The following is a 125,919-nucleotide window of genomic DNA, read 5'->3' as shown; positions in this document are numbered from 1 at the left end:
TACATTCTTCTGTACATATAAAGAAATTATCCACAACTCAGTGATAAAAAAAAAAACAAATTTGTCAGAGTTAAAACGATGATGTTTCTTATGGCTCATGAAGAGAATTTTTTTTTTTACCTGGCAACAACACAAAATCTTGTTAGATACAAACAACTGTCATTTATTCTGACATGTAGAGACAGGAAAGTCTCCCAAAAGGTAAAGATACAGTACTTAAACGTTTCTCTCCACCTATGGCTGCGAGCCAGAGCTGCTTTACTTCTGATCCTGTGCTTTATTTAACCACCTTAACATTTTACTGTTGAGTGAGAGCATGTGTGTGTGTGTGTGTGTGTGTGTGTGTGTGTGTGTGTATGTGTGTGTGTGTGTGTGTGTGCGCCTCAGTGTTTGGGTTGTTTCTCGGCCAGCGCTGTGTTCAGTTCAAGACCATTTAGCCGTTCCGAACACGCTAATTGAAGAACAGTCTGTAACAGCCTGTTCTCTGGTTCTGGTCCCTCCCTCGCACATTTTCATATTCTGGGAAAGTGAGGCCTTTTTTTTTTTTTCCTACAAAATGTGTTTTGATTTGAGGGTCCACAAATGTTTTGACTTACACACTGCTTTCTACATCTTTAAATGAAGTAAGGGATGAAAGTACATTTACTGGAGTATCTTACAGTTGTGATATACTGGTCCTACGAGCATTTTGAAAGACATCTAGGATACGATTGTTAGATGCAAAACACACAATTAGCTCCTGAAGTGTGAGGGGTGATTAAGAGTGAGACAGCTCTCTTTCCATGCAGGTGCAGTTAAATTATTTGCCTGATTATGCAGAGGGTTTGAAGATAATAACCTTTGTGATATTTCCATTTTGGGTAATTATGATAAATTTGGAAGTCAGCACTCTCCGAGACAACACTGCACATTAGTGAATGGCTGCCATCCAGGAATGCAGATTTGAACTCATCATCCCTCTCCACCTGATTTGGCAACCCTCAGTCCACTTCGTCTTCCCGAAAGATGAAGAATGAGCTCAGTGTTCGCTGCTGTGCACCATTTTCCTGAGGTGATAGTGTTGAAAATAGAGCTACGACTTCTTGAATTCATTCCTTCTACCATAGATCATGTACTGATAAATGAAGAGTTCCCGTCTGTAGGAGAGAGCTGTGTGCAGAGCCAGACTTTCAAGCCATATAAAATAATGTACAGTCCAGGTTTTAATCTCTTCGGTATCTAACAATCGGAGCCAACGGAAAACAGAAGCAATGCCAAGAAGTTCGTTTTTCCCCACATTATAAATGTTTACCATTGAAAGTGATTGAAAAGCAGTCTGGGCTGCTTCCCTGTCGCATGGAAAACATATTTCAAAGCTTTAACTCCACCTCCTTATTGTGCTGGATGTTTTTGTTTTGAATATGTGACGCACATCCTCTTTTCGATGTGGAAAAGACCAACAGGTTGGCACAAACAGGCCAAAAACTGGCACAGAAAGGAAGCAAAGATCAGGATAATTCACAGTTTAGGCTGCAACTTTACATTTCTTTAAGTTCTGTTGTGAATCTTACGTTGTGACAACACCGTTGATATTGGCACAGAAAACACTTCATTAGTTTGTCATGGTTTTGGGATTTATTTTAGCTGTTTTTGGTTTTATTCTGTAGGTTTTATCTTCATGCGTCTAGTTCTGATTTATACTTCCTGTCTTTGTCTTTTTCCCACCCTTCTTCTGCGTTCACCTGTTTCATCAATGAATCTCTCCCTGCGTAGATCACTCCGTGTTTTCCCTGAATTTCCCTATGTCGTGTTTTCTCCTTTTGTCTCCGCTTTGTTCCAACTTTTGTTTGGAAATCGTCCATCAAAATATCCAGTGGTTTCACACGTACAGATGTTGGACTGCAGTCTTGAAGTGTTATTATAGTGCAAACTTATTCATGGTTTTGCAGAAACGTTAAGTGGCACAGACTGTCTGCACACAGATAACTCACTGGAAATCAATGAAACAAAGTGAAAAATGTTTGACGCATGGCTGCACAAAAACTGATAAATAATGTGGAAGAGTCTGTGTTAGATATTTTGGGACTTGGAAACTTAATTTTCACTTATTTCCAGAGTAAGAACGTGCAGGTCAGAGGTGATCTGTTTGAGTGTTCATCAGAAAGTTTACAAGAAGTTTCAAACGAGAAATTATACGATGTTGCTGGTTGTATATTGCTTCACACTTCACAGTCAAGTTCAGTGTATTGTATTCTCCAAATCAGAGTTCATGTAAAGATGGAGAATAATAGAATAAACTGGATTCTAACGCTGAGAATGATGGGAAATCTGGGAAAAATGCTGGCAAAGGATGTAACAGTTTATAATCTGGTGCCAACAGATACTGACGGATCCTGCAGTCTGTTCATCGGCCAGAACACAAAAATAAAAACATTTGACTTTTTTTCAGGAGGGTGGGCGGGTTTGTGCTTCTTCCTTCCTGTGCAGGAAGACCGGATCCCAAACTTCATGGGCACAGCAAAAAAAAACCAAAACGTGACGATTCAGAGAGACATGTGGGTAAACATCGCTGAGACACATACACATCTTGAACCTCTTTGTTCCAGCTGACTCAGAGCCTTTTGTTCGCTTCAGGTGGGGAGTCAGGAAAAACACGGTGGAGGTAACAGAGGGAGTAACCGGCGTCTCAGCCGACCAGCTTCCTCTTGTTTCAAGTCTCCAAGGCGAGATTACATTCAGTGTCTGATGCAGAACAATTCACCAAAACCTTCTGACAACTCACAGTCTTCAGCCTCTGTGCTAACAACCACTGCGGATTGATCCATTTTTATTTTATTTCAATTATGAACCATAAATGAACACGTTTGCACCGTCCCCACTTTCCATTGTTGTTTATAGGTAACTACACTTTAGCTAAAAAATCCATAACTTTCAATACATTCCTGGTTAAATCATAAACCACCTGCTGTGTTATGCCTGAGATATACATACATACAGCCAAGAGGAGAGCTTTTCTCCGTCCACTTGTATGTCTGTCTGTCCTCGGGGACCTCAGCATGTCTCGGGACAACTGTCCTGTAAACTAATCCAGGGATAGTTTGTTTATGCTCCGGTCCAATCCCAGGACACCGAGCTGCTCCGCCCGGGACTGACCCCCACGACGCAGCTCAGATCTCACAGTAAACAAACATCCAGTTTTCCCATGTTAGAATCAGAGACTACTTGTGTTTGAGGGTTCAGACTTAGTCTGTAGTGTTCTGTGTCTCCTCTGATGGACATGAGGGCTTTGGGGTCATGCCTGCAGTCAGGACTGTCTTGAAATATTTCTCACAAAGACGCTAAAAGTGGACGAGAACAGTTTACCGACTCTGGTGTCCAGAGGTCGTCTGTTTCAGTGGGCGTGTTCACCTTTTCCCACCTCTGTCAGGTTGTGCTGCAGAGCGTCTGTAGGGTCGTCACAGGTGATGTGGCTCACCTGTATTTAAACTGGCTGCACACCAGGCTCTGGTTCTCTCTCCTCCTCCATGTCAGACCACATGGAAACTTCAGGCTCTTTACTTGTACGTTAGTTGCTGATTCTTACTTTTACACTCTCCTCATTACACACTCACCCGAACACTGCAGACATGACTAATCTGTAGTTTAACCAAATCTAAAAAACGTTCAATATGACAACTTTTAACAACAGTCATTTATGTGTTGTCTTTTTCTTGTATGGCCAAAAGCAAAACTGTAAAATGTGTTAAATGGGCAGAGGATATGAAGCCTCCTGCATTGAATCAAATGAAAATCCCATCATGGCAGACTTTGTAGTGTCTGCAAATAACACACTGTTGTCCAGAGAATAAATACAGTATATTGTGATGAAACTGGGTATTTATACATCCTTCAAAATGCCTGATAGAGTGCCCATAACTTGTGAAAACCACAGACACATCCGAGGTTAACGTTTGTCGGATCATCTCCATCCGTGATTGTGGAGACCTTAAACAGGTATTTTAAGACAGACCATGATGTTTTCTGAACCCTAACGAAGTGGCTTTTGTGCCTAAACCTAAGCAGAGCAGAAGCACAGTGTTGTGACAAGAGAGGAAGAGAAAACTGAAGCTAAACGACATTTATTCTGGTGATCGGGTTGTTAAAAACACTAAAAACAATGATGTGAAATCAGAGGGAAGAAACTGATTCAAAGTCATGAGACATGACAGAGTAAACAGAGGATTCAGCATAAAAGAAAACTGCTGCGAGGATAATTGTGCACATTCGCATGCGTGATGACAAAGAATCAGTAAGTTGTCTTCACTTCTGATGTAACATCTGATTAGTTCGTTTGTCTCTCCGTCTGGGAAAACCGCCATTCACAAGAACAATACGGGACATTTATGAATCAATCAACACAATTTGAGATGTCCCTAAAAACCAGAACCAGTCGACTCCGTGAAACAATAACACAATGGAAATCTTACATCATATAATTATTGACAAGCTGATTGTGTCGTGCGTCTTTGTTTTGTTTTCTGTGGGAATTCATCCAGAAACACAAATCTTTCCCTCTCCAGCCCAAGAACTGTGTTTTCAGACGATTGTTCTGTTTCGAGGAAGCATGAAGACAAAGAGCTTATGCAATGGCAACTCAAACCTCCTCACTGTTTGACCCTTACAGACCCCAGTTATGGTTTGATCAGGAAAGGAGCCAAAAATAAGTGTTTTGGTGGGACGAGGTGGAGAGAGAGGGTCAGTTATTATTCACTATTAATAGAAAAGAAACACTACATATAAAGAGGAGAGGACGTCCTTCACAGAGAGCTAATAAACACATTCTTTCCATTAATTTAATTACTGTCAGGGTTTATTTTTTCCTGCTCCTCCTCTTCTGACTTATGTACGTTGGCTGACTGAAGTGTCTCAGTTGTGATTTTACACACCATGAAGACGAAACTTTGCGATTCACGCGGTACAACGTGAAACTGAAGGATTCCGCAGAGAAATCAGGCGGGCGACCTTCTCTGATCTGACTTTAACCTCTCGACCTCGAGTCTGTCTGCCGCTTGCAACCTCTCACTGACCTCCAGAGCACTTCCTGTGTGGAGGGGAAGTCACAGACAGATGGCAGCGTCAGCGTTTCATCCTGCAGCGTGTGTGTGTGTGTGTGTGTGTGTGTGTGTGTGTGTGTGTGTGTGTGTGTGTGTTTAAGTGAAAGCCACAGACTGTATAGCTTCCGGAGGGTAAACATCAGCTTTCTCATGAGAATGTTTCACGCTCAACTCCTCAGACCTCTTCTGTGTCTGTGTGTGTGTGTGTGTGTGTGTGTGTGTGTGTGTGGTGCTGTATATAAAGCTCTAATGTCTCCCTTCATCCACTGGGTGGTGTTTGTTTACCTCCAACTTCAGTGTTCAAACCAGCAGACGCTGCAGTTGCAGCAGGGAGATGTGGTGCTTTACTGACATCTAGTGGTGACCAGTGTGAAATGCAACAATACAACACTGGTGCAACGCCACCTTACACTACCGCCTTAAAAACATGAGCAAGACTCAAATGATTTCTGCCCCCAAAAACCCAGACAGCTGCTGCCAGATGTGAGCAAGTAACCTGATAAACATCTGGTGGTCCGTTCACATCAGCCTCGTGTAAATTCATAGTTAGTCCATGAATCCTTCAGGTTGTTCTCTTCAGGTTTTCTCAGACATTTTCTCAAACCGATATTCTTCACATTACAGTGATTAAGACCACGATAAGCATTCAGACATTTCATCAGACATTACATCTAAGTGTGCTGCTAAAGGTCGAGTTATTTAACACCCAGCGTGACACAAAGCTCCTGCAGAGTTGTCCAGCGTGGAAATCTAGTTTGTTCATCGCAGATCCCTGCAGACCTCAGTCACCCCTAAAACCCTCCTGCTGTTGGTCTAATATCTGTTAGTCTTCAACATGTGCATCTGAATGTCAACATGCATAAATCACACTGTGTTCAGCTCTTGTTAATCAACATTCTGACAACGTTTTCTTGATTTTGAATTTATTAGCATTGAATTATAGAAAAAAGAATTATGTTTGATCTCACAAAGGCCAGTTTTTTTTAAAAAAAACAAACATTTTATATGTGAATGATGTAAAAATGTTTACACTTCCAAAAGGCAAAATTGATCAATGATTAGCCACCACTGATGGTAATTCAAGCAGGATTATTGCTGCCGAGAGAAGCAGACACACACATTCAAACATACACAACATGTTAGTGTTGTTCCCCTGGATAGTTTGAGTTGTTTTGGTTTTAGTCAAGGTCTTTAACATTTCTAACACGTTTGCTGTTGGATGTTTTTGGAAAATCTCTCTCTCACACACACACTCACACAATCACACGGATCATTTTAAGCCTTTCACCACGGCTGAACTTCTTTATCAGAGACAAACTTTCCGTGTGGATCTGTGGCACCGGCCGGCAGCAGGGCCAGGTACACCGGAGTGATGGCGCCCTCGTCTGGTGATTTGGGGGCTTTTGAACCAGCCATGTCGGTGCGCACCCACCCTGGACAGCAGGCGTTGCACAAGATCTGTAAAAATATATACATAAATACGATAAATGTGAAAATAAAACTTAAAAAAAACCTGCTTCAAATGGATTTGCGGTAAAACAGAACTAAAACAGAGTGACAAATATTAAACAGACACAGCAAAATATGACTTTGTGTTTGAGTTTTCCCCGGTGAACGAGAGGGTCGCCTCCCTTCGCCCTTCGGGTCGGGGAAAGGTCTCTCGCTGTTGTTTCGGCTTACGGGCTGAACAGCAGCGTAGAGTACCCGGTGTTCTTGGAGGCCCTGGGAGGGGTTCTGGAGAGTGCTCCAACTGGGGACGCCGTCATTCTACTGATGGACTTCAACGCCCACGTGTGCAGTGACAGTGTTACCTGGAGGGGTGTGATTGGGAGGAACGGCCTCTCCGATCTGCACCTGAGTGCTGTTCTGTTGCTGGACTTCTGTGCCAGTCACAGTTTGTCCATAACGAACACCATGTTCAAGCATAAGGGTGTCCATCAGTGCACGTGGAACCAGGACACCCTAGACCGGCCTGGCCTGGGAACACCTTGGGATCCTAGGAGCTAGAGGAAGTGTCCGGGGGGGAGGGAAGTCTCGGTGTCCCTGCTCAGACAGCTGCCCCCGTGACCCAGCCCCGGATAACACGGAAGAAAATGGATGGATGGATGCAAAATATGTCTAAAATGAATCATCTTTTAAGAAGTGTTTACCCCGTCCTTCGGTCTCTCCTTGGACAGACGTCGAGCTTGGATCATGGTCAGAGTCTAAAGACACAAATTTGCATAATCAATGAGAGGAAATATGACATCAGGGAGGAATTTCGATGAGAATTTCTATACATAGCACCAAATACAACACTGCTTTAAACATTTTAAGACCTGTGAACTGATCTGTGATCTCCACAGATGAGTTAACAGAATATAAATCAGCAGACAGGCTGATGGGTCGTACCGTCAGTCCGGTCTTGGACACTCCATACGCAGTTTCAGGCCAGCCGGCGTCCTTGTGTTCGCCCTTCTTGGCCTTCTCGACGAACTGCTCCATCAGCCCCACCAGCTCCTCCTCTGTGATGTCCTCACTGCGGAAACGCTGCTGCAGGGCCGGGCTGCACTGGTTCAGAGTGCGGGCGCTGACGAAGCTGGACACGTTCACGATACGGCCTGAAATACACACAATGCAACATGATATCTGAGGTCACTTCTGCCAATTAAAACACTTTTTTGTCTAAATAAGAGTCCAAACAAACTCGTGAGTTTGTCCAGCTGTGCGTTCTTACCTCCGGCTTTGATGAGCGGCAGGAAGTGAGTCAGCATGTCTCTGGTGGCGAAGAAGTTTGTCTTGAGGGTGACCTCCGCCTGGACTGAGAACGGAGCCGTGTCAGCCACTGACGAGAGAGACAGAGAGAGTTGTCATGATGTCATCGTCTCTTCTTTACAGATCATTTTGATTGATTCTGGTTCAAAATTATAGGTCCAAAAATCAACAATGATGCTATATATATATATATATATATATATATATATATTAAACTCATCTTACTACTACTAATACTACTGTGTGAGCCTTACCTTTGAATGCTATCCCGGCATTATTGATGAGGACGTCCACTCCTCCATACTTCTGTTTAAAGAAGCCAGCAGCGGTGGTGATGCTGTTCACGTCGTTGATGTCCAGCTGGTGGAATATCGGCTTCAGTCCCTCTGAGGACAGAAACTTCACCGCTTCCTCACCACGACCGCTGAAACAAACAAGCTTCTATTTATTTCCACTTTGTATTTATTCTTATAGCAAACAGATCTGCTGGCAGCAGTAAACTGAAAGGGGCTTTATTATGTATCTGTGATCGAGGTGGAGCTGTCGTCGTAAATAATAAAATCTCACATTTATAGTGCGGTATTTGTGTCAGTGGGTTCAAATAAACACACAGAGATAAAAATCCTTCTCTGTGACATTGTGTAATGATGTTGTAACGCTGAGTCATCATGAATCCCAGCAGGTACCTACACGTCTCTGGCGGTCAGGTAAACGTCTCCTTGGTACTGCTTGCAGAGCGCTCGGACGATGGCCAGACCGATGCCCTTGTTGCCGCCCGTTACTATGACAACCTTGGTGGCCATTTCTGTCTGGAGGAGAGAGAGAGATAATCATTGTTTGATATTAAATATTCACTAACAAAGGATAAACTATTAACACACACACACACACACACCCAGCTGTCGGTCATGAGATGCCTGGTGCTTTTACAAACTTGTCTTATTAAACTCTTACTAAGCTGAGTATGTTATCATTCCTGTGGGAGGACAATGAGAAGATAAGATCTGCTGAGTCATGGTTGGTTTTCAAAAAGACGCTGTTCACACCCTTGGCACCCACTTCAGACAGTGTGTGTGTGTGCAAACACTATTAGTTTAGTTGTTTTCAGCTTTAAAAAACACATTTTAAATTCAACTAGGGATCCTGGGGCTTCTTCTTCTACTTCCACATTAAGGAGGGTGAGCAGATAATGACTGAATTTTCCATTTTTTTTTAGGTGAACTGTTCCTTTAAGGTTGGTGAACTTGCATTTATCATAAAAAACAAATACATATTATCGTGATTTAAATGGGGAACATAACACGCCACTTTACTATACTTATGAAAACAGCTTTAAATTTGAAAATGTTACATAATTTAACTGAGAAGGATAAAAGTGCTGAGTCATGTAACCACCGGGACCTTTACCCCTGATCAGGGTCACATGCAAACCTGTTATACGAGGGAAACTAAACTTTTATAACTCACAATTAAAACCATACCTGTAGTGGTTATGAACGTGCCTGTGTGTGATCATGCTTTGCAGATTTCACTCAGGACCTTTCGCCTGGATTCAGATCATTGTTTGAATGTTACATAACGCCGACTGGCTGATACGAGCTGCATTTTTATTACTAAACACACAAATAATCCACGTTTTCACTGTTAGCATGTTGCTAACTGTCTAACCAGGAGGTGGAGGTGGAGGCTTCTTACCTTCAGCTGGTGGTGCAGAGGTGAGTGTTAACCTGCGGTGGTGAAGCTGCGCAGAGGAGTGAAGAGCTGCGCAGAAGAAACGAGGAGAAGAAAGGTGGAAGGCTACTGGAGGGTTTTTTGCTGCGCATCCTCAGTGCGCATACCCGGAAAAACAAGCAAAACACATGTGTCCGAGGAGCCGCCGCACAAGATGGACATTTGACACAGATGAGGTTAATATCAAGGTATTATATGGATGTAATTTATGTACATATAGTTTAACATCGTTGATAAATACACTTTGGCGTCATATTTCGTGTATTATGAGTGATGTTTAGTGTTACACAGTTATGTAGGCGAAACTGTGTTTGTTTTTGAGGTTTATAATGTTGTAGCTCATTACAAGATGTGGCTATACGCTGTTTGTTTACTTTGATTTTTAAAGATAGCTCCTTTACATGTGCTACTATGTCGTTTTGGAAAAGATATTCAGACTCAGAAATGTGATATGGTCATAATACTAACTCAGAAATTAGATTTAGATTTATTTTCGTAACTGAATAAACAAACTGTTTTCAGTGGGAATCAAAGTCCCTCGAGATGTGGCTAAATAGAAGGCTGCTGCAAAGTGTAGCTGTGATATTGTGCTGTCTCTTTTAGAAAAGTTTGTTAATTCTTTTTAAGATTTTTCCCCCAAACTGCACACTGCACCCTCAAATTTGAATCTCCGGGTGTTTATGTTGCCAGTTTATGAGGCACAGTTTGGCAAAACTAGTGCAGTCTAATGCAACATACATTAAATAAGTACTTCCTTCAAGAAGGTTGTTGTGTTCAGGCTTGTCAGTTGTTCTGACTTACTGAGAGGTTTTTCTATTATCAGGTCGAAATAAACACCTCAAAAACTTACTGTCATTACCAGAATGAAAGACGATATTTGTTGTTGAGGATCTTTCCTTTGTTGATAATTATAGGTACTATGTTGATCCTGATCACAAGTAATGAGGGAAATAATTTCATCTCAACAACCTCAGAAAGCCTCTACAAGAAGTAGAGAAGTTGTGAATACTGTGTGGCTGTTTTGAGTTTTAGCATCACGTACAGATTGAGAGAAAAGAAAGTTTGTTATTGGGTGTTTTCATCCATCACGAGGTGTCACAGGTCCAGGTGGGGTCATGAAGGGTCGCAGCCATCGGGCTGGACGAGCTGCGAGGAAGAGGAGGCGGAAACAGGAAAGCCTCGTCCAGTCAGGTATGAGCGAATTCACTGCAGAGTTGTTGCTTTATATAAATGTTTTTCAGTGCTGTTGGCTGCTTCAGCACAGACACACCTCTGTCTCTCGCTCTTCTGGTCCCTGTCATCACTAATCTGTTTCTCTGTGTGTTCAGTGTCTCTGTGTCACCAGCTGCAGTACATGAGACTGATGAAGTTTCTTCACAAACGAGGATTCACCTCAACGCTGCTGCAGCCCGCCCTCTTCACAGGTACGACTCAACACACTCATCCTCCCATGTGATATATTTGCCTTAATATGTCTGACCGCCCAACTCAACCGTAGTATGATAGTCCGATTGATGGATTGAAGCACAGACTTTCAAGTTTGTGTGTGTGTTTGTTGTTTCTCGTAATTCAGACACAGGCAGAGGACTGCAAGCTCTGAAGACCATCGAGGTGAGTCTGCGAACAGGCGTCAGTGCGTCTAATTGAATAAACTACAGCACAGCAATAACTTATGATTACAGTTTCTAAAGCTCTTTTTACTACAAGGCTCGCGTTGCTCTATATTTCTATATTTCTCCATACAAAAACTGAACATGCTAAGAACACCTGGAGTCCACTAGTAATAAGATAATACAGCAGTTTTTCTCTGAGTGTTAAAATGTTTTTCTCTCTGTCTGTTCCTGTTTCTTCTGTCAGCCTGGCCAGCTGATGATTTCCCTGCCAGAGTCCTGCCTCCTCACCACCTCGACTGTCCTGGACAGCTACCTGGGACGCTACATCAAGAGGTAAACACACACACACACACACGCATACACACACACACACACACACACACACACACACACATTTACACACTAGTTAAACTCTTTCAGATATCAAAATATGCAAACATCAAGGTTACCTTCACACAACATTTGGAAAGATGGGTGCATTTTGTCGTGCCTCACTGTAACTATAGCTGTCCCTTAAAAAATGTAAGGAAATAGACTGTGCATCAATTTAAATGAAAATGAGGCTGAGAGACTTTATTTCTGGCACACATTAATCTCTTAATCGTACCGTTTTCCACCTTATTGGATGTAATGTTAATGGACTTCTACATTTAAAATAAATTATGCACATATCGACTTTTCTATGAACATAATATTAAACTATAAAATCTTATTACAACAATTACTGCTTCTTGTTTCGACTCCTCAGCTGGAAGCCCCGCCTCTCTCCCCTGTTGGCTCTCTGTGTCTTCCTGGTGTGCGAGCGGCACAGAGGAGAAGCCTCTGATTGGTTCCCCTACATCGACGTGCTGCCCACCACCTACACCTGCCCCGCCTACTTCACCGATGATGTCGTGGCCGTTCTGCCTACAGGTGTTAGGAGGCGGGCTTCAGAGCAGAGGGAGGCGGTGCGAGAAATCCACTCCTCACATCAAGACTTCTTCAGGTGAGTCCAGGTAACTGAGGCCAGATGTTTAAGTTATGTGTGATGGGTGTGTGCAGATTAGAAGATTACAGATGGTGTGCAAATATTTGCAGAATGCAAGATCCTGTAATACACTGGGTCTTTCTTTCTTGATTTGAGTACGCAGGTGTAATTCTACAGACGACTCAAATAAAGAAGCAACACCATCAGTCTTTTTGTTAACGAGGTGAATAACATCCTAAGATTTAAGTTATTCTTAAAATCCAGATCCCTTCAGCCAATCCTGAGTCAGCCTGTGGAGGAGGTGCTGACATATGAAGCGTTAAGGTATGTACACCTTTACGCAAACACACACACACACACACACACACACACACACACACACACACACACACACACACATTAAAAATAAGTATCTTGACAGGTGTTACCATCCCCCTCTTCTTCAGGTGGGCTTGGTGTAGCGTCAACACGCGCTCTGTCTTCATGTCCCACCCGTCCAACAACTTCCTGTCTGGACAGGACGTTTACGCTTTAGCTCCGTTTCTGGACCTGCTCAATCACCGCCCTGACGTGCAGGTAAACTGTCGCTGTGATGTTTTGACTGATTTTACAGTGACGAGTTTTCAGAAATCTCAACAGAAAATCTGTTATTTTTTTTTCTTAGGTAAAAGCGAGTTTTAATGACGTGACGAGATGCTATGAAATCAGGAGCGTTTCCGGGACCCTCCGCTACCAGCAGGCCTTCATTAACTACGGTTCCCATGACAACCAGCGCCTGATGCTGGAGTATGGATTCGTCGCCACCTGCAACCCTCACAGCGTGGTCTATGTGCATACAGGTGAACTACATTAGGAAAAAGCCATCATCATCTCCAACTTTGCCCAGATTAATTTCTATGTAGTAAAATTAGTTTTTGTAGATATTGTATATTGTCTTGATAAAGTCCAGGCTATAAAACCAACCATACGTGGTGCATGTTGCCGGGGGCCGTGGCGGATGGAGGTGACTGTAGTTCTGACATCACAACCATATTAAAGACTCGATGGCTTGTTTCAAGGCACAAGTCCTGAATACAGGCTGCGTGTGTCTCTGTGGGCTGAGCATTGTCATACTTCCACAGTATTTATAAAGCACCAACGTCAGGGAAGTCTCACCTTCTACTATATGTGAACTTGAACTGTGTTGCTCGTGATTCGAAGTCTTTTGTCCTCCCTCAGATCTCCTCACTGATGTTTTGAGATGTGACAGGAGTTTGGATCAGAAGATCAAGTTTCTCAGAGAGAACGATTTCCTTCAGTAAGACTCACATGAGTATATTTGCTGTTCTTTTTAAGTATTACATGATTTGTCTGTAAACCGTTGTGATAACTGTGTGAGATTCTATTACAATATTGTTGTGTTAAAGGAACAGTCCTCCAGTTTTGAAAAAGTTTAAAACCTCTTTTTCTTTCTGTCAGAAATCTGACCGTGTCCAGTGAAGGCCCCAGTTGGAGGCTGATGACGGCTCTCAGACTGCTGTCACTGCCACAAACATTATAGTAAGAGCAAACACACACTCACACACACTCCGCTTCCTCATTCAGTGCAACTTAAAGAAGTTCTCACAAAGAAATGCCTCCAGAAAATGAAGAAACGCACTTCAGTCAGCAGATTAATGACATGTTCGTTCCTCAAAGACTTCAGTACGGTTGTCACCACAGTCTGGCCCCAAAGACACATTCAGATTCAGTAACGTGATGACCCTTCCTTCTTTTATTTATTTTTTTACATTCCTGGATTAGTGGATACTGATAGATGATTTATTAAATGTGTGTGCTCATTTCCAAAGTCACCACTGGAAGGCGGTGTTGCTCGGCCGGGCGGTGTGTGAGGAGAGGGAGCAGTGGAGCGTCCAGACAGCAAAGACTCTCTGTCAGAGGCTTCTGCAAGACACACACTCAGCCCTGGATCAGGTGTGTGTACCTGCACACACACACACTCCACTAAACTACTTCCACTGATTCAACACAAAATTATTCTTTTTTTTTAATGTGCTGTGTGTTTAGATCTCCCTCCTCCTGCAGCAGTGCGAGCAGTCAGTCCGGGAGCAGCTCCATGTGGTCCAGTCACTGCGACAGGAGGAGAGGTGCATCCTGGGAAAAAGTCTGGATGTACTGGAAGACATGCTGGGACAACCAGATGAACTGTTGTCATGCCAACCTGATGCTGAAAGCGCGAGCTGATGTCGCTCAAAGAACTGAGGTTACTGGATGAACGGGGATGACGGACAGTCCGGTTTGATTCCGGATGTGCTGAAAGAGCGTCTGCCCTGTTGTAATGGCCCCTGAGCAAGACAGAAAGGCAGCTCTCATCAACACCATCACAAGAGCCGGAGAAAGGTCAAAGACAGTGTACAGAAAATGTGCAGGACAAACTGGTCTTGTAACTATCTGCACTCAGGTAAAACAGAATTATAAGGAAACAGAGTAAAGAAGATAACCATCACAGGAGCAGAAGTGCCAATAAGGACGAACTAATCAGTCGTGTTGTCTGATTTATTTTCTGATTACAGAGACAAAAACTGAAACATTACACAGCTTTTGTCACAACAACATGATTCCAGTTCTTGTTTAGATTGTAATTTGATGCGAAAACGTAACATTTAACACTGCTGTGTTTTTTTTTTAGAAAATGAAATGAAGCCTTGTGGGTTATCAAGGAAACATCAGGTAAAAAAAAAAACTCCACAACTCCACAGGCTCTGATGGTTTTAGCCATATGAAACCTTACTCATTTAGAAGTGAGCTGTGAAATGTAAAGACTGTCTGAATGTGGTCAAAGGTGTCTGTATTTTTTAAATAAACGCAGTGACTCGTCCATCAGAAACAGATTCTTCCTGCAGCTTCAAGTCACGCAGGTCACTCTGCTTATGTTAGCTGGAGGTGTTAATGAGTGCGTTCTCGTTAATGTTGGAGTATTTTGGTCAGAGCTGAACGACCGCCTTCGTCTTCTGGTGTCGCTGGACGGTCTCCATGGCGACCGTGGCTTCGTACAGAGGGACGGCCTCCTCAGGCTGAGGTCTGCAGAGACAGATGGAAACCAGACAGACGGATGAAACGACAGATTATGTGTGCAGCTCGAGAAGAGTGGGCAGCCAATCCTCGCAGTTCTGGTGGATGACTTTTGGGTTTTCACTGGGTTTCTTTTGAATCACTGGGAGAAGAAGCTATAAATGTGTAACTAACTAACCTACACGAACCTTTACATGAGGCAACGTTTCAGCCATTAAATGCTGAATGTAAATCTATATTTAATGTCTTCATATTGAGTTTGATGCAGGCTGAACTGGAAAAACTGGGTTAACATACCTGAGGACTCCAGTTGACATCTTGTCCACGATGTCCTTCAGAATATCTGAAACAAGCAGTTAAGGACAGATAACGTATGTGTGCCTGATCATGTGCGTTTGTTTGAGGTGACACACTGTGAGTTGAGGATACGGAGGTATCTGCCCTGCTGCGATGATGAAGCTGTCCACACTTCAGGGTTGAGAAATGTCAGAGAGGCTGATTTTAAGTGAAGTAATCTGCAATCTGGAGGATCCAACTGTGGAAACACAAAAAAAGAAGAAAAAGACTGGTGAAAAAAATGCTGATTAAAGGTTAAACTTGTTTTTTTTTCTACCTCTGACTGACTCACCTGCAGGTCTTTGTGGGATGTGACCCAGTGCCCCCCCACTCCCAGCACACTGATGATGTCATGTTTGTGTGGGAGGAGCTTTGCCTCCTCTGACGCCTCCTCATGCAGACGCACTGCACAGAAATGGTGAAATGTACCAATGTTTAACTTAAGCCAACATGGATGAAATCCTAAAGAACCTGGGCTGATCTGAGGCCTCATTCAGACGCCTGAGGACATGTTAACATACTCATCTATATTTTAACAACCTCACACATGATCAAAGTGTTAATAATACAGAGAATCACACGTAATTGTGTTTACCTCCAGAGTCTATGACTATATCCACTCCCAGTCCTCCCGTCTCCTCCAGAACCACCGACAGCAGGTCCGGTGAGCCGTCGTACACTGGAATAACTTTAGCTTTGCACACAAAGACACAAAAACATGATATCATGAGTCAGTCTGTTTTATAATAACGTCTCATGGCAGGGGTTGCAATTTCAACATTATCCACATGGTGGCAGCAGCTTTTAGATTAAATTCATTCTCCCTTCATAACCAAGTTTTTTTTGGAGGTTGAATGTCTCATTTTGATGTTAACTCTGCAACTAAATGGGTAAAAATCATGGCTAAACTTATAGTTCTGATAGAATAAATAGTGATGTGCTGTACACAGGAATCAACCCGGCGTCAGACAGATAAATAACACGCAAAGCAATAAGCCTTAAGTTCATAGTGCTCGATCAACAGCTTTTTACTGCAGGTATGAGAAGCAAGGAAGCAAGCATGTAAGTGAGTTAGAAAGACAGGAAGAAAAGACCTCACCCACTAAAGGATCCTGAACTCCTGAGGAACATACAAAGGGGAGGGGAAAATAGGAAAATGACAGAAGGAGACAGAAACGGTGTACAGATTTATAAAAAGGGATGAAAGAGGAGCAGAAGGAATGATCAGAGGAAAAGGGATTCAAACTTTATGTGACAGATTTTTATAAAGCTTCTGAAAGCATCAGTACGTTGGCCTGTACGTACCTACGCTGGGCCGAAGCTGCTCCAGGAACGTGTGTTTTTGTGGCGAGTGTGACGTCGTCAGAACCTTCACACCGTGATAACACGCCAACTGGATGCACATGAGGCCAAAAGACTGAGGAGAGAGAGAGGAGACGGTCACTTAATTTATACAAATCTGAAATCTCTACAAACAAAGTAACATGGTGTGTGTGTTTCTGTGGTATCAGTACGTACACTGGCTCCATCCGTGACCAGGAGTGTGTGTCCGGCTGCCATGCGAGCGTGTGTGTGCAGAGCGGTGTAAGCACAGAGGCCGTCACGCAGCGCTGCCGCCACACACACCGAGCTGAGCTTCTCCGGCTTCTGAACTGGAGAGCGAGAGACAGAAACACACACATTTATCGGATCAGTTTCATTGTGATTTAATTGCCTCACTGCGTCTAAAAAAAATCAATGTAATACGATGCGATTCCAGTTTAAAGGAATTAACTCTGCCTTTATAAACTGCTTCGAATGATGTTCCAGCCACTGTGAAGGACTACATGTTCTCTCCTCACTTGTGCAACCCTTCAAACTGAAGTCAGACAGAAAATTCTGGGTGACAGAGGAGGGGCAGGCTCTGCACTTAAGCTGCTTTTACACTATCCTGCTTCTGTCAAACTGCCAGCACCAATTTATTTCAGTTTATGAGGTGCAGATGAAGGGCTGACCATCACGCCTCCTGTGGAGCAGCTGAGAATAGTTTGACCTTTTATATGAAGGAGATGTGACCTGGACTGTCTTTTACGTGAGCGGACTGATCACAGGGACTTTAGATTGGAACCATCACAGCAGTTTACGGGAAGGAAAAGCAATCAAGAGGAAGATGGAAAAAGTGACTTTTATTAGAAAATAATAATGTTTGTTGTTGTTGTGTGTGTGTTTGTGTGTGTGTGTGTGTGTGTGTGTGTGTGTGTGTGTGTGTGTACGTGTGTGTGTGTGCAGCATGATACCTAAATAATGTTCGTCTATGTCGATGACATCACAGAGTCCAGAGCAGGGAGAGTCCAGAGGCAGAATACCTGGAGAGGGACAGTTAGAGAGCGAAAGAAGATATTTAGTGAACTATATAAACACCATTAATAATGTTATCATACTTATGTTATAATTTTAAGCTTTCAGAATCAGCTGGTAGAAAGTTAAACTAATGTAAGTCCTGTTTCAAAGACTCTACATGGACTTTCACTAGAGTAGTTATCAGATATTTGCCTAATTCCAAAAATCACACACCCCTTTCTAACAACCCTGACCCCACAAATACCTGTAAAGCTCTCCAGAGTCGGCACATTAACATCACATGCTCCAGCTCTGCCAAACAACTAGTCATCAGAGTCAGATACATAAAATAAAATCCTACCTACAACCTCGTCCTCTGGCTGGAAGAAGGAGACCTTGTTGCCCACTGCAGGAAAAACACAAACAAACCAGTTAAACAGGTGCTGACAGTTTCTATCGAGGTGCTCACGACTTTTCACACAATTACTTTGGCTTGCGTGTTAACAACCTTGCTGGACGACCCCGGCCACCTCTCTGCCAACAGGGATTAAATCTCTCTGGATCCCCACGTCAGCAAGTAACTGGAGCACAGAAGAGATGAGCAGAGATGAGTCATGATGAGAGCAGTCGGGACAAGAAATGACATGTTTAACCAACTGATTCAGATTTAATTTAGAGACTTTTACTGGTGTCAAAGTTTAGAAACAAGGCTGGCACAATTAGAGCTTCAACGGTTAGTCACCCAAAAGAAAATTAGTAGCAAAAATGTTAAACATTTGCTGCTTTTCATTGTTATTTATGACAGTAACTGAAGTGCCTTTGGGTTTTTAACTGTTTGATAAAAGTAGCAATTTAAATACATCACTTTGGGAATTCACAATGGTGATGAGCATTTTATATCCTAAACATTATTTGATTTATTGTGAAACTAATCATCAGTCACAGCCCGAGATATCAAGATTAAAAAATATGAATTAAGTCCTGTATAAACTATAATTAACTGTGGTTGTAGATCTTCTAGAGTTACTAAGACGTTTACCCTCATTGTGTCCTTTAACTATTTATTGCTGGTTAGACGGCTACTTTAATCTATTTTACATTTATTCTATTTGTCTTTTATTACAGCTTTCTCCTCTACTGTCAGATTATCTTCTAATCAGTCGTGCTCACGCAGATGTTGACATCTTACCTTGAGGTCCAGCGGGCTGAGTCCACACGCCTTCACCTGAACTCTGACAAGATTGCTGCTTAAAACCTCTGGAAGATTCTGGAGGGAAACCAACAAACACACGGACACAGAGAAACAGATTTATACCTCTGAATGTCTCAACAAAGGACACACAGACAGTCACAGTGTCACAGAAGTCCACCACACACAGACTTACTGAATCGTTTTAATAAAAAGACAGACACACAGAGTCAGCGATCCAATATTCAGTTACTCCTTCCTCTGTACACTGTAATCACATTACACCATGACTACAAAACTAATTATTGCACTAATTCGTGAGTCATGATTTTTCAATTCAATCTGGGTTTTTGGAAAATTACACATTTCTAGTGTGGTGGGCTGAAAGTAGGTCTCTGAAGTTTAACGATATTTGCCAGTTTTTCTTTATTTTACTAGTTTGAGAGAACAAAGATACAAATGACCATCAAAAGATTACGGTTAAAGAGGAAAATAACCAAGTGTGCAGACACACAATAAAGGATTGATAAATACATGAACTAAGATATTATGACATAACTATGACACTCATATGAGAAAACAAAACACTGCAAAGCCTGTTAAAAACATTCAAATGGGAGCACAGTTTCTGTTTTAGGTATTGTCTTAATATTTGGCTCCATGTCCTTCTTGAGAGCTTTGCTTTATAATATTATTCTGGTTGTAGAACTGCAGAGGATATAATAAGATTTAAGCGTTTGACTCAATTCATCAGTGCTAACTCAGCTGCAGTGATGTCAGTCCATCAGAAACAACAGAAACAACACAAAACAACACAAAACAACATCATCCTGCAGAGACACAAACACACACTCACCGTTTCCTGGATCACGAACTTGGGCTCAGCATCACCGGCTCGGCAGTACAAACCTTTCATACTGCAACACCTTTATTTTACACAGAGAGGCGGTAACAACTATATAAAATCCTAAAATCTGCTTGACGATCCTCCTTTTTTTCATATAATCATTGTTTTTTCTCCTGTAGATGACACACTTCTGCTAGCTTCAGTCAGCTGACCGCCTCTTCTTCTTCTTCGCTGCTCGTCGAGCTAAACGTGTGACGTCAGCGCCCCCTACCGGACGCCAGGATGACCACACCTTAAAAGTGCCATGCAGCAGCTACTAGAGCGAAGAAAACGCCTTATTCAGTTAACATTTTAAAGAGTTATTTCTGCTTTTATCTTTCTAAATCATCATGTATATTAATCCCTTGTAGTTCAGTGTTAAACTGGATGTATAGTACACATATTTGTTTATATTTCATTATCACAAGGGCAGTCTCTAAATGTACAGGACATGTTTTACATATTTGCTTAATTAAATGTCTTATCTTTCTGGCTCTGTTTAAACTTCCTTTTTCATGACAGTTTTGTGTTAATTCTGATCCTCATTACTTTTGCATCAATTCGTCCAGAGAAAGATTATTAAATTCACTTTGAAATGGGGATTTTATTGTGATCTTTCCATTGCTGAATGTCTTATTTTGCTGTGAGAAAAAAATGTGATAATTAATCTGGCAGCTTCATTTTCATCATTCATTCCATCAAAGTTTTGTTTACAATTAAACCTTTATATATTTGTTATTGTTCTATGCGTATTTTCGTTCAATAAAGCGTGTTTTCCTTAATAAAAAGCGGGCGGCAGGAGCGCAACTAATCCCTTTTACTTCCCAGCGTCCCTGTGATCCATGCAAGCAAACGGCTTGTGAGTTCTCGCGAGGTTGCGACGAAAACCCTTATAGCCGCCGTGACATCTCGCGATATGTCAGAGACGTTACCCCATTTTCCAGCTGTCCCTCAGTCGGTCGGGATTTTGGAACCACAGGAGAATCGCCGGAAAGGGCTTTGGCGATAAAACGGCACATTTTTGGGAGAATATACCACGTCGTATGGGTACATAAATACGCAGCGGGCTACTTTATCCGGTATTTCACGATGGAAACTGAACTATGAGGTAAGGGCAGAGTGTAGTATGTGTGCTGTGAAAGAATGTCCCTGAGCGGGCTGACGAGCTGACGTTAGCTTCTCACTGGTTAGCCTGCTTGCTAGCTGCATTGATATATATTCGTTAGCGCGGCTAGTTGGTCATTCTTACCCGATGTAGCTTGCCAATGTCAGCCTTTTACTGTGATATGAACCTGTCTTGGAGGCGTTTGATATGTGTCTGTGTAATAAGACCAGGGCGACGTGAAACTGGAGGACGATGCAAACCAATGGCCACTAACAGTTAGCCTGTATGCTAATGTTAAATCACTGCATCTGTCCTGCCAGCCTGCGACCTAACGTTAACGTTGACTGGTGTTACTTGTGTTTAACCTTCGCCTCGCTGGTATTCAGGTTGGTAGATGTAAAGATGATCCATCAACAAGGGTGGTGACAGTGTTAGGGCGGCTTTCAGGGGTGGAGGTTTTCTCAGTAGCCTATCGGTCGCTCACCTTTAAACCTGATGTTACCCACAGCTGTAACATCTAAGCGAGGGTCCTCTGAGAGATGTTTCCCTGCCATCTGGCCGAAACCTAAAAAAAAAAAGCTCGTGATTGCCGAGTGTTGCAATTAGCAGGCGCGCCACATGAAATATATGATGCAGGAAGTGAGGATGGATTGTGAAATAGATCACGCTTGTTGCTGCAATCGCTCCTTCCAGCAGCAAAAGCTGGCTTAGATAGTGAGCACACTCATCCTGCACTAACCCAGGGGATGTGTAACTTCAGCATTTCGATTGACCGGGCTTAACAAGGCGCATCAGTGAGGCCTGGTTCCCATGGTAACGTGGATGCTGACAGGTCCTTTTAAAGGTGGGAGGACTGCAGATGAAAACGCCAAGTCTAGTGAGTTTGACTGCAACGTTTCCGTGATTCTTCAGTTCCTTTCCATGTTGTATTAACTACTTTGAAAACTCTCATTTGCATGCTGCGCATATTTTTAATTAGCGCCCCCTTAGTAGTACACGCCCACAAATAGATGGAGCTGTTCTTGCATGAAAATGGCAGAAAAAAAAGAGCTCACCAGATTGTTCGTTCTGCAAAAGGTGTATCAAGATTAGAGCTGAAACAACTTCTTGATTAAGCAATTTATTGGCATTAAGTTGTTGCACGTGTTTAATCAAGCAATGTGGCAGCTATTCAGTGATTGGAAATCAAAAATGTGAGTAAGACTGAGACTAAAGATTCAACAGTTTAAGATTTTCATGGTATGATAAATATCATCAGGGCTTCACAATATCATAAGAACAATTATTAGAAGTAGTTGTAGTAGGAATGATCCGTAAAGCAATTATACTATCACAATATAATGTGTCCTGACAGATGAAAGAAACGTGATGTATGTATATGTTTTGAATAACATTGATAGGGTAGACTTCAGTTCTTATATAAAAGTACACTGTATGATAACCAGGTTGGTCATGTTTCGTACCAAATTATACTGTAAAATTGGTGCTGGTATCACTACAGCCCTAAACAGGACATTAAAAATACTCCTCCAGGCTCTCAAAATTTGTGCCAAGCTGTTTTCCACATTATGAAAATAATCAATAGATGTAGCTCTAATCTTATGTTTGTGTTTTCTGTCTTTTTGTGTTTCTCACTCTAAAACACTGGCCTCGAGCCCACACAGGCTAGAAGTCTTGCTCAGGAAAGCTTCAACCACGGTCTCATTATCATGCATTGATCAATTATGATAATTTGCTCTGTTGTTATATCACTGTAAAAAATTGGACAGAATTATTCATAATGGGTTTGTTGTAGGTGCAGTGCTGTACCTACATTCCTCATTAAGTTATCCTCAGTGCTTTTAGAAAGCTCAAATGTTCACCTCTGCGCACTAAACTTCGTTTAGTTGGTCAAAGTTCAGCAGGTCAAGCTGGTTTCTGGAGAGGGGCTTTATGTTCCTGCTTCAAACAGGCTATAAATCAGAACCACATAATACAATGTGTGCCAACATATCCAAGGACTGCATTCAATATTCAACAATTCCACCTGCCTCAAAGGCCAGATTCATAATATGATCCATTAGCAACAACAAAAAAAACAAGCCTTGAAACATTTCGAACAGGGCACGGTCACCTAATCGACATCTGCAAATATTTGCCTCCTGTTTACCTCCAGTCTGTGTGAGCAAAGTGGCAAATAAAACAAATGCGTCTGGTAGTGAAACAAATTTGTATCTTGGATTTACATGGAGTTCAGCTTCGGTAAACACAACCATAACCAGAGGCAAAGAAAAGAAGAGAGTGGTTGACCCCTCAGTGGCCATGGTCATTTACTTACGTGCGACCGTGACCTGAAACGTGCCAGATGCATCAGGTAAACCAAGCTATTCTATTTAGCAAGCTAATATTGCATAAGCTTACATGACCTTAAAGCACCTACTCAGCCCCCTCACAGGTGTTTTCACCCACTGTGAATTGATAGACCAGATGTTTGTACTAGTGATGGAATTAAAAGCGGATAACTGTTAAGAATTTAGCCAGTTTACAGTGCATTTCATAAAAATGAAAGTCATTTTTAGGGCATTGTTTTGACACCTGAAAGAAGTTTTCTGACCTGCTTTGACCGTTTTGTTTCAGAGCCTTTTACGTTAATACTTGAATCATGACTGGACAGTTTTACCCCTGCAAACATGTTCAGTGTTAAAAAAAAAAAAAGAAGAAGTCAGATGGTGAACTTATGTTGCGTTGATGTTGTGAGCAGCTATGACCCTTAGAAGTCCCAGTGATTCAGTCAAGCTTGTCGCCATATGAGGCATGCTGGTCTTGCTATCAGTTTCTACATTGTGATATTGCTAACATTGGCTAGCTGTGGAGGCTATAGGAATGATGGGAGCCTGAGGGAAGGGTGGAGTGATACAGCAAGAGCTGATGGAGAGACTGCAGTAGTAACGCTGGTGAGTGTGTGCTGGATGGGTGGGTGTCCTGTCACCTCTCAGGCCTCACCCTTTTGACATCAGTGTGATAAGAATGTGTTTCGAGTGAGAGAGACAGAGCTTAGGTCAGCGTCAGGCAGTGTGTTGTCAGCCAGTGTTTCTTTTAGTGTGCGAGTGAGAAAGAGGGGGGAGCTGTGTGTGGAGGGTGTGTGTTAAATGCAGATGTATGTGTTGTGTATGTGCTCGTGAAGAGTGAGAATGCTGATGTGAAGAGGCTGCAGTTATTAATAACAACATGTAACTGTTAACCATCCACACAAGATGAAACAGTCAAAGAATAAAAGAAATATTCTGGTTATTTTTTCCTATTAATTTGCCACTGATGTATTCTGAAGCATGATAAGACTAATGAAGAGCACCCTGTAGAATGTCCCACTTACAATTCAAATCCTCACTTTTTTAAACCTATTGTTTAATGTGATATTAAACTGTGGAAGCACATTTTCACATTCAGTCAATAATGAATTCTGCCAATCAGTTTATTGATGAATTGGCTCGTCATTTCTGCTCTACTTCGAACTAAAACAATAGAGGATCAGGGGACTGAGGATTTAGCCAGCACAGTGAACTAAAAAGACTGTTATATTGTGATGTGTCCTGCATTTATGGGTCCATTTTGATGTTTGGTGTTGCCTTTTTCTTACGCCTGTAGCCAACTTGTCGAATAAATTGACATGATATCAGGTTGATATTTATAGTAAGTGCACAACACACTGGCAGCAGAAGAGGCTGAAATATGTTTCTCAATTTTGAAAGCAAAAATCACTGAAGGAGCAAGGTTGAAAAAACCCACAGAAAGCAAGCATTGTGGATTTAAATGAATTGGGATTTTATCCAAGCCTCTCATATTAACTTGAGCTTTTACATTTCCATTTTATCTTATTCCACCTTGAGAAATTATCTTTTACCTCACAAGAAATCTCTGTGATGTGATTCAGTTTTGGCCCAGTGTGGTATTAATTTGTTCTTTACAGGATGAATCTTACTGCAGGCTGTACAGTTAATCAAAATTTAATCAAAATCACAGTATGGCGATGTTTATAATGTGTGAACAAACAAATGTGGAGCTGCAGAGATAGTTTCTCTTTATATGGTCTCTTTCCTGGAGGACATCCGGCACCAACACGTTGTTTTTAACTCCAGTTGATAATGTGCAATATTTCAAGAAAGACTCACAATCATCTTGGAATCATTCTCGACATTTCCTTTCAGGGAAATTTCTAAATCTAATACAACATCAGGAATTCTTGCACGCTGCAGAGTTCTTAGATCCCCGGACAGAGTATTATTATCCTACTCCACAGTAACTGAGAGTAGGGTAGCATCAGTTTACGTGCAGTTCATCTATAGGAGAAGGAAACGATGGAGAGGGTCAGAAGAAACATGAGGGGAAGAGACAAAGAGAGAAGAGAGTCTGAACCATAATCTGTATCATGTTATGAAGCTGCCTTAAGAGTGTGTGTGTGTGTGTTTGTGCGCATGCATGTGTGTGGGGGGCTTAAACTGGCATCTGCCACGAGCCTTGATAACAGACCAACACTCCAGTAACATCCCGACGCTCTAATTATACAGACTAATCCCACAAATACAAAACATGTAAACAGGGAGAACAGAGAAAAAATCCTCAAGTCCTCACTGATGATGACAGAGAAAACAGATGCTCGATGACTCCAACAAACAAACACACAATCACAGGCAGTTGACTTCTCAATTGAAGTTTAAATGGCGTTCAGTGCTGGATTTATAATTGTTGTCATTGTCAGATATTTGCATGATTGTTTTCATTAGCGCTGAATCTGCTGATTATTTTCTTGATTGCATCGTGGCATCTTTGAATTGCTTCTTTTGTACCTCCAGCAGTCGAAAAACCCAAAGACTCTCGACTTACTGTCAGAAATGACAAAGAAAAACAGCAAATCATCACATTTAAGAAGCCAGAAACGGTTACTCGATTATTAGGGTAACTGGCAGTTAATTTTCTTTCGATTGACTAATTGAGTAATCATTGCAGTTGTCACAAATGAAAACCTAGTGAATCCAACAGCTCCACCAAAACAAGGTCACTCAGACTATGATTAATGCCAGAGAAATCATGGTAAAAATGGGGAGTGCTCCTGCCTTCTGTTAACAACAAAGGGTGTGATCTCTCTTGCAGTTAGTTTGCTTTGGTCTGAGGTGCCGGAGCTCATAAACAAAAGTCACTTTGACTCACAAGCAGCTTATTGGCTGGACAGAGGTTTAGCAGCCTGAAATCTGACTAGATTTTGGCCGCAGGAGATGTAAAAGTAAGTCTTGTTCCAATTCCTGTAACTTCACTTAAGGATAACACTGTGCTCTCTGCTGCACTTTACTTCCTCGGGGTTCGTTCCAGTCAAGAATACTTAGAACAAACAGCTACATTTTGTCAGTACTGTTTCTGTAGCCAGTTTGGATCCTATCCTTACTAAACTGACGTGCTTTTGAAGCAGTTTGAGTTCAGTAATTATCTGGGAAAATAAGATAAGCGAGAAGAGGTAATGCTTAGAATTTTATTGAATAATACAAATACAGTTTGACCTAGTTGACCAGCAGTTTGATTGCTCCTGTCCTGTTTTTGGAGCCAGTGAAAAATCTACTGTAGTTACCCGACTGCGTCAACGTTTCCTCAGTGGCAACGGCCGTGAAAGTGTGCGTCTGTGTGTGTGTTTGTGCAGGGTGGGCTTTGTTCGTCTGACCTAGTTAAGCTGGTTACTTTGTCCTCCTGCTCTGATGATAATGAGAGACACACACACACACACACACACACCCTTGAATAGAGCAAGGACAATCTACTGAAGAAACGGGCCCAGAGAAAACGTCCTCATCAGCTTGAGAAACTGTTTCTGTAAAGAGACATTTCAGTTGAGTTGTTTTGATGCTTTGAGCACGACGGACTAAATTCCCTCCACCTCCGTTATATTCCACTGTTGGCTCAAGTCTCAGAAGTGAATATGAAGACTGATACTGCGTGCCAAGATACCCACGTGATTTTGGATGAACTGACCCTAAACTAAGAACACCAAATTTCTGTTTACACCACACTGGGAGAAAAGTCAGCAACCCACACACACACACACTCGTACACCCACACCGAGTCCTCGTCTGTTTCAATGTGTGTCAGATTCTTGTTTTGTGTTGTCTGCCGGCCACACAGATACAGGGGAGGGAGGGTAGGCAGGTCTGGATCTGATTAACATACCTCCATGAGACCAGAGGTATGATACACACAGACACTTCTGTATGGAGCTTTTATTGTGACGGGGTAGGACAGTTTTATGCCATTATTTTTTAAACAGCTATTCAGACATGAAGCTTGAATATCACGATTTGAGCTTCTAAAGTAATTTTTTTTCAGTCTGTTTTAGTCCCACCAGTCCCTCATGGTATTTTTAAAAAAAAAAATTTTTAACGCAGCTGAATTTTTAGTAAAGTTTATAGTTCAAGCACAGTAATGTCATATTTCATTTATTGCCAAACTGTTAAATATCCTGCCTCTGTTGTGCATCTTTGTCTCAAATGTTTGTTAACCAAATTTGAGGGATCATTGCAAAAAAAATTAAATAAATAAATATATATATATATATATATATATATATATATATATATATATATATATATATATATATATATATATATATATATATATATATATATATACACACACACACACACACACACACACACACACACATTGGCAGATATTATATTGATATGTATGTTTTTTTACGTCAGGCTCTAACGTTTACCTTGAATATCATGTTTTTGGAAATCATTTTCATTTTTCTGTCACTTTATAAAATTTTGTCAAGCACAACAGTTAATTCTGTCCCGCCAGGAGCTCAGAGATGCACTGATTATTGCAGCTAAACTACAAAATACGCAGAAACATTTGCCTTATTTTCTCAGCTAAGTGGTTTTACAGTCTCAATAGATGTTTCTTCCAACAAACATTGCCTCTTTTTCAGACAAACCCATCATTCTTTAATTCCTTGTCTCTCGTGTCTCCTAGTCAGCAGCTTTGCAGTTTGTTTTGTTCGAAAGAAACACTCACTTTAATAAGACTCCAGTGGAGCTTTTTATCAGCCAACAGTAGAAAAATGGTGTTCACTGTGGTCAGCTCCCAAGTGAGAATGTGTGTAAATGAGTGACTGTGAGGCAGAGTGGTTTAGAAAACAAGCGAGTAAGCTCAGGCAGCCCGCCCTGCATAAATGAAGGTCTGCTGCCCTGTTGACATGCACAGTGCAGGCAAGGCTGACATGGTCCAGTCCCCTGAGGACCGGCACCAGGCTGAACAGCAGACTGATGCAGACTTCTTCAGCATCATTTTTTTTTCTCCATATAGACAAACTGGCTGTATATCTTATTACAAACTACTGCATTTATGTGCTTTATGTTTGTCTTCATGCATCGTATCACTGCATCTAAACAGACCTTGAAACTACAGGACCTGTAATGGCTGACTGGGCTGGAGACCAAACTGAAAAAATTCCCAACTTCAGCATCAAAAGACAGCAGAGTGGAAAATTAACTTCAGAAAATAATTTCCTCTGACTGAGTTGGTCTCCTGTCTCAGCAACTTTCGGCAGGTGACCAGACATTTTTTGGCACTTTTAACGTGCTGCTGGATCGCCGCCCTTTCACTATGAAAGAATTTTTATGGCTTACCAGTGAAATGCTTTAATGTTAATTTCTTATTAATGTTACTGCATTATTAAGCAGTTGAGTGAGGTGGGGTGAGATTGATCAGATAAACACTTAACCTGTTTGTTTTTTTTCTGCGTTGTTTCAGGTGTCGTCGTGTAGTGCAGAACAGTGAGTGAACCATGGCGCAGTTCCCCACCACATTCACAGGTCAGTACGCTTGTGTGTAACTGCAGTCCAAGATTTTTATGAAAGCTGATGTTTGTATTTTCCTCTCAGAGTTGAAGGCACACCACTCCATTAACCCGCCGTCATTTTCCATGAGTGCATCGGAAGACGAGCCACAGCCTCTCATTAATCCACTCTCAGTTTCCATAACCAGTTTTACATCGTAGAATTCCTCCATTATTATTTATTGATCCAATTGTCCAGCACAGTCCACTGAATTACGTCAGGGGAGAGGCAGAGAGAAGCCACATGACTGAGCTGCAAAAGTATGCCTCTAGATCAGAATCACGTTTAGCAGAGCAAGTTCTTTACTGACGTGGATACTTGTGTTAAAGAAGACTCTGATTCTTCTTTACTCAAGTGATGTGCACTGATGGGTGAAAATCAGCCGTATATTTGTGTTCAAAAGTAGGGAGGTAAGGTTGAAAGTTGTCATACCTGAAACATTTACTGAAGAACAGTAACAAAGTATTTGTACTTTGTTCCCAACTCTAATCATCAGGCAAAGACTAAGTCGCTGTATCCACAAAATACGATAACCATATAAAGCTCCTTATAAAGAACGTAGCAGGAAGATCAGAGCTGCGTTCATCAAAAGACAACTGAATAAGCAGCTTTTCCAACGGTAGTAAAACGATAATGCTTCCGTCAGCATCGACTGTTCTTTCTTTTAAAGGGGAGTCACTATGATTCAGTAAAACTATCAGTAAATTGTAAAGGAAGGATATGTAAACTGAAACTGACAACTGATCAAGAAAAATATAACCCAGTTGAAATTGGGAAGTAGAAAAGCAGAATGGCTGGTTAATTATTGAGACTGACCAGCGAGGGTGTAACTGGCTCTTGGTTCATGGAAGCATCGTATTGTCAAGCTAGAAACTCACAGACTGACGTGTCATGCACCGAGTTATCTAAGGACATCAGGCTCTCAGCACTTCACCCGTTCATCCTTTTTTCTTTGCTCATCAGTCTTCAGTTGACACACTTAATAGGAATCCTCTTGCCAGGAAGTGAAACTCATGACTCACACATTCTTCTCATTCCTCTTTTTTTTCCTCCGCTGCCTGTGTCTGGCTTCGTTCTTGACCTTTGTGTCCGGTTTCTCTTCTGTAACACTGTGTGTGTGTGTGTGTTTGTTTTGTGGGCTAGGTCCAGATGTGTTTCTGATCTCAGTGGATGAGAGAGCCAAACATGATCAGCAGTTTCACAGCCTCTCTCCCACCGCCGGGGGTTACATCACAGGTAACTATCACTCTCTCTTTCTCTGTCCTCTATCTCCACACTGCACACCCTTATATGGACAAGGTGACATGAGGACAGGAACAAGGACAGTGTCGCTGAAGGTCCTCAGTGCTCTGATGCGTGAATCCGAGCTCCCAGACTCAAATGATGACAGACATCATCAGAGTGGCTTTATGTTATTGTCTGCATGTCAGTCTTATTTGTCCTCTGTGTCACTTTGTTGTCCCACTATCTCACCAATATATAAAAGAAAGAAATCTACATTTGAATCAGACAAAGAACCCTTTATAAGTTAAGTTTAATGTGACAGTTCAATTTCAAATCACAATGTTCCTCTCAAATCCAATCAGCCGCTCAACAAATACATTACTGGGATTCCCCTCCAGCCCAGTAAGTGGTATTAGATACTCTTCAATAAGTAAAGATTAGATAAGTAGGGCTGCAACTAACATTTATTTTCATTACTGATTTAAATCTAACATTTATATTCTCAGTCAATCTAATGATCGTTTGGATTGGATTGGAAAGTCTCTTATTGTCCCCGAGGGGTCGATCTGGTTTCCAACAGCAGAAGACACGACCAGCACACGTCATCACAGAATAATACAACAAATGGAGAAATAATATGTATAACATACAGGAGATCATTAGAAAATGGGGATTGATACCTGTGGGGATTTTTGTTTAAAAGGCAAAGTGAATATATTTAATTTAACTCATCAATTCTCCAAAACCCAAACATATTCAGTTTTCTATCAGAGTGATAATTATCCACTGATTATATTTTTATTAATCTTCCAATCGTTTTAAGATTTGCATCATGGAACATGTTGGCATTATGTGATTTGTTGTATTGACTCAGAGATATTTTGTATTTCTGTCAGCATCCTAACAGTTACAGCTAAGATCCAATTATTATATTATTATATATGCATGATATATATGGGCTTTTGCGTGAGGTTTGTCTTTCCTCATGTGGTCTGAAGCATCTTTTTCTTTTTGCATCTGTCTTTGGATCTCACATAATGTTTCTGTTTGTCTGTCAAGGCGACCAAGCCAGGAATTTCTTCCTTCAATCAGGACTTCCCCCTCCCATCCTGGCCCAGATCTGGTGAGTGACATCGATAGGAAGTTATAACCAGCTCTGGGATATCGGATTAAAAATCACACAATGATGAAGTTTTACTCTGTGAAGTATTCACATCTATTTAAAGCTATTCTTCTTCTTCCTCTTCTTCCTTTGAAGGGCTCTGGCTGATATGAACAGTGATGGCCGTATGGACATCCACGAGTTCTCCATCGCCATGAAACTCATCAAACTGAAACTCCAGGGTCACCCTCTGCCCCCGTCGCTTCCTCCCAGTATGAAACAACCCCCACTGCCTTTACCACCCCCGGGAGGCTTTGGTAAGACTGAAAAAAAACACACAATGTGCTACGTGTGTTATGTAATTACATTATGTTTATGGCAGCTGACATCCTGTCTGCCGGCTTGCTGTGTTTGATAAGTCACACTGCATTAAATGCGATTGCAGGCCGTGACTGATTGTGAGACTAAATCATGACGGTGATCTTTTTAATTTGGTTTCCCTTCTGTGATGGTTGTGATGTCCACTGCTGATAAGCAGCAGAAGAAACACTGCCCACAGTTTAATGTAATAATCTAGATTTAATCTTTTAACCATCAGTTCATGTGACAACTGCTTTTCCTTGAGGTTTTTTGATGTCTTGTCGAGCCTGGAAGAAGGTGGCGATAAAACTGTGTGTGCTAGTAAAACACTGCGGGTGCATTAAGGATATGGATGATGTCACTTTTTTCAAAAGGTCATTTTTGGAAATGTTTGCTTAGTCACTCTCAGTCTGTTGCACCTTCAGGGCTGATCAATAAAGTTGTAATGCAAACACAGCACAGAGTCAGAGAGCAATGTGGCTCTCACACTGTTAACAGTATGAATATAAAATGGGGGACATGAGAAATATCGATTATATTCTCTCTTGGATCTCTTTCTCTCATCCCTCCTGCATGTGTCGGATAATCTCATCTGAACTGTATGTCTGTTCCCCAGGCATGCCTCCCATGGCTTCCATCGCAGCTCCTCTTTCAGGCGTGCCTCCACTCCCCCTGCCACCTCTGCCTGTCGGAGTGTCTCCGCCGCTCGTCTCGTCGGCCCCGCCTCCCCTCCCCCAGCCCATCGCCAACGGAGCTCCTCCCACAGGCATGATGCAGCCCATCTCAGGCTTCTCCCACCCAGGTGACAACGCAGGGGAAGTTGGTGTTTTTCGAAATGTTCTGAGCTTCTATTTACACATAATATTTACATTACAGAGAGCCAGATGCTGTTTTTTTTTTATGTCTTTATGAAAGCGGTACTCAAAGTAGCAGTTCACTGCTTTGAAATGAAGTCAGAACTTTTTAGAAAAGGTAACAGATCGAGCTGTGAGACAGTGTCACCAGCTTGAATTCAGTGTTAGAATTTATAAATGACTGACTGAATTTAATGTCACCTCATAAGACACTTGAAAGAATGACATAAAATTAAACGTTTTACAAAGTGTATGTGCTGTTAAAAGGTTTAGTGAAGAACCTCTGGCTTAAATTGACTCTTTCTGTCTTCTCAGCTCCCTCTGTCAACAAGTCCTCTTCATTTAATCGTTCCAGTACCAAGTTGCAGAAAGGGCCGTCCTTGGATGCTGCAAGGTAGGCCACATAATCAGAGATGTTTGCAACATTTTACCCCAATAGCACGTTCACTTAAATGGTAATGTGACATGATTTTAGCTCAGGGTGAAGAATAAAAGTGAAAGTAATCTGTACGCTTTGACCGCTCAAGGAGCATAGGAGCATTTTGAACATATTTGTCCTTTTCAACCTGCTCTGTTGTAATTTTTTGTTGTGTCTTTTTATTGTTTCTCTCGTCACATCACTCTCTTCTGTTCTTTATTTTCTTTCACTCGTGTCAGTGGCCTGCCTCCGCCTGATTGGGCCGTTCCTCAGTCCTCCAGGCTGAAGTACAGGCAGCTTTTTAACTCTCATGACAAGATGATGAGTGGACATCTCACAGGTATTTATTATTTGTGGTAACATCTCTTTCCTGTTTACCACAGCATTAAATGCATTTGGTGACATTTCCTCCTCTCCCTGTGATGTGTGTCTGCGTTCCAGGTCCTCAGGCTCGTACTATCCTGATGCAGTCCAGTCTTCCTCAGGGCCAGCTGGCCACAATATGGTGAGTACATTGAAATTCAACTGTTAAATCCAGACCTAAATGGGAGTGGACACTCAGAAGGCATCAATCTTTCTCCATTGTGTTTTTCCTTTAGGAGCCTCTCAGATATCGACCAGGATGGAAAGCTAACAGCTGAGGAGTTTATTTTAGCCATGCACCTCATAGATATGGCGATGTCAGGGTTACCGCTGCCCCCTGTGTTACCACCAGATTACCTCCCACCCACTTTCAGGTAAATACTTCAACCAATTACCCCTTTAACTGACAATCTTTATTGATTTAGCAATACTGAACGTGTGCACTGAAAATATTGATTGTTTTTATGATTGTGTCTTGAAGGCGGGTGCGAAGTGACAGTGTTCAGTCGGACCAGAAGAGTGTACAGGAGGAGGCAGAGGAGGAGGCAGAAGCCAGCCTGGATAAGAAACTACCAGGTGAGCATATCATGGGTCAAACTGGGACTAGATCTGCCCATGGCTATGTGGTTTCAACACATCGCTGTGATTTTGGATAAACAGAAATGTTTTAAAAAAAAAACTGTAAATAGCATTCAGAGTCTCGAAAACACTTGACATTTTTGTTTTGGTGTTCTGTGAGCTGCTTAGCTAACATGAACTTTCCATTCCTTCCTCCACTTTGCTTTTCTGTCTGTTTTCTAGCCAGTCCTCATTGACATTCATGTGAACACAAAGGTCCTTGCAGTTAAAAATAAAGTGTGTGTGTTTGCTGGTTTTAGTCCTGTGTCAGCCAGAAACACACAAGGCACACTCACCCTTTTCCCCCACTTATTACATCTTTAAAAATGTCTAATTGTAGCCTGTATGTAGTTTATTTTAACTTCCTTTGTCTCTCCACAGTGACGTTTGAGGACAAGAAGAGGGAGAACTTTGAGCGAGGAAACCTGGAATTGGAGAAGAGACGTCAGGCTCTGCAGGAGCAGCAGAGGAAAGAGCAGGAGAGGCTGGCAGCGCTGGAGAGAGAGGAGCAGGAAAGAAAGGTAAACTTACATAACTTTGCAACACTGTGTGCATTTGAATTAGTCATGGTTTATGGGTCATGTATAAGGCTGGAAAGTATTTGCATTTATAATAGCCACAGTACTTTCACCGTAACAGCCACAGTATGCTGTGTTTTTTTAATTTATCAGTAAGTAGATTACATTCATGGTGAGTCTTGAGACTAAGAGGAAATTGAAATATATTTGGTTGACCTATAACAAATGATAGAGTTGTTTTTTTCTGCATTAACAGTTTTTGCATGTTTTTGTTTCAGGAGCGTGAGCGTCTGGAGCAGGAGAGGAGACGACAACATGAGCTAGAAAAACAGCTGGAGAAACAGAGAGAGCTGGAGAGGCAGCGAGAAGAGGAGAGACGCAAAGAGATAGAGCGGAGAGAGGTATGAAGGACAGAAAGTGATAACCTGCTATCTGCGTTTTAATTGAAGAGTTGTGGTTGAGGTGCAGTTTACTGCTGCGAAGGTGTAATTACATCTGCTGCAGATAACTTGGAGGCCTTTCACTGCTCACCACCGCCCTCTTTATCTAAAGAGCCCAATTTACATTCCTACTGCAGACTGCTGTTTGTGTATAATGAAGTGTGTAATGTATGAATATAAAATGTTGTTATGTAATATGCAATCTTCTGTAAGTTTTGAATGCAGTTCTTTGTGCTGTATGTGTCCAGGCCGCTAAGCGTGAATTAGAGCGTCAGCGTCAGCTGGAGTGGGAGCGCCAACGTCGCCAGGAGCTCCTGACTCAAAGAAACAGAGAGCAGGAGAGTATAGTGCTGCTCAAAGCCAGGAAGAAGACCCTGGAGTTTGAACTGGAAGCCCTGGTAACCAAACACGTACCAACACCTAGTCACATCATCAAACATTGACAACAAGCCAAATGCATGGCAGTTATTTAGAGTCAAAGCGGATTGGAATAAGCTGCTGAGGAAATTCTGCAAAGAGGCACAAGCTCAGTACATCACCTGGCACCGAGCTGACTGTTGAGTTGGCAAATGGAGCACAAGTACCAACAAAGTCACTGTATTGTAGAGAGCTGAGCCAAAAGCAATCAACTAATACCAACAGGAAGCTGTCAACTAATTGTTTCTGCAACCTAATACTTTGTACATAAGGAGATATGTAATATTATATTCCTTTCCATCTCTCTTTCCCTATCTTTAGAATGATAAGAAGAGCCAGTTGGAGGGCAAACTGAAGGATGTTCGGTTTCGTCTGTCAGCTCAGCGGAGGGAGGTGGAGCAGACCAATCAGACCAGAGAAACACGCATTGCTGAAATCACCCTGCTACAACAGCAGCTGCAGGTACACAAACAAATCAGCAAATAAACACAAATTCATTTCTGCTACATCTTTAATGACCCGAGCCATTTATGGAAGAAACACACACATTCTTTGCCTATTCATTTAGTAAAATTGTTGTGAAAATAGTGATTTAACAAAAGGAATATTAGTTCTGTGCCTTCTCTTGATGTGATTTTCTGGTCCTCTGCAGGACTCCCAGCAGTGGTTGGGGAGGTTAATACCCGATAAACAGAGTCTAAACGACCAGCTGAAACAGGTTCAACAGAACAGTCTGCATCGTGAGTACCATATAATCTAAACATACGCTCAGATGTATCTATCAAAAATACATATGCTTGCCATGATATTAGAAAACATTCTTGATTGGTGATAATGAAATGGTTCTGGTTAATTGATTCTCTGAATAATGAACTCTATCACTGATGTAATACTAAGAGTGTGTCTGTAACTAATAAACCTCACCTGATCCAACAACATGTCTGTGTTTGTGTCGTCAGGTGACAGCCTGTCGTCCCTGCAGAAGGCTGTGGAGCAGAAGGAGACCAGCAGACAGCAGCTCAGGGAACAGCTGGATGCTGTGGAGAGAGAAACGAGGGCCAAACTGCTGGAAATAGACGCTTTCAACACCCAGCTGAAGGTAAACAGCCAGTTAACTAACACATTAATACAAGACACGAGGGAAGGGTCACGTGTGTACCTCTGTAATAACTTTGACTGACTACGTAAACACCTTAACGAACTAACTTAGAAGAGTACACCAGAGATACATTCATGGTGTAATTACTCAGCACGTTAATGGTTTGTGTCCACAGGATCCGGCATTTGCGCATTTCCCATCAGTAATCTATGTACGCAGCTTTGCAGTGCATTCTGGTAGTCTCGCCTTGCCTTCTCCTCATATGCATACATGTTAGGTCCAGGTCATTATGCAAATCAGAGGTGTCCAGTGCTCCTCGCAGCTTCTGTAATCTCCTGATGACTATAAAACAATTGTCGAGGTAAAATGTAAACAGATTTGGCTGCAGCATGGTTTATATCCCACTTAAACTGTCTTCACAGACACATTTCGCTGAATTCAAGAGAACGTTTCTAAACGAGCCGCCATGTTTGTCTGATTTGAAATCACAGAGCAGACATGAGCCATGAGTGGCGTTTGTCAAGGAGTGTTTGTGCAGTTGTAGGAGGGAGCTGGTCTAGAGTCCAGTGACAAAAACACCCCTGTGGACACGTACCATAAGTGTTTTAAAATGAATAAAAACATTTCTTTAATTCAACATAAATTTACCCAACTATCAATCACAAAGTGAAAGTAAATAAATTCAAGAATGCTACAACACGGGTACAACTTTTTATGTTCATGTAACATAAAAAAAATTAGTGGCACGTGCTAATACATGTAATCATACACATAATATATTGCTAAAGCTTTATTGATTCAAAAAGTCTGTTTAACTACGTCTTATTAATGAGCCTGCTAACCCAGTAAATGTTTTGCTGAATGAAATATTGTCCACATTCAAAACATTGGATTGTTTGTTGTGACTGTCGCTTCAAATCCTGTCCTGTCCTCACACTAGTTTAATATACTCTCAATATTCATGTTTACTGATGTGTTTAAAGTTTTCATATTTTAATCTGACTACTCTAACTGTGCTTGGTTATGTTGGTGTCATATTAATGTGGCTTTGCTGTGTTTTTGGAGAGAACTAGCTGTGCACAGGAACACTGAGTGCTTTCACAGACAGCTGCTTCAGTTTACTAGTGAAAGAAAAAGATGGAGGGATTATTTTCCTCAGGGTTGAAGCACAGCAGTCTGTTTATGTTTCCTAGACTACCTTTTGTCCTGTTTCTGGTTCTCTCTCTTAATCTCCCCCAGAACACTGAGTCAGGTCAGAGAGAGGAGGATAAATCTGTGGTCTGTTCCAGTGAAGAGGAGAGGAGAGGAGAAAGAGAAGGAAGGGAGGGAAGTGAGGGAAGCAGGGACGACACAGACCACAATAAATAGATTGTCTAATGGCTAATCTAATGAAGTTCTCAGTCTGATTCAGTAGAGTCAACATAATGCTGTTATTTGAGAAAATGGCACAAAGCCTTTGAACAACAGACACAACCAGCAGCAGTGCTGGATGTGAGTTTTCTCCAGAGTGAGATGCCGTCATGTCTCAGTGGTGTAACTCTTTGCTCAACTGAGGCGTAAACCACTGAGATGTGACCGATAATTGACTATACTGCCGTCCACCTTCCTTTCTACACCACTTCTTCTCCCCAAAATCTGCTGTTCTTCTGTCCGCTACACCTGCTGGGACTCTTCGTCTTCTTCCTACTCGCTGCCCTCCTCCTGCTGTGTTTCCTTCCCTGCTTCTTCATCCTGTATTTCTTCATTTTCTTTGTTCAATCCACATAATAAACCCTTCCTTCTATATTTTCTACCCCTTTTATTTATCTCCTACACTGGCCTTTTGCTCCCTTGCCCATGCCAGTCTCTGTGTGAGTTCTATGCCAACCACTGTGCCAGGATAGAAGCCCTGCGACGCCAGCTTCAGGAGGAACAGAGAGGGAGACAGGTAGAGCACACTGCCACTGCTGGACTGGGGTGGTACTGCAGCTGGGAAATACTCTTACCAAATCCATATGATGAACACACTGCCTCTTATGGTGGACCTGGAGCATAGAGCAGTTTTTTTGCATTTGGATTGGACTATTTGAGAAGTAAAACATAGAACACCCTCTTATCAGCCTACTAACTCACACTCTTTAAGTGTTTTAGTCACTTTAGAAGGCTTTAACACCTGCAAACCAGACGTTAAATGGCTGGTTTGTGCATATTTTCCTGATTAACATGTGTAGTACACTGTGATGCCCCCACCAGGCAGCTAGATGTGTTGCATCCAGTTGGTGCTTGACTGTAACGGTCAAGCTGCGCGTGGTTTGAAGAGCACTGACATTCACACACTCGTGTACTGAATCTGGTTTGCTGTTTTTGTCTAATTTCACAAGTCGGGGTCAGTAACACCTCTGATGAGGAGGCATTCAATACTTAATACACACTAATCCAGAGCAAATACATACATTAGGAGAAAGTTGTGAAAACAGGAGGGCAGGAAATATGAATGAAAAAATAAGTAAATGCCTAAAAACACTCAAACCTAACTATTATTTACTATTCAGCACAGACAGGTCAGTTAGAGAATCTGTTAGCACTCTGCTGAAAACCTGGCTGTTGCTCCTGTCAGCCTGTTTTTGTAACGCCGGCTACATTTACAGTTGCACATTACTCATCACAGTGAGTCACAGGAGCCTCTCCAAGCATGAGTCAAGGCCTCACTGTGCTCTCTCTCTCTCTTTGTTTACTGAAAGAAATTAGCCAAACTCGATTCAGAGATTAAAGTGTTTGTTCAGGTGCTCAAAAAGCAGTTTGAAATGAATCGGGACACTAAAAGGCAAAGATTACATTTCCATTTAAGAAATATGCTCTTGGATGTTGTACAGATGTTATACTGACGTGCAGGAAATTCAATTGCACAACCGATTGCACAAGATGAGCATTTGACATTCAGTGTCAGTCAATTTACCTGCACAACTGCTGTTCTGTTTTAATTTAAACAGTCATATATTGCTTGATTTTCCAAAGATAAACAATATTTATGGTATTAAGAGGACTTAAAATGTCCAGTGTCAGATTTTTCAGAGAGGAGAAAGAAAAACTGCTGACAAGTTTAATTTTAATACCTTTAATTTGGACAAAATCAAGAATATGGACTCAAACATTAACTGTGTGTGAGTGTGTGTCTTTGTCTATAGAATGGTTGATCCTCTGTGTGTGTATGTATATGTGTATATGTGTGTTTCAGTGCCAGGAGCAGGGACAGCTACAGGAGTGTGTGTCAGCCGTCAGGGTGTGTCTGGCTCGGCTAGACTACGTTATAAAGGTCCACACAACAACCCAGCCTCCGTCCCCCTCTCCAACGTACCTCTCTCTGTTTCTATCGTTCTCTATTTCTGTCTTTTATTGTATCTTTCTTTCTGTCATTATTGTGCTCTACCTTTCTTTTATTCTTACTTCCTGTATTTATTTCATTCTTTCTTTCTTTTTCTCTTTTCCTGCTCCTTGTGACTCCTCATCCTTTCTTTCATCTTTCTCTCAGTTCACCTTTCTTTAATTCATCTTTTCCTTGTGATTTCTACTCTTCTTCTTGTCTTATTCTCCCTCCCCCTCTTGTCTCTTAGAATCTTCTCATCCACTGTCCTCCACTTTAGTGCCCCATCTTTTCTTTGCCAAGCTGGTGTTAGCTTACTAGCTATGCTCCCGTAGTTAACACTGTACGCAGTTGTTGTACGCTAAGCTAGCAGCTTTGCTAGGTTAGCTGGGGTGCTAGATTATGCTGTTGCTATTCTAGCCTCTTTTACTAGATGACTACTCTCTACTGTAATGCTATTGCCTTTATGCTACCAGATGATGTTTCAGCCAGACAAGTAGAAGCCGGAAACTAGAATCCTGAGTATGGTAGGCTTTACTTTATGTGGGTGAATGTGTGTGTGTGTGTGTGTAGTCTCTGCGTTCAGGAGTGTATGCCTGGCATGCTGTGTTGTCTCACGTCCTCCGCTTCCTGTTTCAGGTGATCAGGAGTTCTTTCTCTCTCTCTGCAGACTTGTAGTTTGACTCCTTCGTCAGCCTCTTCTCTCTGATTGGTTTGCTTGTTTTTCTGAAGGTTTCCTCACAGTGGTTGTTTGGCTGAAACACGACAGCTGCCTTGTGTTGTTGTTGTTATAGTAACAGAGTGTGTTCTAATGGCACAGCTGGTTGTCATGACTACACAGAACTGCCCCCTTCCCCCCCCCACTGCGCCCCCCTGACTCCCCATCTCCTCTCAACTCCCCTTTTTTGTTTCTATCTAACCCCTCCCACCAACATACTGTGCCCTGTGCAAGCTCCGCCCCACCGCCATGACCGCAGCCATGTATCCGGGGCTGGGTCGGTGCCCCCCTCCATTAGTGACAAAACCCCTCCCGGTGACATCCCCCCTCCCACTCATTTTGGCTAACATAATTATCAACCTTCAAAAAGGTTCCCGACGTATTTTCCAATTGCTTCCGAGGAGACCTGATGGGTTCATGCAGTCTTTGGGGTCATTTTTTGCTTGCAAGTGCCACAAAAGATAAGTCCAGATAAAATCTGATGTGTTCTCACAGGTTTTGAAAGTGACACTGTGAGCAAACTTCAGTTCACTGACCGTGGCTGGACATCTGTTTGTCGGGCGTCAACACCAGCTTGAGTTGCTCAAGAGTCACACAGCCACAGTGCTGTTAAGACAGAAAGACACAAGCTGCAATGAACACACAGGGGCGCGAGGGAGGAGGAGCCATGACTCACTCCATTGAGGAAGTTAACGGGGAGGCAAATGGTTGTGTTGATCCCTCGTTGGCCGCTTGTTACAGTCTGACAGGTGATAAACAGTGGGACTCCCCTTCCTCGCAGTCAGAATCCTACAAGATGCATCCTTTTGAAATGTGTGGAGATCGAAATGACTCTCCTGAGCTGTGTGACTCAGGCATAACAAGATACAAGCCAGCAACAAAAACAAACACAAACTGCTCGTTGAACTAGAAATCCATTCATACCACAGTAAGTGGCCAATGGTGTTTTGGTAACAGGGAAGCAGGATGGGTTTTTTCAGCCACGTCACCACCCAAACTTTGAGTTCCAGAAACTACAAGGTTCCTGAAGTCTTATGTACTCAGTGTTTCCACCGTAGTCTGACGATCTGCGGAGAGGCATATTAGTCTGCTGACGTAGGAAAAGGCGACAACAACAATGATCAACGGCCCGTCTTTCATATTCATTCTTCTGTAACTCCACGTTGATGTGTCGAAGCACACTGAACAAAAAAGACAATCCGCTTTGCAGATGCAAATTTTTAAAGGAAAAGTGGTGGCTGGAATAAAGACGCAGCAAGTACTCATCTGTTCTCGCTGCAGCAGCCCAGGGTTTGAATTCAACCTGTGGCCCTTTGCTGCATGTCTCCACCCATCAGTCATCCTCTTTCCTGTCATCTATCCAAGCCATCCTATCCAAAGTTCCTACACTTTTGGAAAGTACTGACTTCCTCCCAGTTCCTGGGGAATGTTCTCAACCATTATAGTGGCAAACCTGCAAAAGGCACAAATCAGCTATTTTGCCGTCATACTATCAGACCAGCCACCCAAATTCAAATGAGGAAAATGTGAAAGTGGCTCCTCAACACAAATAAGATGCGGCACATTTCAGTAGTTTGCTGTTAAGTCATGTAGTTTTTGTTTCTATAAATCCTTAATTTCAAACCACAAAACTGCCTCAGAAGCATCTCAGACGGTAGAGCACACAGCACCCTCTGTCCTCTGGCTCTCAATTAACATAAAACAACCAGAAAAGTCCCTTTTAAAGAGGAAAAATGTTACAACATCCCATCACCTGAGTGACACAGTTGAAGGGGCGGAGCTTGCCTTGATCACCTGACTAATACATACTGCTGCTGCTGCTGTTGTTCTTGTTTGTTGTCGATCGTAAACCCGTAGCAACCAGCCCTCTGATCCCACTTCCTCCTCACCGCTGTTCCTTCCTGTATCCAACGATGCCTTGCAGGAGCTGAGGGAGATCCACAGCCGGCAGCAGAGGCAGAAACAGAAGGATCTGGAGGGAGACACACACTCAATGACACACACACACACGCACATGCACACGCCGGTCGAGAGGAAGTCTGCTGAGCTGCAGGAGAGCAGGTGAGATGGAGATACACCTGAGAACTACAGAGGTCTTAAATTATATCCAACCCATTAGAACAGAAAAGCTCATTTTTGTTATACCCGTCCCGCAGGCTCTCATCAGAGGAGAGCGTGGCCTGGAGGGATGAAGCAGTAAGCTCCGCCCCCAGAGGTTCAAGCCCCGCCTCCATGTCTGCACCACATGCCTGGCTAAACAGAGTGACCCAGGAAGAAGAGGAGAGGAAGAGGAGAGGGATGGAGGAGGAGGAAGAGGTCCGGAAGGGAGCGGGATCGGTAGAAGAGAAAGAGGATGAGTCGAGAGGAAAGAAGGACATGCAGGAGAAACTGAACAAGCTGTTCAGCCAGCCGGCCGACCCCTGGGGTTCAACAGGTGAGAAGAGTCTAAACTGGAGCTGAGGACTGTTATGTTATATACAGGCTTCAAGGCGAGAGTGGGTTTATAAAAGTAAAGCTTGTAGGGGCAGATCATGTCCTTTCCATTCTCAACTTTGACGTTTGAAAAGGACACAAGTCCAAAGACTGCTTCACCAAGAAACACATTTTGTCTTTGAGTTTGATGTGACAGTGTGGATGAATTCTTGTGTTTTATAACACTTCTGTCTCTCTGTTTATCCGCAGGGGAGAAAGGTCCTGTACCGAGTCTGTTTGACCAGAAAACTTCGTCAGTCAGCGGCTTCGACCAGCAGCAGCCGCCGGTGAAGGTGGTCTACTACAGGGCTGTTTATCCGTTTGATGCTCGCAGTCATGATGAGATCAGTATCGCTCCCGGAGATGTGATCATGGTATGTTATATACACAAACGTAGCACTTGTACACTTGTATTCCTCAGGCGTCCATCTTGCTACAAATACACAGGATGATGAAGGACAGAGGACACAAGAACAATGAGTTCACCTCAGGTTCATATGTCGTCACAAGCTCTTCAGTATAAACAGCAATATGTGTGTTTAGATGTTGAACAGATCTTTTATTGCCCCTTTGTGTTTTGTGTGTGTGTGTTTGTTTATATTAGATCCTCCTGTGTGTAGATGTGTGTGTGTCGACTCTATCCTCTCTGAAGTGTGTGTGTGTGTGTGTGTGTGTGTGTGTGTATTAACCGTTTCCTCTCTCCTCTGCTGTGCAAACTGAAGGTGAAGGGGGAATGGGTAAGTTCTTGCCCCCGCCCAGTGTTGTGCTCCCACCAATCACAAGCCAGCACTCATTTAAGCTCTTGCTGTCATTGGCCCATCTCATGTCATCTCCGCGTTCATTCACTTGCCTGTGGATGAACGTCTTTGGCTTCTTCATTCTGATCTCTGAATGTTGTTGTGCTTGTCATGTTCTCACAGTTAATGTGGTAAATTGTGATTGTGCTTCACTGTCAATGTAAAGCTGCAATGTTACACTTGATAAAAAAAACATTGCAAATCATTTATTTTTTATTACCATCAGTGTCTCCATAAATAAACATCCACACTTCCACTGGAGTCATTTTTTAAAACAAAGTCAAAAAGTCCCCAATTCCAGCTTCCTAAATGTGAATATTTCCGATTTTTTGGCCAAGTTCTACAACAAAAAAGTGCAATGGACAGCAACATGGTGGACTACAAGGACTGAAAATTAAGAAAACAGTGTATTTCATTTGCAGTAAAGGGCACAGCCACAGGTTTTATCATAAGGCTATTCATAGAAATTGAATTATTGTGGAGAAAAGATGATGAAAAAGCTCCTTGTTTATTATAAGGTGGCATGATACAAACAAGATTCACTAAATTAGAACACAACTTTAACAGTCTTAGACCTCAAATCATCACATTTATATTTGACATTCACTGATTTTCTAATCATCTGGGAATCCCACTTCCTGGATTTCAGCTCTGAGCAGCTGCTGCCAGTGTTATTCCACCATGAATCTGAAACACTCACTGATTCTTATGAATTAAGTGTCTCTGTGTGTGTTTCCGTGCTTCAGCGTCATTTTAACCCCGCCCCTCTGCTGTCATAGGTGGATGAATCCCAAACAGGTGAACCCGGCTGGCTGGGAGGAGAGCTCAGAGGACGTACCGGTTGGTTTCCAGCCAATTACGCCGAGCGGATACCCGACAGTGAGGCGCCGATCAGCCTGCGTGCGACAGCCTCAGCCACACCCACCTCAGCCCAGCAGCCTATGACCACGCCTCCCCCCGCGCCCGGACACCCCTCCTCCTCCACGTCCTCTGCCAACAGTAACTGGGCCGACTTTAGCACCACGTAAGTCCGGCTCAGTTTTATCAGAACCAGGCTGCATTTGGCTTCACCGGTGCATCTAGAATGTTCTCATTAACATCGCCGTCATATCTGCGTTTATTTCCAGTTGGCCCTCCAACACAGCCAGTCAGTCAGACAGCGAGGGGTGGGACGCATGGCCGACATCTTCAACCAGTCAGAATCCTTCGCTCAGCGTTCCCTCGGCGCAGCTACGGCAACGCTCTGCCTTCACACCTGCCACCATGACGACGGGCTCCTCTCCTTCACCTGTGCTGGGGCAGGTAGGAACATCATGAAACCATCACATTGTTTCGACTGGGCCCCCACAACCCTGTTTAATGTTGTATTAATCAATATCTAACTAAGAGCTGTAATTCTGTCCGTCAGGGGGAGAAGGTGGAGGGTCTTCAGGCTCAGGCGTTGTATCCCTGGAGAGCAAAGAAGGACAACCACCTCAACTTCAACAAAAATGAGGTACATTTTCTATTTTTGTTCTCTTTTATTTGTATGAGCTAATTTCTTTTTCTCCATGGGGTTATTCGTTGAGCTTAATGGAACTAAAATTGTTATTGTTCTTTCAGATAATAACCGTGTTGGAGCAGCAGGACATGTGGTGGTTAGGTGAACTGCAGACCGGACAGAGAGGCTGGTTCCCCAAAAGTTACGTTAAGCTCATCTCCGCCACCATGACGGCCCCCGCTGGCCCAGTGACACGCAGTAAAAACACTAGGTGGGTTAAAAATGTTACATCAGGTCAACGTGAGAGTTTGTCAGACAGTTTTCTGCTCCCGCTCATTGACAAATCCAAAAAACACAGAATTATATAGCTTCTACTTCAGCTAGATGATGATAAAGGCTTCAGGAGTCTGGATATTTTTGGTTTCAGTACCTTGAAAGCTGAAAGAAGTTGGATGAAGTAGTCGTTGATTACATTTGTTTTCTATGTCAACTTTGGGTCCTTATACCAAACATTTTTCTTCTTCCAGTGAGTCTGGAGTATCAGACAGCCCCCCCAATGGAAAGCGTCCCTCTCCCTCCCCAACAAAACCCTCCGACTCTGGAGAAGGTAACACAAACACACACGCTCATTTAACTTCATATTTTTTAAGTCTGGCAGGTGTTTGTCATTGACTGTGTCCCCACATGTATCCACACAGAGTACATTGCCATGTACACCTATGAGAGCAGCGAACAGGGCGACCTGAGCTTCCAGCAGGGAGATGTTGTCATGGTGACCAGGAAAGAAGGGGATTGGTGGACGGGCATGGTCAGCGGCAAGACTGGAGTCTTCCCTTCCAATTATGTTAAACCTCGGGACTCCGCCTCAGAGGTGAGATTTCACTCAGAAACATATGAAGATGGACCCAACATGTTCTTGGGAATTATTTGTAATAATCTTATTTAAACTTTGTGTCTGTTTCTAGTCTTTGGGACCAGCAGGGAAGACGGGGAGCCTGGGAAAGAAACCAGGTGATCTTTCAGTTACTCTTCACTCACTTAAAGATGACTTGTGTCTGAAAAATAAACATTTCTAGCCAGGTTCAATTATTTATGTTCATCCAACCTGATACAAACAAAAACCCCACTTATTTCAGATCCTAGGCACTGAACTGATTTCTCACCAAACCTTCTTCTTCATCCTGTCTGTCTCTCTTTCAGAAATCGCTCAGGTGATCGCCCCCTACAATGCAACAGGAGCAGAGCAGCTGACGTTAGCTCCAGGACAGCTCATCCTCATCAGAAAAAAGAACCCAGGGGGCTGGTGGGAGGGAGAGCTCCAGGTATACCAGTACAAAGTCTTCTTTTATGTCATGATTTTATTAAAATCTCACAAATCTAGTGTGTGAATTGTATAATGTCAGAACATGCAGACTGTGGTTGCAGTTTATGACTAATAACCTGCTGTGTTCTGACTGGTTCAGGCCCGGGGGAAAAAGCGTCAGATAGGCTGGTTTCCAGCCAACTACGTGAAGCTGCTCAGTCCAAGCACCAGCAAGACAACGCCCACAGAGCCCACCCCCCCTAAACTGACTCCTGCCAACACAGGTAACCTCAAATTAATTCACGTACGTGTCTCTAAGGTGCTGTGGCTACTTTGACAATGTGGATTAGCTGCAACATCAAACCCACAGTCCATAAATGAGCTACACAAAGATAAGGAGTCTTTTAGGGAGTTCGAGTGACTTTCAGTCATTGTGCATTTGATACAACTTGTGTTTAAGGTGGCATAAAGTATTCTTTGCACCTCATAGCATGTACATAGGAAGCAAGCAAGAATTTATTTATGTACTTTATATTTCAGTCCAGGTAGAAGTACTGTGTGTTTGTGGATAAAGATAAACATTAGCCATTATAAACACAATTCAAACAAACATACTGATACATGTGGGAGAGGGAGGCAGTCAGAAAGACAAAGACTTTGAATGAGCTCGTACCAAAGACGACATGTGATCTCACTTCCCGTCCCCGGCGTCTGTCTCTGGTCCTGAAGCGGTGTGTCAGGTGATCGGCATGTACGACTACGTGGCGCAGAACGACGACGAGCTGGCCTTCCAGAAGGGTCAGGTGATCACAGTGCTCAACAAGGACGACTGTGACTGGTGGAAAGGGGAGCTCAACGGGAGGGAGGGTCTGTTTCCTAGCAACTACGTCAAACTCACCACGGACACGGACCCGAGCACGCAGTGTGAGTACACGCAAACACACACGCACACACACGCAATCTCACCTGAATGACAGAACACACACAATATACTGATATTAACACATTAACATCCTCTCAGTGTGAGTACAGAGTAACGTAACACTCGTAACACACAGTCACACTTCCACAGTGACACACTCTCTCCCTCACACACACACACACACACACACACACACCCCAGAGCCAGGTGTGGAGATGCTGTCCCTCTCTCAGTGTTTGACCCCGGATTGGTTTGACCTTTGACCTTTCACCTTGACACTCCTTTGGGCCTCTTTGATTACCTCCCAGTCATGCAACACCTCTGGGTGGTGTTTGTGTGTGTGTTCGTGCGGCGTGTATGTGCATGCGTGTGTGTGTGTGTATATTTGCGCGCATAAGTGTAAAGTGTTTCCTCTCCTCCTGCATGTTTCCCCTCAGCATGATCCACCATAGACCTAGAGTTTCTAGAGCTGAGCACAGAGACGCTGCCACTGAACCTGGACTCAACTCAGCGCCATAACTAGTTGGAGTTGATGTTTTGTAGAATCTCTGAGAAAAATGTGTTTTGGACAATAAAAAATGATTTAAAAAAACTCGATCATTTATACGATTCTACTGCAGACAAACTCAGACACATGATGAACAAGGGATGTGGTGACAAAATTAGGTTTTTAGAGCTAAATATTAATAATAATAATAATAAAGTTTGTGATGAAATAATGTGCACTAATAATGTGCACAGAAACTTTTTCGTGTGTTTGCACACTGGATCTCGAGTATCAGCCTAGAACTTGTCCTGTATCGGACTAGTTTAATAAGGAAGTGATGGATGACGGCATGTTACCTCGACAGCTTTATAAATATTTAGAAAACCAATGTTCATCTCCTCTTATTGTTCCTAAAGAAAAGTAATTATTGACTCTGCCTGGTTTCACAGTACAGCCCAACTAATTCTGGTACTTCAGTGAATTCTTAAATGAATAAATTAAGAATATATTTTCATTATGTAAATCTGCTTCTGTCTATTAAAGCAAATGCTTGTGTAACGTAGAGAAACAAAGTAATTGAAGTTCACGTCCTCCTGACGTCACTGATAATGACTTTAACATTTTGTGTTAGCGGATTAGAATGAAATACAGCAGCTGCAGTGAACTGAAGAGCTGCACTCAGACTCTGTTACAGCATGTGTCATAATTAGATTTGAATAAGCAAAAAAAAATGTTTTTACTGGATTTGCCTGATATGACGTCTACAGAATACCAGTATGTGCTTATAAACAGGCCAATCAGAAACAAGACATTGCTGCACAGAAATAATAAAGACAAGTTTGCAGTTTCTGTATATTCTGTATTTTAACCACAATGGAGGACTGACAAGTTCATTCTCCAGTGATAAATAGTCCTGTTTTGTAGATATCTCTGGCACAACTCACTGAAACACAATTTAAAAGAGGTTTTGACAAAAAAGATTGTTTAATTGTGTGTTTCTCTAAATATCAGCAGATGTATTGCAATCAGATTATCTCAAACTCCCAAATTTTGATATTGTTTTGCCCACAACAATAGTTTAGTCTACAGTCTGAATAATCACTACATACACACATTTTAATATTATTTCGTAACTAAGAAGTGTTTTACACATTTAAGTAAAAGTAAAGATATTGTGCTCAAATAAAACTTTGGAAAAAGTGAAAGTCAATCCTACGAGCACTGGAGTAAAAGCCTTTAGACATCAGAGATTTAATGAACTTTACTTTTAGAGCTACAAGTTAAAGACAGTTATACATATATTTACATGTTAGTACTGTATATACAGTATACAATGAGTCAGCTGATTGTTTATCCTTTAAAGACATTCATCAGTCTGCAGATAGAAGCTCTGTCACGCTGCCCGCTCTAGATCCTCTATTTCTATGCTTAGGTTAGACCACACCTCCACACTTCTCTGTCTTGCTGCACGCTCCACCCACCTAGCACCCGATTGGTTGTTGTTGTTGTTGTTGTTGTTGTTGTTGTTGTTGTTGTTTAGTTGTTTTTGTTGATGTTGTTGTTGTCGTCCTCTCTCTAGGATCATATCATTACCCAGAACCCCCCTCTCCTCAAAGCCCTCAAAGAGACCCACTAGGCCACTCAACCAATGGGACAGCAGCAAGAGGTCACATGACCAGGAAATGGCGACCCTCCACCAATAGAAGCCAGAGACAGACAGACAGACAGACAGACAGACAGACAGACTGTAACGTTTAAACGCCCTCTGGTGGCGAGAACTCTGTCTGTGCATGGCTCTGACTGGACTTGGCCAAACTCTGTTTATCTAAGGCTCTGGCTCCAAACAGCACTGTTCACCCGGAGGGAGATCAATAGTCCCGACTCCGCTCCTCTATCACTCTTCTTCTCTTACCCTCCATCTTCTTCTTCTTCTTCTTCTTCTTCTTCTTCTCTTTTATCAGTCGTACGGTGTTTAGATGAGGAAGAGGAGGAGGAGAGGAGGAGAGGAGGAGGAGGAGGAGGTGACTATTGAGCTCCTTCCTCCAAGATTGGACTGATGAACATGTTGACTGGACACACACACGCAAACACACACACACTCTTTCACACACACACATTAACAGTACACACACACACACACACTCACAGCCCTCTCCTAGCGTGGTAAAGTGGATAGTGGGTCATTTTGTGGCTTTCTGGGAGATTCTGTCATTAGACTCAGTAGCTGAGCTCATCCCCCGCCTTCCTGTTTTTATTTTTTATTTTTTAACCCGGCTCCCATTGGTTCAGCAGCTTCATTCGCCTGTCAGTCAAGAGCGCTGCCTCCACCCCCCCCCCTCACTAACCCCTCCCCTCCCACAGCTTCACAGAAAGACCCACTATCTGCAGGAGGACAAGTTTCAATGTTAAAGTCTCGTCTCCTCTCTTCACCTCTCTTCACCTCCTCTCTCCTCAAAGCCAAAGACACCTCCTCCTTCTTCCTCCTCCTCCTGTTCTTCTTTCCCCCCTCTCGACAAAGGAGATGAAGTGAAGGAGAGGAGAGGAGACGAGGCAGGATTGAGATGCGTCCCGCAGCAGTTTGGTGCTTAGTTTCAGTCCAGGGTGTCGCTCCCTTCCCGTTAGTTTCTCCTCCTGTTGTTACCTTGTAGGAAAGGAGGCATAGAAGGGAGCGAGCAGCTGGAATGGGACTCAGCCCTGTAGCTCAGGGCTTAAAACAGAAACCCATGCTGCAACTGCTTAGCATACTAGCTAACCAAATTACACACACACACACACCATGGTACAGTTTGGGGTATGCACAAACACAAACACAAACACACACACGTCACACTCAGACACGGTGATGATGTTTTTATCCGTAGTAGTTTAACATTCTGAATATGTATTAACTTTAAAATGATCCGTTTTATGTTCTGTTGTCGTCGTTGTTTTTGTTTACATGTTTATTGTTTTGTCTGTTGCTATGATGGCGACATGCTGTCACACTGTCGAGGGCCAGACCAGGACGATTTGGTACTAAACATGTCGCGGTGGAACTGAACAAAAAAACAACAAGCTCGCTCATGGCCTTTGAATCATTCCAGTTAAAGGAATATTTAAACATTTTTGTGGGAATTGCACTTATTTGCCTTCAGGCTGAAAGTTAAATGAGATGATTAATATCACTCACATGTGATTAGCTTCATGTAGTTTTCAGAGCACAGAATACACCTAAAACACCTCTAAATCATATAAATACCTGGAAAACTACAAAACTGTCATATGTGAGCTTTAAGGGTGTTAGTTTGTTTACTATGGAGCTTTAAACAGAGCCAAGTGAGCTGTGTCCATGGAGCTAATAGCGTTAGCGTCGTAGCGATTCCTATGAAAGCTGCTAAGAGGCACGTGAAGCTAAAACTGACGACTTTCTGGATATAAAAAGACCCAGATCTTCTGCGTTAGCCCATGAAGTGTGCGCTGACTTCTGGTTTAGCCCCAAGCTAGCTGAAGTTTAAAAAGATTGTTTAATCTTGCAGCTCTTCTCAACTTTCCAAGTGTTAACGGGCCGAATGGATCAAATCATGACAGTGAAATACTTTATTTCACGAAGGTTGTGACACAAAAAGTATTTTTGGTTTCTCAACCTCTGTCATCTTCTATGCTAAGATAAGCTAATCTTCTTCTTCTCTGGCTCCATATCTGACAGTCACAGGTGAGAGTTTTGAGTGTTGATCTTCTCATGTCGCACCTGCCAAGAAAGCCGAATAAGCATATTTCCCTAAAATGACGTACTGTTCCTTTAAATTAGCTCAGCTGTTTTTAGTTGTGGCTCAACTTCACAAAATATTATTTTTCAAGTAATTTGAGCTTTACCTCCTTGAATTTTCCACACTGTGATGCACCTTTTTTTTGAAAGAAGTGGGGTTTTTTTAGCTCGTTGTCACCAGACTTCATGCACAAAAAGGCTGATTTTAAGTTTTGCTTCCCTCTGAGCTGCAACGCTGCTGTATGAAGCCACGCAGAGTCATTTCACCCCTCATGCGATTATTGAGGGAGCGGATAGTGACCTGTGAAAATATCTTAGACCTCAACGATCGGAGCTGCCGTCCTCTAACGGCTCCCTGACTTTGAGGTCAGCACTCTGATTTTCTGAGCCTCCAACATTTAGCAGTTTGTTTCCCGCTAAAAGTCATCAGCTTAAGTCTCGGCAGCGCTGTTCAGAAATATATAATATCATCGTTTCATATCAGACTGAACAACCGAGACAGATAAACTGACTGGTAGAGAAACGGCATCGCCTCACTTTCAGTTAATATATATAAAATGTATATTACCGGTTCCACTGGTTTCCATTTCCCCCAGTAACACAACGGCCTCTCAATTTGTTCCCATAGCAACAGACTGGTATTATAGTGGTTGCCATATCAGATTTGTATTGTTTCTTCCTTTTATTTTTGTTGATGTTTATCCAGATGACAGTATTGTGATTTTAATGTTTACCCTCAGAAACACAGCGAATGAAATGATCATTGAACTACGCAACTTTTTATACAACAAGCAATAGAGTTGTTATTATGGTAATTATTATTATTATCATTATTATTATTAACCTGCTTGGATCCCATTGGCTCCTCGGTGTGTCAGTATTGGAGGTGAAGGATTCTGATTGGGTGATGAGTCAAAGACAGTCGGTTGTTGAACAAACCGAAGCTGGAGGCCCAGATTTGTTTTGTTTTTTTTAACATATCCGGGTTTTCAGGATCAGAGAGTTTTTGTTTGGTAACCGATCGTTCGAAACTCGTCACAGTCAGTCTGAGTATTTTAGGTTAGAACAAAGATCCGCCCAGACCAGAGCCGCGCTTCACCAAGTCGACATCACACTCCCTCAGATTCATCTCTGCCTGTTACTACATGCTAACGCCCCTCATCTGCAGCCATTTTGTTCCTTTCAGCATTAACTTTGAATCATCTGGGGAAACTTTTAACATTTTCATCTTGTACGGTTTTTAACAAACACACACGCACATTTTCTGACCTCCGCTCTGAAGCGTGGCTCTGCTCTGGTCTGGTTTGTTTAAAATTTAAAAAAAATAAAGAATTCAAAGCTCTGTATTGATCTATACATAATCTAACAAATGGTAAATGGTTGGTGCTTCATGACGATTATAAATAGCAGCTCTGATGAGTGGACGGATGGATTAACAGCCAGGCCAAATGTAACCAGACTGCACTTGGTGTCTGTGCGTGCATGATTGAATGAATGAATGAATGAATGAATGAATGAACGAGTGAGTGAATGAGTTGAAAATAAAGCATGAATGAGCAATTTTATGGACGTGAATGGTCAGATGGATACACAAAGGAATGAACAGGATACTTGAATGAATGAACTGTACAGAATGTTAGCGTGGAGAGAAACAAATGTCCTGACGTTTTATTGGTGGAGATTTTGATGAAGAGGTGAATCTGACTGGTCCTGATGATTAAACGCTCTGAGACAGACTGCAGTCGACTGGCCTCGTTACTCACACACACACACACACACACACACACACACACACAGTAATGTATATGTTTTTATTTAAGCGAGTTTCCTTTTTTTATGTTGCGTATTGGAATCTACATTTAAGTCTACGGAGGACTGACACTGCCAAGATCAAGGACCAATAAGTGGCTTGATTAATAAGTTAATATGTCAGTAAATGCACCAAAAACAATATAAAATACATGAATTGATTAATGTTTAAATTGTGATTTTAAAAAAAGTGATATTTCCATTTTAATTTGCCTCTGTGTTTATTTACCTTTGTATTATTTCATCTGTTTTTTACTTTCCCATTTAATTTCTTAATTGAATCATTTTTCAAATGTTTATTTATTTACACTTATAGAAAAATAATAGACCGGAAGTTCTGGACAGAACTCAAGACTCGCAAACTTGGATGAAGAGTTTATACGACAGCGCTCTCATTCTTGTAGTGACTCGGAAATAAAGTGTATAAAAAGAAAATACAGAAGTAAAAAAGTTTGGAGAAATAAACTGCAACAGGATAATAGTACAGAAATATATAGATGTAAATAAAATTATACGAATAAATAAAAGTCACAAATGGAAAAATAAATTGGCTAAAAAATGAAATATATTAGTAAATGACAACAGAAATACCCATTTTTGTCCCATTTTCTAAATTAATTAAAGGTAACCTTTACTTTTACAGCAGGTTGTTTGGTGCATTTAAATGTGTATTACATGTTTATTGAGACATTTATTGGCTGTGATAGTTTTTATACAGATATTTAAGCATTTTATACATCACATCTGTAAAAATGAATCATATTACTTTATCAGTATAACACAAGTGATGGTCCCTGAGAGAACTCTGCTGATGTTCTCAACTAAAAGGCTCTATTGTAAAAATCAGTGTTATGTCACAACCACATAGTTATCGTGTCCCAGATTTGTTGAATACAACTACAGAAGGACAGAACATTTTGAAATCCAGACATTTTTTTTATTTTGCGTCAGTAAAAACAGAGGCCACACTGAGAAGAACCTGGCTTCTAAAATAAACAGCCGCTGTATGAATATAAACTTATATAAACAGTCTCTACACGCTTACATTCATGAACTCATGCTCATATTTTGGACCTGACAGAACAAAAAACAGACAAACTTTTGACTCAGACTCTCCTGCAGAACCTATTTGTCCACCTCAGGTATGTATTTCATTGGGGAAGTATTTATAAAGGTAAAAAAAAGGTTGGGTTTTTTTGTTGTTTTTTTAATCCTTCCATGTGTCAGGATGTGTGACTGACAGCTGTGTGCGTGTGTGTGTGTGTGTGTGTGTGTGTGTTTCAGGGTGCGCTGACCTCCACCTGCTGGACATGCTGAGTCCCATGGAGAGGAAGAGGCAGGGCTACATCCACGAGCTGATCGTCACCGAGGAGAACTACGTCAACGACCTGCAGCTCGTCACAGAGGTGAACACACAAACACACACGTGCTGAAAACTTCAGCATGCAGCATGTTAACACACAATGTTTACCAGGTCGGCCTTTGTGTGTTTGTGTGTGTGTGCAGATCTTCCACAAACCTCTGCTGGAGTGCGAGCTGCTGACGGAGAAGGAGGTGGCGATGATCTTCGTCAACTGGAAGGAGCTCATCATGTGCAACATCAAACTGCTCAAGTAAGGACGGACAAACACACACAAAGTAGATTTTATTGTACTTTACATAATAAAACACGTCAAAGCTTCAGCCGTCGCTGCCTTTTTATCTTAATTTTTAAAGATAACGCAATCCTGAACGCAGCTTTGTCTTTTAAAGTTCAGCTGAATTGATTGAAGCCTGTCGCTGCCCTGTTTTTTTGTCCTCACTGCTCAAACCTGAAACACAATGAAGACCTATTTTTAAAATCAACACAAAAGTCAATGAGGTTTGGTGTGTCTGGTATCTATGGAAACAAGATGTTTCTCTGTTGCCTCTCTAGACCGAGACATCCCTAAATCTAATCTAAAAATAAACTCTCGTGGTATAAACAAGGCTTTTGTCAACATGTACACGTTCTTCCCATCATGCACCTCTGTCTCTTTCTCCCTCATCGCAGGGCTCTGAGAGTGAGGAAGAAGATGTCGGGTGATCGGATGCCGGTGAAGATGATCGGCGACATCCTGACCAACCAGCTGCCTCACATGCAGCCATACATCAGGTTCTGTCTGTCGTCTCTGGATCACATTGTTTTGAAAAACAAACCATGAATTTGTTGATTTATTTCTATATTTCTTTTTTTTTTTAAATTCTGTCATCAGATTCTGTTCGTGTCAGCTGAACGGAGCCACGCTGATACAGCAGAAAACCGACGACAACCCCGAGATCAAAGACTTCCTGAAGGTAGAAAATGCTTCAAGTTTAGATGGAGGGATATCGATTGATCTTGTCCAGTGATCAGCGGTTCAGTCTGTAAGTTAAAGCCCGACTGAAAGGATCTCCTGATGTTTCTCTCTCCGTCAGAGGTTAGCGATGGACCCCAGGTGTAAGGGGATGCCTCTGTCCAGCTTCCTGCTCAAACCCATGCAGAGAGTCACCCGCTACCCGCTCATCATCAAGAACGTACGTAGGAAACACACACACACACACACACACACTCACACACAGTCAGAGGGTCACTTCTCTCAAATCTTTTTCTTATTTTGTGATCACAGATCTTAGAAAACACTCCAGAGTCTCATCCAGATCACAGCCACCTAAAGGCCGCTCTGGAGAAAGCAGAGGAGCTGTGCTCGCAGGTGAACACACTTCTTCTTCTTCCTCTTCTTCTTCTTCTTCCTCTTCTTCCTCTTCTTCCTCTTCTTCTTCTTCTTCTTCTTCACCCCACACAGATGACTGGAGTCTCACTGAATCTGTGTGTGTTCTTGTGTTTTTAGGTGAACGAGGGCGTCAGGGAGAAGGAGAACTCGGATCGTCTGGAGTGGATTCAGGCTCACGTTCAGTGTGAAGGCCTGTCAGAGGTAAACCAAACACAAACACAGACACAGAGGAAGACCAACAAGCTTCTCAGATATCGTTTGCTTCATGTACAACACAAAACCAAGACGTTAACCTAAAGACAAGTTGCAGAGTGAATAACTGATCATCAACATGAATGAATCGTTGAAGTAATCTCTTAAATAATCGCCTCTCCCTCTCCGTCCTCCAGCAACTGGTGTTCAACTCGGTCACCAACTGTCTGGGTCCCAGAAAGTTCCTCCACAGCGGGAAGTTGTTCAAAGCCAAGAGCAGCAAAGAGCTCTACGGCTTCCTGTTCAACGACTTCCTGCTGCTGACGCAGGTCACCAAACCTCTGGGCTCGTCGGGCTCGGACAAAGTCTTCTCCTCGAAAACACACCTGCAGTATCGCATGTACAAGACGGTGAGACCACACACACACGCTTCACACACAGATGTACATTTATTTACACACACACACACAATCAGCTGATTAGTTAACCGAGTCGGTTCGTCTCTTTCAGCCGATCTTCCTGAATGAAGTGTTGGTGAAGCTGCCGACGGACCCGTCAGGAGACGAACCGCTGTTCCACATCTCTCACATAGACAGAGTTTACACACTGCGAGCTGAGAGCATCAATGAAAGGTGACGAACACACACGAGACACAGAATCTATTTACAGCCTGTCGGGTTTCTTGGTTCTGGTCGTTATTCTTTACATTTGTTTTTCTGCAGGACGGCGTGGGTTCAGAAAATCAAAGCAGCGTCAGAACTCTTCATTGAGACGGAGAAGAAGAAGAGAGAGAAGGCGTATCTAGGTATCTCTGCGTTTCTGTCCTCCGTAAGGAAAACATTTAAATAGTCTGATTGATTGTTCCTGATCGATCGGATGTTTCTGTGTCTCAGTGCGTTCTCAGAGAGCTACAGGTATCGGCAGGCTGATGGTCAACATCGTGGAGGGAATCGAGCTCAAACCTTGTCGCTCCCACGGTACGAACACTCCCACTGTCGTCTGATGATGTAGAGTCGATGTTTTACCAAAAACATACAAAATGAGTCAATGTTTTAAAGGAAAAGTTCACCCAACAGTGAAAATTGAGTCAGTTGGAGTTTTGTTTCTTGTTGTTTAGTCAATAAAATCCTGTTTTTTTTCTGTATCTCCAGGAAAAAGTAACCCATACTGTGAGGTGACCATGGGTTCACAGTGCCATATCACAAAAACATTACAGGTATGACTGCAAAAAGAGAACTTCATGTTTTTATTTAGCATTGTTACATTATTGATTAGAGATTAAGAGATGTTTGCTGGGGTTTACAATAGTTTCTCTTTCATTTCCTACTCTGTGATCTGACTTTGGGGACTAAAAAGAGAGAAAATGGTGTAAAAATGATCCTATAATCCTAAATTTTAAACATTTTAAGATCATAGATGCCAGTCAAAAGATCAAAGTCACTGAGGAGAACCTATTTTGCAACTCAACACAAGTGTCAAAGGTCTAAATTAATTAATTGAAATAGAAAACTTCGTAACAAGTTTTAAATAACTTCTGGATTTGTTTGTTGAGCCAATAATCTGATAATGTTTTATTATTTTGTAACAATAACTAAAGCTCACTCTCGTACAAAGAGCTGCGTTCATTATAATTTGTAAATAACTTAACTTTGTGCATCAGCTGGCTGGTTAAGGTGTTTTCTCTTCCTGTTCTCTGTGCAGGACACGTTAAATCCCAAGTGGAACTCCAACTGTCAGTTTTTTATAAAGGACCTGGAGCAGGACGTCCTCTGTGTCACTGTGTTCGAACGAGACCAGTTCTCACCTGACGGTCGGTCACATTTACTGCTCCTCTCTCAGATCATCGTCCTCCGCTGGGCTTTAAATGGTTTAATTTTATCACACGATCTCCTCCACAGACTTCCTGGGCAGGACGGAGATCCGGCTGGCTGAAATAAAGAAGGACCAGGGATCCAAAGGACCAATCACGAAGCGGTTGCTGCTCCACGAGGTTCCCACGGGAGAGATCGTCGTCAGGCTGGACCTCCAGCTGTTTGAGGAACCGTGAAACCTGGACAGGAAACTAACTGGACTCAACTGGACCATAAGAGATGTGATTTGGACCCGACAGTTGGGCTGGATTAGAACGGACTGGTCTGGATTATTGTAGTTTTTTGGTCTGGCTTCAGATTTTAGTGCTCACAGGCTGTTCATGTTAAAAGGAGTCAGTGTACAACATTTGCTTGTTAAAAGACAAAATGCAGAATATTTATTAAAAGCATTAAAAAAGAAAGAAAACTGACCCGGGCCTCCGACCGCTCGGGACCCCAAACACCCCAGATTTACTGACAGACAGATAATCTGGGCTGGTTTAAGAATAAATAAGAGTATTACAGCCGCGGACGTCGAGGCAAATCCCTCCAAATGCAGTTTTAACCAGTCAGCACAAATGAAAGTCGGTAAACACAGTTAATAAAGAGATTTCAGGCTATATCTCAGTTTTCTTGATCAATATTTAACCTGTTTGTCTCCAGGTTCTGATGTATCACTCAATCTCTTAAACCTGTCAGTTATTATATATTCCAGGACCAAAAGAAAAGTCTTAATTTTTGATGTACTGGTCTTAAAAATGCAGACACCTTTTAATGAACATATCTTATAGTGCACTTTTTTTTATATGTAGCTAAGTTAGCAAGAGAACGAGAAGTCCTGTTCCAGTCCAGTCCACTTCAGTCCTCCTTCAGCTCGGTATTAAGTCCAGTCCGGTTCAGTCCTGCCCTCTCGGAGATCAGCCGGGTCGTCATTGTTTCCTCTTCCTCTGCTTCATCCGACAGACTCACAGACACTCCAGTGACAATCCCAGCCCTCCTTCTGAGTCCCGACAAAACCCAAACTCCTGTTTGTTTGTTTGTTTGTTTGTGTGTGTGTGTGTGAGAGAGTGTGAGACAGTGAGTGAACGGATGAGTGTGTGTGTGTGTGTGTGTGTGTGTCAAGATGGACAGGCTGATTCAAGGTACAGTTCAAGGTACATCTTTATTTTTATTTGTTTTCGTCTTACAACTCTCTCGGAGTCTTAAAACAAATCAACTCTTTCAGCGTTGACTCGTGCGAAGGGATGCGTCCATTTTTTCTTAAATTTGTTTTGCTCTGTTCTGTCCGTCACTGAACACTTGCCACATCATCTCAGAAAGTGCGAAAATATGTACAGGTCCAATGAGAGATGCTAACGATGCTAATAAGCTAATATAGAAAAGACTTTACCCCCGTGTGTGCGTGTGACAAGTGTCCGGTGTAAGACGTCCCTTTCACATGTATCGATTAGAATGATACGGCAGCCAGGAAACAGAGGTGTGACAGCTAATTACATTGAGGTACTTTAATTAAAAAGAATGTCTTAATTTTTGTTATGTTTTTTTTAAATGCTGGATGCACACAGGGGTCGTAGATTTAGGTGATTTATTGTCACACGTCTAACTTCAGTTGTCACTATGCAGAGGAGGACAAAACCCTGAGAGAGTCGGGGGGTCCGGAGCTGGACGGGGGTCCCCGAGACGTGCAAACAGACGTGTATTTTATAGGAACAGCATTTTAGATCATCGCCACACTCTGATCCTGAGGAAGACAGAAATTTTACGGTGCGTCGGCACTCACAGCACTTTTAAAAACACACACTGTCACTGATATCAAAGCAGAGCGGGACTCGGCACGGCGGCCATTTTGAGTAGTCAGAGCAGGAGACTTGATTTAAAAAAAACAAAAACAACAACATTTCAAGTATAAGAAAAGAAAAGTGTTATGTTTACCTGGGCATTGTGATTCTAACAGTTTGAGTCATTGATGTGTTTTTAATTGTTTTTGGACAATAGATCTCTGTGTGCGCTAAGGAAGAAGCTATATCAGGCTAAAGATAGAGAGTACTTGACGAGCTAGAATTTGGTCTTTTTGTTGGATCTGCTGACAAAAGGAAAATGAAGCTAGCTTTTATTTCAGTACACAACACTGCAGAAGGACACAACAGCTCTCATATCATATAGCAATTTTGAGAACATCAGCTGTAATGACTGCTTAGAGTTAGCGAGGACACCGGCTAGCTAGTTCCTACGTGCTGGACTACGGCAGCTCCCTAAAGGGCAGAACATTTTAAGTTTCTAACAAGATAATTCGTCCTTCAGTTTTTGAGACCTTTAGTTTCTTATTTGTCTGGAAAGTATTTAAAAGAACATTTGCACAGCCCTTGTTGCTACCGCTCGCGTCCCGTGCCTTCACATGGTGTTGCGTTAGCTTGTTAAAGTGAAGGTGCCAAATTCAAAACAACCTCTTAATTTTTGAAGCATATCATGTATTGTATTTTTTTTTTTGTCAGAAACACAAACTCAGGACTTATTTTAAAGGCCGCATTGACCTTCTCTCCTGACCCGAGTATTCAAAATGGCCGCCGCATTAGCCAGGTGGACAGATCATGTTGCCAGTTTGTTTCGCTCACCAGAGTTGTAGATACGTTAGTTAGCTCGCCACGCGGCCGGTTAGTAAAAGTAGGTAGTCGTTTTAATTTAATTAACGCCACGGTTACTGGATTACCACTGAGACAACCAATAGTTACCTTAGTGACCAGCCACTGTCCAATCAGAAGTCAGCGAGGCTCAGCAGCAGCGTGACTGTGGAGGAAGGTGTGATCGAATGTTTGTGTTTGCCCAGACTGAAGCAGATAATGATGATGATGATGAGTGATGATGAATTTGTCTTACACCCCTGTACTGTTCTCCAGTACCTCCCCTTCCTCTCCACACTCTACTGAAACTAACCTGATCCAATTTGATCCCGTTCTTACTGTCTACCTTCCAGGTTGTGTATAATACTACTGCTATCTTGAGAGTTAATATATGAGCGCGACGGGGGGCGATAGAGACAGCCTGCTGTTAATTATCACTGTAGAAGATGATGTACGTTGTTGTCTTTCAATGTTCAGAAATAAACTTCAGTTGGACCAAGACTAAAGTCGTCTGTGTTGTCGGTTTCTTATGTGATGGTGTCCCACAGGGCTCAACTCTAGGACCTCTTTAATTCAGTTTTTTTTTTTTTCCTAAGTGAATGACCCGACACTCGAAACCCAGATGTATGTCGATGCTGAAATATGGATGTAAATTATCTTATAGCTAACAAATAAATAAATATACTCTTATACATTGTCACTGTCCAGACAAAAACAATTATCTTCAAAATGTCAACTTTTCATGAGTTAATGTATTTTTTTTAGATGAAGCAATGATTGTGTAAATGGTTTGTTTGGGTTAAATAGGAGAATTGTCTCAACTCCTCCCTCTATATTTGGAGATATACAGGTCACACATGATTAACAAGATACAAAATTGTGTTTATTTTTGTCTGACTTTTCCCTGATTTATGTTTTCTTTGAGAAATCCTGGAAACTTTGAACTTTTCAAACTTCTTATAATGAAAAAAAAAATCCCTGTTTAAACAAGCATTTAAACTTTATAAAGATATATTTAGTGGTTTTGCTTTACTTGGTTGTGAATGTGTACACTGGCAAAAATTAAAACAAAGGCAATCCAAAAAAACACAATAGTATAGTTACATGTCAAAAGAGCATTCTCAAATATCTCAAAGAAGTTATATATATATGAGAAAAAAAACATTTTTAATTTTAAACAAACTACAGTATGTAGTTGTAATATTTATATGTCCACTGTATTCTTCTCTTATTCTTAGCCAACAGGGTCAAATGTGAGTGAGGTGGCATGTGACCTCTGCAGCCCCTCTCAGCTAAAAGGAGAAGTCAGCAGCAGAAGTCACACTGAGCAGCAGCAGCTGGGTCTGGACTATTTACTGACAAACACCCTGTGCAGTTGTATTTTTTTCACTCCAGCTCCTCCTAAACTTTCACTTTTATCTGGAAACATCTCATTCCTGTCAGGATGATTTTCACCACAGCTCAGTGAGTTGAGTTGTAGCTGCTGCAGCTCAGTGTGTCTCCACATGTACTGAAGGGGGGCGTTGTCACTTATAACCAGGTGCATCAAAACAGACACATTTAACAGAAAATGCCGGAAATTAGACCCTTATCCTTCAAAATAAAGTTTATTTCTCGTGCAGCCTACTGATTATAGTGCTGGAAAGTAACTAAGTACATTTATTCAGGCACTGTACTTGCAGAGGTATATACATATATCATATAAACACCATTTAATACTAGTTTAAATTTCTACTTTTCTACATTTTGGAGAGGAATATTGTACATTTCACTTTATTATGTGTAATCACTATATAAGTAGTTAGCTATGCAACTCAATGCTGCAGCTGGTTAATGTGGAGCACATTTTAATTACTTTAAATACTACTGTGTAGCTCTCTTGTTCCCTTGGGGTTAATAAAGTCTCATCTTGTCTAAACATGCAGTAATATGTCATAATTTAATTGTTAATTACACTTTGTATTACAAATATACACCAACAAAATATTTTAAGTTATAAAATAAATCCAGCGTAGTAAAATGTACAATATTTGCCTTGAATTATAGTTGAGTATAAGCAAAAATTAACATAAAATATAAATACTAAAGTAAAAAGTACAAGTGCCTTATAATTAGACTTGTGTAAATCTAGGCTAGTTAAATAAAAATAAATATTTCACAGTGTATCCGAGTAATAACCAAAAAGGTGTAACTGTGAGTTATAAAATAAATCTTAAAATTCACTGAAATATACGTTTTAAGACCGGTTCTTGACGGACTTTTATTTTGATAATCCTGACCGGAAACGTGCTCTTCTTCTTCTCTCTACGTTGACGTCAGTGTTCGGAGGCTTTAGCTCGAGCGCTTTATGTAACTGACACGCTATAAAAACACAGAAGCTAAAAACATGTTAGCTAGCTACAAACAAACAAACAAACAGACAAACAAACAAACAAACAAAGCTATCGATTAGAGTTCGATTTAATCATTTGAAGCCGGAAGATGAGCTTTATTATCGCCGCTGTTAGATTAGTTAGCTAACTACTGTTAAATTAGCGGATTGCGTTTTGTTATTTTGCATTTTACACATTTTTTCCCATTAGTTTAATTAAATCTGTGTGTTCGGAGCGACACGACCAGAGGAACAGCAGCATGCTGGAGGAGAGAAACTCTCAGGACATTCAGTACTTTCACAGGACGACCTGACTGACATTCCTGCTCAACGTGAAGTTAAATTTTACCAAAGAGATTTAAACTGAATGTACCAACAGACAGATATATTTTATTATTGAAACGATCATGGCTGCTGCTCTGTTCAGAGGAGGATCAGGATTATGTGTCAGAGTGAGTAAATATCTTGTTTTGTCTCTAACAGCTGGACCATAATTTGGCCTCATGTATTCAAATATCAGTGTAAATATCATATAGCATTTACTCAAGTTCTGTATTTAAGTACATATTTTAGGTACTTGTACTTTACTTATGTTGTCCAATTTTATGCTACTCTGTACTTTTACTCTACTACTTTTTTACAGGGAGATATTGTTAGCTTTAGTCACTTTACAGATACAGATAATTATACAATTGATTATCAGTTAATTTAATCAATTTTCAGATAACTAGTGCATTAAAAGTACAGGATTTGCCTGAAAAATGTAAAAGAAAATACAAACATCACGCAGTAGAATTACCACAGATTTGTACAGTACTTGAGTGAATGTAGTTACATTACATCACTGCTTTGAGGTTAAGGTCATTGTTGCATTCATGCACGTTTACACACTCAAACTGTGTGTATGTCCAGCTGTCAGATGTAAATGTACAGTATGTTCCTCACAAAGTACACAGTGAAATGAACTTGAAAGTTGTCAATTTCATAATTTTCATGTAGCAGACAAGAGTAAAAGCTTACGTGGTAAGGAGAACCTGGAAATTCAACTTTTGGCTTCATGTGCATCAACTCTAGCTTGTTTGTTTTTGTGTCTGACTCTGTCTGCCTGTGTGTTCAGTGTATTCACAGAGAGTTGTGCAGAGTGGTATGGAGGCCACAAGCTGCTCTGTTCAGCTCCAAACCGTCAGACAGAAAACAACCACGCAGAACACACATCAGTAAGACAAACATTTCTCCCTCTGTCTGATGTTCTGTCTGTTTTTTACTTGTAATCACACATTGTCACTGTATTCTGTTCATATATTTGTCCTTTAACACCAATTGAAGAGTAGGAGCAGTAACTAGTGATGTGAAAGACATGCTGCCATGTTGGAACAAAGTTATGTTGGACAGGAAACATAACTTTGAGACAAACACTAAGATTGCTGAGTGCACTGGTTGTTGTTTTGTGTTGGAATATTGATATAATGCCAACACTCCTGATTTTCCTGGGAGTCTCCCTGTTTTTAATTATTTTCCCCTGCTGTGCTCCTGATGGTTTATTTCTGCTGGAAACCTCCCAATTTCATAGTGATACATATCAAACGGGCATTGAGGGTCGGCCATTTGCAGATAACCCAGAAAGTTTTCCTCTTTCTCACAACCTAACGTTGGCAGGTGTAATACTGTAAAATCTATTGAGAAATTATACGTGGATTAGATGAGACTGTCTGCCAATAAATTACCAGAAAGATCAAGGCACATTTCCAGACCAGCCTCTACTAAAGAGATTTTATTCTAAGTCTCTATTTTCTCCTACTTACAGAGAAAGCCAAGCCTCAGCCAGCGATCGATATCGCCAAACTCCTGGAGCAGCTCTTCTCCCAGCAAAGGCCGAGTGCAGCGCCTCCTGCTGGTAAAGGTCAGCACACATTCAGGATGTTTGAAGCAGGGCGTCAGAATAAAGCCATAAACAGCAACCTTCAGAAACAACTATACGCCAAGAAGTCTAAAAATCTAGATTAAAAGTGTTTAATTCAGGGGATTTGGGCACAAATGTACCATCTTCATTAGAACAAATTCACTCATTCATTTCCATGCATAATTTAAAGCCTTTCCATTACCTGGTAATAATGATGAATACATTATAGGAAACGTGCAGAAGATTATGTTAGACAAGGTTATGTAAATTTCATGCAATGACGTGGACAGCAACATATGGGAAATATGCACATGCAGTTGCACATGACTATAAATTAGAGAACACGCTCTTGAGTTGCCTGAGGGGCAATAATTTCTACCAGCTCAGTTACCAGACTGTAAATTAATCAAATCCCTTAAATGCTGATTTGTTCTGCTTGTTTATGTGATGCCTGTGCTGAGTGGTTTTACTCAGCCCTCCATCACCACCACCATCACCACCACCATCACCACCACCACCACCACCCCATGACATTGACATTCTCTTTATCTCTCCTCCCTCTCTCCTACAGCTCGACCTGTCAAAGCGACTCCCATGGCTCCCAAACCTCCCTCCACCTCAAATGTTCCTCCTTTGTCAAAGACAGAGCCTGCAGCGTCTGTCTTTGCTGCTGCTTCTAGTTCTGCATCTACATTTAACGCTGCATCAGCGTCTCCAGTAAACCCAAAGACTTCATATTCCTCAGAAACGCCTCAGCAGTCTCCTCTTGATTCTGCTGATGGTGTTTCCAATGTGACTGTTCCTCCAACCAGCACGAAACTTGCATCAACGGGACCACAAGCAGTAGAAACAATAGAAACCAGCATAGAAACTGCAACAGCACAGCCTTTATCAGCTGCTACAGTAGAACCCTCAGTAGAAACAACAACAGAATCACCAGTAGAGCCTTTAATATCTCCTGTGGAAACACTTAAGGATGGAGCTGCTGCTGTTGAAGGTCTAGTAGAGCCAATAGTCGAAGAAGTACAGACCAAAGGCACTGATGTTGGAGTGGCTGCTGCCAGAGAAGAATCCTTAATAGAAACTACAATAGAATCACCAGTAGGAACAATAGAAACTACAGCTGCTGTTGCTGAGGGTCCAGTAGAGCCGGCAGTAGATGTCTCAGTTGATATCGCAGCTGAAACCAAAAGCTCAGGAGTGGTTGCTGCTAAAGAAGAACCCTTGATAGAAACTACAATAGAAACACCAGTGGAAGCCAACACCTCTCCTCTGGAAACACTTCAGAGTAGAGCTGCTGTTGCTGATTTCACAGTAGAGTCAACAGTCGATACAACAATAGATACACCTGCTCAAGTGGTAGAGACCTACAACACAGACTCAGGGCCTGTAAAAGTAGAACCATTAGAGGAAACTGCAGTAGAACCACCAGTGCAAACACTAGAGAACAGAGATGCCATTGCTGGAGGTTCAGTAGAAACTACAATAGAAACCAAAGCAGATGAGGCAGCGCAAATGAAAGAAACCACCACCACAGACTCAGGTCCTGTTAACCTGTCACACACTGTTGAAGAAGAAACCTTAATAGAAACTACAATAGAACCATCAATAGAAGCCAGCATGTCTCCTCTGGCATCACTAGAGAACAGAGATGCTGTAGCTGAAGGCTCAGTAGAAACTACAGTAGAAACGAAGGCTGATACAACAGTTCAAGAAGTAGAAACCAACAGCTCAGACTCAGGAGTGATTAACATTTCAACCAGCGTCATAGAAGAACCTTTAATAGAAACTAAAATAGAATCAGAAACAGTAGAAGCCAGCACCTCTCCTCTAGAGAGTAGAACTGATGTTCATGAATCAGCCAACAGCCTCTCACACGCTGCCTTAATCCAAAATGTACAAGAAAACGAAGCAGAATCCACAGGAAGCCTCCCGGTGGAGGAGGGAGTGAACGTGTCTGAGAAAATGACTTTAGAGTTCATAACGCTCCACGGAGTTGAGGTTCAGGTAGGATCACTAAAGGCTGATGAGCTCCTCCAAACAAAATCCTCTCTCGATGAACAAATAGAGAAACAACTCCAGGAGCTGTTAGTCCAGTCGGAGCCCAGAGCTGAACACAAAGCTGCAGCTGAAACTGAGAATTCAAGCGAGGAGGAGAGTGACATTTTAACTAAAGCTCTCTCAAACTGGGACTCGCTGTCAGAAGATCTTCAAGAGCTCGAAGGAGAAAGTGGCATGTTAGTGAATGACCTTCTCCTTGATGTTACTGCAGTGCTTTCCAAAACTCCTGCCGTGGTTGAAACACATCGAGATTCAGAAGAGTCTTTGCAGATGGAGGAGAAGGGAGGTGAAGAAGAAGCCATGACGCTTGAATCCGTAACTTTATCAGACGTGAAGGCTGAAGTTGAAGGTCTTGAGTCTGAAGTTCTGCTAGAAACAAGGAACGCACTTGATAAAGAGGCTGCGGTACTGGTGAAGGAAGAGAAGGTGGAGGTTGAAATGACAGCAGAAGACGTTGCTTTACTTGAGGACGCAACAGAAGCTGAACTTTTAGCGGTAGATTCTATCTCTGAAGCCACAGATGCAATAGAAGCTGAGACATCTGTTTTGCTGGAGGCCATGTTCGGGTCTGAGCAAGGACCGAGGCAGCCACTCGACACTTTACCAGTGAAGCAACAGGGTGAAGTGATCGATCAGGAAGCAGAAAAGGAGTCTGCAGAGCAGGACGGGAGTGTGTTGGAGGCCATGACTCTTGAGTCTGTGACTCTGGCTGAAGTCGAGGCCTCCCTGGGATCTCTGGAGAACGAGTCTCTGAGTGAAGCTACAGATTATCTGGAGAAAGAAGCTGAAATTCTCGCTGGAGAGACGAGGACGGCAGTAGAGGTAGAAGATGAAGTCATGTCTGAAGAGAAGGCTGAGGAACTGAAGATCGAGTCTCTGTCTCTACCTGAAGATGACGCTCTGTCTGAACTGCAGACACATGCACTGATGGAGGAGCTGCTCTTTTCAGTTCCTGCACACATGATGAGGGAAAGAGAAGTTCCGAGTGGTCAGGAGGCAAATGTTTCGAATGGTAAGTTTGACTCCTCTTAGATGCCTGAGGGCAGCAGTAGATAATTTGCTGAGGATGTAGATGCTTTAGAAAGTGCAATCGACTATAACCCCAAATATCCTTCATATCCTCTTCTGTCCTGTTTTGGGTTTTTTTACCACAGCAGCTGTTGCCACTGGGTCAGTCGACGATGATTCAGCAGCTGCACTGACAGGTGATTTCACAGAGTCTCCTGCTCTGGAGGAGGTGCAGCTGGAACAGGAAGTGGAGGAGGAAGGAGCACAGACTGAAACATTGGGGAATGAATACGGTAAAGGGACACGCAACTTTTTGTTACCTGAACCATGTCATAGTTCTTAGTACTTTTTCCTTATATCAATATTGTTTTCATTTGTTTTTCAGATTTAGATCCAGTACAAAGACTCTTCCTGGAGAAGATCCGAGAATACAACAACATGAGAGGGTAAAGAGACAAAAGAGGTTTTCTATGAACAACCAAAAGTCAGGTGGTTCATTTTGTGTGGCTTGTTACAGGAGTAGTTCAACATTTTGGGACTTAACGCCTAGAAATGGTGGCGGTATCGATCCTCTTTTCTTAATCTTGAATAAAACACAATTTTCTCAAAATGCTGAATTTATTAGACACAGAAAGATGATTAAAATTGAGCCGCTGTTGCCAAAATAAACTTTCATTTTCTTTCATTCCTATTAATTTCAGCTTTTGCTGAAAAACATGGAATTTAATAGATTTAAATAGACAGCAAACAGTGAAGTTTCTATCATCACGTCCTTCAGGTTACATTTTATTGTGTTGAATGCAGATATTAAAAGCAGACTCATGTGGCCTTGTTCCTTATTTATGTTTTGCTGAAGGCAGATCTGGCTTGTAACAGAGATAATGTAACACAAGAGATTTCCTGGTTCTGTACAGATTCAGTAGAGAATCTATCCACACTATCTACATATACAGTAGCTGTGAAAAGAACAGCTGCAGTTGCATAATGGGCACCCTGACCTATGACAGAAACAAACAAACCCTCAGGTTATACTGGTACTGGTTGTAAACTGTGATGCTGAGATAAAATGTCATGGGGACATCTACTGAATGACAATGATTTCTCTTTTAATCCCCCCCAACTCATATCACCTTTTCTTCTCTAAGGATAAACAGAGAACCTTTGGAGGCGGAGCCAGATTACGAAAAACACCTGTCACAGGAAACCGCAAAGCTCCAGAGACTTTATGGAGGAGGAGATCTTAGCAGCTTCCCTGAGTTCACCTTTACTGGTGAGAAAAATCTGCAAAGAAGAGATTTCTTATGAGTCACATTATGAGTTTATAACAAAAGTGATTATGAGAAAGATATATTATCATCTGATTTGTAAACTAAAACATATTGGCTGGCATTGGTCTAAAAAAAATCCAGTATGCTGTAAATCTGGCTTTAATAACAAGGTGGATTGGTTTGTCCTCGGGAGGCACATCATGTCTGATGGAGGTGGCTTTCAGACACACAGTTTTGGAGTGGTTAAGATCTCCATGGCAACATATGAATCTGATTGATAACCCCACTCTTGGATTAGGGCGTAGTGCTGTTTTTCAGGAGGGATGCGAGGAAAGAAAAATATTCTAAGACATCACAATGACATATTGCTTCGTCTACCTTGTTTTGCGTAATACATGACGGCTGATAATCCAATTCCTTATGGAGATTATAAATGTATTTTTACCTCTGGAACATCATGTTTCAGCTCTGTAGCACTACAGCTGATAGAGAACAATTTGTCATTACACACTAAACGATGTGCAGTGAAGAAATAAAACAAAATGTATTCCCACATCTACAGTAAATTACTTGTTACTTGTTTTCTCTTTAGAGCCTGAAATGGACCAGGACTCCAAATGATCCATGACGCCTGCCTCCTCCTCTTAGCGCCGTTCGTTAACCTCTTCTCCTCAGGCCTGTCCTCTCTGACTTCCTCCTCCATTACCTCCTCATTTTCATTTTGCTACATGGAAGAGCAGAGAGAGGAAGAGAAGAAGAAGCATCATAGGAAGTTTGATTGGGTGACCTGCCATTAAAATAAGGGAATTGTATCTCAGGTTGTTTGTTTGTACTGTGCAATAATGACAGCAACACATTAATTGTATTAAAGCAGCACTTTAAAAAGAGTCAATCTGGGTTTTTTTTTTTCATATTCAGGATGTGTGCGGCGATGCGAAATGCAATTAGATCCATGAAGGGCTGAATGAACAGCAGGTGGTGCTGTCAATTCAGGATCACTCTATTCAGCTCAATGTATCTCTGTCTACCTCTCTGTTTCTATGCCTCACACTCACACTCTTATTTCTCCCATCTTGCTTGCATTTGCAGGCTGTATTTGTCTGTACATGCACTCGGTGCTCTCTGTCTCTCTCCTTCACTGCCTTTTGTGTTGTGTGGTGACAGAGGCAGTCTTTGCCAAGTCAGATCCCCCCTCAGTCACGACTCTGTGATAGAGATGGTGTGAGTCACAACCAGAGACACAAATACACACTGGAAAAAACACCCCACTTAGAGCAACACCAAACTTCATCTTAAAAAGCTGCATAAAAAAGCGTTTTTTGTGGATTTATCATTTGATTTTGCGAGGAATACACACAGATGAGTGATCTGTTAATGTGAAATATATTCTAAATTAATTCGGCTGTGTAAAGTGGAGTGATAGGATCGATTAGAGTAGAATAAAATAGGTGGAAGCTGTCATTCAGAGTCATTCAATCCCAGCTGTGTTGATCATCATTAGAATGCGCTCAGTGGCCCTGCGGTGACGTCATCCGGTTTAGGCGGTCACTCAGATTGCCTGCGTAGAATACGTGCGTGCGTGCGAGTGTCTGCGTTTGTGCGAGTGTATGAGTGTGTGTGTGTGAGTGTGTGTGTGTGTGTTGTCCTTCAGTGTAGCTGCACGTGACCCCTCGGCTGTCTGGTCAGCTCGTGACACACTTGTGTGTAATTCAAACGCTAACAACAGCGTAAACACCTGCTTCGTACGCCAGATTCACGCTCATTTGCGTGCGTGTGTCCCCGCATGTCTGTGCGTGGGGCCACTCTCTCTTTCTCTCTCTCTCTCGCTCTCTCTCTCTCTCTCGCGCCCCCATCATCACACACACTGACATCAACCACAACACACACACAGACACACCGCCATCCTGCGTGTGCCGCACGGCTGGTTAGCTAGCTAGCTAACGTCGCTCCTCCTCATTGACTGGCAGCGCTGTTGTGCCTGGATCCAGTTGTTTTCTGTGTTGTTATGTGTTGGCGTTTGTTCCGGTTGAAGTAACGGATTATCCTGCACCCCCTCCTCGGCTGACCGGGAGCCGCCATGGAATGCCGCGTGCTGTCCATACAGAGCCATGTAGTCCGGGGATATGTGGGCAACAAGAGCGCCTCTTTCCCATTACAGGTAAGCGCATCTCGCATGCACCCATTATCGAGCGGCGAGACACGACCCCCGACTGACACGCTCGGTTTCTTCCGTTTCCCTCGAAAAATGTGAACGCGGCCCTCCATCAACACTAAACGGATGTTTCTGATGCATATTTTCTGTGTTTCATGAGTGTGTGTGTGTGATGATAAACGGTTATCATATCGTACAAAGTTCGTAACGGAAATCGGCCAACCGCCTCAACGGTCGCTGGACGAGTTAACGTTCGGCGGCGGTTAGTTGTATTTTCGCCTCTTGTTTCGGCTTTCAGGGCCAAAAAAACGATGCTGTTGCTTTATGTGCTGTGTAAGAACAAGAATACTAGTATTGTCACCGAGATGTCAGGTGTCGTGCTTGATTCGTGTCCCCAGACAGAATCACCCTTTAACCTACCACATCTCACTGACAGACGTTGAATATGCATCATGTGATGGCTGCTGGCGTTTACTTGTTGTCCACATCCTGTTTGTGTGACCTGAGAATGAAGGAGGACCTCTTCTCTCTCCTTCACCGCACCTGTCATTGAGAGCGTGTCCGATAATGGAGCAAGGTGTTTTTTTTCTGTCCCTCCGTCCATCACCAGATAACATGCAGCCTTTCACAAATGTCTCCCTGCAGACTGACTCAGTGACTAGTTTGTTCTCAGAGGTGTCTGATAACAGACCTGCTGCTGTTAATCAAATGACCCCTACGGCTTCTGCACGCAGGTTAATGTAAATCCTTTTGTTATCCTGTCAGGGCAGAGAGCTGGCTAATGATCTTGTGTTCAGAGGAGTCAGCCTGTTAACCAGGCGGGCACAGTGTCGGTGCCTCAGGTGGCCATCAGACAGCTGTAATGGTCCTGATGTGTGGGAACATCTGGACTGAAACACATCCAAGCATCCTGCAGTGATAACCTGGAGGGCTCAGCTCCAGAATGGACTAATAATCAATATGACTATTGGCTGCTTTGAGTTGTCTGATGGACTCGGATAGAATGTGGGGAAAAAGGTTAATGTATGTGTTGTCAATCTATGTTTTTTCCTCTTATTCGACAAAGAGTAAATAATGTCTGTCGAGGGGTGACTCATGGACTGAAGGATATCATGCGGAGTACATTTCTAGCAGAGATAGACATTGATTTATGGCCATTAGAGGATAAGTTCACCCAATGAAAATGAAAATGTATCCATTGTGTTCTGGTCCATAAATCATTTCTGAAGTTTCACAGCAAAGAAGTGTTGCAGCATCCTCCTAAATAACATAAATAGATATAAAGTTATTATAAAATATTTTTAAAAATAGCTTCATACAGATGCCACGCAAAAGATGTTATTTACACTCCTTTTAAAGCCTAAATCTTCACTGTACCTGCTAAGATATAAATGTTAGCGTGAACCGCGTCTAAGGTGGCACACTGCTGAGTTAATCTGCACTGTTGCGATCATTGCCTATAGTGAAGTGATTCATTTGTAATGACAAACAAGCACCAGGTGTCCCGTTATACTGGACATTACAGAAACCTCCTCCCGGGGGTCCAAAGTGGTTCTGATAGCAGTGTAAAGGCAGCGCAAACAGGAAGCAGAAGTATCCACAAGAGAGAAAATATATGAATTCAGTCTAATACTTGTTAGAGCTGGTAACGATATTTGTGTAAATCAGCTGATATACGCTGATATCTACTTGTAGTGTTAGACTGTCCTCCTTCTCGGCTCTGAATTTCTGCTGAGCTGCGAGCCAACCTGGGAAGCACTTACTATTTCACTGTGTTAATGGGTAATCTAGGTAATCGTTAAACTAACTGACAGCCTCTGATGGTCACAGCAGGGGCTAACAAAGGTAAAGAAAACTGATAATGATATTTAGTTGTCATTAGGGTCGTGTCCAGACCTGATAACAGTGTAGGAAATGCCTCCGATAACAGCCTAAAATCCTGGATCCAGTCTGTGAGTACGCAGGTCTATGCTCCAATGATACCGCGTGATTTATTCATTTATTTTTTTCATTCATTCATTGGAAGCAGGACTCTTCTTCTGCTGCTTCCCAGCAGGGTCACATACTCACACACCTGTATGCAACTAAACAGGTTTTTGTTCAGTATGCAAGAAATGTCAAGCACGTGTCAGCAAACTAAACTTTTCATTTACACCTGAGTGAGGTTTTAAGATCAGTGCTCAGTATTGGACGAAGTTCAGATGTCTGAATTGGAATAAAAAAGAGAAAAAATGAGTTTTCGTTGTTCCTCTTATCACGTCAGGGAGCCTCATATAACAGAGTGGATCGTAAAACACTTATAGCTGAAGAACTGTTGAGCCTGTGAATGGCTCAACATGTGTCCTGTTCCTCGGCCTAATAATAAAGACTAGTGACTTTCAGGTTGAGTCATCACCTTCATTAATAGCAGGTAATAAATCCGTTACCTAAGGGCAAACCTTCACAGGAATGAGTAACTACCAGAATAATGAACAGAAAACAGCAAATGCATTCAAAACAAGTAATTGATTTGATATTATGTGAAAGGACACAGAGGTTATGAGCTCCTCCCAGCCAGGAGGAAGTGATAGTCATTTCCCTTTATGATCCCTAATGTTGACAGTAGGATGATAGCAGTGATTGCTTTGGCTCTGTAATTGCTGCGGTGATGATGCTGGTGATTCTTACAGTTTCATATTTTTCCACCAGCAGCAGCAGCGCTGGCGTGGCAGTAGTCAGTAGTGATGGCGAGGCTCGTACAAGTCCCGGAGTACACGTCCCATCATCCTGAAAGACAGTCACTTGTTGTGAGAAGTGCCGAGTCTATTTTTAGCCCCGCTGCACCCCGGGATGTATTTTGCGGTTATCCTAATGGCTGCTGGGCTTTGATGCATGTCACCACCAGGATTCAGTGCAGCCATTAATGTTCAACTACCACAGCTGATTAAGGCCAGTTTGTACCAGGCTAACGCTGAACACACAACACACTGATATCAACCAGTACTTTGTTCTGAATGTAAAGCTCTACCAGAGTGGGTCACTGTCAAAGTCATCAAGTAGGATTAATTGAAGTATTTGTATAGTGTCCGATATCTCTCTCAATATGTGTTGTTATAAAATACATATTTGTAAGAGAAGTCTTATGACACTTTGTTGATCATTGGCTGGAAATTAGATGCTTTAAAGTGGGCAGCATATCACAAAAGTAGCAGCTAATTGTTAGCTGTGCATCTAGTGGTCCAGACTGGACCACATCATAACATCAAAACTGTTACGTCTTCACAATTTGTTGATCATTTTAGTTAACTTCTCATCTAATTTAACTGTGTAAATTTGATTATCTACATGATTAAAGTCTGCTGTGTAAGAAAGTGTTTGGTAAGAAAATTATGTTTGTGACAATTTTAATATCCACCATCATCCCCTAGTTTTAACTTGAATGATTATAATAATTGTGTAATACCGTATGCCAGAGGTTTTCTGAGTTGGATATCGTACCGTGAAAATTTCTTACCGTTGCAACTCACCGGTATTCTGTGTAAAATTACACATTCACCGCCAGTTTAAACTGTATTCTCACTAATACCAGTACTCACCAGTGGCAATAACTTTAAGAGCAGCTTTAAACAACCTGTATATTAAGATTACATTACTGCTGTTTGATTTACAGCCAGTATCTGTAATAGAGCCTCATGAAAGTTATAGTACTGCAGTTCAAGACTTTCTAATCGTCTGTGTTGAGCTAAATATATCATTTTACAGTTTAGATGAATTACTGTAAGTCTGATGTTGTGATTTCTTTGTGCGCTCTTCCTCTGGTGAGACATTAAACCAGTCATGCAGAATGTCTCTCAGCCGCTCTCACTTTTAAAGTGTGACAGCAGTGAAGTATCGGGTCTACTTTTATTTTAATTTGCATCGAAGGGTTTCATAAACTGTTCAGTTTAATGGGACGAATCTTTCAGGCGCCATGTTTAAACGTAAATGACACGTTAAGGGGAATTGCAGTGATGCTGGTGTCCCGTCAGAGATGGAGATGATTGTCACCGGTCTGATAAGTACATGACAGTGTTGTATTTGGCTGCTGAGTTCTGCAGTCAGTTTGTGAATGAACCACAGCTGATGCTTGTGGACATGAGCCAACACAAGAATTAAATTTGGACTAATAAACAGAGAGCCTGGGGTCAGTGAAGGAGCTGCTCTCATTCTTCAGAGTCACAACCATGATTCAGTTGGTGTTGAAGATTAGGGATGAGCTGGCGATGATGATGATGATGGTGATGATGTCAGCGAGCATGCAGGGCATCCCTCTCTGTGTGCTGACAGGACAGACAATCCTGTCAGCAGGCAGGAGACGGCGATATGAGCAAGCAGGGCTCTGATTGGCTGCCACAGGATTCCTCCTGGTGACGTCACTGAAGATGGAGACAGGCTGCCTCAGAGCTGGACTGCATAGATTGAGCTTTCACATAGAAAACAAAATTCAAGACCAGCGCTGTCTTCTGGCACCAAATTGAGGATTTGTGCATTTTGTGGATGTGCAGATTGAGTGCAATTACATCTGTATTATTAGTTTTGAAACATTATCTGTTAACGCTGCTCAGAATAAGAACTTTGTCATTTTTTGTACATTTTTTTTTTTTTGCTTCTCACCTGATAAATAACAACAACCTGTGGTCACATACAGAACAGCGTCCCTGAAACGAGCAGGGATCAAGTGTTTTGCTCAAGGACTCTTCAGCTGGTTAGATATTTGCTGACTTGTGGTTCTGCAGTTGCTCATCTTACCACCCTGCTGCCCTCAGAGTGAATCTTTATGCTTTAAAATGCAAGAAATGCAAAAAATAGGAGTTATGATCCACATCTGTGGGAAAAAACAAATGCCTTGCAACGTGCTTAACCATCACAAATCACTAGACTTTCACCTGCTATGCTAATGGCCAGCACATTGTTGAAAGGAGACAGAAGTCTAGAGGAAGAGCATTATATAGTATTGTCACATACAATCATACTCAGTGCAACATAATAACATTTGTGTTGTGGATGTAACCCGTCCCTGAGAGTACAAGGCAGCAAATATATGGCATCTAGGGACATAGTCCAGCTCAAAACCTGTCCTGTGGTCGAGAGCAAAGACAGGAGAATTAACCTAATGTTCATGTTGTTGAAGACTTGTGAGAAATTGATATATCTTCTCTGGTTTGGCAACCAGGCAAGCCTTTAATAGATTTAATTCCTAATGAGTTTGTAGCCTGGATAACAAAAAAGAAAAAGAAATTTGAGTTGCTCCACTTTTGTTGATATACATTCAACTGAAAACCAGTGAAAAGACAACAGATGTAATGTTTTACCTCCTCTGATCCCAACTGGAAACATTCCGGTTGGCATGAAATCGTCCTCAGACCACTAATTTTAAAAATTCAGCCGTAAAGCAACAAATCCGACAAATGGCATCTCCATCAGCCTTAGCTTTACTCCATGTGTAGTGCTATTAATTAAATCTTGGCATTTTAACGTGCTTAATGTAGATGGTGAACAAGATCGACATTACACCTGCTAAACTTCAGCATATTTCCATCATTGTTGTGAGCAAGTTAGCATGCTGACATTAGCATTCAGCTTGAAGCCCCACTGCACCACAGTACAGTCTCAGAGAGCTCCTAGCCTCCACTTTCAGTCTTGTTTTGTCAAAATAAGCCATTTTAAAATGCTGCTTTGGGCTGCGGCAGCACAGCGACACAGGCATTCCACTTATTAGCACTGAATAGGAAACATAATTGATAGATTAAATAATTGTAGGTTGCAGTGTAGCCGCTATAAACTCAGGAACAAAATGCAGGATGATGTTGAACATCCGCTGTCTTCTTTACAGGCTGATACAGAAAACAGTGGAAACAGACAGTAACAACATTTTTGAGACGAGCAACACACACATCTGTTCATTGATGTGCAAACAGTGAACTTACTGTAGATCACCCAGCGCTGAGTGACTGCCAGCGAAGTCACGATGCAGTAAATATAGTCTTGTGAGCCTGTGTTGACTCAGATGTGATCAGCCTGCACTGTGACACATGCTAATTAAAAGAAACTCTTCATTCAGTGGAGAGAGTGGCATCCTCATTGGGGGGGAAATTACCAAAAGTGTCAAAGTGTTTTCCTCCAAATAAGGCTAAATGTTTACTCTTCTTAATTTTGTAAATATCCTCTCTGCGGTCTCTTTCCCGTCACCAGCATTGTAAACAGTCTATCTGTGTCACTGACTTGAGGCTCATGAATAGAGCGAGAGAGGATGTGACCTAAATAACATATTCTTAGCCCCATGTACATCAGTGGAGCCATAAATACACAGTTTTAGTCAATTTGTCTCCTGCTCGGCTGAAGGAACGTGTTGTAAAAGACGGGTTGTTCTTGTCTTAAAGAGTGCAACACATTTTTATTCACAACTCTGGAACAGCAAACAGAAACAGATGTTTAGGCCGGGATCAAAACATCTGTGTGATTTCCCTTGATTAGAATAAGGAAGGAATCATTCACAGTTCTGTACATCCACCAGGAGCTGCTTTCTCACAGTCCTGCCTCTGAAAAATAGTATTTCCAGTAGAGATGGTGTCATGGTCTGCGTGCCCTGACACCGCTGAATGTCTCATGCTGATGAAACAAAAACAGTATTTCACCATTCAGAAAACACTTTTGGAAAAAAAGGCTGGCACACTGACAGGTTCTCCAAGGTCGAAGCTGATATCTACGCTGCCTCTCGCCTCTGAAAGCAGATTCTAGTATCTCAAAGTTACAGTCAATTGAGAAGAACAAAGGACTCATTCACTCTCCTGCCTCGCACTCCAGCCCAATTAAATAAAGTCATTCAGATAACAATTGGCTGCACGTGGATCAGTCATGTGTCTTTCTCTCTCTCTCTGGTAATTAAACGAAAAATGTTACAACAGAGAGAGGAGGACGCTGTTCCACGTCAGGTTTCAGCTGATCTGTACAGGATGTTAAATAAAGTCAGATACAGTTTAATTTCTACCCTTTATCAGTTAAAGTTACAGATTTATATGCTGCAGATGTGACTGTAATGATACAGACAACATGTAATATGACACGTTTAGTATTTGACAACATTAGTTCATGCTTGCAGACGTGGAAAGTGATTTTACTTGATTGTTCAGAGTGAGGATGTGTGTGACTAGTTGACTTGCAGCATTGCTAACCGTACTATCACAAACACTAGCTGATCACATTTTAAATTGTACAGAATTGAAATACATATTAACAAAGTTTGCACTGAACTGTCATGTCCTCCAGGTCACTTGTCAGCTGATCTAGGTTTAAATGTAGGAAAGGCAATTTTGGAGAAAAATAGTAGATGTTCAGTCGTATTTCCAGGCTGTTTAATACCGATGCTCTGGGTCGGTTTCAGCCCAAAATTCCAACCCAAAGCGTCCTGACGTGACAACCTTAACTTAAGCAACACTGTGCAACTTTTAATTGATTTAGGATAAAGACAGTAGATCATTGAGTCCAGTATGTCCGTCTGCACTCACAGCCGCTCTCTGCTAAATCAATTATCTCCAGTTTTGTAAACTGGTAGAGACTTTTTTTTTTTTGGTAAATTTAGCAGTCCAGCTTTAGTTGCTGCACACTATGCAAAGTGTGTGCAGGAGTGTGATGTGAAATCCAGTTAAGATGTCACATTTTTTAGCAAGCGTGGCTGTTACTCCTAATCTCTCCTGACACCCAATCTGTTTCCTGTCTCCAGGTTTTAGGGTTTGAGGTGGACTCCATCAACTCTGTCCAGTTCTCCAACCATACAGGTAAGACGGATCAAATGGCATATTTCTTTGAGAGCATATGTGTGTGTGTGTGTATGTGCTGTGTTTTAATGGATGTGTGTGGGTGCGTATGAGTCAGCCAGTGCCAGTGGTGTTGAGACGGGGTGTTACAGAGATGGTTTGTCATCGAGGCAGCGGCTGTGCTGAGGCTGATGAGTCGACGGCTGAGTGAGTCAAGTTTTAGTGGAGGTCGGTGGCTGACACCAGCTTTGAGACGCACAAGAAGCTTTAGGGAATGAACTTCACATTCACTCCGTCTTTGGAGATCTAGTGTTTGAGTCATCAGAGTTATAACAGGGGAGACGATGTGGACATGTACAGTTCCAGGCAGGGAGGGTCTAACCAAAGATTTTTTGGGTCTTGACACATATTAAGGATTAAAAGTAATAATATCTCAGCTTCTGCTCCGTTGATTTTGACCTTTAACCTCCATGAAATGGCCACACTTAATCCCTTACATCCATTTTTTTTTAGCATCTTGGCCACAATTATTAGAACGCATGATATTATCTCAGCAACTGCTGAAATGTACAGCAAATTACACATGTACCTAGAAACAAGTGCAATAAATGTGCATCACCTAGTGCTTCAAGCTCTGCACGCACTGAAGACATTCATAACCATTCTTGATCAATTTAATCAAATGTTTAAAATACACCATCCATCAAAATCAGCCCAGACATTCAAGAATGATTAATTCTTTCCAAATAGATCTATTCTTATTATTTGGAGGATATTTCTGTGTTTTTCCCCTGACATCATCTTCTGTTGTCCTGTTTTTTAACACTGCAGATGAAACATTAGCTCAACATTACCCTCTGCCACAGTTAGTGTCCACTTCACAACAACCTCACACAGGAGGATCTTCTGCTTATTGATAATCACAAAACCTTTCGCTGTTTCTAAAATATACAACTGATGATTTGTTGTTTTCAACACAGAGGTGTTTAAAATGTGTTATCATTGTTTTGTGGCTCTGTGATAAAAGCCAGTGATTATAAGATGCTTTTCAAAACGGAAACATTTGCTCTCCATTCCTGTCCTTTATTACATTGATCGGCAAGATTACATTGATCCAATTAGAGTTTAAAAAAAATAGGCATACATGCATCAGCATTAATCTGATTTAAAGACACTTTTGAATTGATGATGCGTCCGGTGTCAGAGGCGACGTCTGCGTCATCTCCTTGGCGTCACATTTTTCTTGTAATATTCTGATCTAATTTCAAATCCCATGAATGAGTAATGTGCTCTGTGTCTCTCCCCTCTGTGGCGCTGATGGAGGCTCTCAGCTCGTGTTATTCATGCACACTGAACTCGATGAATGATTCAGCTGAACGCTGTGAAAACAAACACATCTGCCCAGCTGTTGCTTGTTGCTTCACAGTGGATACAAGCAACAACCAGACTCAGAACTCCTCAGAGGATCAGTGCAGGATGACTTTACCACTTTAGCAGTCACTGTTTTATTTTAGAGCTGTTTAACTGCTTATAGAAGATACCACATCCAGTTCATTCCCACCAACACTGAGGAATATCAACAGAAATGAAACACACTTTTTGTTGTTTTTCAATATCTTTTGGAATTTAAAGCAGCTGATTGTTTGCCTTTGTGATGGCAGTAGCTGCAACGATTAATCAATTAGTTGTCAACTATTAATGATGATTGATTAGTTGGTTGGAGTATTTTTTTTTTTTTTTTTTTTAGAGGAAAAAGACTGGTTTCTTTCCTCCTCTATGACATCATTACATCATCATCTATATCTTTTGGTTGTGGACAAAACAAGGCGTCATCTCGGCCTTTGCGAGAACAGTTTCTGACATTTCACAGACCAAACAACTGATTGATTAATCAACTACATAATCGACAATTAATTGATTATAAGTTGCGGCTCTAGTTTTGGCCCCAGTTGCTGAAAACTACGTTTTGCTTCTGGCACGTCAGTTTGACCCATTTCAGGCAATCCACCATCTTGTAAACACATTATTAAGTTTAACTGTGGTCGATACGGTACCAGAGGTTTCTTGGTTGTTGTTTTTGCAGTGTTGAGAGGTACAGAGCGGACGACCTTGACCCCCTCATGTCACGGTTGTGCAGTCTAGAGATCATTACCTGCTCGCTTTATTAACTCCATGCATTCAATGTCCAACCAGTAAAGGTCAAGAAACAGTCTGTTAAACACCTGGTTTGACGTCAGGCTTTGAAGTGTCGTTGTTATCGAGTTGGATGGTGATCGAGCTTGAAGCTGGTGAAAGGAATCTGTGGCAGAGTAAAGGGTGAGTTAATAATTGTAGGTGTTCTGTAGGATAAGTGTTGTTGGTGGGCGAGCGTGGGACTCGTCTGCAGCGGCATCAAATGCAGACACGAACAAAATGCTGTAATTTACATTTGAGCTGTTTGGAGGAGTTGTAGCCTTCAATTTGAACTAAACATTAATGATATGATAATAATAGTATATAATAGCTTTTGATTAGGGATAATCTACTTGCTTGAGACTTCATTGATGGCAGGACTTTGTTTCTGTAAGCTTTTTGACGCTTGAAGCAGCACAAATGAAATGTCACTCGACCTCTGAAAATAAAGCTGAACACATCTGCTCCGAGAAGATACTACCAGCGCTTTTTTCTTATGTCACTTTGTGATTTATGTGAGCTGAGCGTTTTATCAGCAGCTTGTTTATTTTTTACCATTGAAACAAAGTCCTTCTGTTCCTTTTGAGAGTTGTCTCCACAGTCCGACTGTGTACATTTAGTGATTGTTTGCATTGTGTTTGCTGAATGTTAGCAACAGATTGTTCCTCAGGACAGGATCTATGTTTGCGGTTGATTCATGTTCACTTCGGTTCGTCTTTTCTTACTGTGTAAAAACTGCTGAGTCATGTACATTATCCTCAGGGATTCCAACAATGTTCAGCGCTTTTGCTTTCCATTGACGTTTCTCATTTGTGTATGCCATAAATACTACACATCGACGACACTCGTATTACATGTTTTTGACCTGTAAGTGGAGGGAAGGGTTGTGTAGTTACAGACAAGAAGGCTGCCAAGCCAGTGACCATAGTTCAAGACTGCGTTTCAACATTTGAACTGGGATCAATTTCCAGCTGTGTTCGTGGCGACAAAGTTGGAAGGTTTTAAGGAATCTTTGGGATGTTTCCACAGGTGTTTGTGGCAACCAAAACAGGTATTTTAAGCCAAACTTGATCCTTTCCGAACCCTGAACAAGTATTATTTGTTCCCAAACCAAGCAGAGCATAAGCACTGTCACGTCATGAAATAGAAAATTGAACATAAAGAAATATCAAGTTTCAGCCTATCTGTAGTGTGCAGGAACAGACATTGCCAGGGGTTTGGGCCTTGCCAGATTGATTTGGATTGCATTGATCCAAACTTTGAGCCTGATTCAACATTTTCTTTCTGAAAATGAGTGAGTTTTCTCGCAGTGCTCTTGTCTGTCTGAACACGATCTAGACGTGGTCACTGTCAGCTCCCGGCTAAACCCGAGTCCAATTTAAATCTTTAGAGACCAATTAGACTCAGATAAGAATGACTATTCTAATCGCAGGTCATGCTCGCTGTCATTATCGGCCTCTGTCCAGAGCAGACTATGATACAGCTGAGGACGACGTCAAGAATAAGAAATGACTTTGTCCTCACATCTGGGCTGTAAATTGTGTTTATTTCAGTGACCTTAGCGTAAAAATGCCAGAGACTCGAGCGCTCCTTTAATCAGATCTTGTCTATTGCAGCCTTACATTTCCAATTTCTTCAAGGAGAGTCTGTAATTCGGTGTGACAGATTGAAGAAGACGTGTGCATCTTCGGAGGAGAGGGATGCTTGGCGATGAGGACAGAGAAGGTGAATAGAGGGAACGAGAGACGGGGTGTTTTTGAATGAGAGAGACAGACAGCGGACGATGGAGAGAAAGACGGGGGAGCGAGAGAGAGCGAGCGACAGGACGCAGCGGTAAACGTTGTGACTTGCGACAGCAGCGAATGATGACGACAGAAACAGCTCTTATCTGTAGGCCTGCCTTCACCCTCCCTCCCTCCCTCCCTCGCTCGCTCACACACACAGCGCTGTGACTGCTCATCTCTATTTCTTAGCCCCTTTGGCTTTCTCCCGGCTTGTTGCTTAGCAACCAGAACCCCCTGCCACGTGACCTGGCTGTGACTCACCTGGAGCTGCGACATCATCGGCCTGCAGCAAACATGTCATACGCAGACAGACGTGCACCAACGCATGCTTACATTGGCATTCGCATCACATACGAGTACGTCCATATCAGTACACGCAGTACTTAACAGATATACAAATACACACATACACAGTACACACACACACACACACACACACACACGTAGGTGTGTTTGTTGGTCGAGGGGTCTGTGTCCTCGTCCTCCCTCAGACTCCCACCTGTCACCTGCTCACCAGATGCTGTGGCTGCAGGCTGCACTAAGACCTGCTGCTCCCTGTGTGTGTTTGTGTGTGTGTGTGTGTGTGTGTGTGTGTGTGTGTGTGTGTGTGTGTGTGTGTGTGTGTGTGTGTGTGTGTGTGTGTGTGTGTGTGTACTTCATGTGAATCTTTAGAGGTCCATGTTCGCACGCAGCTTGTTTTCTTCGTTCTGAGCCACAGTCCAAACATTTCCTTTTGCTGTTCAGTTCACATCACTCGGGTACAAGCCGAGGTCACGTGCTGGCAGAGAAGAGACGAAACAAAATGTTTCCAGTGTCTTTAACTTTGTTCTGCAAAGATGGACTGATGAAGTTTGGATTGGATGTTTTCTGCTGTCGGACGTATTAAGTCTGTTGAATGCATCTCCTTCCTCACACAACATTTACAAATCCTGCCTGTTTCCATACGTCGCTGCACATGTTGTTGAGTTACAGCCACCTGTAGATCAGTGAAACACTGTGAAACCAACAGGCACGAGACAATCAGAGCAGGTGTTGGTGCACGAGACCATTAAAGCAACCAGAGGTCAAACACTCAACCGGGAAAGTTTAAGTAAAAGTGCATTTTATGTTTTATATGTAGAAAAAGTAAAGAAACTTGTTACTACTTTCCTCAGAGGACGTTTTTGTGCTGTTACTTAATGCACAAACTGAAATGAAGTGTCCAACTTGCTTAATTAAACTGAAATGTAGAACTTGTTTAATCGCATTTAAATAGAAATGTGGTCAGTATACAGGAGTGTGAGAGCTTTAATGTGTGTGTGAGCATCTATAGGGGGTTTTAAAGGGCACATACACACTGTATGGTGTGTGTGTGTGTGTGTGTGTGTGTGTGTGTGTGTGTGTGTGTGTGTGTTATTGTGTCACTTGAATGGAAAAATCATTGCAAAAGGTTTGAGTCAGCAACTTGGTGAGCACAATAACTCCTCTCCTCTCCTCTCCACTCCTCCTCTCCTCCTCTCCTCCTCTCCTCTCCTCTCCTCTCCTCTCCTCCTCTCCTCCTCTCCTATCATCTCCTCTCTACTACTCTCCTCTCCTCTCCTCTCCTGTCCTCTCCTCTCCTCTCCTCTCCTCTCCTCTCCTCTCCTCTCCTCTCCTCTCCTCCTCCTCTCCTCTCCTTTCTCCTCCTCTCCTCTCTCCAGGTTACTCCCATTGGAAAGGCCAGGTGTTGACAGCAGATGAGCTCCATGTTCTTTATGAGGGGATCAAATTGAACAACGTGCACCAGTATGACTATGTTTTAACAGGTGAATAATCCGACATTTAACATCTTTAGTTGGAGTTTTTTAATTTTCATTTCAGTCTCTTCCTCCATCCGATATGTTTTACATTCAGTACTTCTGTGCAAAAATTGATTTTGTCCTGTCAAACGAACCGAAAATATAAGAAAACTTGTAGAAACGCTCCATTTTCACACGTTGCTGCAGATTCAGTACTTTTTTTAAGTAATTGGAAAGCAGCCACCTTCAGAACACCAGCGCTGCTCTACCGACAGAAACAAAGGGAGACAAAATGTGTTGTGTTCAGGGTACACCAGAGACACGTCCTTCTTGGAGATGGTCGTGGACATTGTTCAGGAGCTAAAGAGAGCCAACCCCAACCTGGTGTATGGTGAGTAACCACATGTTTTTATTTAATCTTCTAAGACAAGAGAACACTTTAGAAGGAAACATAAGAAGTTGTTATTTAAGTTGGTTTCAGAGCTGTTTCTTTCTTTAATATACGACTGAGGCATCACACGACCTGCCAGAAACAAAGGTTTGTCTTTTGACCACCAACCCTAAACTTTCATCGGTCTCTTCAGCTGCTAAACTCTCCGTCATGTTCACTAACGAGCCGTCTGTCTGCTGTTGGGTGTGAGGCAGCTAGTAAACAGTGAGTTTATCAAACTGCCTGCTGCTGCTGGAGGCTGTCTGAATGAGAGCAGATGTTGCTGTGAGCTAAAAGAGACAAAGAAACTGTTGAGCTGCACAGTCGGGTTATAACTGTCGAGCGACTCCTTCCACAATACATGAAATCACTTGTTATTAGAAAAATGTGAATTACTGGAGATTTAATATGACATAAAGTCTTCTGTGGGACAGTGAAACAAAATCCCCTAACAGGATCAAATTAACAGTTAATATGTGAAACTTTTGAACATTTGAAACTCATTAGTTTCTCACAGTAAGTAGCTTCATGTAGCCTGATGTAAAATTCAGAGGAGATCCAGTTTTTTCACTGAGCTGGACTCTCGTGACTTCGCTCTCTTTCTCTTTAGCCGGGAGGATTTTCATTTCATGTTGCACAAATCAGTTTCACTCAAATCACGCCTGGTGCCGTTTGGCCTGTAGACACTGAGTTGGTGCATGTAGTGAAGACCTGCTGCCGCTGTTCAAAATAATAAGGAACCAGGGGGCTGACACGCATAATGTGTTTGTGTTTTCCCAAAATACTTTTTGTTGGGGACAGAAAGGGCGATGTTATTAGTAGTACTGTCTGTGTGTGTCTGCAGGGTGTCGCCAGATATTCTTAAACGGTTCGATATCTGTGTTTTGACATTAATTGCAGGTATCATGTTGTGATGAGAGAGTGTAGTTTATCTTTCTGGTGGCACCACTTGATTGATAATGAAAAGAGGAATAGGATGGCACTGACAGCAGAAGTTACAAGAAGCTCTTCATGTCTGTGTCTGTGTTTTCCTGATTTAAACCAGAATTGTGTCAATCTTGTGCTGCATTTAGAAAAAGACCTGAAACAACAGGTGATTGTACAGCTTTAAAATAATGATGCATTGATGAAAAAAAAACCTAATACATTGTTTTGGTACTGATACAGAATCTCAGGCGTCGACACTGATATTGAAATATGAGTGTAAATCAACCTTGAGCTGCAACGAGTTGTTGTTATATGAATCTTCAGCCCTGTGGAGCATTTTAGCCTCTTTCAGATTATTTGTTTTGGTTTTACAGCACACAGCTTTTTCTTTTTCTGGTTCAGTCTCACTTATTGTGTTTCCAGTGACGGCAGACGGTTTCTTTCAGCTCTGATAATCCTGCTCTACCTGCCCGTCACCACCCAGCAGGATGACAAAGTTAGCGACTAGCTGATGAACACATGTGGTAGATATTTTCTTCAGGAGTTAGTAGACACGGTGATAATTTATCATTGCTGTGGTCAAAAACTTATTTCCTGCAGGTTTATGTTCTTTGTCAGTGAGAACATCAGCTGCAGTGTCGTGTGTTCTGTGGCCAGTTGTGTGAGTGCATGAGGAAACGTACCTCTCATGACCTATAGTCTCGCTCCACCCTCAGGACAAATCATTCATTTTAATCTCCACAACTGAGGGTGTAATAATAGAAAAACCATTAGAGTGTTGGTCGCTCCCCCCGGCACTGTGTGAACGCACACTCACAGCCTCTGAGCGGCGCTGGTGAGGCCTGTTAGACACAAAATGTAGACTTTTAAAAATGAAATGTTTACAAATCCAGTTTCCCATCACTGCAGCGCTCATGTAACGTGTTTGTTTTAGAAGCTCCGACTCTGAATGTGTTTTTGTCGTTTCAGTGTGTGACCCCGTCCTCGGTGATCACGGATCTATGGTGAGACGAGTCCCTCTGTGTGCTGTATGTACAGCTGTGTTATTAGATAGATGTGCAGGCAGGATTTCTGTGCCTTTTTAATGTGTGTGGGAGGGATTTTGTGTTCATCCCTGTGTGTGTTTGTATCTGTATGTACACCATATGAGTGTGTGTGTGTGTGTGTTTTAGTGTCGGTGCTCTGGGGGAGTGTTACAAGGCTTGTTTCTCACTGACAGATGGATTATTGTGATCTGACAGAATTAAATATACACAGTGACTCAGTCTGCGTGTGTGTGTGTATATGACATTGTGCAGATTTTTCAGGGGTTAAAATCATATTGTGTCAGTTAATTTCTCATAATTCGAAACCATGAAAACAAAGATGAGAAAGAAGCATTAAATCGACTCACTGATGTGTGTGTAGTTCTTCCTTTTTACTGAACTGTTTGTGTTCTCGCTCTGCAGTACGTCCCTCAGAATCTTTACCCGGTCTACAAGAACAAGGTGGTTCCTGTTGCCGACATCATAACTCCCAACCAGTTTGAGGCTGAGTGAGTAACAAGTTTCTTTCTCATATATAAAGATTTATTTACAGATACAACTCGTAAATTCTATTTAAATGTAAATAATCTATATTTACATCAGCTACACCTCCTGAGTTTCTAACTGTGTGAGTAGTGAAGCTTCACTGGACTCTGAATCTTTATGTAATGCCACTCATGCTGTTATCTAATACCCTCATTTTGTGGTTCCAGAAATTTGGGAGCGAATTAAGTGAAAGTATGCCCGAGCTCCCCTCTTATCTTCCCTGTTTCACCCTTTTAAAACCGTGATGTACAAAGCTCTAATCTCATTTACACAGTTTGATTCGTACGGCTGCAAAGTTGCACCAAATGGAAAAATACTGGATGCGTAGAAACACACGACGAAGCGAAGGAAGATGGAGGTTGATTTCAGGGTTTTGAGATCTCAGCATCTCTTGTTTGGTTTATATGACACTGTAATGATCCAAACACGCAGATAAAAGAGGTTTCCTACATTTTCTGTAGGCTGCTGTCTTGTTTAGATTTACAATGACTTGACTAAATGGCTGCATTTATGAGAGACAGACACATTAAGCCACAGTTTAACAGATAACTGTGTCTCCACTCAGTCATCGCTTCAACTCCACTGTCAAGTTGCTCCACCTAGTGGTGCTTCAGCGTGTCTGCTGAAAGTGATTTAAGGGGTTTTTTGTCCACTTTGGATTTTACCTTTTTGAAGGGGTTTACTGTTCCGCCTTCAATAATTTTTATTAAATACCCACTAACAGGCTCGTAGGAAGCAAATGCTGAGACTCAGAAGAACAAAACTATCTTGTTCATCTCTCTACTCTACTGGAGAAAAGCAGGATTACAGTCTGGAATATGAAGGTTTGGATTCAGGCTACAAGACAACAGTGTTTCTCCTGACATCTATTTTTAAAATCATGGAGTCATTCTACGATCTTTGTTCTGACGCAGAGTCACGGGACACAGTGGAGAAAGCCAGCGTCCCTGCCTGAGCTCTGCACAGCGAAACGACCTTGTCTCCAAAGATCCTTTGCTTTGATTCAAATAAAGTCTGCAGACTTTCTGCATGTAATAACTTTATTTGCAGTGTTTTTGTTTTGATGCTGTCGACATAATGGTTCTTTGTTTCCTCGTGTTGTAGATTATTGACGGGGAAAAACATCAGCACAGAGAAAGATGCTGTGGAGGTAATAAATCACTCACTATCTAATCTTTCTCTCCATTCTTGAATCATTTCTTTAATGAGAGAATAAACTGTTGAATTGCAGTTTGTCGTCTAACATTTCTTGGTTTTTCTTTGCTTTCTAAGCTTCCTGCTGATTAAATAAGTACAAGCCTCAGTATCTCACTCACTGACTCTCTGTAGGTGATGGACCTCCTCCATGCTATGGGCCCAGACACAGTGGTCATCACCTCCTCTGATCTGCCCTCCAGACTGGGAGACCGCTTCCTCGTGTCGCTGGGCAGTCAGCGCCATGGTAGGCGACATATGGATGAATTTGAGTGCAAATGCATCGTCTGTATGTTTATATTCATGAGACTAACCAACCAAAATGAACCCTTCAGCATGTCTTGTGTGTGTGTCTGTTCAGTTCGTCCCGACGGCAGCAGGACGACACAGAGAGTTCGAATAGAAGTTCCCAAAGTGGACGCCGTCTTCGTAGGAACTGGAGACTTGTTTGCTGCTATGCTGCTAGCGTGGACACACCACTACCCCAACGACCTAAAGGTACAAACACACCAGAGCTCCCCGTCACAGTCACGATTACAAACTCACAACATGAGCGCCAATAAATCCTAAACACTCATCATGTTACAAACATTAGTGACAGAGGATTAGATTACACTCACCAGGCCGTGGTGCACACACACATTTTCAAATTACAGCAGAGAGGGAAGATTTGTAATTCAATCTTCAATTTTTCTGATATCATCATTGCAGCATTAGACATGAAAATGGTTTTCTATCAACTCAGAGTCTTATTGTCTCCCAGTGACCAACAGACAAAGATGCTCATATATGCCGGGTCATAAAACATAATCTCTCACTCTTCTCGCTCTTTCTGTCAGACGGCCTGTGAGAAGACTTTTTCAGTGATGCATCATGTTATCCAGAGGACCATTTCGTACGCTCACGGTAAGAAAAAATCAAAACTATCTTGTTATTTCATCCCGGTGACAAAAAAACACAATGAAAATCAACAGGCGAGCTAAAATATAACTTATGTTGCAGTTTAATCACAAATTTGATGTCAAGAATCACATATTCATCTTAACACTGTGGGTTTGCTGATTGTATGATGGGTTAAATGCTTAAAACATATTTACAGCTTACATTAAAACCTCTAAATCATGTTTTTTTTTATAATCTGGTGCCGCCTAAGGTCTAATCTCCTGTGATAGACATTCAAATCACACAAGTCTCCTGCCGTCTGCGTGCTGTAATATTATTAAGAATATCCACAGTGACTGATGGAGCACCTCCATCTATAAACAAGCTTTTCTGTCCCCACCTGCCACGATGAGCAGGGAAATAAAATCAGTGAACCAACAAATAAAAACACAGTTTCCTTCCTGCGTACTCTTCATGACGCCTCCTTAAAATCTATTTTTGCCCCGTAAATTTGATGGCAATCACAACTGTGAACTCTGTGAGAGTTATATTTTTAGATGCAAAGCAGCCCTGATGGACTCGTCTTGTAAGTCCCTCAGAGGGAGAGCAGATTATCAGGCCGGGCCTTCACATGTCAGCCTTCACCACCCACAGGAGAGGAAAGGATGAAGACACTTCTCGCTGCTCCGCTTGCAGACGTTCAGTGTTTTGTGTTTTCTTTTACAGTGGAGAGAAAACACTTGACGACCTTCACACATCTGTGAATTCTGTACCTTCCAGAATTTAAGATGTTAAAGTTAAGAGCTGTAGCTCATCGCCTTCAGCAGCCTGTAAAAACATTCAGCAGGTCTTGTTTGTTGCTACTGTCATGCAGCTCTGAAGATGATAACTGGCTTTTATATTTAAAATAATTGCTTATCTTTATTGATTTCTGCATTTCTACCCGCCCACCCCTCAACCCACCCCGTCTCTCTCTCTGTCTCTCAGAGTTAGCAGGACCCGGTCGGAGGCCCAGTCCGCCCCAGCTGGAGCTGCGGATGGTTCAAAGTAAAGCAGACATAGAGGACCCTGCTATAGTTACGGAGGCTACAGTCATATCCTAACACTACCGACCCATAAGACTCATACTAACCGTGTCCTCTTCACCCATAAATCTCTCAAATCCTGTATCTCAGTAAAATCTCTCATCACTGTAAACCTTGACAACTCATCATCCAGACTCCTGAAACCTCTTAGTATTGTAACCCCTTTAGTCCTTTTACCCAGAACCCTTTAACCCTTCAAGTCCTCAGTGTCCTAACCCCCTGAAACAGAACCTTTAACCCGAAACTCCTGCGCCCTTTTTCCCCCAGAAAACCTGTTTGGAAACCAGAGCCATAGATAAACAGTCAGTTCATGTTGGACTGTGGCGGCTTCTTGCTGCTGCGTTTTTCCTGACAGAGTGTGTGAGCAGAAAGCGAGTGTCCAAGATTGCTCTGATACAACAAAACCACAAGCACAATGCAAAAAATTACAAATATAACGGTTAAAAAAAGACTAAATATCAAGGTGATGAGGTCGGTAGGAAGCCGCTTCAAAGGTTCAGTCATCTACAAAACAGAGAACATTTTTCAGATCTGTTAAAGTCAGATTTGGACATAAGTGACTGAGCCTGGGGCTGGTTTTGTCCTTGGAGTAAAACTACGACTTGTTATTTAGGATTTTTCTTTTGTATAATTTTGGGATTGAAAAATGACACTAAAGCCCCGTCTGTACCAGACTACTGTTACAGGGAACTTCAAGTCTTGTAGAGGTGACCAGCTGATGTTTGTGGGACATGCACAGTCTGTATTTTACTCATATTTTCTGACATTATCCCCTGAATATGATGTCAAGGCTCTGTGTAACTCCAGAGGTCTGTGCTTCAGCAGCCACATTAATAATATAGTTTGGAGTTGTTTGTGTGTGTCGCAGGCATAAATACACATTCGCGGCTCATTTGGATCAACTCAAAGATGGTTTGTGGCTGAACTGTCATCACTTTAAAAACGTCAGTGTAACCAAACTCACAGCTGTTTAAACACACAGGATTAAGATTACAGATGTCCTCCATCCTGAATATTCTCCCAAACTCTACCTCCAAACTATTAAACATGAACTCACCTGCTTTATAACTATTACTCTGTCACTGCCACTCAGCTCACATCCTCTGTTGGTCCTCTACACCAGTTGCCAAGTCGCAGGATTGCAGCTCACACTGGTGGAACTGGGAGACCACGATGATCGAACACTGTTTATCTACGGCTCTGCCCATCACTATTCCAACCCCCTCCCCGTCTTACAGCAGTGATGTAATGGTGACCAAGTCTAACCCCTGACACCCCTTGAAAATATAACAAAGGAAAAAAAAAAACGCACAATGTATAGTTGATGTATAGATGTTGTACTATAACTGTATTGGACCATCTGTATGATATCTTCTATCTGATCTGTCTCTTGGACCATTGTGTTGATGCTACTGTACTATAGACCACACTACCGCACTACAATATCACCGAAACCAGAGACATCTGGGCTGGTTCTGGCACTCCCGGAGGCTGCAGCGGCTCCAGTCGTTGTCACTTGTTAGTTATAGGTAACTGTCTGATATTCATAGTGTATAGTTAAACCTCCTTCATCTCAACAAAAAGAAAAATGGACAAACGGAGCCGTCTGCGCTGCCCCGCCGCCGGTTTTTACCAACCAATCAGAAATTGGCTACCTCGGTGCCAGAACCAACCCACATCCTGCCGGGCGGTTCCCGGCCCAGCTCTGGCCCAGAACCCTATATCTGAGAGTTGTGCCACTGAATTTACTGGAGGCCTCGAGAAAGTTGTGAAAAGAAGCGGGAGACTTCGGCCTCACGTCACGTCCAGAAGCAGCTCTGTACATGTTTGTTGTTAGAAAAATGTGTTTTTGGTTCACTTCACACTCCACTGTGGTCCGACAACAGACACGACGTCAGCAGGTCCCGTTTTAACACGATGGGAAACGTTTTTTAAGTTAAATAAGAGTTCAGAAATCTGAACTACTAACTCAGTAAACTGACGGCTGATGCAAAGCACAGATGAATCTGTGATATAACTTGTTTTTAACAAACTAATCTATTTTCTTTTCAAATGATTGTTTTGTCTTTTTTAAATAAAAGAATAATAATAACTACGTCCTAGAACCTGAAGTTACTTCTTCATATTGCGCATTTTCCCAACAAATAGTCCCCAAAACCCAAAGACATTCAATTTACAGGGATGCAAAGCAGAATAGACTCACATTTAAGAAGCTGGAACCAACAAATATTTGACATTTTTGCTTGATAACGACTGAACAATTAAAATGTCGACCTAACTAACTAGTTGGCTTCTCAAGCTTGCCACCTTGCTACGATAAATGAGTCTATGCATTCTTTGGGTTGATGTGTCAGGCTTTACAACATCTGTTGTTCACAGTGGAGTGTGATAGCAGGGGGGTGACGAGAAATATGCGACTGTGGTCCTGAGCCGGTTTCAAACCAGTGATGTCGCGAGAACTTGGCATGTGCCTTATGTGCCCCGCTGAGCTACCAGGGCGCCACAACAGACGAGCTTTCAGAGAGATTTTAACGTTTTTTAAGTTGCATCAGAATCTTTCTCCCCCTCGTTGCTTCCTGATGTGAATGTTTGGTTATCGTGTAACAACAGGAAACAACAACAACACACCAGTTTGGAAAAAAGGAAACCAAATAACCGGAGGCTTAAAAAAAAAGAAATGGAAAATAGAAAATCCAGACGCCTTCAGTGTCCCACCTGAGCTGGATGTAAGGTTCTGGGCAGACCAGTGTAATTCTGTACTGCTGTTGTTTCTCTATGGACTGTACTGTGATACTGCCTTAGGAACCTAACATAACTCCACAATACTGCTCACTGAGGGAGAGGGGGAGAGAAGGGAGGAGGGGGAGGGACGTAAAACATGACATGTCTTAAATGTTGGTACTTCTGACTGCAACCTTCTGTTCGACAGTGCGCCTGAAATGAGGAAGAGATGCAAATGCTTCAATGTTCTGTTTTTATTAGGGCTGCAAGTAATGATTTCATTCTCTTTATAGTTGTTTGGTCCCAAAAATGACAGAAAATTGTGAAAACCTGAACATATTCAATTTGTTAAAAAAAAACGCAGCAAATCTTCGCTTTCCAGACCCTGGAACCAGATATGTTTTAAGCAATTTTGATTGATAAATGATTTTATTTTCTGTCAAACGACTGATTGATTTCTCGTTTGAGCCCTAAAATGTTGTTTTCTTCAAAGACTAGAGACTCAGAGTTTATCTGAAAACACCTCTTGGACTAACAGTGGAGGGAAAAACAGTCTCAATTTAAAAAAAACTGCAATAGTTGATATTGATTTTTGTACCAGTGCAGTTGTATTGTGCCACTGTAGCACTGATTGTCATATCAATAACAGACTGCTGTGTCTGTGCGCTCGGCCAATCAGCTGAGATCTGCTATAATCAACACGTGCACTATCCAATCCTCTGCTTCCTGTTAACAAACCAGTCAGCCGTATTATTGGGTCAAAATGTGTCTATCTGTTGTGTACGTGCGTGTTGTGTGTGTGTGTGAGCGAGTGTGTGTACATGTGTATATAAATGTCCTTTATGGTCACAGGGTTTTCTGTGTGTGTGTGAGTGTGTGTGTGTGTGACATGTGAGAGGAAATCCCTGAAAAGTAAAACTAACAACAAACGTCGGGGGGACGAGAGAGGAGGAGGGTCAGGATAGTGTGCTGGAGGAGAGGAGGGGAGGGGAGGTGTGTTCAAGAGGACAATCATTCCGTTACGTTACTCAGTGTTTGGCGTCTCCCTGTTCCCGAATCTGCAAAACAAAACAGGATTTTTAATTTTTTTTCCCCTGTTGCCTCACATCCCCTCTTTGCCACATTCAGTGTTTTGTTCCTCGAGCTTGTCCACTCGCCTCCCTGCAGTGCCGTGACTGTGAAGCTAGTTTAGAAACCTGTGTGTGCGTGTGTGTGCGTGCGTGCGTGTGTGCGTGCGTGTGTGTGTGTGTGTGTGTGTGTGGTTGTACTGTGCCCTGATTTCCTGATATCTCTCTGCTAGACTGTCACTTCTGTCTCCAGCTGGTCTCTATCTCCACTTTGCTTGCTGTGTCTTCTGTGATACAACCAAACGTCGCTGCACTCTTGTTTGGGGAAAAAAAAAAAGAAAGAAAAAAGCTGCTACTCGCCCTGTTGGTTTGTTTAACTACATCCCATTCCTCTGCTGGACATCTGGATTGAGTTGCACCAGCTCTTTGTGAATCTTTCACAGCGTGTGATTTACCACAATTGAGTTGCAAAACGTCTCAACTAGTAGGAATGTGGAAATTGGTTGGCAATCAAAAGCATTTAACCATTAAATCAGGAATTTACTGTGCAGAATGAGCTTTAACATAACAAAAAAATACAATTTCAAGAGGCCATCAATCATTTAGTGCAGGATTAATTTAGTTTTGCAGTTTAAAGTCACATTAAATAATAACTAATGATGTTAACTTTAAAAACACTTAATTGTGCCATCAGGTAACTAGTTCAGTTAGCTAACAGTGTGTAACTGTTGCACCTGGCAGTTACTGGGTGTATAAAATTTAGTACCAATGAATATTATTTAGGTCTGTCCTGTTTTTAGTCGTCTGTACTTACAAACAGCTGGTGCAACAATCCAAGGGTCACTTACAAACTACTGAACATGGTTGCCTTTGGGCCCGATCACCCAGGATGGCACGCTGCACACTCTCTTTATGCTAGACACAAACAAAAAAAATCCCAAAATACTGGTTGTTAATGTTTGTTTCAGCAGTTGTTGACGTGTGAAACGAAACCCTTTAACTGTCACATTCAGCAACAACAACTCCTGGGAGGATCAGGCTAAATATTCAGCTTCCTACGTCAGACACACAGGGAGCATTTAATCGGTTTGTGTGAGATTGTGGCCTGAGAACAACAACCTTTGATTAAATGTTCCTCAGCCCAGCAAGTGAAAACAGTGAGCGCCGTCCTGTGTGATCCGGCCCTTCACCTTTCTGTTCGTCCATCATTTAGATATTTCCCATCTGGCTTTGTTTGATTCTCCTCACATGTCCGTCGCCTCCTCTCTGTACCTTGTTGTGATAGACCCCCCGTCTCCTCTTCCCCCGTACGTTTGGTTAGAAAATGGCCGCCACAAAAAAGAAAAACAAAACAAAACACAACGGCCCTGATCGATCGTGTCCCACCGTGGTCCCCTCCTCTCCTGATCCGACAGTTTCATCTCCGCCATCTTGTTATTCTGTTCTTGGTGGCCAAAACAAAACGAGGAAATGTAATAATCATTGTTTGGTAACTGTTTTTAGTGCTATGTTTTTGGAGCGTTACGAGTATTTTCTAACATGTTACAATAAAAGATTGTAGTGTACAAATTCACATTTATAAAATATATATATAGATATATATGAGAAATGTATGTTCTAATGCAATAAAGAGAGATTAAGAATTATGAACATCGGGTTGATCTGATTATTACATTTCATTGTTATTGATATTTTATGGTATTTTAGGTTTAAGTTGTGTAAAGTTTGGCTAATTAACTTTTTTTTAATCGATTCTGGTGCTTATTCTATTTTTTGTGAATATTTTTTATGATCATGTGACTCATTGACTCAAGTTTAATGCCCAGATGTCTTCCTATGCTGGCTGAATGAGAAACAACTGTATTTATTGGATGTTAACATATTTTGTACATCTAACCTGATCCAATTAATATTTAGGAACACATAAATATGTTTCAGCTAGAAGCCGTCATCAGTGTAATGGAATTTCATATATATAAATAATAAATAAATTATATAAATGTGAGGTAAAAACCTGTAGCAGTCAGTAATTTGGTACTTGCTGTCTTATTTCAGCTGAACATTAAACTCTCTCTGGCTTGATTGGAGTCGATACTGATCACCTGTTGAAACTTGGCTTAAGAAAGGTGGGGAACACAAACTGGTTCATCATAATAACTTTCATTATCAGCCAGAAAATGCCAGCCAGATCTGTTTTGAGATTTCTTTGCTTCTTTTTATTGCCCTGCAGCCTGGCTGAACAGGTTCATTAAGTAATAGAAGAAGTATGTGAAAATATGTGAAAGACTGTAATTGAGTGAGAAGCACATTTCTTCCTCTTCATCTGTTTTCTGGGTTGGGTTGCCAGGTCCCACGACACATATCCCCACACAGACAGTGTCTGTGATAATCAAGAATTTTTGCAGGGTTTGGCACCTGCAGGTTCATTTAGTTGTTTATCTTCACTTAATTGTTTGTGTTAAAGCAAAGACATATTTCAGTTTTGTTGTTTGTAACTGGCTCTCATGCTTCTTTCTGCACATACCACCAAACACCAATCAGCAAAGAGATGAGATGAGATAACATATTCCTTTATGAGTCCCACAACAGGGAAAGAGTTGCATTGTTAAGGCAGCAAAGGGGATACTGACATGGAGATGGGCATACATTTAAAAAAAACAATAAATAAGTAAATAACATTTTAATTCTCACCACTCTGCTCTGAGAATTGCGTAGCTCAATAGGCGAATATGTAACTGCATGATCGGATCCATCCATGAATGAACCGTTCAAACCAGACAAACTCTCTTAATGAAGTAAACATGACCACAATATTCAAACAATAACTAGTGTAACGGACTGAAGGGTGATAAATATATACTGAAACTAACTGACTGACTGGAAACATATAGTCAGAGACTTTAAATAAAGATACAACACAAGTTCAAGATATTTGTCCAGTCCAGCTCAGGTCCCCTCACCTGCTCCGACTACTCTTAAAACCACTGAGAGATTGATGGTCTTCTACAGAGAACACAGAGCCACTGAGGAACCAGGCCTGTCCGACCAGAACCTGAACCCAGGATAAAGAGGTTCTGTGAACGTGGTGTTGGAGGTGTGGAGGAGGATCAGTGAGTCAGAGGAGACTCTGTAGAACGACAGCGTGCCGCCAGGATGGTCCATGTACACCGCTACTCTGTCGGAGCCGGAGGAGGGGGCGGAGGTGGTGATGTATGTGGATTTGTTATTGTGCCACACGGAGTAACCGATAGTATCGGAGCAGACCAGACTCCACGACTGATCGTTCCTCCCAAACAAGCACTCGTGTCCGTTTCCTTTCCTGCTGATTCCTCTGTAAGTCACCGCTATGTGGATTCTGCCGCTCCACTCCACCTCCCAGTAACAGCGACCAGTCAGACCATTACTACACAGCAGCTGAGGCCAGTGGTCAAATCTGTCTGGATGATCGGGATACGACTGATCCTCCTCCACATGGGACATCAGCTTGTTGTTGTCGGACAGTTCGATCTTTTGGTTCACTGTGTTTGTGTCGAGCTTGAGTTCGCAGAAATCTGATGGAGGAAGAAACAACAAAGCTGCAGTTATTGATCCCTGATCTGGTCTTTTACCACCAGTGTGATGATGACATCAGAAACTTGGAGTGACTAAAAAAGACACTTACACTTCTTCAGCCCTGGTTGCAACCATTCAACTCCACCAGGCTCCACCCTGAAAGAACAAGCATAACCTCTTTCAAGCATGGAAACATGGAAGTGACACAGAAGTTTGTCATTCACTACAAAAGATTCCAGCTTAACTAAATAATACCCACCCTTCAGGGACTCAACATTAAACAAAAAAAAAAAGAGTGTAAGTCAATTTCCTGCAAGGTTTGGTTTCTCAAATCTGATCAAATCACCAGTTTTCCACAGACTGACTGTCTGTGGCTGCAGGAGACCTCTTCATACCTGAGAGTGTCCAGGTTCCATTTTGGATCCTTCAGTCCAGCAGAGAGTATCTCCACTCCTGATTTTCCGAGATGATTGTAGCTCAGGTCCAGCTCTCTCGGATGAGACGGGTTTGCTCTCAGAGATGATGCAAGAAAACCACAGCCCTCTTCTGTGATCAGACAGCCTGACAGCCTGCAAACACACAAAACAACATAAAGTCTCATATTCTGAGTACTAAGAGGCTGGGAAGGTTACTGCACTATTCAGTCTTGTTGAACCCTGACCTGAGAGTTTCCAGCGTACAGTGTCGACTCTTTAGTCCAGCACACAGCAGCTTCACTCCTGCATCCTTCAGGTTGTTGTTACTCAGGTCCAACTCTCTCAGACAAGAGGACTCACAGCTGAGAACTGAAGACAGAGCTTCACAGCTTGTCTCTGAGAGGTTACAGCCACTCAGTCTGAAGAGAAGGAAAAATAAATTTGGCATTGTATTTAAAATTAGACAAATAAATTCAATGATCTCTCTACTTACAGAGCTTTGTTGGAGGCTTCGACCACTGGCAGCAGCTTCAGAAGCGCCTCCTCTGAATCCGAGTATTTCTTCAGGTCAAACACGTCCAGATCTTTTTCTGAGGACAGTAAGATGAAGACCAGAGCTGACCACTGAGCAGGAGACAGTTTCTCTGTGGAGAGACTTCCTGATCTCAGGTACTGTTGGATCTCCTCCACTAGAGAACAATCATTCAGTTCATTCAGACAGTGGAACAGATTGATGCTTTTCTCTGCAGACAGATTCTCACTGATCCTCTTCTTGATGTACTGGACAGTTTCCTCACCGGTCTGTGAACTACTACCCGTCTGTGTCAGCAGGCCTCGCAGGAGTTTCTGATTGGTCTCCAGTGACAGACCCAGGAGGAAGCGGAGGAACAAGTCCAGGTGTCCATTTAGACTCTGTAAAGCCTTGTCCACAGCACTCTGATAGAAGTGTGGTTCTGCAGAGTTGTACTTTGGGGAGGATGGTGCTTGTTCTGACAGCAGATTGACTCCAGAGTTGATGAATGCCTGATGAACATGAAGAGCAGCCAGGAACTCCTGTACGCTCAGATGGACGAAGCAGAACACCTTGTCCTGGTACAGCCCACTCTCCTCTATAAAGATCTGTGTGAACACTCCTGAGTACAATGAGGCTTCTGTGATATCGATGCCACTCTCTGTCAGGTCTGATTCATAGAAGATCAAGTTGCCTTTCTGCAGCTGCTCAAAAGCCAGTTTTCCAAGAGACTCAATTGTTTCCCTGTTGTCTGTTTTCCAGTGTGGATCCGTCAGAGCTCCTCTGGCATACTTCACGTTCTTCCGTTTGGACTGAACCACCAGGAAGTGGATGTACATCTTAGTCAGGGTCTTGGGCAGCTCTCCTCCCTCTTTGTTCTTTAACACATCCTCCAGAACTGTAGCAGTGATCCAGCAGAAGACTGGGATGTAGCACATGATGTGGAGGCTTCGTGATGTCTTGATGTGGGAGATGATTCTGCTGGCCTGCTTCTTGTCCCTGAATCTCTTCACAAAGTATGCCTCCTTCTGTTGGTCAGTGAACCCTCTGACCTCTGTCACCATGTCAACACACTCAGGAGGGATCTGATTGGCTGCTGCAGGTCGTGTGGTTATCCAGAGGCGAGCAGAGGGAAGCAGTTTCCCCCTGATGAGGTTTGTCAGCAGCACATCCACCGAGGTGGACTCTGTAACATCAGTCAGGATCTGATTGTGGTCGAAGTCCAGAGGAAGTCGACACTCATCCAGACCGTCAAAGATGAACACAACCTGGAACTCTTCAAGCCTGCACATTCCTGCTTCTTTGGTTTCACTGAAGAAATGATGAACAAGTTCCAACAAGCTGTACTGTTTCCCTTTCAGCACATTCAGCTCTCTGAAAGTGAATGGAAATGTGAACTGTATGTTCTGGTTGGCTTTGTCTTCAGCCCAGTCCAGAGTAAACTTCTGCGTCAAGACTGTTTTCCCGATGCCAGCCACTCCCTTCGTCATCACTGTTCTGATTTGCTGACCTCTTCCCGGTGAGGGTTTAAAGATGTCTTCATGTCTGATTGTTGTTTCTGTTCTGTCTGGTTTCCTGGATGCGGTTTCAATCTGTCTGACCTCATTTTGTTTATTGACCTCTGTAGTCCCTCCCTCTGTGATGTAGAGCTCTGTGTAGATCTGATTCAGAAGCGTCGGGTTTCCTGCTTTCGCGATTCCCTCATACACACACTGGAACTTCTCCTTCAGGCTGGATTTAAGTTTACGCTGGAAACAAACTGGAACAGGATATCCTGAACAAACAAAAGAACAAGAAAATACTTAACTGGTGGGACAATTTACTTGACTGCCTTCTCAAGTCAGAACAACATTTACTGTAAAGTCATTGTATCTTTTCCTTTACGCTTCCTTAGCACTAAATACTGGAAACAGAAATCGTCTTACTGCTCTGCAGACAGTCAGCCAGCTCCTCCTGCTTCATGCTCTTCAGGAAGTGCAGTGCGATCTTTAGAAATGCCTCTCTGCTCTTACTCTTCTGCTCTTCATCTTCAGCGTCCAACACCTCCTTATCCTCCCTCTGACTCTCTAAGCATTCTGGGTAATCTGGATTCAGAACACTCTTGATCTTCTTCAGCTCGCTCTTCACAAAAGTGACAATGTTCTCCTCCAGCGTCTTGATGAGATTAGAGAACGAGACAAGGACCAAAAGATTAGATTCATGTTGGACAGACTGATAATAAACTGTCCTGAAGAGTCCTAAAGCATTTAGATTATTGTCAACAGTACAGATGTAAAAGCAGATTTAATGTACAGACCGTAAGTATGGAGTCCAGGTGTGTCTGATGCTGAACCTCTGAGTCCTCCTTGTCAACTCTGTGGAGGAATCATGAAGAAGTAGCTCACATCACGTCCATGTAGGGATATTTGGATGCAAGGTTCTCTAGCTCCTAGATCTCAGGGTTGTCCCATTTCATAGGCGAGATTTCAACCCCAACTAACTCTATTTTTAGGGGGGTTAGGGGTAAAGTTTGGATATTGGATAGAAACTTAGTGTCACTGTCTGTTTTAACTTTTTACCTTCCAGCATCAGATATCCTAAAAGCTAGAGGAGGCTCCATCGACACGTCGCTCATCACGGTCACACAGCTGTGTTCAGATTCAGGTGCAGGTGAGTCAGGTGGGTGCTGCTGTTCTGGGCTTCAACACAATATAAGTGTGAATAATCATTGAGTGATTAAAGACACTGATTTATATGTTATATAGAGTCATTAACAGTCAGATCTCACCTCTGAGCTTTGGTCCAGCCGTCATGTTCCCCACACAGAGTGGATTTAGAGGGAGTCTGCTCACACTGATTCATAGCTGAGGACACACCTGCACACAAACACCTGCACAGAGACATCACACATTAGTTCTTGTAATTACTAATAGACATGTGATAAACACAAAGAGCTCTGACTGGAGATAACTTACACCGATACTAAAACATTAGGATTGTGCAAGTACGTGGATTCAACAAGTATCAAGTTCAGATAACGTTCACAACAAGCCAGCTGGCATTATGTTGTTACAGCTGATTTGTGCATGTAAATCCTGCATCTTCACATAGTTCAATGGCATAAGATGCCTGAAATTTAACACAGATGGGAGCACAGGTTGCTAATGTTAGCATGTACAGCACCACTAATGGCTGTAGTAGTTATGTGATAACTTGATAGCGTGATGTTGTGAAGGAATTGTGAGTGTCCGTGTGTTTCTATCGCCATCTGACAAATGGCTAATAACAATTTGATTATACCAAGATCGCCACAGCTGAAGACGGCTGATCAGAAATGTCCCATCATGTCTGTTTACATGAACACAACAGACGACATCCAGTGACATACGAGGGTCTTGAAGGTTCGTCTCATTACATACTGGGGAATTTAAACCACTTGTAACTCTCTTCTGTGGGGAAGGGGTTAAACTTACCTTCCAGCGTCAGATTTCCTAAAAGCTAGAGGAGGCTCCATCGACACGTCGCTCATCACGGTCACACAGCTGTGTTCAGATTCAGGTGCAGGTGAGTCAGGTGGGTGCTGCTGTTCTGGGCTTCAACACAATGGAAGTGTGAATAATCATTGAGTGATTAAAGACACTGATTTATATGTTATATAGAGTCATTAACAGTCAGATCTCACCTCTGAGCTTTGGTCCAGCCGTCATGTTCCCCACACAGAGTGGATTTAGAGGGAGTCTGCTCACACTGATTCATAGCTGAAGACACACCTGCACACAAACACCTGCACAGAGAGATCACATGATATTTCCCATAATTACTATTAGTCACCTAATAAACACAGGTTATCTCCAGTCACAGCTCTATCAAATGTACACTGTTCCTTCCACTAGTATGAGTACAACTTGAGGTAACAGTTACATGTGATGAGAGAAATCCTTTTTGTGTAGCTGACTGAAGTTTGTTAGTTCATGTCGATATAAAACGTCTGTAAATACTTCTCCTCCTCAGCTGTTGTTGAGCTGCAGTGTCTCATCTAAAAAAAAAGACATTCACGATCCTCTTTCCACTTCTCTTTCCTGACTTTTTAAAGCTCCTCAACATCTTAAATGTTCCTGTTTTCCCCCCCAGTCGACTGAATCCAGTCAGAGGACGCAGCTGCAGTTAGTCTGATGATCCAAAATCAATAATCTCGTCTGTGGCTGCAGATTTCACATCCACAGCCAGATTCCCTTTGAAATTTTGTAAAACTTAACTCTCAAATAACTTTTTTATTTTAGTTGTTGTGTCGACCCTGTTCCAGATATTCACCAGTCATCAGCATTTCAAGCAAAAGTACGATGCGATGGTCGGTGGGAACTATTCAATGATTATTTGACGCCTGCTGTTTGTATTTACGGTAGAATGTGTGACACGTTTTAATATTTCTAACGCGATTCTACAGAGTCCGTTTTTAAGCAGATCATACAAGTGAAGGTTACTTTGGCAGATGATTGTCATAAATACAATAAATTGTCAGGGAGTTTAGTTGGTGGCCACATAAACAGTAAATAATATAAATGAAATAATATAAATTAGGAAAAAATATTTTATTTAGAGGCTCTGAAAGAAAAGCCTGAAGAAAAAAAACAACTGATATATTCTTTTCACACAGGAAAGATATTAGATTGATTTTTTTGTTTCATATTAATGTTAAGATGATGTTTTAACTCCACAGTTAAATAATATTGTTCTATTTTTAACACAGAGATTAGTGAAGTATGATGGACACAATATGACACTTCACTATTTATCATCAACATAGTAAAGGCTGTTACACAGTATATGTGTAAGTGGCCTTTCAGAATAAACCATGTCAGTGTCACTTTACTGTAATTCAAAGCTTCAACTGTGTTTTAACGTAAGTCTCTAAATTACTCAGGTTTCATTTCCTTTTCCTGATTTTTCTTCTTCTCGTTGTCGCGTTACATCATGACGGTTTGTGCCTGATGCTTCAGTGATATTCAAGTTGTTCTGATTAAACTGTAAAAACCTTTTGACCAAACAGTTTAGTGTATTTTTTTAAGTACAATATGGAGCCATACACATTATTTTACCATAAATTATGTTCAGTTAACTATACATCTTTTTTTTTTACCTGGTGACCTTGTTGTGGAATAATTAGATGGTACAGATAATAATGCAAATTATACCTACAGAGTTCATTGTACATATTTATTATATTGTGAGAGTGTTTCTTATATTTTTGTTGTCATATAACCTGTCAGGTAGTTTTTAACTTCTTTTTTTTCTTTCTCTGAGCTCCTGTAAACTTCTTGCAGTGTTTCTGAAGCAGTTAAAAGACAAACGTTTTACAATCTCATACCGTTAAACACTAAAGAACACGCTGTCCTCCGTCCCTCCTCCATTTCTTCTCCTTTGTTTTCAGGTGTTTCACCTTTTGTTTTGTGATTCGTATCTCAGCAGGCAGGACTGACCTTTGCTGTGACTCTCAACTGTGTGTGAGGTAAATCATCAAAATCATAAACTGTTTTTAAAGGTGCTCTAAAAATAAATAAATACATTATTATAAATATTATATTATTATTATTATTTTTATCAATAAGGTCATAGGTTGATAAGACATACATCCTGGTCATGTGCTGCCCTCATCACCTCAAATTTTGACCGACAAACAGAGATGACATCATGTCAGCTCTGTCACTTAAATCCTGTCCTAGCAGCTGAACATTTAAGGTCAAAGAACCACACACTAGATTATTTAGAATATTGCTCCTTACACAAATAAATATTAACATAACAACTTAAAAGTAAACCACTGTCAAGCAGTTTAGATGTTGTACGTTTGTCCCCCATGTCAAGGTTAATAAAACAGCTAAATAATAATAATAATAATCACTTAATAACTGAGAATGATATGACGTGACTTCCAGTCATTGCCGTTATTTTGCAATACTTTCTCGGTGGGTGGGGCTGCAGTTCTGTACAGTAATGACATCATATCTTGGGAATAAAAACAACGTTTAGAGGTAAAATAAGACTTGAAGACTTTAACATGTGGCCCACACTTAAGTCAGACCCACACAAGTGAAACTGTCACCTCAACACACACTGAACCTCTGATTCAGCTCCAGTTCTGCTCGTTCCTTCGGTCTTTCTTTTGTTTCTAGCGGAGCTAAACTGCGCTGACAAGAACAACAAGTCACGTCAGTTCGTTCAAGAGTCACACGGTTATAAATAAAAAATGTCTCGCACGAACCTTCAGGTGGAGAGAAGACGCTGTGACATGATGATCTCACGCTCAGTGAAGTGAAACTAAACTCAACTCCGCCGGGGGACGGGAAGTGACGTCACGTCGTCAGGGCAACAACAGGAAGCAGGACTGACGTTTGTTGTTTTGTTTTTTTGACGTGATGCTGCAGGTGATGAAACTGACCAGCGCGTCACCACACCGTGATAGATTGGTTTTTTTTCCTCAGTTAGTTTGAATAAAAAAAAAAAAAAAACTTTATTTATCTTGAAAAAACGTTCTTTCTCTTGGTTTCTTAAAAATAAATAAATAAAAACTTAAATGACCCTTTAGAGGCTCCGTAGTTTCACATCCCCACAATTACATTTAACTTTCTTTTAGTCCCAAGCTGTTTCACATATGATTATGAAAGACATTTGACATTTTAACATTTGATCAAAAACTCTTGTCTCTCCCCAAAAATATCCAGGACCTCTGTCACCATGTCAACACACTCAGGAGGGATCTGATTGGCTGCTGCAGGTCGTGTGGTTATCCAGAGGCGAGCAGAGGGAAGCAGTTTCCCGCTGACGAGGTTTGTCAGCAGCACATCGACTCTGTAACATCAGACAGGATCTGATGGTGACTGAAGTCCAGAGGAAGTCGACACTCGTCCAGACTGTCAAAGATGAACACAACCTGGAACTCTTCAAACCTGCACATTCCTGCTTCTTTGGTTTCATTAAAAGAAGTGATGTGCTGTTTCCCTTTCTGCACATTCAGCTCTCTGAAAGTGAATGGAAATGTGAACTGTATGTTCTGGTTCACTTTGTCTGCAGTTATTCTGCAACACTTTCTCCACGGGCGAGGATGAGATTCTGTATTCAATAACACAACACAGTTGGAATAAAAACAAAGTTTAGAGGTGAAATAAGACTTTAAACAACGTTTAGATGTGAAGGTGTGAACATGTGGCCCACACAAGTAAATCGATCACAGGGAGTGTCATCAATCACACTCATGATGTTTGTCAGTTTAAAATCATTTTCAAGTCGATGATTGTTTTAAAAGCTCAGCTCACATAATATATCTATAACACAATGTGCAAGTTACAGAAGGCTAAAACATAGCTTAGCATATACATATACATGTACATATCATGACCATTAAAACACATTAAACTGTTGTTTTCACCCCACAGTGATAACAGCATTAAATCACACATCCCATGTTATCAGGCTTCATTCTGTGGTCCAGGAGGAGCTTACATAGACTGTATTTATCTATGTTATAGGCAACAACAAAGGCTCTGAATTAAATCCTTAAAACTCTTCATGCCTACCAACAAAAAAATAAGATCACATTAAATAAAGTTAAAAATATAACAGATTGAGATTATCCTGGCAAAACTTTTTTCACACCAGTTCTCAAGTCAAACACAGCAGAGGAAAATATTTAGATCAGATTTAGAAATCGATCACCAGAAAAAACAGATTTCTTCACTTGGCTTCTGCACTTTCCTCTGACAGGGAACACAGACGCACTGAACCAGACCAGCCAGCCCAGAACCCAAATCCAGGATAAAGAGGTTCAGTGAACGTGGTGTTGTATGTGTGGAGGTGGATCAGTGAGTCAGAGGAGACTCTGTAGAAGGACAGAGTTCCAGCAGGACAGTCCACATACACTGCTACTCTGTTAGAGACAGAGGAGGAGGAGGAGGAGGAGGAGGAGGAGGAGGATGTTCCTGCGTTGTTGTGCCAGACATGGTAACCGTCCACAGAGCACTCCAGACTCCACGACTGATCATTCCTTCCAAACCTGCAGTCATATCTGATTCCTCTCCTGTTGATTCCTCTGTAACTCACTGATATATCAACATGTCCCCTCCACTCTGCCTCCCAGTAACAGCGACCAGTCAGAGCAGTTGTACACAGCAGCTGACACCAGTCGAATCTGTCCGGATGATCGGGATATGACTGTTCCTCCTCCACGTTGATCACCTCCCTGGTGTCGTCAGACAGTTTGATCTTTCTGTTTATTGTATTTATGTCGATTGTGAGTTCACAGGAATCTGATTGAGAAACAAGACACAGCTGCAGTTATTCATCTGTTTAATTATTGACATCAGATGTTTGAATGAGTGACATCACATTTTGTAGCGGATCTGTTCACATGAATCGAAATTAACCCTCTGAGGTCGATTAATGCGCTGACACATCCAAATCACATATATATCACTATATACCAGTTTTTAAATCGTGTTGATAGGCCAAGTAAAACCGTACTTAGTATGAATAATGTCCGCTACACTTTTCCCCTAACATTGCCATCATGTTTGCTGTGCGTTTGGTGCAGGAAGAAACAATAAAAATGGGCTTTTCTCACGAAAGCGTCTGCAAGCAGGAAGTGTTTGTAAGCAAAAAAATCATGTGACACCCCCTTTCCTATTGGTGGAAAAGGCACCACACCAACCAATCACAAAATTATATGGCAAACCATGTGATTTGGTTGCTGAGGAACGGGGGAAGCTGTTGGAGGGATGGCGGCAGAGAGTGACGGTGACAGAGACAGCAATAGCGAGTTTTGAGATGTGACATTTAGCGTGTTTGGAGTGTATAGTTAGTGTGTTGTGTAGTCTTTGGTGTAGTGTGTTTAGTGTGTAGTGTAGTCAATTTTTTGTTTAATGAGTCAAAACAACTGCTGAATGTGCAGCAGACAGTGCAGCTCTTCCTTGAGCTGGAAGGAGCTGAGGGAGAGCTGATTCTGAGGCATTGCTTGCATATAAATGTAAGTAGTTACATGTAACTTAACGGCCAATTGTACCCCAGACCCCAGAGGGTTAAGAACACACTTACATTTCTTCAGACCTGCTCTCAACCATTGGACTCCACCAGGCTCCACCCTGAAAGGAGGAGAGAGGTAATGAAAAAGTAATACTATTTTTGAGTAACTCCCCCAACACTGATAATGGACAAACAAAAAAGGGGTTGTTGTTCAGAGGGAGGTTCAGAAAGAACATTAATAATTAAACACAAGACTTCATACCTGAGAATGTTCAGTTTCCAGTGTGGATCCTTCAGTCCATCAGACAGCAGCTTCACTCCCGAGTCTCCTGGATGATTGTAGCTCAGGTCCAGCTCTTTCAGACAGGATGGGTTGGATTTCAGAGCTAAGGCCAGAGAAGTACAGCCTTCCTCTGTGATCAGACAGCCTGACAGCCTGTAAACACAACACAGTTCTGAAAAGTTACTGTGAGATCCCATTAACATCATTACTGATATTTTTCCTGGTCACAACCCAAATGCAAGAGTCAGGGCAGCTTCAAGAAACAAAAAGAGAGCTTACTCAACATTAAACTGAAATCTAAACAACAAAGGCATGCAACATAAAACAAGAGTAGAATTGAGTATAAACTAGAATGACACACAGGACAGAAGCAACAATGCAGCTGAGACAGAAGGAGCAAAACAGGCCTCTAGTACCAATGTGAAAACACAGAAAACAAACTGACAAAAAGTGAAGGAAGACCACAGACAAATATGCTAAAGAGGGAAAAAGAAAAAAAACATACAAAGACAGAGAGAATATAGAACATGGCACACACCCCAAACCATGAAATCAAACAATTTGATAACATCCAGGTATTTTTCTGATTCTTCCTCATGGCACAAAATTTACTTTACTGAAATTTACTGAATCCTGACCTGAGCCGTTCCAGTGTACAGTGTGGACTCTTTAGTCCAGCACACAGCAGCTTCACTCCTGCATCCTTCAGGTTGTTGTTACTCAGGTCCAACTCTCTCAGACAAGAGGACTCACAGCTGAGAACTGAAGACAGAGCTTCACAGCTTGTCTCTGAGAGGTTACAGCCACTCAGTCTGAAGAGAAGGAAAAATAAATTTGGCATTGTATTTAAAATTAGACAAATAAATTCAATGATCTCTCTACTTACAGAGCTTTGTTGGAGGCTTCGACCACTGGCAGCAGCTTCAGAAGCGCCTCCTCTGAATCCGAGTATTTCTTCAGGTCAAACACGTCCAGATCTTTTTCTGAGGACAGTAAGATGAAGACCAGAGCTGACCACTGAGCAGGAGATAGTTTCTCTGTGGAGAGACTTCCTGATCTCAGGTACTGTTGGATCTCCTCCACTAGAAAACAATCATTCAGTTCATTCAGACAGTGGAACAGATTGATGCTTTTCTCTGCAGACAGATTCTCACTGATCCTCTTCTTGATGTACTGGACAGTTTCCTCACCGGTCTGTGAACTACTACCCGTCTGTGTCAGCAGGCCTCGCAGGAGTTTCTGATTGGTCTCCAGTGACAGACCCAGGAGGAAGCGGAGGAACAAGTCCAGATGTCCATTTAGACTCTGTAAAGCCTTGTCCACAGCACTCTGATAGAAGTGTGGTTCTGCAGAGTTGTATTTTGGGGAGGATGGTGCTTGTTCTGACAGCAGATTGACTCCAGAGTTGATGAATGCCTGATGAACATGAAGAGCAGCCAGGAACTCCTGTACGCTCAGATGGACGAAGCAGAATACCTTGTCCTGGTACAGCCCACTCTCCTCTATAAAGATCTGTGTGAACACTCCTGAGTACAATGAGGCTTCTGTGATATCGATGCCACACTCTGTCAGGTCTGATTCATAGAAGATCAAGTTGCCTTTCTGCAGCTGCTCAAAAGCCAGTTTTCCAAGAGACTCAATCGTTTCCCTGTTGTCTGTTTTCCAGTGTGGATCCGTCAGAGCTCCTCTGGCATACTTCACGTTCTTCCGTTTGGACTGAACCACCAGGAAGTGGATGTACATCTTAGTCAGGGTCTTGGGCAGCTCTCCTCCCTCTCTGGTCTTCAACACATCCTCCAGAACTGTAGCAGTGATCCAGCAGAAGACTGGGATGTAGCACATGATGTGGAGGCTTCGTGATGTCTTGATGTGGGAGATGATTCTGCTGGCCTGCTTCTTGTCCCTGAATCTCTTCACAAAGTATGCCTCCTTCTGTTGGTCAGTGAACCCTCTGACCTCTGTCACCATGTCAACACACTCAGGAGGGATCTGATTGGCTGCTGCAGGTCGTGTGGTTATCCAGAGGCGAGCAGAGGGGAGCAGTTTCCCCCTGATGAGGTTTGTCAGCAGCACATCCACCGAGGTGGACTCTGTAACATCAGTCAGGATCTGATTGTGGTCGAAGTCCAGAGGAAGTCGACACTCATCCAGACCGTCAAAGATGAACACAACCTGGAACTCTTCAAGCCTGCACATTCCTGCTTCTTTGGTTTCACTGAAGAAATGATGAACAAGTTCCAACAAGCTGTACTGTTTCCCTTTCAGCACATTCAGCTCTCTGAAAGTGAATGGAAATGTGAACTGTATGTTCTGGTTGGCTTTGTCTTCAGCCCAGTCCAGAGTGAACTTCTGCGTCAAGACTGTTTTCCCGATGCCAGCCACTCCCTTCGTCATCACTGTTCTGATTTGCTGACCTCTTCCCGGTGAGGGTTTAAAGATGTCTTCATGTCTGATTGTTGTTTCTGTTCTGTCTGGTTTCCTGGATGCGGTTTCAATCTGTCTGACCTCATTTTGTTTATTGACCTCTGCAGTCCCTCCCTCTGTGATGTAGAGCTCTGTGTAGATCTGATTCAGAAGCGTCGGGTTTCCTGCTTTCGCGATTCCCTCATACACACACTGGAACTTCTCCTTCAGGCTGGATTTAAGTTTACGCTGGAAACAAACTGGAACAGGATATCCTGAACAAACAAAAGAACAAGAAAATACTTAACTGGTGGGACAATTTACTTGACTGCCTTCTCAAGTCAGAACAACAACTTGGAAAGAGGGTTGATGGTTAGAAACTTTTACTAAAGACATTTACTGTAAAGTCATTGTATCTTTTCCTTTACGCTTCCTTAGCACTAAATACTGGAAACAGAAATCGTCTTACTGCTCTGCAGACAGTCAGCCAGCTCCTCCTGCTTCATGCTCTTCAGGAAGTGCAGTGCGATCTTTAGAAATGCCTCTCTGCTCTTACTCTTCTGCTCTTCATCTTCAGCGTCCAACACCTCCTTATCCTCCCTCTGACTCTCTAAGCATTCTGGGTAATCTGGATTCAGAACACTCTTGATCTTCTTCAGCTCGCTCTTCACAAAAGTGACAATGTTCTCCTCCAGCGTCTTGATGAGATTAGAGAACGAGACAAGGACCAAAAGATTAGATTCATGTTGGACAGACTGATAATAAACTGTCCTGAAGAGTCCTAAAGCATTTAGATTATTGTCAACAGTACAGATGTAAAAGCAGATTTAATGTACAGACCGTAAGTATGGAGTCCAGGTGTGTCTGATGCTGAACCTCTGAGTCCTCCTTGTTGACTCTGTGGAGGAATCATGAAGAAGTAGCTCACATCACGTCCGTCCACAACACAAGATAAAGGTCCATGTAGGGATATTTGGATGCAAGGTTCTCTAGCTCCTAGATCTCAGGGTTGTCCCATTTCATAGGCGAGATTTCAACCCCAACTAACTCTGTTTTTAGGGGGGTTAGGGGTAAAGTTTGGATACTGGATAGAAACTTAGTGTCACTGTCTGTTTTAACTTTTTACCTTCCAGCGTCAGATATCCTAAAAGCTAGAGGATGCTCCATCGACACGTCGCTCATCACGGTCACAGAGCTGTGATCAGATTCAGGTGCAGGTGAGTCAGGTGGGTGCTGCTGTTCTGGGCTTCAACACAATGGAAGTGTGAATAATCATTGAGTGATTAAAGACACTGATTTATATGTTATATAGAGTCATTAACAGTCAGATCTCACCTCTGAGCTTTGGTCCAGCCGTCATGTTCCCCACACAGAGTGGATTTAGAGGGAGTCTGCTCACACTGATTCATAGCTGAGGACACACCTGCACACAAACACCTGCACAGAGAGATCACACATTAGTTCTTGTAATTACTAATAGACATGTGATAAACACAAAGAGCTCTGACTGGAGATAACTTACACCGATACTAAAACATTAGGATTGCGCAAGTACGTGGATTCAGCAAGTGTCAAGTTCAGATAACGTTCACAACAAGCCAGCTGGCATTATGTTGTTACAGCTGATTTGTGCATGTAAATCCTGCATCTTCACATAGTTCAATGGCATAAGATGCCTGAAATTTAACACAGATGGGAGCACAGGTTGCTAATGTTAGCATGTACAGCACCACTAATGGCTGTAGTAGTTATGTGATAACTTGATAGCGTGATGTTGTGAAGGAATTGTGAGTGTCCGTGTGTTTCTATCTCCATCTGACAAATGGCTAATAACAATTTGATTATTCCAAGATCGCCACAGCTGAAGACGGCTGATCAGAAATGTCCCATCATGTCTGTTTACATGAACGCAACAGACGACATCCAGTGACATACGAGGGTCTTGAAGGTTCTTCTCATTACATACTGGGGAGTTTAAACCACTTGTAACTCTCTTCTGTGGGGAAGGGGTTAAACTTGGAAATAGGATTGCGCCTTCTCAGTTTGAACTTTTTACCTTCCAGCGTCAGATTTCCTAAAAGCTAGAGGAGGCTCCATCGACACGTCGCTCATCACGGTCACACAGCTGTGATCAGATTCAGGTGCAGGTGAGTCAGGTGGGTGCTGCTGTTCTGGGCTTCAACACAATGGAAGTGTGAATAATCATGGAGTGATTAAAGACACTGATTTATATGTTATATAGAGTCATTAACAGTCAGATCTCACCTCTGAGCTTTGGTCCAGCCGTCATGTTCCCCACACAGAGTGGATTTAGAGGGAGTCTGCTCACACTGATTCATAGCTGAGGACACACCTGCACACAAACACCTGCACAGAGAGATCACATGATATTTCCCATAATTACTATTAGTCACCTAATAAACACAGGTTATCTCCAGTCACAGCTCTATCAAACGTACACTGTTCCTTCCACTAGTATGAGTACAACTTGAGGTAACAGTTACATGTGATGAGAGAAATCCTTTTTGTGTAGCTGACTGAAGTTTGTTAGTTCATGTCGATATAAAACGTCTGTAAATACTTCTCCTCCTCAGCTGTTGTTGAGCTGCAGTGTCTCATGTAAAAAAAAAGACATTCACGATCCTCTTTCCACTTCTCTTTCCTGACTTTTTAAAGCTCCTCAACATCTTAAATGTTCCTGTTTTCCCCCCCAGTCGACTGAATCCAGTCAGAGGACGCAGCTGCAGTTAGTCTGATGATCCAAAATCAATAATCTCGTCTGTGGCTGCAGATTTCACATCCACAGCCAGATTCCCTTTGAAATTTTGTAAAACTTAACTCCCAAATAACTTTTTTATTTTAGTTGTTGTGTCGACCCTGTTCCAGATATTCACCAGTCATCAGCATTTCAAGCAAAAGTACGATGCGATGGTCGGTGGGAACTATTCAATGATTATTTGACGCCTGCTGTTTGTATTTAATTTCACTATTTATCATCAACATAGTAAAGGCTGTTACACAGTACATGTGTAAGTGGCCTTTCAGAATAAACCATGTCAGTGTCACTTTACTGTAATTCAAAGCTTCAACTGTGTTTTAACGTAAGTCTCTAAATTACTCAGGTTTCATTTCCTTTTCCTGATTTTTCTTCTTCTCGTTGTCGCGTTACATCATGACGGTTTGTGCCTGATGCTTCAGTGATATTCAAGTTGTTCTGATTAAACTGTAAAAACCTTTTGACCAAACAGTTTAGTGTATTTTTTTAAGTACAATATGGAGCCATACACATTATTTTACCATAAATTATGTTCAGTTAACTATACATCTTTTTTTTTACCTGGTGACCTTGTTGTGGAATAATTAGATGGTACAGATAATAATGCAAATTATACCTACAGAGTTCATTGTACATATTTATTATATTGTGAGAGTGTTTCTTATATTTTTGTTGTCATATAACCTGTCAGGTAGTTTTTAACTTCTTTTTTTTCTTTCTCTGAGCTCCTGTAAACTTCTTGCAGTGTTTCTGAAGCAGTTAAAAGACAAACGTTTTACAATCTCATACCGTTAAACACTAAAGAACACGCTGTCCTCCGTCCCTCCTCCATTTCTTCTCCTTTGTTTTCAGGTGTTTCACCTTTTGTTTTGTGATTCGTATCTCAGCAGGCAGGACTGACCTTTGCTGTGACTCTCAACTGTGTGATGTGTGTGATGAAACTAAATATGTAAACTGTTTGTTACATTATTATAAATATTATTATTTTTATCAATAAGGTCATAGGTTGATAAGACATACATCCTGGTCATGTGCCGCCCTCATCACCTCAAATGTTGACCGACAAACAGAGATGACATCATGTCCTAGCAGCTGAACATTTAAGGTCAAAGAACCACACACTAGATTATTTAGAATATTGCTCCTTACACAAATAAATATTAACATAACAACTTAAAAGTAAACCACTGTCAAGCAGTTTAGATGTTGTACGTTTGTCCCCCATGTCAAGGTTAATAAAACAGCTAAATAATAATAATAATAATCACTTAATAACTGAGAATGATATGACGTGACTTCCAGTCATTGCCGTTATTTTGCAATACTTTCTCGGTGGGTGGGGCTGCAGTTCTGTACAGTAATGACATCATATCTTGGGAATAAAAACAACGTTTAGAGGTAAAATAAGACTTGAAGACTTTAACATGTGGCCCACACTTAAGTCAGACCCACACAAGTGAAACTGTCACCTCAACACACACTGAACCTCTGATTCAGCTCCAGTTCTGCTCGTTCCTTCGGTCTTTCTTTTGTTTCTAGCGGAGCTAAACTGCGCTGACAAGAACAACAAGTCACGTCAGTTCGTTCAAGAGTCACACGGTTATAAATAAAAAATGTCTCGCACGAACCTTCAGGTGGAGAGAAGACGCTGTGACATGATGATCTCACGCTCAGTGAAGTGAAACTAAACTCAACTCCGCCGGGGGACGGGAAGTGACGTCACGTCGTCAGGGCAACAACAGGAAGCAGGACTGACGTTTGGTTGTTTTTTTGACGTGATGCTGCAGGTGATGAAACTGACCAGCGCGTCACCACACCGTCAGAGGATCGATACTTTATTAGAATGATTTACTGATTGATTGTTTTTTTTTTCTCAGTTAGTTTGAATTAAAAAAAAAAAACTTTATTTATCTTGAAAAAACGTTCTTTCTCTTGGTTTCTTAAAAATAAATAAATAAAAACTTAAATGACCCTTTAGAGGCTCCGTAGTTTCACATCCCCACAATTACATTTAACTTTCTTTTAGTCCCAAGCTGTTTCACATATGATTATGAAAGACATTTGACATTTTAACATTTGATCAAAACCTCTTGTCTCTCCCCAAAAATATCCAGGACCTCTGTCACCATGTCAACGCACTCAGGAGGGATCTGATTGGCTGCTGCAGGTCGTGTGGTTATCCAGAGGCGAGCAGAGGGAAGCAGTTTCCCGCTGACGAGGTTTGTCAGCAGCACATCGACTCTGTAACATCAGTCAGGATCTGATGGTGACTGAAGTCCAGAGGAAGTCGACACTCGTCCAGACTGTCAAAGATGAACACAACCTGGAACTCTTCAAACCTGCACATTCCTGCTTCTTTGGTTTCATTAAAAGAAGTGATGTGCTGTTTCCCTTTCTGCACATTCAGCTCTCTGAAAGTGAATGGAAATGTGAACTGTATGTTCTGGTTCACTTTGTCTGCAGTTATTCTGCAACACTTTCTCCACGGGCGAGGATCAGATTCTGTATTCAATAACACAACACAGTTGGAATAAAAACAAAGTTTAGAGGTGAAATAAGACTTTAAACAACGTTTAGATGTGAAGGTGTGAACATGTGGCCCACACAAGTAAATCGATCACAGGGAGGCGCAGGACAAACACATTCAGCTCCATTTCTGCACGTTTCTTTTGGACTCAGAAGGTTTTTTCTTTTGTTTCTAGTGGAGCTAAACGGTGCTGACAAGAAGAACCAGTCACATAAGTCATTTCAAGAGTCACTCAGTTACAAAGAAAATGTCTTTATTTTGATTCCATTTGGTTACAAAGAAAAAAAAATATCTAAAATATTCGTTTTAAACATTTACTCATTTGAATTTTTTCAAATTAGTACATTTATGCTCCCCAGGTCCCATCTTCTATTTTTTATTAGTAAGTACTCAGTTTAAAAAACCAAGCTTCTTGTACAGGATGAGTAGCTGCCTGTTGTTTCCATCTTCTCTGCCTTAATAAAAGCAAAATGCCGATAAAAAACGGGACTTTGTAGAAAGATGATGTGAATTAAGTGAACAAACTGAACCAGGTCTGTTTCACAAGAGACTCATTTGATGCTTCATCACAGACAGACAGAAACCAAAGAGTCTATTTTGATGAGGATGTTCGGGAGTCTCACAGTCTGAGAACAACATGTCAGTCCAAAAAACTTGATTAATAGGAAATCAGGATTCACTTCAGGAAACCGTCGTCCAACTGCAGTGAAGTGCAGATATATCAGCCATGTTTGATCCCCCTCGTGAAGTACAGGTTCAGGCTCCTGTGGCGGCTCGTCTTTATTGTTTGGCTCGTCTTGGTGATTCGTCCTTTCAATCGTCCATCACCTGCAAGATGAGAAAGAAGAGCAGTGGTAGTTTCACGTCTCTTGTGCAGGTTTTGTGTCTATTTGTGGAAGTTTTTAGTGAATTTGTGGAGGTTTGAGTATATTTGTGAAGGTTTGTGTATTTGCGGAGGTTTTGTGTCGATTTGTGGAAGTTTTTAGTGAATTTATGGAAATTTTTAGTGAATCTGTATACGTTTTTTGTGGATCTGTGGAGGTTTGAGTGTATTTATGGAAGTTTCAGTGTATTTGTGGAGGTTTTGTGTATATTTGTGGAAGTTTTAGTGAATTTATGGACATTTTGTGTATTTGTGGAGGTTTGAGTGTATTTGTGGAGGTTTTATGTATATTTGTCAAAGTTTTAGTGAATTTATGGACATTTTGTGTATTTGTGGAGGTTTTGTGTTTATTTGTGGAAGTTTTTAGTGAATTTGTTCAAGTTTTTTGTGTATTTGTGGAGGTTTGAGTGTATTTGTGGAGGTTTTAGTGTATTTGTGGAGGTTTTATGTATATTTGTCAAAGTTTTAGTGAATTTATGGACATTTTGTGTATTTGTGGAGGTTTTGTGTATATTTATGGAAGTTTTAGTGAATTTATGGACGTTTTGTGAATTTGTGGAGGTTTTGTTTGTATTTGTAAAAGTTTTTAGCCTTTTCTGGGAGGTTTTGAGTGTGTCTGTAAAAAGCAGTTAACATGTGTAAACACTGAGAGCAACAACATTAGAACCAGTGACAGGTGAAATGAATAACATGGATGATTTTGTTCCAACGCCATGTTCGGCTGTGAAACCAGGAGTCCTGGCATTCATGTGGATGTCTCTTTGACAAACACCAGTCACCCAAACACAGCTGCAGACCAAGTACACCCCCTCATGGCAGCAGCACTCCTTGGTGGCAGTGCCCCCCCTGCAGGACAACACGCCTGCAACGCTGCAAAAACTGCTCAGGAACGACCCGAGGAACGTGGGAAAGAGCTCAAGGTGTCAACCTGACCTCCAGATTCCCCAGATCTCAATCCAACTGAGCTTCCACTGGATGCAGTCAGAGCCAAGAACAATCCATGGGGGCCCCAACATGGATGGTAGTTGGTTCTGGCGCATCCAGTGGAAGCTCAGCTGGATTGAGATCTGGACAATGAGGAAGCCATTTTGAAGCCGTGGGTTCTTTGCCATGAGGGGGTGCAGTTGGTCTGAACGGTGTTTGGGTGGCTGGTGTTTGTCAAAGAGGATCCACAGAAATGACAGAAGTCAAAGTTTCCCAGCAGAACATTTGATTGTAACAAGATGATCAATGCTCACTTCACTTGTCAGTTGTTTTAATGTTGTGGCTGAACAGTGGAGATATACATGTTAAATACTTTTCAAATTTTGCATAAATTTAGTTTTAACTATATTATTCATACTTTCACAGTACTTTGTCTGACAGCTTTAGTTACTAGTTACTTTGTCGATTCATATCAATATTAAACATTTGCTGATCAAATATGATATATTATTATAGATTAAGTTAATCAGCATTAAAAGCAGAAAGTTGAGATCTTAGAGAGGCCATGTGAGACAAGCCAGTGTCCTGCATTATGGAGGACAATTATTAATTAATTGATATATTGCATGATGCCGGCATACTTATAAAGCAATTCTGTACAAAGACAGCTGATTTTTGAGTCTCATTCTCAGGTCGTCAAATAACGCACTCTGTGGGCTATTAACAGGACTCATAGAGAGTCAAGTTGTTAACAGTGAGAAGTGGAAGTGGAGAAGTTCAATTACATTTTATTTCAGGATATATTTTTTATATATACATTTTTTATTATCCAGTGGCTGTAAAAACTCTCCTTGAATCCTGTGGGTTTTGAGGTGGGACTTAAGTCTGGTCTGGTTGGTCAGTTCGCACAAGCCTGACCACTAACAACTGGATTGCTATTACTGAACTTTGGTGCCTGGAACTCTACAGTGGCGAACTGACTGTTGTAGCTTACGGCACTCAACATTGTTTAGCTAACACTGTTAGCCTGAAAAGCTTCATACCACGATGTTTTCTCCAGCCAAAGGCTTCATAAAGCTCATCAAGCACTCTCTGAGCACACAGTTGCGCACTCAAGTGGAGATGCACAAGAACTAAAAACAAACCTTTAATACACTCAGAAGTACTCAGACAAATTGACAACCGCTCAAACTATTTGTAGCTATCATTTCACTACATCTCTACCATTAACATGACAACAACAACAACAACTGCTTCCAAAGAAAAAATGTCACCACAACACATTCAGATCGTTATCAGTGGTCTGCTGGGCATTAAGGCCGAGGGCCCTGTAACAGCTTTGTAATGATCTCTGCTTGGTGTTATCAAGCAGGATGCTGTTGCACACAGTTGCAAAGAAAATGAATTCCTGCAATTGTTTTCATTTAGTTTTATCACAGAGGTTCAACATTATCTTCAAGCAAATGCATCGCGCCCATACACACTGAACTCGCGAGGGAAATCGTCATGGACAGTTGAGGGCAGAGATCCAAGCTGCTTTAGTGGCGTCAGGCTAGCTTCTACCGTGGCCCTGAGCATGTCCCTAGCCAGGCCGAAGCCCAAGCTAAACACGCACACTGTGTGCACGCTTCTACCAACCATAGGTGTCTGAACATGAGGGACCTGTAAGTTGGCGGGATCGCACAAGGGCTCGTAAGATACGCTATTACCAATACCAGCAACTGATCAAAGGCCTGACTACTGCCATTCATGGAAAACACTGCTTACAGCTCCGATGGACTGCACTCGGGCATTTGCCATTGAAGATAGCTGAAATCCGGTCAAGTTAAACTATAAATTACAATAACACCAGGTAAGCCTGGCAGACCACTAACAACAGGATTGCTCTTACTGAACTTTTGTTCCCTGAAAGCTCTACACCACAAGGCCTCCAAAACAACACATCTCCACTCAGTTCTGCTGGTGTCGTAGCTCTCAATCCGCTGCACTTCTACCATGACTAAGAATGCTAATGCTAACAAACCTTACACAGGCCACCAGAAATTAACATGTCTCAGGTCATTCTGCTGGTGTTTACAGCTCAGTTTGCTGCAGCTCTACCATGAATGTGACCACAAGAACCGCTTCTAAACCAAAAACTTCACCACCACACAGCTGCACGTCAGAAACTGAATAGGATCCTTATTAGTGGCCTGCTAGGGGAATACGCCGAGGCTAATGTTAATGTTGAATCTACATAAATGAGGCTGTCCATTTAAATGTAAAAGTCCCAGCTCAAAACCAACAGGGTGCAAAGGAAGTAAAGTATTTCAAACAGGTTTTGCTTTATCAGATCAAATCAGGTCAATCAGATTTTGCTTTACTGAGAGGAAATATAGACATATAGATATTTTAGACATATATAGAGAATTTAACATGTGTATACACTGAGAGTCATATCATTATAACAGTGACAGGTGAAATAAATAACATGGATGATTTTGTTCCAATGCCATGTTCGGTTGTGAAACCAGGAGTCCTAGCATTCATGTGGATGTCTCTTTGACAGACATCAGTCACCCAAACACAGCTGCAGACCAAGTACACCCCCTCATGGCAGCAGCACTCCTTGGTGGCAGTGCGCCCCCTGCAGGACAACGCGCCTGCAACGCTGCAAAAACTGCTCAGGAACGACCCGAGGAACGTGGGAAAGAGCTCAAGGTGTCAACCTGACCTCCAGATTCCCCAGATCTCAATCCAACTGAGCTTCCACTGGATGCAGTCAGAGCCAAGAACCATCCATGGGGGCCCCAACATGGATGGCAGTTGGTTCTGGCGCATCCAACAGATGCTCAGCTGGATTGGGATCTGGACAATGAGGAAGCCATTTTGAAGCCGTGGGTTCTTTGCCATGAGGGGGTGCAGTTGGTCTGAACGGTGTTTGGGTGGCTGGTGTTTGTCAAAGAGGATCCACAGAAATGACAGAAGTCAAAGTTTCCCAGCAGAACATTTGATTGTAACAAGATGATCAATGCTCACTTCACTTGTCAGTTGTTTTAATGTTGTGGCTGAACAGTGGAGATATACATGTTAAATAATATATAATTAAATAATTTATATTATATATAAATGAGATCAAATAAATGCAGGCCTTCTGCCAACCCAAACTGTCGGTATTCAACGACCTGTGAATGAGACTCGACTATCCTCTAAAATCATTTACTGATCATAGAGTATTAATGAGCAGAAATTGACAAAACTCACACTTTCTGCCTTTAATTTTTGCACCTACACTGCACTGACCTTGTTGGACCAGGTGTCTCTCTTCACCGGGTCTGATCACCGTACAGGTCAGAGCTGTTCCACCTGAAGCTGAAGACAAGTCCCACTGTTCACCTGGAGAGAGGAGGAGGTACTTTAGTATAACATGATGACTACATGCATATATGTCTGTGTGTATACACATATTCTGATTGTAACCGGAAAAAAGACGTATAGACAGAGTATAGACACATCTGGCAAAATGGGATTTCTTACAGTATCATCATTTCATAATAAAGAATGATACAGCAGTCTGTGACCACGTGCATGACATCACCTCAGGAGTCTCACATCACTCTGCACTATAAAATCTACTTTCATCTGATTTAATAAATGTGTTTTTTAAGGTAAAATAAATCAAATAAACCAAATGCAATAAGTTCTGAGAACATTAAGAGCTTTATACACTAGTAATATGATTTTAAAGTCTATCTTTTGACACACAGGGAGTCAGTGCAGTGATTTCAGTAACACATTAAACCAGAACTGAGACAAACACACTGAACACATTCTGTGCAGCTACAATGAGGCCGCTTATTTTGTGTATAAACTACTTTAGCTGCTCAAAATGACCTTCTAGATGCTAACATACTAACATACTGAGACATTATTGAGCACCTGGAGCCTGTTAGCTAACTGTGCTGTACTCAGATATTCAGCTGTAAAGATGCTAGTCTTAACGAGCTAACATTACACCGCACGCTAATGGCGTCATGCTAACACTCTCCAACAGACACACACCTTAGCTAACATGCAAACATGTCTGTAAAAACACAACGATGAAATGACTAGACATCTTTATAAAGCTCATTATAGTGTCAGTACCCCGTTAATAAAGCAGCTGAGCCGCTGCTAACATGTTTCCAAACCTTGCAGTGCATCTCCAACAACTTTAAACTCAGCTAGCTAACAGGGATCATAACCACTGACTTAAACTGACCAGTAAACATTAGCTAACCAGCTTTCACGCCGTTCAAAATAATAAATAAATAAGTAATACTTCAAGCCGAATTTAACGAAACTAGCGACTTGTTCTGAGACAGTGACCTACATTTACTTAACTGTGCAGTATTCATGTTATAAAGACTGCAGAGAAAAAAACGACCAAAATCACAATGGAGTTTGGTGCAAACACAGCGTTCATTATAGATAGTATTTCTCTGTTTTAAGAGGATTATGTAAATACCTTTAAAAATACTTCCTGCCGATTTGACCAAAACTAGCGACTTGTTTGGTGATAGCGACCTAAATTTAATTAACTGTGCAGTATTCATGTAATAAACACGGCAGATTTAAAACGGCCAAAATCACAATGGAGTTTGGTGCACTGAGCAAAACATACAGTCCGCGGTGCGTTTAAATGGATGTAATTACAGGATTATGTTCCAGCCGAATTTATCTCAACAATAAACAGTTACATGAGACGTGTACAGTTTCGTGCTCGGAGTTATTTCAGAAACATTTGAGGCAAAAACAAATCAGACCGACATGAGAGGGAGGCTGGCTCCATTTTAACCGGCACTGGGCTGAGACAACATGGAGGTTACTTTGCAATGTGGAGCTCTTTGATATATAAAGGAACATCACCTGGGCTAATCACCTGAGATCTGTACAACTCCCACACAGACATGAATACACCTGAACTGAACAGGTAAGCACACACATAAAGCAGATTCGTACAGAAGTGTTTACTGACCGTATTCGTGTCCTCAGAGTAGAGCTGCTGGAACCAGAGTGACGATCCAACAGCTATTTAAATACACATCTACAGTTTTGGAGGGAAATCCACTAATTTCACGCGGGAAAAGAGAGAGACCGCCCCTTTTTGGCGCGCACCACCTGCATTCGTCAGAAAGTCTGTGGGCGGGACTCATTGTGTTTATTCATCCAGTGTGAACTCATAATAGTGTTTGGCTCAGGTGGCAGAGCAGGATGTGAATGGAGGCTTTGCTTCTGCTCTGGGTTTGAGTCCCGCCATGGATCCTTAATTTCATCCTGTGTCCTGTAATCTCTGTATTGTTGAAAGAGGCTGAACTGAAAATTGAACAAATATTAATAGAACCAACTTAGTTAAATGATTGTCAATAGGATTGAAAAAAGGACAGTTTTTCTTTATTGATATTTAATTTCTCTGGTCTTTATTTGTTATTATTTCAATACTAACGAATGTAATCAAGTTACATTACTTCAGTATTATAATTGGGTGAATTCAGGTAATTTGAACACCTCAGCTCAAGTGTTAATGATTTCTGTTCTGTACTTTTACTATAAAAATAATTAAATTAAATGTGAATGATGACTTCATGGGGTGATGTCACAGAAAGGGGCGGGACACTTGTACATATTATTTTTATAGGAATCTGTTTCTTACCTTTTTATTATAGTGTTTATTTTGTACTATGATTATTCTTTATTGTTAAATTGAACTGTCCTTATGCTGCTGTGACACACAGATATCCCCGTTTGCAGGATGAATAAAAGAGTTCTGATTCTGATTCTGATCACGATCCATGGGAACTGCATGAGAAAGTCAGTGATGTAATATTCCAATCAGCCACAAATAAGAAAATGTTTCTAATATTTTATCACATTATGTTTAAGTTGGAGGCTGGACAAGCTGCAAGGAGCCATTTTATCTTATTTTCTGTGTTTTTTTGAATTTTGAATTTCAGTTTTTTAGGAGAATGCTGCGACATCGTCTTGCATTTGAAGCTCCAGAAATGTTTTGTGGACCACAAAACTTCACCTGACTTTCAGTCAGCTTGGGGGTGAGTAGATAAGGACTGAATTTTCCATTTTGGTAGAACTTTTTACTTACTTACTTTCACCGCTGCAGAGACATTAACTCCTGATAAACTTCAGTGGGAGTTTAAACACATTGCTTGATAAGCAAGACTAAGAATTTCACCACAGTTCTCATCATCAGCACAGTTATCATCACAGACAAACAGTGGAGGAGTTCTGGATGAGCAGAGTTTGGATCCAGAATGACAGGAGTGTAGGAGACCGTGTCCCTCATCTTATTCCAGATGTTGAAGCTCAGGTTGCCCAGGTGTTTGGCCCGGTCTATCAGAGCTCCTGAGGGGCAGCTGTGGATCCTCCAGCAGGAGGCGCTGCTGGACTCTCTTCAGCCTTGTAGTTCTGCAGGATTGAGACGTCTTCAGCTCTCTGATCCTCCTCTGTGGCTCTGACTGTGAAAGTGCTGCGATTTCTCTGCCCAGAGCAGAGATCCTGGCCTCCTCTTCCTCTTGGAGAAACTAATGAAGCTCTTAAACTGCTCTTTGATCTGCGCCTCTGTGTGTCGGGCCTGGACCTTGATGCATTCTGCTGTTTGATCTCAGTTTCCTTTAACTTGTTCAAAGACCTTTAGGTTCTCCTGTAAGGGCTTCAGGGACTTCTGGAGCTCTTATTTAAGACCCTGTGCAGCTTCATCGATGGGTCTGAATCTGTGGTTGCTGTGTGTCTTTGAGACGAGACACACCGACTCGTCTGCAGACAGAAGAGTTTTTCTTTAAATAAGTTAAATAAGACACAAAAAAAAACACATAGAGAAAAAAAGGCCAACTTTAAATTTAAATTCTTGGTTCAGGTGACACTTTCAGGAGTCCATTTAATTTTTACATAAATGGTAAATCCTCAGTGAGGTCAGTTGGACAGTAAAGTAAAAGTGTGTAACAAGATCCCAGTTTAAAAACAGATTTTTTCTTGTATGATGTTTTATTACTGTTACAGGATTCTGTATGAAGACTGATGCTGTGATGCCTCCTGTTCCTGTGATTCAGCACAACACACACACACACACATACACACACACACACACACACAGCTGTGGCATGCTGGTTGCCATGGTAACCAGCCTGGTAGGTCGGCTGCTGCAGTTGTGACTCACAGACTAACACTGTTTTGTGTATATTGTTTATTATCTGCCGGTTGCTACAGAATAGAGTGGTGTGTCTGTATGCACTGAGTAATTGATAAAGTACATATATGTTATATATATGTTTATTTGAACATTTAGAGATTTTATTTACCCCCCTTACATTTTTTCACTTTTTTTCCCCACACATTGCCACGATACTGGTTTTTTTTTTCCAGAAAATGTTTTCCTCAGTTAATTCAATCATGATACAAAACGTTTTTTCTTGATGTGTGTTTTTTTTCACATACATTAAAAGCTTTTTGTATTTGATTTCTCACATGATAAATGATCATTTTTTTCCACACAAAAACCAAATTCATTCCCTGAGGGTTTTTTTTCTTATCATGTCTTATTCTTATTCAAACTTTTTCACATAACATAAAAAACTTTTGTCCCCGGCCCCCCCCCCCCCCCCAAAAAAAATAAGAACTTATTTTTTTCCACACATGAGACAAAAAACTAATTTCCTTGACAGTTTTTTTTTCATTTGGTTTCTAACATAAAACCAAAACTTTTTTTTTCTTTTAAACTTTTTTCTTGTATTTG

The 125,919-nt window shown here is 41.9% G+C and overlaps 8 protein-coding genes and 4 long non-coding RNA genes across 31 annotated transcripts; 6 read left to right on the top strand and 6 right to left on the bottom strand.

The window, feature by feature from the left end:
- Window positions 1-5,978: 5,978 nt before the first annotated feature.
- cbr1 (carbonyl reductase 1) lies at window positions 5,979-9,649 on the bottom strand. Its single transcript, XM_037124377.1, has 7 exons — window positions 9,522-9,649; window positions 8,517-8,635; window positions 8,081-8,250; window positions 7,789-7,896; window positions 7,464-7,672; window positions 7,223-7,276; window positions 5,979-6,530 (listed from the first exon to the last, which is right to left on the bottom strand). The coding sequence occupies exons 2-7, from the start codon at window positions 8,627-8,629 to the stop codon at window positions 6,357-6,359; spliced, it is 828 nt and encodes a 275-aa protein (XP_036980272.1). The 5' UTR covers window positions 8,630-8,635; window positions 9,522-9,649; the 3' UTR covers window positions 5,979-6,356.
- setd4 (SET domain containing 4) lies at window positions 9,602-14,994 on the top strand. 5 transcript variants are annotated; one of them, XM_037124371.1, is made up of 13 exons: window positions 9,602-9,733; window positions 10,650-10,748; window positions 10,886-10,981; window positions 11,131-11,168; window positions 11,415-11,503; window positions 11,919-12,155; window positions 12,402-12,461; window positions 12,584-12,713; window positions 12,802-12,976; window positions 13,356-13,434; window positions 13,596-13,676; window positions 13,967-14,090; window positions 14,184-14,994. In XM_037124371.1, the coding sequence occupies exons 2-13, from the start codon at window positions 10,673-10,675 to the stop codon at window positions 14,358-14,360; spliced, it is 1,362 nt and encodes a 453-aa protein (XP_036980266.1). In that variant the 5' UTR covers window positions 9,602-9,733; window positions 10,650-10,672; the 3' UTR covers window positions 14,361-14,994. The 5 variants fall into 5 exon arrangements, with proteins under 5 accessions (XP_036980266.1, XP_036980268.1, XP_036980265.1 ...); XM_037124373.1 differs by having other exon boundaries at window positions 9,625-9,733; window positions 10,659-10,748; XM_037124370.1 differs by having other exon boundaries at window positions 9,630-9,745.
- On the bottom strand, window positions 14,659-21,569 carry cryzl1 (crystallin, zeta (quinone reductase)-like 1). Of its 3 annotated transcripts, none has more exons than XM_037124376.1 (13): window positions 21,508-21,569; window positions 19,033-19,110; window positions 18,352-18,424; window positions 18,205-18,249; window positions 17,801-17,869; window positions 17,043-17,176; window positions 16,830-16,941; window positions 16,624-16,644; window positions 16,120-16,218; window positions 15,817-15,929; window positions 15,618-15,723; window positions 15,486-15,531; window positions 14,659-15,197 (listed from the first exon to the last, which is right to left on the bottom strand). In XM_037124376.1, the coding sequence occupies exons 1-13, from the start codon at window positions 21,538-21,540 to the stop codon at window positions 15,101-15,103; spliced, it is 1,026 nt and encodes a 341-aa protein (XP_036980271.1). In that variant the 5' UTR covers window positions 21,541-21,569; the 3' UTR covers window positions 14,659-15,100. The 3 variants fall into 3 exon arrangements, with proteins under 3 accessions (XP_036980271.1, XP_036980269.1, XP_036980270.1); XM_037124374.1 differs by lacking the exon at window positions 21,508-21,569 and adding an exon at window positions 19,889-20,195; XM_037124375.1 differs by lacking the exons at window positions 16,624-16,644; window positions 21,508-21,569 and adding an exon at window positions 19,889-20,193.
- Window positions 20,827-61,290, top strand: itsn1 (intersectin 1 (SH3 domain protein)). 6 transcript variants are annotated; one of them, XM_037124362.1, is made up of 47 exons: window positions 20,827-21,026; window positions 28,803-28,864; window positions 30,032-30,124; window positions 31,172-31,235; window positions 31,371-31,531; window positions 32,191-32,376; window positions 32,744-32,822; window positions 33,086-33,186; window positions 33,288-33,351; window positions 33,446-33,583; window positions 33,691-33,785; window positions 34,209-34,348; window positions 34,624-34,746; window positions 35,034-35,183; window positions 35,524-35,664; window positions 35,855-35,942; window positions 36,162-36,301; window positions 38,145-38,228; window positions 39,516-39,593; window positions 42,284-42,420; window positions 42,516-42,793; window positions 43,042-43,205; window positions 43,554-43,568; window positions 44,408-44,652; window positions 44,756-44,930; window positions 45,037-45,123; window positions 45,231-45,379; window positions 45,636-45,715; window positions 45,807-45,979; window positions 46,074-46,119; window positions 46,309-46,430; window positions 46,572-46,695; window positions 47,141-47,335; window positions 54,659-54,780; window positions 54,881-54,987; window positions 55,407-55,508; window positions 55,609-55,690; window positions 55,811-55,909; window positions 56,002-56,085; window positions 56,224-56,307; window positions 56,496-56,708; window positions 56,809-56,930; window positions 57,021-57,103; window positions 57,192-57,275; window positions 57,450-57,514; window positions 58,000-58,108; window positions 58,197-61,290. In XM_037124362.1, the coding sequence occupies exons 2-47, from the start codon at window positions 28,837-28,839 to the stop codon at window positions 58,343-58,345; spliced, it is 5,448 nt and encodes a 1,815-aa protein (XP_036980257.1). In that variant the 5' UTR covers window positions 20,827-21,026; window positions 28,803-28,836; the 3' UTR covers window positions 58,346-61,290. The 6 variants fall into 6 exon arrangements, with proteins under 6 accessions (XP_036980257.1, XP_036980260.1, XP_036980259.1 ...); XM_037124365.1 differs by lacking the exon at window positions 39,516-39,593; XM_037124364.1 differs by lacking the exon at window positions 43,554-43,568.
- Window positions 61,291-63,072: 1,782 nt separating this feature from the next.
- si:dkey-22n8.3 (nucleolar protein dao-5) lies at window positions 63,073-70,266 on the top strand. 3 transcript variants are annotated; one of them, XM_037124476.1, is made up of 8 exons: window positions 63,073-63,589; window positions 64,255-64,354; window positions 64,942-65,031; window positions 65,609-68,110; window positions 68,253-68,399; window positions 68,492-68,552; window positions 69,252-69,376; window positions 69,967-70,266. In XM_037124476.1, the coding sequence occupies exons 1-8, from the start codon at window positions 63,545-63,547 to the stop codon at window positions 69,993-69,995; spliced, it is 3,099 nt and encodes a 1,032-aa protein (XP_036980371.1). In that variant the 5' UTR covers window positions 63,073-63,544; the 3' UTR covers window positions 69,996-70,266. The 3 variants fall into 3 exon arrangements, with proteins under 3 accessions (XP_036980371.1, XP_036980370.1, XP_036980369.1); XM_037124475.1 differs by having other exon boundaries at window positions 64,942-65,037; window positions 68,256-68,399; XM_037124474.1 differs by having other exon boundaries at window positions 63,074-63,589; window positions 64,942-65,037.
- LOC119033895 lies at window positions 68,872-72,433 on the bottom strand. 2 transcript variants are annotated; one of them, XR_005079418.1, is made up of 4 exons: window positions 71,947-72,433; window positions 70,430-70,579; window positions 69,945-70,098; window positions 68,872-69,387 (listed from the first exon to the last, which is right to left on the bottom strand). It is a non-coding gene; the product is annotated as an uncharacterized LOC119033895 (long non-coding RNA). The 2 variants fall into 2 exon arrangements; XR_005079417.1 differs by lacking the exon at window positions 71,947-72,433 and adding an exon at window positions 71,272-71,405.
- On the top strand, window positions 70,678-96,993 carry LOC119033893 (pyridoxal kinase-like). Of its 3 annotated transcripts, XM_037124479.1 has the most exons (12): window positions 71,459-71,532; window positions 79,265-79,319; window positions 83,087-83,195; window positions 84,934-85,038; window positions 85,319-85,402; window positions 87,338-87,372; window positions 87,817-87,902; window positions 89,044-89,089; window positions 89,269-89,380; window positions 89,495-89,631; window positions 89,973-90,039; window positions 91,003-96,538. In XM_037124479.1, the coding sequence occupies exons 3-12, from the start codon at window positions 83,171-83,173 to the stop codon at window positions 91,116-91,118; spliced, it is 813 nt and encodes a 270-aa protein (XP_036980374.1). In that variant the 5' UTR covers window positions 71,459-71,532; window positions 79,265-79,319; window positions 83,087-83,170; the 3' UTR covers window positions 91,119-96,538. The 3 variants fall into 3 exon arrangements, with proteins under 3 accessions (XP_036980373.1, XP_036980372.1, XP_036980374.1); XM_037124478.1 differs by lacking the exons at window positions 83,087-83,195; window positions 91,003-96,538 and adding an exon at window positions 96,944-96,993 and having other exon boundaries at window positions 70,678-71,532; XM_037124477.1 differs by lacking the exon at window positions 83,087-83,195 and having other exon boundaries at window positions 70,687-71,532.
- Window positions 96,994-97,442: 449 nt separating this feature from the next.
- LOC119033891 (NLR family CARD domain-containing protein 3-like) lies at window positions 97,443-104,561 on the bottom strand. The gene is made up of 11 exons (XM_037124473.1): window positions 103,029-104,561; window positions 102,820-102,939; window positions 102,135-102,236; window positions 101,926-102,045; window positions 101,664-101,721; window positions 101,293-101,521; window positions 99,350-101,141; window positions 99,102-99,275; window positions 98,836-99,009; window positions 98,550-98,596; window positions 97,443-98,439 (listed from the first exon to the last, which is right to left on the bottom strand). Exons 1-11 carry the CDS (start codon window positions 103,100-103,102, stop codon window positions 97,892-97,894), a joined length of 3,438 nt encoding a protein of 1,145 aa, XP_036980368.1. The 5' UTR covers window positions 103,103-104,561; the 3' UTR covers window positions 97,443-97,891.
- On the top strand, window positions 101,889-115,576 carry LOC119033896. 2 transcript variants are annotated; one of them, XR_005079420.1, is made up of 5 exons: window positions 101,889-102,016; window positions 102,827-102,910; window positions 112,896-112,992; window positions 113,108-113,191; window positions 115,455-115,576. It is a non-coding gene; the product is annotated as an uncharacterized LOC119033896 (long non-coding RNA). The 2 variants fall into 2 exon arrangements; XR_005079419.1 differs by lacking the exons at window positions 101,889-102,016; window positions 102,827-102,910 and having other exon boundaries at window positions 112,488-112,992.
- Window positions 105,613-106,351, top strand: LOC119033897. The gene is made up of 2 exons (XR_005079421.1): window positions 105,613-105,768; window positions 106,066-106,351. It is a non-coding gene; the product is annotated as an uncharacterized LOC119033897 (long non-coding RNA).
- Window positions 106,836-115,521, bottom strand: LOC119033890 (NLR family CARD domain-containing protein 3-like). 3 transcript variants are annotated; one of them, XM_037124472.1, is made up of 13 exons: window positions 115,449-115,521; window positions 113,370-113,411; window positions 113,310-113,339; window positions 113,101-113,220; window positions 112,380-112,481; window positions 112,171-112,290; window positions 111,885-111,942; window positions 111,514-111,742; window positions 109,528-111,319; window positions 109,280-109,453; window positions 108,621-108,794; window positions 108,431-108,477; window positions 106,836-107,646 (listed from the first exon to the last, which is right to left on the bottom strand). In XM_037124472.1, the coding sequence occupies exons 2-13, from the start codon at window positions 113,381-113,383 to the stop codon at window positions 107,075-107,077; spliced, it is 3,432 nt and encodes a 1,143-aa protein (XP_036980367.1). In that variant the 5' UTR covers window positions 113,384-113,411; window positions 115,449-115,521; the 3' UTR covers window positions 106,836-107,074. The 3 variants fall into 3 exon arrangements, with proteins under 3 accessions (XP_036980367.1, XP_036980365.1, XP_036980366.1); XM_037124470.1 differs by having other exon boundaries at window positions 113,310-113,411; XM_037124471.1 differs by lacking the exon at window positions 115,449-115,521 and adding an exon at window positions 114,610-114,630 and having other exon boundaries at window positions 113,310-113,411.
- Window positions 115,577-116,019: 443 nt separating the features above from the next.
- Window positions 116,020-123,260, bottom strand: LOC119033889. Its single transcript, XR_005079416.1, has 3 exons — window positions 123,151-123,260; window positions 121,437-121,529; window positions 116,020-117,175 (listed from the first exon to the last, which is right to left on the bottom strand). It is a non-coding gene; the product is annotated as an uncharacterized LOC119033889 (long non-coding RNA).
- Between the last annotated feature and the right edge of the window lie 2,659 nt (window positions 123,261-125,919).

This window comes from Acanthopagrus latus, chromosome 15, assembly GCF_904848185.1.
Source record: "Acanthopagrus latus isolate v.2019 chromosome 15, fAcaLat1.1, whole genome shotgun sequence".
NCBI classification, from domain to species: Eukaryota; Metazoa; Chordata; class Actinopteri; order Spariformes; family Sparidae; genus Acanthopagrus; species Acanthopagrus latus.
Note: the sequence above shows the minus strand (reverse complement) of the source record. Positions and strands in the feature narration are given on the sequence as shown.

Bases quoted from the DNA above. Each gene is read 5' to 3' on its own strand.
- setd4 (XM_037124369.1), top strand. The intron at 12,714-12,801 runs GTAAACTGTCGC...TTTTTTTCTTAG, and splicing joins ATCACCGCCCTGACGTGCAG to GTAAAAGCGAGTTTTAATGA. The intron at 13,435-13,595 runs GTAAGACTCACA...TCTTTCTGTCAG, and splicing joins AGAGAGAACGATTTCCTTCA to AAATCTGACCGTGTCCAGTG.
- cryzl1 (XM_037124374.1), bottom strand. From the start codon at position 19,948: ATGAAAGGTTTGTACTGCCGAGCCGGTGATGCTGAGCCCAAGTTCGTG. The intron at 16,942-17,042 runs GTACGTACTGAT...CTCTCTCCTCAG, and splicing joins TGGTCACGGATGGAGCCAGT to TCTTTTGGCCTCATGTGCAT. The intron at 16,219-16,623 runs GTGAGGTCTTTT...TTGTGTGCAAAG, and splicing joins AGTTCAGGATCCTTTAGTGG to CTAAAGTTATTCCAGTGTAC.
- cbr1 (XM_037124377.1), bottom strand. From the start codon at position 8,629: ATGGCCACCAAGGTTGTCATAGTAACGGGCGGCAACAAGGGCATCGGT. The intron at 7,673-7,788 runs GTAAGAACGCAC...TGTGTATTTCAG, and splicing joins GCCGCTCATCAAAGCCGGAG to GCCGTATCGTGAACGTGTCC. The intron at 7,277-7,463 runs GTACGACCCATC...TTGTGTCTTTAG, and splicing joins TGTCCAAGACCGGACTGACG to ACTCTGACCATGATCCAAGC.
- LOC119033890 (XM_037124470.1), bottom strand. From the start codon at position 113,383: ATGAATCAGTGTGAGCAGACTCCCTCTAAATCCACTCTGTGTGGGGAA. The intron at 113,221-113,309 runs GTGAGATCTGAC...ATTGTGTTGAAG, and splicing joins GGCTGGACCAAAGCTCAGAG to CCCAGAACAGCAGCACCCAC. The intron at 107,647-108,430 runs GTAAGTGTGTTC...TTTCTCAATCAG, and splicing joins GAGAGCAGGTCTGAAGAAAT to ATTCCTGTGAACTCACAATC.
- si:dkey-22n8.3 (XM_037124474.1), top strand. From the start codon at position 63,545: ATGGCTGCTGCTCTGTTCAGAGGAGGATCAGGATTATGTGTCAGA. The intron at 63,590-64,254 runs GTGAGTAAATAT...CTGTGTGTTCAG, and splicing joins GATCAGGATTATGTGTCAGA to TGTATTCACAGAGAGTTGTG. The intron at 69,377-69,966 runs GTGAGAAAAATC...TTTTCTCTTTAG, and splicing joins CCCTGAGTTCACCTTTACTG to AGCCTGAAATGGACCAGGAC.
- itsn1 (XM_037124362.1), top strand. From the start codon at position 28,837: ATGGCGCAGTTCCCCACCACATTCACAG. The intron at 35,184-35,523 runs GTAACCAAACAC...CCCTATCTTTAG, and splicing joins AGTTTGAACTGGAAGCCCTG to AATGATAAGAAGAGCCAGTT. The intron at 35,665-35,854 runs GTACACAAACAA...GGTCCTCTGCAG, and splicing joins TGCTACAACAGCAGCTGCAG to GACTCCCAGCAGTGGTTGGG.
- LOC119033891 (XM_037124473.1), bottom strand. From the start codon at position 103,102: ATGAATCAGTGTGAGCAGACTCCCTCTAAATCCACTCTGTGTGGGGAA. The intron at 102,940-103,028 runs GTGAGATCTGAC...ATTGTGTTGAAG, and splicing joins GGCTGGACCAAAGCTCAGAG to CCCAGAACAGCAGCACCCAC. The intron at 99,276-99,349 runs GTAAGTAGAGAG...CCTTCTCTTCAG, and splicing joins GAAGCCTCCAACAAAGCTCT to ACTGAGTGGCTGTAACCTCT.
- LOC119033893 (XM_037124477.1), top strand. From the start codon at position 71,452: ATGGAATGCCGCGTGCTGTCCATACAGAGCCATGTAGTCCGGGGATAT. The intron at 85,039-85,318 runs GTGAATAATCCG...TGTTGTGTTCAG, and splicing joins GTATGACTATGTTTTAACAG to GGTACACCAGAGACACGTCC. The intron at 90,040-91,002 runs GTAAGAAAAAAT...TCTGTCTCTCAG, and splicing joins GACCATTTCGTACGCTCACG to AGTTAGCAGGACCCGGTCGG.